Consider the following 141,756-nt stretch of genomic DNA (forward strand, 5'->3'; position numbering starts at 1 on the left):
AGAGAGAGAGAGAGAGAGAGAGAGTACTGTCACAGGGCTGCCTGTAGCACTTCAGATACACAAGGCACAAACTACTCGGTGTCCAGAATAGGTACTAGATGGTGGATAGACCGTCGGTAGATCTTGTCGCCGATCTTAATATCCACTACTCGGACGAGCTTGTCTGCACCAGGATGCACTGCTGTGACTCTACCCATGGGCCATGTTCCACGGGGAGTGTTTGATGTAAGACACAGCATGATGTCACCTACGGCTACATTGCGACCTTGACGTTGCCACTTACGACGGACATTCAACAAGGGAACATACTCATCTCGCCACCTGTTCCACACGTCTGCTACAAGCCGCTGAACATACAACCAACGTTTGCGTGGGTCTCTGCTGGGGTGCTCGTCTGCTTTCACTTCCAGAGCCATTGGTGGGTCGAGTCGTCCGACGAGGAAATGTGCTGGTGTTAGAGGCTGCAAATCAGCTGCATCGGCACTTACGACTGTCAGCGGGCGCGAGTTCATCATGTCCTCAACCTGGCACATGGCAGTCACTAACTCTTCATCTGTGACGTCCGCTTTCCCAAGTACTGCTTTGAGTCCGCGCTTAGCCGTCTTGATGAGGGATTCGAATACGCCGCCGAAATGTGGTGCTCTAGGTGGGTTGAAGCGCCATCGCACGCCATCACTGACCAGTCGCTTCTCGATCTTCTCCTTGTCCATGGCCCGGACGGCCTCACGGAGTTCTCGCTCCGCGGCAGTGAAGTTGGTCCCGTTGTCGCTGACCATTTCAAGCGGGACACCACGGCGCTTTGTGAATCTCTCAAATGCTAACAGGAATGACTCAGTGGAGAGGCCATATGATACCTCTAGGTGACAGGCACGAGTCTCAAGGCAAGTGAACAGGCACAGGTACCGCTTAGCCTGCGTCTTACCTCGGCCCTGCTTGGTCAGGAAGGGACCCGCGTAATCAACTCCTGTACGGCTGAACGGTTTCAACGAGCCTGCAACTCGGAAGTCTGGAATCTGGCCCATCATCTGGGACGCTGGCTCCGCACGGTTCTTACGGCAAGTGACGCAGTTGCTTCGAACGGCCTTGACTGTTGATGTTCCGTGAACAATCCAGTAGCGTTGTCGCAGATTGGCCAGAAGATGCTGTGGCCCAACTGCATGGAAGCACCGATGATCTTCCTGTTCGATTATCAGCTGGGTTACTCGGTGCTTTGCTGGTAGGATGACTGGGTGGCGTACGCCACTTGGCATGTTCTTTGTAGCTTGCAATCGACCTCCTACCGTCATCAGGGGTGACTCTGTTGCACTATCGAACTGGGGACAGAGAGGTGCCAGAGGGTCCGATTTCAACATCGGTTGCCTAGACTGTAGACGATGGTATGCTGTACCATGGCAATCCTTCTGGGCAGTTGCAATCCAGTGCCGCTCTGCTACTGATACTTCGTCAGTGCTGAGAACTGGAACACTGATGGAGCGGGTGCCGCCAAACTGTACTGGCACTCTCACTGGCGTGCTGGACTGGCTGTCCGATGCGGCATCCCCCTTCGTGGACTTGCTGTCACTGACTGCCTGCCGACAGTTTGCCACAAATCGCTTGCACCATGCTGTCACGCGTACCAGTCGCGACCATGTGCTAAAGCGACCCAGGATCTCGGAGGGTGGAGGGACGACTGCAACTAGCGCCGTCTTGAGCTGACCAGGCAGCGAGGATGTGCTGACTTCCTTCATCTGAGGCCACTCATCTGGCTGCTGGCGAAGAAACTGTGGACCGGACCACCACACTGCGTCACGGCACAGTAATGCAGCAGACAAACCACGAGTACCTTTGTCTGCAGGGTTGTTCTTTCCGGGAACATGTCGCCACTGGTGTGCTCTCGTTGAGGTCTGGAGCTCAGAGATTCGGTTGCCAATGTCCACTTTGTAGCGCCGGCTGTGGCTTTGGACCCAGCCCAAGACGTTCATCGAGTCCGTCCAAAATGTGTGAGCTGACACTGGGATACCGATGGATTCAGCGACGAGATGACTAACGCGAACGCCAAGCACAGCTGCTCTCAGTTCAAGCTGCGGGATCGTCTGTCGCCTCACTGGTGCCGGCTTCGCTTTCGACATCGCTAGCGTTATTCGGGTGGTACCGTCTGGGTAGCTGGCTCTGACATACACAGCGGCTGCTATCGCCCGATCTGAGGCGTCGGAGAAGCAGTGCACGGAAAGACTGGCGTCTTCGGATGGCTGTTGTGGATCCTTGAAACAGCGGCTGATCTCCAGGTTACTCAGGTCTGGGAGGCCTTGGAACCAACCCCGCCACTTGACGACTTGTTCCTTTGGCAGCAGGTCGTCCCATCCCTGTCCCAGCAACCAGGCATCCTGCAGGAGTACCTTAGCCGTGATGACGTATGGCGAGATCAGGCCACGCGGATCGAATATGGAGGCCAGGCCGCGCAACACAGAGCGTCGGGTGAATGTCGTGATGTCCTTCATTTGATGCTGGAAGGTGAAGGCATCCTTCTCGGCGTTCCAACTGACGCCGAGAGTCTTGACAGTTGGGAGGCTGGTGTCACTGTCCACATCTCGGACGACATCAGGTGACCTATCTTCCTCTGGTATGGTGTTCATCACTTCAGCTTTGTTCGACAGCCATTTTCGCATGTGAAAACCGCCCTTGGCAAGTAGTTGCTGCGTTTGCTCTCTGGCCTGGATGGCACGCTGTGTGGATGGTAGTGATGACAGCATGTCGTCAACGTAGAGGTCTTTGCTTAGGCACTGCACGACGTCAGAGTCGTACTCATCACCGTGGTGCTTGATGACCTCTTTCACCGCTCGTCCTGCCAGATACGGTGACGCCTTAGCGCCGAAGAGCACACGGGTGAACTGATACACCTGCACTTGGCCATTGTCATCATACCACAGAAAGCGATGATAGCGCTGGTCACGTTCCGCCAGTTTGACTTGGAGGAACATCTCCGACACATCACCAACAAGCGCAACTGGTTCCAGTGAGAATCGGATCAACACACTGGTCATGTCGTTTTGAAGTGCAGGACCTGTAAACATCTCATCGTTGATGGAGTGTCCATCCCAGCGGGCTGCACCGTCAAATACTATTCTCACTTTTGACGTGGATTTATCTGAGCGTACTACCGGGAAATGGGGTAGGTACCACTGGTCGTTGCCGTCTTTGGCTATCTCATCCGGGTCCACGCGTCTCACGTAACCCTTGGCAATATGTTTCTGCATAACGTCAGAGTACTGCTGCTTCACGGCTGGCCGTGACTGTAGCGAGCGTTGTAGACTGCGGAGCCGCTGCTCAGCCTGAGCTCTGTTGGACCTGACACGTGGCTTACCGCTGTCATTGACCCATGGGATTCGGACAGTTACCCGGTTGCCGTTGCAGCTGATTGATTGGCTCGTGAGCTCCTCGGCTCTTCTGTCATCGGGTGAAGGCGTCTCCTCTAGTGGGTTATCTGTGCCCGCCGACTCATCTCGCCAGAACTTCTCTACTAGCTCGGTCAGCCCATCAGTTAGCACTGTGTCAGTAGCTGGTGTAGTAGCTGTGATTGCACGAGTGGTGTCGACTCCTGTACCAATGCACACCCACCCGAGAGGAGTTCGTCGAGCAATGGGCGCTCTTGCTGTTTCTGCTCGCCGTTCTTCTAGAGTAGCATGAAGCTCGATGGCATTCAGGCCGATAAGCGCGTCGATCTGACTGCCCTTGATGGATGGGAAGTCAATATCACTAAGATGCGGCCAGCTGCTCTTGTGCTGATTCCAGTTCACTGCCGGTAATGACACGGTGACGGTGGGCAGAACCCAAGCTTCAAGCTTGTTCATGGTCTTGTCGCCCAGAGCCGCCACTTGGATCTGTACATGCTCACGTCTTGCTGCGGTCTGCTTGCCGCCTACTCCGGAAGTGACGAGCTGCCGCTTGGGTCCACGCACATTGAGGGCTGTTGCCACGGACTGCTGGACATAACTCGTGGACGATGCTGGGTCCAGGAGTGCATTACCTTGGAGGCTCACACCATTGTGTCGGAATACAACAGGCACAACCATGAATGACTCGCCACTGTCAATCTCTGGCTGATGACTTGCGCAATGTGTTGTAGCAATCTTGGCAGGACCGCCACTGCTGGCCGAAGCTGCGTTGGCCTTGATTGCGGCATTTGATGGGTCTGCAGCGGAATCCGAGCGTCGGATGTTGTAGTGTAGCATGTCATGATGCGTGCGGCTGCACTTTGAACAGGGTTGCCTGGTACAAGTCTTTGCGCGATGATTGAGACCGAAGCATAGGGCGCAGACATCTGGCTTGGACTTGATGACTTTCCATCGGTCCCTGACCTCCATCTTAATGAAATCGGGGCAGCGGTGGAGCTGATGCGCCTTGCCACACGAGGGGCAGCTTCTGTCGGCACCTGCATCCTTGCTAGTTGCCACAAATGTTCGTTCAGACTTTGTAGCACTCTGCTTCGACCATGATCTTGCTGGTGCTGGTGCTGAGGCAGTGACTTCTGTCGACCGGAGTCGTTCATCGGCACGGCGTAGTGTGTTGACGCGTCTGAGGAGCCACTGTGTTAGCTGGTAAATATCACAGTCAGCATCGTCATACTTCTCCATGTACCTAAGCAACAGCGATTTCGGCAACTTCTGCGTAACCGATAGGTACAACTCACGGCCCGGTGTTACTGCACACATCTCCATATTCATGAGCATCGTCCGGAGTCTGAGGACAAACTTGGCAAAGTTGTCGTCTGACTCTTTTAGCTTCGGCCACTGCAAAATCTCCTTCTCTTGGCGCTCAACAGTGCGATTGTCGCCGCCATACCATGCATCTAGCTCCCTAAGGATGGTGTGGTAGGCTCCTGGACCGTCAAGCACGCCATCAACAAGGTCGCTGGCCGTGCCATGCATGAGACACTCACGCAGTTGCGCAAGTTTGTACGCTTCAGTCGTTAGTGGATCTTCGTCAACAACGCGGCGAAAGTTCTGCTTCCACCGGTCGTAGTCACTAGTCTTGCCAGAGAACTTTGGTAGCTCCAGTGGCTTCACGTGAAAGCTGAAACTAGCAGGGTGTAGTGTCTGCAGTTGAGGTGGATAGGGCATGAAGGACTCTGCTTGCGGGTTTAGCACCTGCTTGGAGTGTTCTTGCACTGCCACTGGTGTTGGTTGCTGCTGTTTGGCCACTGCTGTATGCTTCTGTGGTGTATGCCATGGTGGTGTTGCATTCAGCATTGATACTGCCTTCTTGTTACTGCCAGGCAGTCTTGATTGTACTGCTGCACTGCGTATTGCTGGCTGTACAGGCACTGCATTACTAGCTGCCTGTATGGACACTGTAGTACGTCCTACAGCCACAGGCGCACCACTGGCCATTGACTTCTTGGCTGGCACTACTGACAGCACTGTACTGGTCACAGACTTTTGAGCGGGCGCGCGCATGAATGCTTGCGCCACTGGCCCCAGGGCAGGCACGCCAAACGCATTGACACTACATGTACTTGACTGAGCTGGGCTGTCTTCCGCCACACCTAATACAGCCTCAGGTTGTGTGGGCGCATTCACAGTACGAAACGTACCTTGCAAACTCCTTGGCTTGCCGGGGTCGCGTTGTCCGTTCACTCCACCGACATCACTCATCGTTCTGAAGTGCTCACGCGGTGGTAATACGAATTTTCGACCAGGTCCGGCCAACTTGTCGTGCTCAGCAAGACTCTTGGCAGTCAATATTGCCCTGCCACTGGATGCAGCGTTTCCAGTCTCTGATTTGCGAGACGACACTTTGCTCCCTGACCCGGATCGTAGTGCAGCTGCAGATTCAGCCTCGGCTCTTCGAACCTCCAGTTCCCTCTGCACCAAACTTGTCTCACGAGCCAACTTGCGTGTCTCGGCTTCCTCCTCCAGCTCAGCGATTTGCCTTGCAGCCTCAAGTTCTACACGAAGCATCTCTGCACGAAGTGACGCCTGCGACGCAGCAGTTCCTGAAACTTTCGAGGGCGCATGTCCTGCAGAGCTCACGCTGTCCGGGACGTCACTCCAGTTATCAAACCCGTATCTGCTCGGCGGTCTCCCTTTGGTAGACCGCGAGCTCCGTCTACACTCAGCGCCTGGGACTTGCTCGTCGTCGCGCAGGACTTCTTGGATCTGGCTCTGAGATCCGGCTCGAATAGGACCACTATGGCTACTCATGCTGCCCTCTGTTGCCCCGGCATGCGTTCAACCAGATACAACAGCAACTCGTAACAGTATGAGACCAAGAACTTTCTCCTCTGAGATAAAACTGCAAGAACACAAACTGTAAACTGCTTCCTACAGTTCAAAACTGACAACTAAAAAACTTCAAAGGCATGGAAGTATACATTCTAGAATGACGAAAGCGAGAGCGCAATCGCAGCCCGCGAGTATCCACAGGACTGTGCACAAATGCAAAGACGAGTGAATATATTACGACTAGATAGCATGGAGACAGCACATGCATCAAACGATACGCTACTTGAATCTCGACAATGCAAAGGTTGAGACTGGCCTGCGGTCAATACATCAGGCGCCAGCAGCATGCACTAGAATAAAAGAAATGAAACCTGAGTACAATGAAAGGTCATGCAAGATTCACCACAAGCTGGGAATATTCCAGAACAGTATACTACAGGGGCGTAGCAGCCGCTCCGGCCGGTCCGGCTTTTGCCGGACCACTTTCTCGCCCGGCCACGACCACCATAGTAAAACAATGCCAAAAGCGCCCAGAATACAGGATTTTGCACCCTAATTTCAAAAAAATTACGGGGGCACATCCCCCTGGACCCCTCCCCCCCCCCCCCCGGCCGGACCACCGCCAACGGCGGTGCTACGCGCCTGTACTAGTACTAATTCTCCAAGCCCAGCAGCACAATGTGTATGTGCACTGTACCTCTTGGCCATTTTATTCAGGCGTGCCTCAAACCCAAAGCGCAGACATAATATTATCAATTATCAGGGTTGCAAACCCCCCAGGTCCGGTATTACACGACGAGAAAACTTGAGCCTTGAAGCGCAAGAATGAAAACTATAGGAACAAGACTGGAAAAGCCAAACCCGGCTGAAACGGACAAGTCCATTTGAGCGTTTGTGGAAAAGCTTATTCTGAGCTACTCTCTTCCAAAAACTCATGGAAATCCGGCCAAGTTAGTGACAGTGAACCAGGCAGCAGCAAGCAGGGTCAGCAAGCAGGGGAGGGAAGAAGAGATTGTGCACATGTTCGGATCGTCACTGGAGAAGTTCCGGATCTTATGACGTGATCCAAGATCGGAGTAGGCAGGAGCAATCCATTGGTTATAGTTGCTGCTTGTGGTTTGGCTCATTGCCCGCCGTTGAAGTTGTATTGCTCCTGAGTGCTGCTTGGCAAAGTCCAACCCGACCCCAGAGTGGTTTTTGTCATGAAATCAACAGAGTCTGTAACCTTGGTGTTTATGGACTCCTGGCCGCAAAACGCATAGCAGGCTATGTGACACGCGGAGGTGCTTGCTCGGAATTGCACCAAAGAAATAATAATACCGGCAACTGCCCTGTACTGACCAAACTGAGTGAAGAAACCAAGAATCATAAAAACAAACAATTATTACTTAGGAAATTAGGCCATGCGCCTGCTTATACTGCTCTTTTCTCTTCGAAACTCAACATTTGCAAGTCGCAAGCCAGATGCGAAATGCAGCATGCAAGTGTTGAGTTTCACTACCTTTCAGAGAAAGACTAAGTATTATTAGTTAGTAGTCAGGCTGTCTAATTTCTTAGGTTAATACTTTGAAATTGTCTGTAAAAGGCCAAATTTGAAATTGAAGCAAACAAATAACAAAAAGGAAAAAACAACGAGGAAACAGTAAGAAATGCTTGTCTCGGTAACAGCCAAGAGGAGGGGGGTTCAAGATACCCATGATCTATGTACTTTGCCCGGCACCTTTTAATTTCGTGTTGGTAATGACACAGTGAGTGTGTAAGTTCTGCAGTCGCATACATACAGGTGTCAGGACAAAACCTGCCCGGTGTATTTCGGATGGTGAGTAATATTTGACACAAAACCATGCCATAACCATTTTCGAACCACGACACAGTACATACAGTAGCACCATGCACCCGAGACACAGGAAAAAAGAGTAAAATAATATCATCGTGTCCGTTCCCGAGGGAACTCACTACGGCCGCTGTCACCCGGTAAAACCAGCCGCAGGTGCAGCGCCTTACAGCGGGAGACACAGTGTGAAATTATAAATTCTAATTTTTTCCAACTAAAGTAGCAACAGGGAAACCATTCACAATCAAAATCAAAAATTATGCCTCTGCAGCAGCAGCTAGACCAGAGCTGTACAGGAAGATAGAAAAGTATGAGAAATCAGACAAAAACAAATTACGCATCGTAATACTATGTACATTGACAAATAAAACAACGTCAGCAGATTTACAAGCACTCGCAAGTATATGTACAATGGAGAGAGAGAGAGAGAGAGAGAGAGAGAGAGAGAGAGAGAGAGAGAGAGAGAAAGCAAGCTGGGTTTCAGGATTTCGGTCTAGCAGCTGTACATGATCGTGTACACTGTCCAGCAGTAGGGAGCTGAGGCTAGGGTTCATGTCAACAGCCAGCATAGCATGCGAGGATAAACACAGCATTATAATGGCATATGCAATATTCCGGACAGAGCGGAAGAACGCAACGGGTCAGGTTCGTTGGAGTATATACGACGGCTAAAAAAAGAGAAGAGAATGTACAGTCAAGTGCGATTCTGACAACAGCCAGCAGTAGCAGAGGTTGCATCGAGTTGCCCAAGCAATATGCTCTCACATAGGTTCGACCGCTGGGCTGTTCAGATCTGGAATCCAGAAAGCCATCACCGAGCAAGCACTAGCCAACATCATGTACTTGGGATTAAAAGCCACGCACCGGCATGCAGTAGGATGCGGGCCCTCCAGCTGGTTCAGCAAGGCACCTGTCTTTGTATTGAAGAGATGGATGTGGCCATCACCAGCACCTACAACCAGTGTTAGCAACAACAACAACAACAACAACAACAACAACAACAACAACAACAACAACAACAACGTGAGAATAAAATATTTCAAACAACAACAACGTTTCATGCCTTGGAATGTCTCAGTACTCCTTCAAGTCCTTGTCAGTTTTGTGCTAGATTGTGCATGTCTGACTGTTCAAAATCGGATTTGGTTGGTGGACTCGATCACATAACTTGTGCCCACATTTTTCCATGCTACAAAAAATTGAAAAGTTCAAAATTATAAATTCTGCGAAAATTGACTACACCACCACCACCGGATGCACGGTTGGGTTGTTGTTGTTGGTGGTGGTGTTGTTTCTTTATTTTACTTCACCATATGAACAGGGTCTTTTCGTAACTGTTCTATTCCAACACATGATCTAACAAGCAACACCCTGTTGTGAAAAAATTCATTTTACGTAAGAGTAGCAAGCTTGCAAGTGCAATGAATGTGTTATACAAAAGAAAGTTAATAAACCCCTCCGGAAATACATGTACAGTATTGTTTTGTATCATAAAAGCCTGTCTCATACACAACCCTGTTTCGAATACAAGCTTGAATTTGAATACTTGATAGTAATGATACAACACGCGGCACCACCCACCCCATACACACTCCGACGCACTGACTTACCAACAATGAGGAACTTTGAGTCAGGAGTGAATGTGGCATCAATGAGGATGCTAGGTCGAATGCCACTTGCACTGCTTGTATTGGCTGGCGGCGCAATGCGGAACGTGTACAGCTCCTGTCCGGAGAACGCATCCAAGAGTAGAACAATACCCTGCGCAGATGTGATTGCAATCTGCTTGCCATCAGGTGAGAACTTCAGCAGCTAAACACACACAGAGGGTCAAGACGGCCAAAGAAAGACGGCATATTATCAACAAATCCTGCGATAGCATGGAGGCATACGGGCCTCGCGAAGTATAGCGCTTTAAATAGCGTCATATTGCAGCGAATTAAACGTACTAGTCCATTCATGCAATACATGCCCGAACACATGTTCTACAGTTGCCACGAGAGGACGGCGAAGAGAAATAACAGCTCGGACAAGTACAAGTACAGCTTCTCTTCTTATCTAGTAGTATATACCTGCCAGTCCCCGGTGTTACCCAGCTGACGATTCACGTTGGGAAAGGTGCTGAACGGTCCCTTGTCGTAACTGCGCAGATCGTAAAGCTTCACATGCTGCGAGTCAATACCGGCGGCAAACACGAGACCTTCCGGATCGAATGCCGCGACCGGCCGTCCAGAGAGAGACATCAAGCCTGCAGAACACCATAAGTTCACAACAGTCGCCGTGATGCTCAATGTCACAAACCTGAAGAGCTCATGTTAACGGCCAAATTTGCTCAATGCTAAACGCAGGAGAATGTCATAAGCTAATATAGTACACATCAAGTCAAACCCTGCCCAGTAGCGGACATAAAAGTAGCTTGTTGAAAGCGCACTGCAAACCAAACACACACGACATACCTTGACACGACTGTGACCGAAGATCCCATAATCGAACTGTCCGGTCCAGGGAGCCTGAAATGAACGTATCATCTATGGGCGACATATCCAAGGCTACAACTCGCCGTGTATGCCCGCCGAAATACCGCAAGTACTTCATGTCATGCAGTGAAAGATAGCGGATTTGATCATCAACCTGCAAAAGGAAAGTAAGAAGTAAATGTAAAGTTGTTGTAAACCATACACATGAACACAGTAGGGACATTCCCCCAAGACTAGAGGGAGTCCAGTTCGGCGATCACAAACATATGCTTAGACAACCGAGGGAGCACAGAACTATTGAACAGATGCACACCGACTACACTCATAATAGCTTGAAAAGTCTCGAAATGTTGATGTCATGCACGTTGGAACACTAATCCATGACACACCAAGGGCAAAGCGAGCCTCATAAATACGTGAAGCATACATGTATACAGTAGGTGTGCTGAAGACAAGCCAGGTAATAGCACACGACCAACAACATCATAACTGTCCGGTTTCCGACCCAGAACAGGTCAGAGATGCAGTGCATCCGCATGAAACGCCGTTACCATACGTGTATGATGCCAGCATGTATCTAAGTATGGCCAGATTTCAAAGCCGTTTTCCAATAAATTGTACTGATAGTGAGAGTACAATACCACTGGAGCCTACTGTAGAGTGCAGTAGCAAGAGTACATACCCCCCCCCCAGAGTGTGCAATGCCTGATCCAGCTCTGCATAGGGTCTTCGTCGAGCGTAATCAGATCTTCTGATGTCATAATACCGTACACATCTGAGGGGAACCCGGGGAGTCGTGGGGATTCTCTGATCCAAAAATAACGGTGCCCTGCCTCGAGACTGGCCTTGCGCTGGTGTGGAGTGTACGCATGCCATCAGAAGATCCAACGACGCTCGACCAAGACCCTTTGCAGAGCTGGATCAGGCGTTGCACACTCTGGGGGGGGGGGGGGGGGGGGGGTTATGTACTCTTGGTAGTACAGTAGCCTGATGTAAAACTGTGCACATGCATGTGCACGTGTGTGTGTCGGTGTATGGCCTAGCTGCTATACATGAACACACACACACACACACACACACACACAGATGGCATGCAACAGTATATACGTGTGTGCTTGCATGTGTGGCGTACAATCAGGCACACACACCATGTACCATGTAATGTATACATGTACGCCCATCGCAAGAGAAGCACGCAAATCTGCAAGTGCACTGGATGTGCACCCACCGATTTTCTCTTACACACACCACACACACACACACACACATACACACACACACACACACACACACACACACACACACACACACACGGACCAACCTTGGTGGATGCATGCAGAACAGCATTGGCGGCATGTGTGTACTTGACAAGGTCACAACCATACTTCTTGCTGTTCTGTGTGTTCTTCTGCACGCCGCTCTGGCAATCATAAACTACAATAGAGTCGTCATCGCTACTCGAAATGAGCAGCTCCCCATTGGCTGAGTAGCTAAGAGAATTTACACGATCGTTGTTCTCTCTAAAAACCTTCGCAACGGTGAACGACCTCAACACCTCTTGCGTTAGCTTCATGCCTCACCGTCACACACACACGCTTTACTTTGTCATAAATTAAATCTGGATGAGGTTGGTATTATAGGAACGAGACTGAAATGGCCAAAAATACCCAGCACAGGTCAACCGCATGTACTAGTAGTATCGTAGAGGTGGAGGAGTGACCATTGAAATACCAAATCACTTCGGCGCTAGAACATCTACCAGGAAACCTTATACCGATACAGTCATGTATATCGCTTCTTGGCCAGAACAAAATACAAAAGCAGTTTCGTTACTGGCTGCAACAATTACAATAGCTAGCTTCGAGTATCCTCAATCCAAAAAATTGAAAATGATTATGTTCTTGATCTTGCCAAAAAAACATGACTGTGATGTAAAAATTATTTTTACAGGGAGTCGTCAAATATTTGACGACTCCCTGATTGTTTATTGAGAGAAACGCAAAAAAAGCAAAGCGTTGAATACAAAATCAATGAGAATCCACAGCGAATCTCTGGTTCATGGTTACACCACATGCACAGAGATCATCATGCATGACTTTGGTCTGGACTGTTTGAAAACTGTTTGGGAAGTGTACCAATTATTTTTTGGAAGTGCGCCAGCATAGACCTACGAAAGGTCGTGCGATCGTGGTACTGATGTGAGCTGTGTGCCCATGCCCCCCCCCCCCCATGGTGTCAGTGAGAAGACACAACACCCATTTCATGTAGGCCGGTACCTTAGAAGGAAGTGCTCTGTAGATATAAGGAATCAAATCTGGATATCACGTAAGTGATAATAATTATTATGTCTTAGATTTAGATTTTTCTGTGGAAAATATGTCAACTTAAATGAAATCATCGCAGCAGCAGGCTCGACAGTGTTCTTCTTTCATGTGATCTGGGAAGAGACTTTGTAGTAAAAAAAAGAGTGTTCATGCATCTCAATTCTCATCATGCTACACAACCACATCCACTGCCAATCGGCACTGCAAAAAAACGAATTGAATGAATTGAAGTCTGAAGAGAGTATTGAACAGGCCATCAAATAGGCCGTCAAATTATGTTATTTTATAATGAGACTTATCTCGTAACAAGAGTTGTATCTAAAGATGCAAGAAACACTGATTCACACTCGCATGAGACACCCTCAATACAACAATGTCATAAAAATATTTAAAAAAACTTCTCACCATAAAATAATTGACGAATCGCCGACACGGCTGTTCTTTGCATGCAAAAGGTCCAATATTATGTTGTGTCTTTCTTCTTGATAATCTGGCCTGATCTTGTTCCTGCATGGACCATATTATCATACTAGGGGTGTGGGTCACCAGGGACATGGACTGACGGTCATACTAACGAACTAGTTTTTGTACCAACAGATAATGCTGTGACCGGATCGGTAAACAAGTGTATAGACCACGCTTCGTCGAGGGTTTCAGATTGTACTACTAAAAGAGGCTTAATATATACACCGACCGGACTCATTATAATGAGGGAGGACCAGTACATGGAAGTTCACTGAAGATCTTCCCCATCTGCCTCTCGTTTGAGGGCCGCTCATTTTCTAAGGAATTAATTTTGTATAGGACTGACTGTGCATGCGTGCCTTTTAACATCCCTGCGCAAGGTTAGGATTGACATACCAGAGGTCTGCTTTATAATTCTTGGTCCCCATGGCCCCAGTTCAAAAAGAAATTAGGGATGAAAGTTGGCACTGAGATCCCGAGTTCGAGTACTCTGATTTTCTCCGATCGAATATTCGAGTATTCGAGTATTCTTGATAGCCTAAAAATCACACACCAACCGCCTCAAAAATCACATGATACAACCCTGATTGAACAGATTGGCAGTTCTTTTCTCGGGTGTATTGGTTGGTGGGTCATTTGGGCTCTCTCTAATCGTGTACACAAATGCTCACCACACACTCTGTACATCAATATCTGCTGACTGCTGCTCTGAAACTGCAGACTTCTGTAGTAAATGCATGTACCATGTATGAGCGTGTACTCTGATTTATTCCGAGTACGATTATATTTGAAAATTCCAAACGAGTATTCGAATATTCGGTATAATTGTTTCACCCCTAAAAGAAATGAAACTAAAACCGCCCGCCTTGATTTTTTTGCGAAAATGATGACATTGTGTATGTTTGACCGTTTGTGCTGTTGCTCCAATGCAGAATGGCTTTCGCATGCTGTAGGCTGCCCATGCTGCCAGCGGGTAGAGTAATGCGGCCGGCCTCCATTCTCCCTGTGACCAACTGCCGATCATACTCTGCCCTGTCTAATGCCAGACTGCCACAGGCAGTTGGCAACACTTGCCGCCGTACCTCGGCGTGCCCGACATCCTCATCGCCACAAACTGGGCCTGTGTCGCTGGTGCAATCCAGGTTTGCCAGCAGCTCATCTTTATTGGATTGGTTTGTAGACTGGCGCAAGGAAAGAGAGGAGCAGCAAGCCGAGAAAGCAAAGTTCAGGAAATTTGCGTACGTTTCGGTTGGTGTCGCTGTCGTTATTGTCGTTGGAGGTGTGTCGTTTGAGTTATAGTCATTGTTACTGTTGCTGTTAAGGGTTGGTTCACATATCGCCGGTCGGGAGTCACCGGCGCTGAGCCTCTTGCAACCACTCCCGGCGCATTGCGAGTATGTGAACCAGTGCAGTCGTAACAAAATCATACGGTAAAATGTCGCAAGGGACAGCCAGCAAAGTTGGGCAGTGCCCAACTCTTGCGATCTGCCCCGGCCAGTGTTTTCTGTACATAATGAGTGATCTCTTCTCTCGTGCATATTAGGGGAATTACCTTTTTGTGCTTTTATGTTGTTACTCCAGGATGAAGGACTTGATCGCCTCAGGTCCTGGAGATTTGGCCCGTAAGTCAACGCCTGACCCTGGTGCATTTGCCTACATGCTTAGTTGGTGTAGTGGAATGATGGCAAAGCCCCTGTGACCCAACCCAAGCAGCCACACCACCAAGACGTTTTATTTAGCTTACATTTGTCTACAAGGAAAAAAAGAGAACTGAAAAAAAGCCATGATCTCGGAACTACTCGTAGTAGTAGTAGTACTGCTTGACCTAAACCGGAACTAAATCGTACCCGCACGGTACGCAGCGCAGACTGCACGTACAGCAGAACATAACCATGATAACGCGACGCAGCTTGGAAAGCCAGCTAGCTAGCTATGTATGAAACAACAGACCGCAAGCATGACAGCGGGAAATGCAAAGGCCAGTCGGCAACAGTACACAATGACGATTTATGCTATTGGGTATCATTCATGGCTAGACCTAACACTGTATGCACGTGACATGTCGCCAAGTTATTGTTCTAACCAGAGGAGTAATTGTCACCTTCAGCAGCATGGATCTAAGAGTAAGACTAAGACTGTATTCATCATCACACCTCCACCAGGTGACAAGTCTCTTTACGAGCAAGGACCGGAATACACTCGAAACGCTGTGAAAGGAAAAACCTATAGCATTTAGGAAACAACCTAGAATAATAGAACCACAGAACAAATGAACTACTGCACACCATCAGCTCCACACTCACGGAGCATACCTCCTTGGGGCTCTCAATGTATCTCGATTCCGGAGGCTTCGTCCAACTGGCTGATCATCTTCAGCAATCGGCAGGTCAAAGGCAATGGGCAGTTCGCCATTGCTGCTAGAACTGGCCTCCACCTGGTCGACTTCCGTTGACTCTGACTCAGCCTCGCCTGGATCCATCTTCAACAGATCAACATTCACGATCTTCGTGCCACCGCGACCGTGCGCAACGACGACCGTTGAGGATGCCACCACTGCCTCGACCACCCAACCACGCTCGTAGGGAGGCTGGCGCTTCTGCCGTCGGTCCTGGCGTCGCAACAGTACTGGATCTCCGGGCTGATAGGGACAGGCGACACGAGATCTCGATTCATCGATGGAGTCAGCTTGCGATAACTGGCCGTCTAAATAATCCCACACCCGGGCCGTCTGCATCTTCAGCTTGTCCACCCAAGCGCTCTCAGATAGCTCGCTGCCGGACTTCTCCACCACCAGGCGCTTCGGCTTCCAGCCATACATCGCCTCGGCCGGGCTGATTCGAGTGACACTATGCGGGCGTACACGGTACTTGAATAGCAGCAGATCAAGAGCCGCTTTCCAATCATCCTCTTCCTCCAACACCTTCCGAATCAAAGTGAGGAGCGTACGATTGAACCTCTCTACCGTGCCTTGACTCTGCGGGTGACGAACTGCACCATGCTGCACTCGAACTCCAAACGCCGCAAACAAAGCCGACATGATAGCGTTGACAAACTCGGTGCCGTTGTCGCAGCGCACAATCTCTGGTGGGCCCCACCGGGCACAGATGGACAGAAAGGCATCAGCAACACTTCGTGCATCGTGCCGGGGCAACGGAACGACTTCAGTCCATTTGGTAAATGCGTCCACACACACCAGGACGCAGTGGAACCTGCCATCACGACTGCCGCCGAGCTCCATGGTGTCGATGAACACGGTGTTCCACGGACCAGATGGCATGGCAGACCTCGTAGCTGGAACACTCTCGCCACGCTGCGGACTGGCAACAGCACAGGCCTGACACTTGCCAACAAAGTCCTGGCACTTTGCTGCCATTGAGGGAAAGAAGCACCGGCATTGCAGAAACCGCCAGGTTCCCTCCCAACCGGCGTGTCCAGTCTGAAGATGGGCTGCGCGCAACACTCTCTCCTCCAGAGACTCTGGGACTACTGGAACGACTTCTTCTTCACCAGTCGGCACCTTGAAGCTCCTCATCAGGACACCGTCGGCAACACAGAGTTGATTCTGGATCTTCTTGTAGCCAGCAGCGACAACTTCCTGTTCAGCTGTCTTCGCTGCAATCACCGCTGTGATGGCCGCATCACTTTCCTGTTCGCTGGCTATCTCTTGGAGCGACACAGGGCCAAGAGCAGATGGATTGATGCAGGCACCAGACACGCCGACGTCAAACTCGCCGACGCCTGACTGACCTTTCCAGTACTGGACGAGCTTCTCAGGAACTCTAGTCAGCTCGTCTGCCTTGTTGCTGGCAGATGGAACCCACTCCAGATCAACGCTGAGGTCAGCCGCTTTGATCAAGTCATCGATGATTTGGAGTCGCCGGTGAACCACCACCTTGTTCAGCCCACTGACTTTGATTCGCTTCAAGTGGCCGAAAAGCGAGCTCAGCCAGCCATGAACGGTCTTGGAGTCGGTCAAGACCTTCACCTTGCGCACATTCCACTCAACCGCCAAACTCAGGCCCTTGATGACCGCCTCGAGCTCTGATAGGTTGATGTGGCGAGTGTCGTTCTTCAGTCTCAGCCAGCATTGGTCCTCTACCACTCGGCCGTCGACTTCCAGGGCCACGCCATAGGCGATACTCGAGGCATCACACCAGATCTTCCAGGAGTGTTCCTCGCCGCTTGGAACGCTCCAAGCACCATGAACTGGGTCTTCCTTCAGCACCCGAGCCATGACGTCACGACACAACACCTGCAACTCTTCTGGAACCGGCTCATCCCATGCATCAGTCAGACAGGCCAAACGACGGAGCCAGCTTGACATCGGCCGCAGCCAGCGACACACAGGATAATGCGCCGTCAGGGCGCCACACCAGCGAAAGATGCTACGCTTCGTCAGCACAGCAGGAATATCAATGGATGTCGGGTCACGACGATCCCATCGCAGCTGGTCTCCCTCAGCATCAATCTTCAGGCCAAGCACGCACGCCTCCTCAAGCTTCACAGGCGGCTTCGTTGGTAGACCATACCGTTGCAGAGAGGCAGCCAGCTCCTTGGTCTGATGGCGTGGTGTCAGGATGTCATCCACATAGTTGTCAGTTGCCGGAAAGTCCTTCGTAACCCACCGGACAATAGCATCCATGACTTTTGGTGCGATTGAAAGGCCGAACCCCATGCGCTGCATGACAAACTTCTGACCTTTCCAAGCCACCACCTGAAACCGCTGCAAGGCAGGCTGTACACGCACGTTCAGGAAGGCCTTCCGAATATCCAGGATATCCATAGCATCGCCGCACTGGCGCCATTTCCGAAGCTTCTCTTCACATGCTGGTGCATCCAGGCCCGGATGAGACACAATGAGACTGTTCAGCGCGCGATAATCCAGACAGGGGCGGACCGGAGTGGACACTTTGTGCTCTTGACACACTGCCAGCAGAGGCAAAACACCGCCAATCTCGCCGTGCGAGCCTTCGTCATAAGGAACTAGCCATCCTTGATCAATCCAGTTTTGGACCTCGGTGACGAACTTCACCTCCTGATCATCCGATAATCCTTGGCGGGAATACTCGCCGATGCCTGTACCGATAGGTGAACTTGGAGCAGCTCCGTCGCACCATTTCCAAGTGACTTCCCAGAAGCCTTTCTCGGGGTCGAACATCACTTCACAGTCACTCATCTCCAACGTGACCTTGTCTCCATCCTGTCGGACCTGAACGTGGCGTGGCAAGTGCTCTTCATTGCTGATCTTACTCTCGACTGCAGCCACGACTGGCCTCGTTCCGAACACAGCACCAGTTAGCTGGCCGTCACTCTCTGAATACTCCAGAGCAACACCACCGGCCGATGAGATCACATCAAGACCAATCAGCATGTCAGAGCGAACCACGTCCAGAGAATCAACTACCAGAAACTTGGCCTTGATTTTCGGCAGGTACACATTGTTGTCATCACGGGAGACAGTCAGCTCCACAGTGCCAGTGATATCGAGTGAGTTGCCGTTAATAGCCGTGATCATGTCCTCACCCGACGGCTTGCAGACAGGCACAGACAGTGTACGCACCGCAGCAGAAGACACTAGGGAGCGACTCGAGCAAGAGTCAATGGCTGCCTTCAGCCTGGTCTGCTCTCCATTGACCGACACGAAGACTTTCGGCAGGCCACCACGACGCCTGGCAACGAGGGCAAGACATGCATCATCTTCGCACTCTGCAGCAGCGACATCTGGTGATACTGCAAATGCATTGGCACCTGCACCAGGAGTCCTGCCACTCACTTGTCCTTCGGATTTGGCCTCAGGACAGTGCCTCTTGATGTGACCAAATCGCTTACATCTGAAACACTGCACCTTCTTCTTCTTGGGGCAGTCCCTCCTCAGGTGGCCAGTTTCTCCGCACAGGTAGCATACTCTGCTGTCTCCTGGCTCAGGTCCTACGGCAGACGCGCTGACACCAGGCTCATCCGCCACTGCAAGGAGAGCACGTGCTTGCTTCGTCAGCTGTGTCATCGTGGGATCCCCACTAGCCGCCGCACTGAGGCGCAGCTGATTTGCAAATCGACGAGGCAGACCTGACAAGAACTGCTCGACGAGCACCGGGTCTTTTCCATCTGCTGCTTCCTTGTGGCCACTACGCGTCAACAAAAGGCGCAAGTCAGATGCATAAACATCAACAGTTTCATCTTCCCGCTTCCGACGTCGCACAAACTGGGAGTACGCCTCCCTTGACGAGCAGGCGAACGACTCCTCAAGCCGTGCCTTCACCTTATCCTCGTCCTCCTGATCCGCAGTAGCCATTTGTCTCCACACCGTAAAGGCATCGCCAGATAGATACAGAGGCACATGCGCCATTCGCTCCTTGCCTGTGCTCCATTTCTGAATTTTTCCCACGACCTGGAACTTCTGCCAGAACTCTTCCAAGTCCTCCTGGCCACTAAATGCGCGCAACGCGCCTTCTGCTTTCGCCATCCTTAGTTCCTCCCCGCAGTCCCGGGTTTCGGCACCAGAAACTGTAGTGGAATGATGGCAAAGCCCCTGTGACCCAACCCAAGCAGCCACACCACCAAGACGTTTTATTTAGCTTACATTTGTCTACAAGGAAAAAAAGAGAACTGAAAAAAAGCCATGATCTCGGAACTACTCGTAGTAGTAGTAGTAGACCCAGGTGCTCGAAGTCCGTACACGTTTACAGTGTGTGTTTGCCGAGCTGAAACTCACACTAGCAATGATCACTTGCCAGAATCCTGCTCGTGGATGGAAGGTATCTTGTCCAAGTTTGTTTTGAGGCCAGGCTCGATTGAACCAGGCCATCTTTCGATCCGATCTGTTTCTCTGGAGTTCGCTCATTTTTCATATCAAAATTTGGTGTCGCAGAGGGTACTCTAAGTCCGTACTGATCAGAGGTGACTCGAAATACACACATATTTCTGCTAATTGCTAACTTGCAATCCCTCGGTTACGACGAAAGCACCGAAGGAATATGTTTGGCATGTGCCTCCACCGGTATTTCTTGCAAAAGCGTAGTTTGTTGCCGAAATGCAAGCTGTTTTAGTCGGCTCAGAGAAGAAGCAGCTGCGCTGTGAAAACCGCGGGAAAACAGTGGTGGAGATGCCAGGAGTGTCAACCTTTCTGCAAGGATTGGTGGTTCTCTGTAAATTCTTCTCCTCTGGCCATTGTCAGCTCTAACCTGGCTCTTGATGATTGAGTGAAGGTCTGTTTGACGCTGTGTCCGTTCGAAATCGGTCTTGGCAAAGTTGATTTTTGCATGAAATGTAACCCAATTTGTATTTCGTATGGACACTCGAAAACCCACTCCCGTGGTATGGGACTTCTGCTGATCGTAGATCCCTGAAAAATGGTCCGCGAGGAGAACATACCACACTGTCCCCTCCATAAAATATTTGAGTCGAATACAATAACAGAACATGAAATTATGGGCGTACGAACTTAGGATACCATGTACGGACTTCGAGCACCTGGGTCTACTGCTTGACCTAAACCGGAACTAAATCGTACCCGCACGGTACGCAGCGCAGACTGCACGTACAGCAGAACATAACCATGATAACGCGACGCAGCTTGGAAAGCCAGCTAGCTAGCTATGTATGAAACAACAGACCGCAAGCATGACAGCGGGAAATGCAAAGGCCAGTCGGCAACAGTACACAATGACGATTTATGCTATTGGGTATCATTCATGGCTAGACCTAACACTGTATGCACGTGACATGTCGCCAAGTTATTGTTCTAACCAGAGGAGTAATTGTCACCTTCAGCAGCATGGATCTAAGAGTAAGACTAAGACTGTATTCATCATCATTGGACTTCCCTACATGCTTACCGGTAGTTGTACTTGCCTACATGCTTAGTTGTACCTACCTACAAGTACATGCTTAGTTGAACTTGCCTACGTACGTGCGCGTAAGATGGTGTCTGTTGTGATCTTTCTCCTGGGTTTGTTCGCTTGTGAACACGCATGTGAACCCTGCTAAGTGACGTGTGATCGTGGTACTTGCAAGTATGTTAACGTGTTCTGAAATCTGTGTTTCTACTGTAGAGCTGAGAGCAACCAAGGGCAAACCCCTGGAAGCACCTAACGAAGCCACGCCGTTGGAAGTATGTCATTAGTATACTCACTTGAAGACCCTTGAAATCCTCTGCAAGTCTTCAGAGATAACATTGAGTGGTTGAAGCACATGAACTCAGTGAATGCTGCCATGTACAGGTATTCGATATGATACTCGCCCAAACCATCATTTTCTCTGGTGCACTCATAGCATGCCCTCTACCTACTACTACAACAAGTGGAGTACTCTCGTCATGTCGTAACTGCACTGAATTACTACGACCGTGCACTCATAGCTCTCTTATCCAGGCAGTCCGGGACCGGGCACTGTCCGTACACTTGGAATGTCTGTAACTCTGAATCGCGTACGTTTTGATGGGGAAGCGCCAAAGATGCAGCGTGATATTATATACAGTAAAACATGTAATGGCGACCACTCGGATATGGCGACCACTCGACCATGGCGACCCCTTTTCCTTGTCGCGGACGCATTCACATTCAAAACAGCTCGGATAAGGCGACCACTCGCTGAACGCGACCAACGACCACCCTCCCACGACCACGTTGCGCCCCTACTACCAAGAGTAGATTTTCTGAGTGTATCTACTCTTGCTACTACTACTACTACTACTACTACTACTACTACTACTACTACTACTACTACTACTACTACTACTACTACTACTACTACTACTACTACTACTACTACTACGGGCAAAAAGAAATAGACCGTGAAATTAATAGTGATGAAAAACAACAACGAAAGGAACTAGACTAGTGTCATGTACATGCACTGTGCACCACCCATGGTAGATCTATACATCAGCGCAGGAAATGTAGATATAGATGTACATGGTGCATGCACGACACTTGACAGGTCTGAGGCCCCCGCTGGGCCCCAGGCACATGAATCGTGATAGTAGCATAGGTGTGTGCAGTGTGATGCACTGATCAAAATGATATTGTCGCATTTACATGTATAGTGAATTATGTTCACATGACCCACTGAACCTGAATAAGAAGACCACTTTTTCTCGTCCCTTGAGCGGTCGCCTTAGACAGGTTTCACTGTATACATTATGATGTCACTATTTCTACAAAATGGCAAAAATTCACGGTTCGCTTGAGACTCGGTTAGACTGAGTTTTCAGCATCCTTAGGAACGCCACCGCCCTGAAAAATCTAAGGCGCAGATGCAGCTCCTAAAGCGGTGGGAGGTGAGTAGATCAGCCCACCAGCAAAGTGGTCAAAGACCGAAAATCCCATTCGCTGCATCCATGTTTCCCTCGTGCCAGGCCACGAGTTCCCAATTAACTGTGGGTCGCAGCACGGCTAGGAAAATCCTTCCGCTTCCAAGCAGGACTTGAACCTGGTACCCTCTGTTTCTCAACCATGGTCTTAGACCATCCCACTATGCCTGGCAAAAGAACTGCACTATTTCCACATAAACTCACCCACAGGGTGCCCGATAGACCGAGTTGCTCGTGGCTTCGAGGTCCGGATAAGAGAGATATGTGTATACTTCGAAGTAGTGTGGTCTGAGGTGCGATCATTCGTTTTGCTAGGGATTCATGTTGCTGCTCTACCCCCTCTGTCTGTTGGCTTGTTGCAGAACTCTCCAATGTTTCCGTTGTCCCGCGGTCATGACTGCTTTAACAACCGTGTTCGCATGCACGAGCTTCTGAAGGGCCAAGTGTGCGTGATCATAGTGACGTTCAGGAATTTTGCGTGGGTGAGTGAGCACTGGGCGTAAGCTGCATGTCGTCTGACTCTATAGCTATTTGCTGTTGTGTATAAGTTGCGATGGGTAGTGACAGTTTCTTGTCACCAATCGTACTTTGATCTGTTTATTGTCAAGTTTTACATGAGCGGTGTGTGTCTTGTGAAGAAGAAATCAACACACTTGGGTAAGGATAACGGTCTCATACTCTCATACTTTGTGGAAATCAAGTCAATGAGTATATAACTATATACACGAGAATTATTCCGGCTCAACTTGCAACCTGCCGGTAGACTACTACATGTACTTGGAAGTTTCGTGCATGTGAGGAGTTCTCAAAATCCAGTAAACCTGTACGTTTTAGGCAACTCATTGCTGTATTTTATTATTGCTTTTCCTGCCGTTAGAGATTTGTTCCGTATTACATGGATCACCTGGAGCAGAAATGTGGTGACAATATGAAGAAGATCAAGATCATCAATGTAAGCATGACTTAGAGCACCATCATATACATTGCTGTGTGCGCCTTTGTAGGATGTGCTTTGTTGTGTTGCAAAGCGTGTAGTATGGCAGTTCATACTCTATTGCAAAATACATGTTTTCAGTGTAGATGTTCATGGTGAGTGGCGTCCTCTCCCTGCACTCCGCAGTTCGTGTCTTTAGCTCTGAGACTCTCTGGTCCTGATACTAGTCTCGCGTTCTTGTGTGCACGCATGCAGCTGTATGGCTTTGAGAAGCCCGTCTACCATATCGTCAAGCCAATGATGAAGTTCTTTATGCGCAGGAGAACGCCACCGGAGAAGAAAGTAAGTCGACGGCAGGAGTCCTTCCATGATGCCATCATTGCACTGAACGAGCGACATGATGTTCTGTAGTACATGTAACATGTACATGTCGCCCTTCTTGTATTAATATGTAGTGCCAATACACTCACATCTCTCTTATTCGGGCAGTTAGTTTGGAGCATGCGGCCCACATAACTCGTAACACGCACACCTTGATATTCACAGGGAGCACATTTAAAATATGCTCAAGACAGCCCCACTCATTCTCTGTGAACCGTGGTGAACTGAGACAGAGAAGAAAGAAATGTTACCAGTACAGGCATGACAAAATTCCCCGGACACATCCATGCTGGCCTAGTAATATTAGTTGCCATAGCTGATCAACCCAGAACTTCCAGTTAGAATTGGCTGCCGTTGTCTGATTGGTTTCATCTCATCAACGTATCTGTGTATTCTAATATAAAATTCCTGTCCTCCTTTTTGATTTCATGTATTGCAATTGCAGGAAACGACCGTGTTTCTGACTAGGCGCTCCACCCTTCACTTCCGATTTATAACTGGCGTGAGTAGCACTTGACAGTATATCAGGAGTTGCACATGCTGTGATCATTGATTGTGCACCTGCTGGTCCTGCTCGTGATTTTGAGAACGGGAGCGTGCTTGTTCTTGGTCCTGGTTCAACAGGGCCTGTGTTGGGGTATTGGTTGGCTTTTCTGTTGCTGTGTTGATACTGGAACTCACCTGGTAGTCTGGTTTCTTTCTTGTTCCCTCAGTCTCGCTTGCCGTTGTCTGTGGTTTGTATGCCTTGGTGTAGGTTTCCAACTGTATTCCCGCCTGGGTTTTAGTGATCGACCACATGGGACGGCTACGCTGGAAGGCAGTGGGCAAGCCATTGGAACGCGAGCTGCATGCCCTGACGAATATTATTGACACTCTGGTGAAGGAAGCAGAAGAAGCTAAGCCCAGTATGAAAAAGACAAACGCTACAAAGCGCTCTTGGGCTTCACTTGACAAAGAGTTATAGCCTAACTGCTGTGTAGTCGTCTGCACGTTCAACGCATTTTTTCTGGTGCTGAAAGAGTTCCATGGTGGGCTTGCTTCCGACATGTGTCGCAACTCATCTCTCATTCCCATACCATGGAGCATGACTGATTGTGGTAGCTATGTCGCAGCTTGCTCATGTAGCAGAAAGGCCATCATTGCCCGAACACTTCCAACGCTCTCGGGTAGATTGCAATGATCCGCTGCCAAGACGTCAGAGGCAGTGGCAACGGGGCAAACCTACACGTACTGGGACGCTCTGATCTGCATACCAGTGCTCTCCCATATGCTTTAGCTTCTAACGCTGAACCATCATCAACCTCATATCAAAAGTACCCGTCAGTATGACACGCTCTACTCCGAAGTACATGATTGTACATGTAGTCTCAATACGTTCTCTACTGCAATCAGCCAATGTAGTCTAGCCAACTACACATGCAGCAGCGTGCCTTCAAGCGTCTGGAAAGGAGACCACACACACACGCACATCAATACAGTACAATCATATTCTGGATAGTCAATATTCACTCAATTTCACCATTTCTCCTTTCCTAGCATTCGTATTATATGTTCTATTAGAATCTTTCATATTTCATCATAATCATACTTCATTAGTTCGAGGGACTTATGACAATGATTAAAAGTGATTAAAAATTGAAAATACTATATAATTTTTTGAAATGATTGACCGATTGGGAGAACTTCAAATTCAAAGGATTCAAAATAGTAGCAGTTATGTTGTGAAGTGGTGAATGTCATGCATGTTTTAAAGTGATTTTCTAAATTCCTTCTTTTAAATATATCATCGAGAGACAGCTACATAATTCTAACAACTCAACAGACAGTTCTCTGACTATTAAAAACAAAAGATTATAAGTAGTCAGCAGGATATGAGAAGTAACGCCAGCGGTCACCTTGCTACCAGAGTAGGGCAAGGCAGTTTTTATGCGTCTCCTAACTACCTACAGACTATGACCTGCCAGTCTGTTACCATGATACATATACTTCATGTACTATGACGTTAGGCCATGAGCGGTGATAGCTGCATTCCGTAGCACTCAAGATGAAGTACACGTGTTTAGTATACACATGATAAAAGTAGTAAACAAAATGGCTCAGTGCATCCATCATACTGAATGGTATGTGTGTGTTGTTTGGCTTCAGAGCAGTAAATACTGTAGTACCACTCCAGGTGTTCATGATGACGTTCTTGTTGTAGCTGATATTGGTAGATTGCAGCACCATACCATACATTAATGGCAACAAACACGAGACACAATATTTCCGTGAATGGCAGGGACTGACAACAACCATGACTTCAAGAAGTGCCGGGACTGGTACCTGTCAGCATTCAGGCATGCAAGGGAACAGTGATTTTCAGTGTCAATGAGATTCAGTCCCGTTCCCAAACTGCCATGTGAAAGACGCAAGGCCATGGCCATGGGTGTTGCTGGGGGCGAGTTCTGTTAGCGGTCAAGCAAAGCCACCCTGAAAGCATCAAGCCAACGATTTCATCATTTCAATCAACCTGTCCACGGTGTTGACTGATTGAGTGTCTGACAAGATCTTATAGCAAAGTCTAAGAACGGCCAGGAGAGAAGCATCATTCGACAAGTCGGGAATAGGAGCAGCTCCAATCACACGACGGGTGGCCTCACACGCACCAAACCCGACAGCGTCTAACCAGAACTGCGAAATGGCATCCTCGGCAACTCCATCAGCAAAGAAGCGCGACCTGTAGGTGTCCCACACACGTCTTGTGGCTTCCTCCAGAGTTGCAAGGAGGCTACCGTCAACGTCTGGATTACAATGCTTGTGAGCCAACCAGGACACGCAGAATTGGATAGTATACATCCCAATCTCAAATGCCGCTGGACCAATGCATGCAAACTCGACGTCAAAGAGTCGCGCCTCGCTGCCGCACACCATGATGGAGCCACTGTGAAGGTCGCCGTGCAGCAAGCACTCACGGTTCTCCAAGAACTTGCGCGTCAGATCAGCGACATTGCGCTTCACGGCCGCACTGGAGCGCATCTCCTGCGACAGCGCTTTGACTACGTCCGGTGACTTGTTTGTCGGGTCCTCAGCATCGTACGGTCTCACAAACACGTACTGTCGCGTGATGTCCACCATATCGGCGTTGGAGAAGTTGTCGCACAAATCTTCCCAGTCACGGCTGCCAGTGGAGAGCTTGTGGCTCTTGGAATGGATGGCGGCTGCAAACTTGGCCACAGCGCAGGCAGCATCCACATTCACAATGCCTGAGATGATCTGAGAGCGCATCACTACATACGATCCCAAGTCTTCCATGATCATGAGCGAGCGTTCTTGATCGAAGTAGTACGGCCGTGGACAAGATCCTGGCATGATCTCGTGAAAACGCTGTAGAGCATGGTACTCTACCTGCAGTCGAGCCTGCGTTAGGGCGTATTTTGGACCCAAACATTTAATGTATGCAGGTGCCTGCTTCACCACCACACTGCACGGTCTCCCATCCAGTATCCACTTCGCTCTGTAGACAAAATTCAAATTGCCGTCGCCGATCTCCTGGATTTCTGCTCCATCACGAGTGAAGCCATTCAGCTGCTCCACAGTTCCTGCTAAAGTAGCTAACGTGTCCAGCACAGCATTGGATTCCATTACTAACACCTCGAACCTCGAAGCAAAAGAACGGCAAGAACTGTCTGACAAACTCTGGAAGGAGGGGCACAGAACGAATGCAGGTGAAACAAATGAACTGAAGTCATGACCATCTCTTTTGACTTCACTTTTCTTGTCTTGATCAAGCTGTCTCGCCTTGCACCTGTCTTGCATCTTGCAAGCTTGGCGGATGCACCACGTGGCGCATGGATCATGTGATGCGCATATATGCATCCACTTCGCGTGGCTGTGGCCGCGATGGCGCCGTGGTCTCCACGGAGATCGTGTTTTCCAGCTGCCGACTCGACTTGGCGCGAAATTTGACTGGGTTGACATGATGCACGAAATCAGCTGAGTCAGATCAGGGACTGGGAGCTCGAGCAGAGGGAGCTCCGGAGCTGAGTGAGGAGGCAGATCGTGTGCATGGAGTAGAGTTCGAGTTTGCCATATGGCTGAGTGACTTATTCTTCTCCTCTCCTTGCTTGAAGTCAACAAAGGAAAAGTCTAAAGAATTGGGTAGCTGTGTAATCTCACGTTTTGTCGCATCAAGTATGGACGCGGAGTCGTTACTTTCGCCTCGTAATCCCCATCGTTCTGTCCACATTCGTAAAAAGCGAAAATCAACATCGTGTCAACCTCTCCAGCCGTCATCGAAGGAGAACATTCCCCCGTATCTTCACAATGCTGTGCAAAAGAAACGAAAGGTGCCTGATTCCGTAAGTCTAACTTTTCAGCTTGCACTGATAGTCTGATTTGACGTCGTCTCAGATCATACTTCGGTTGTAAAGAATTACAGTATTTGAATGTTTCTGTTGCCTGTGACCACGTGTCTACTTTTGACTGAAGGCATTGTACACGTACGTAATGGTTGAGTTGTTCATAGCTCCTGGCTTGCTTTGGCAGTCGAATCCTGACACGAAGTAAAGCCCGTAAAAGTGATCCCCAACTGAGATTGGAGGTTGAGTATTCTTCCCATTTTTGATATTCCTCCTCAACTACTCTGTACTGCACATACCGGTAACAACAAAGATTCATAACCCCTGGGGGTTGTGTGGGGTTATGTACTCTTGATAACAAATATCTGTTGTTCAGCATGCACAAGTACTTCGAAGTTGCAAGAGTACACGAATACGATTACTAAGCAAAGGTGCATTGACTATACTGTTGGAAGTACCCAATGCTGTAGACAGCAAGCTGTTTCGGCCACATAGGCCTCATCATCAGTACAGCTACAAAGGAGGCACCACAGACATTAACATAACTCGTTGCTCTAGCACCAGAGTGCTCTGACTACTGAAAGTAACGAGTGATGCGTAACGCAGCAGCTCTAGGGCAGCCTACCGAGAGTGCTCAACAAGACAAATGTTGAGGAGCGTAATACAAGATTGAAGAAGGATCTTGACAATTATACTAAATTTTGCTAGTGTCAGTAGTCGTCCGCAATTCATCCTAATGTGTAAAAAAAAACATCTTTATGCGGTATGTGAAAACCCCAAGGCAAAGTTACGGGGTATACACGTGCTGGTGGATGAAATTCGACCACGTTGGTCAAGTGAGCGACGGGCGCTGTGCAGCCCTAGACCTGCGAACACTGGGACGTTCACTGGTGCAGGGTGCAAAGCTGACTCGCTTGATCGGATTGCATCCACCGGTACTGTAGTAACAATTTTTCACTTCATGTAACAACAATGTCTCCTGCCCCCTTGGCCTCCGTTGTGTGTTGCAGGGCCTGTCTGAAAGAAGCATTCTAGCACGTTCACCACTGGACTCCATCACCAATGTAAGCGGACGTCTGTGTTAGGAAATCTGCTTGCCTGTATTTGCATTGGAAATGCTGACTATATTTGCTGGTCATGGGACATGCATGCACACCTGCTGGCCTGAACGACGAAATGGATGTTGTGCAGGTAGCTCTACGCCTGCTGTTGTGCTGCTTTTAGATCTTAGAAACACCTGTTTCGTCTGGGAAAATGTGTACGGTTGTCATCGCAATGACATTGTGCGCACGGTCCATAGAAGTATACTTTTATGGAAGACATGCCAGAAGAATCATCCACATTTGTAGCATTTGATGGTGACCATATTTCTGATACGGATGAAATGTGCTGTGCCTGGGCGCATGGTTTAGTGCATGTGGTCTTTTCACGTATTTGATGCAGCTGGCACATGGCCGGTTCCCATTGGTCACTGTACCGCGAAGTGTTGGATTTGAAATGGATACCGTGTACATGTACCAGGAAGACACCCCAGTGTGGTCCGAAGCAAATGGCCACAAGCCATTGCCAACTCTGAATGCACATACTTGAGGCGAGAGTTTGCAGCTAGCAATTATGGGTAGCTGTCACGATTCATGTTCAGAGTGACGTCCTTTTTCCATGATTTTATCCGCTCGCTCTATGTATGCATTCATGACTCAAGGTCAACCGTGCGTAATGCTCTTTTATGCAAGTCAAGTGCTGTACATTATGAGAATGACGTAGCGCTGGCGGCGAAAGTTTATGTGTGGAGTTGCACGTCCTGGAAAGGTGTGTACTCGTGCTTCAAGTGACCATTCCTGGTGCATCGCACATCTGCATGGACATTCTAAGTGATTTGTAGTGTGTAGTGGTATCTCTGTTTGTTTTTCTGTTCTATTTTAGGAGGCTCGCGTGCAGCCGGTTGCTGGTGTGTCACATGCAACCTTGCCGCAAGATTGGAGCCTTAAGAATAGTGTTCGCTTTACATCTACCAGCTCTTTTGCGTGGGCGGACATGGTGAAGAGCGGACGGAGCAATGAAACTGCGGCCGGTCTCACAGATTTTGTTCGGCACTCTCACGCAGAGGAGACAGTGCCCGAAATCGTTTCCGTTGACGAGGTAAGCTGGTTTCTAATGGTTGCCCAGGTTGCTTCCTTTTTGTCTACTCCTTTTTTTATCTGTTTCACCGAGTCAGTCATTTCTTGACTTAGCACCCGACCAGCTTGTCTGGTCAAGGCCAATGGAAACAATAGACCAATAGTTTTGGGCGAAACTGAAGAGGAAACGAGGCAGCAGAACATTGCCGTTTGTGGTAGTCTGCATGCACATCGTGGAGCCACTTCGCATGCAATGTACACACCATTTTGTGGACTCCCCCACCCCGCCCTCGCCAAACAAGACGATCTTTATGGGCTCGGTGTATTGCTTATGCGATTGTGATTTTAACTGCAGTTGTCTATGCCCCGATTGGATTAGTTTAACTGCATTTGTGTATGCCCCGATTGGATTAGTTTAACTGCATTTGTGTATGCCCCGATTGGATTAGTTTAACTGCATTTGTGTATGCCCCGATTGGATTAGTTTTGTCCCTTTATGGCTTGTGTGTGCTTCAGGCGAGCTCCGACCTCCGTCGGACCATTCAACGGCACACGATGCTCTGGATGCACCCTTCGTTGCCTTGGCTACAGCTCTTTCCGCGCACCCTGCTTGACGGCAAGATTTCCGGCCAGGCTGCATCGCCGTTGTCTGTGTCGATGCTGCTACAACCGGTGATGCAGACAGCGCTGCAAGATGCCTGGTGAGACTAGCGCACACACACACACACACACACACACACACACACACACACACACACACACACACAGAAGAGAGAGAGAGGGTGGGGGGGGGGGGGGGGGGGGTGCATGTTGCAGGTCTTTTTATTGAAAAAATGGGTGGCTGGTAAGGGGAGATTGTACCGGGTAGATTTGTGTTGTCGCTTAGTTCTCGTTGACACGTACCGGTATGTGAAGCAGGGCTGTTTTTTGTTCTCTGTGCATCTACTCTAGGCTGGAAAGCTTTACATCAACGTATCAACTGCTTCGCAATGGTCACTCGCCCTACTTTTACGTCTGTGCTTCCCAAATGACTCTGCTGTTCCGCTCCAAGTCCGAGAAAGCAGCGGGCCCGCCGAAAGTCGAAATCCTGATCTCACCGACGACAAAAGGTTTCCGTGATGCTCTGACTTCTGAGGGTACGTGATGTTCCTTTGATGACACCCCTGCTTGCACCGAAAGCAACCTAACTGACCAACGTACACAACCCATTCTTATTCAATGTACAATCAACCTTGCGAGTATCGAGTCTTATCGACCCTTGAATGTGCATGAGAAAAGTGTTGTTATTCGCGAGTTGTTGTTATATAGTACCCGAAGTCATTTTCACGAGATTGACTGCATCTTCTCTGTGACATACATGTGGTGGTGATTACTCTTTTGTGCCGGCATATTTGTCGCGTGGCCAGAGTGCCGGCGTGGGCAACATTCCTAAGTTCTTCACGTGGAGTACTTTGCTTGCGCAGCGTAGGCACATTGCTGATCATGTGTAAGAACTGTGTTTCATAGTCCGGATGTTCTGGCCTCTCGGTTGTGCCGGTTGTAGTATGCCGGTGCAAAGCGGCCCGGGGTTGTGTGTTACATTTGCATACCGGTACATGTATCAGCACAGTTTTCTTCAATGACCTGGACAGGAATATGGACCATGTTTAGTAGTACCTACATGTGTGTTGCGAGTAGCAACATTCTCCTACTGCTCAGACGTATGAAACAAACTGGTTACAGTGGGTCTTGGCATTGTGTGTAGAGCTGATTCAATTGAACATTGTGTCGTTGTAAATCTCATCATTTGTTCTCTGTGTTTATTCTTGTCATGTGTGGTGTTGCATCCTGTGCAGATGTTTGCTTTTCCATGCCCCTCCACTCTCAGCGAAGTGACCAGGACGCACCCGAGTCGCCAACCGGCTCGCCGAAGGAAAGCAAGTCTGAATGGCTTGAGAGCATTGGCCTGTCGGTGGACAACTTCCCGTCCTTGCAGGACCACCATGTGTTCATGTGAGTTGATCTAGCTGCTTCGCACCCTTGCTCTTAGTGTATGATGCGTACAGCACATGCAACTTGTCATTAGAATGACCACGTCATACTCGGGTATGTAGTTTCATGCCCAAGAAATCGTGCAGTGGGGTTTGTCAACGGCTTATCTTGATCTATTAAACCACTGTCAGTATCTACTGCTCAACGCTATAGCTTTGTTGCTACGTGACTAGTCAAACATATGCGTAGATCTGTGTAACGCTTGCCCCCTCAAGAAACCATTTCTGAATTTATTTTTGCAGTGAAACCTACAGTACACCAGTACGATGTTCAATGGGAACGGTCGGACATGTGAAAAGAGAGCCCCTCTGGACCTGCCACTGATCTTCTGTTTTGTTGTGTACCTGTGTGATACCTATCCTTTCTGCAGACAAGAAGCAAGATCTCACCGACACGACTTCCGTCCGGAGTCACTCATCCTCATCGAAGGCTCGTCAAGCCAAGCTTTCTTCAACTACGTCCTGTGTAACAGCGGTCAGCTTGTTGCTAGCACCGGCTCTCAAACTGGCTTGCCACCGACAATTCTTTGTCCGGTGGCGTTCTCCGGAGCAACACTACATCCGCTCAAGGTCAGTTCTTGTCCTTTCTCTGGTTTGGCAAGCTTGTGTCATGGGCTGGATCTACAATAGCATGGGTTTCCTTTGCCTGCAGAGCCTTTCAGTCCATTAGGAATGGATATGCGTGGCATTGAGTGTGGTGTTCAGGTTAGCGTGTTTCGATTTGTTTACATGACGCTTTTTGTGTTTTCAATGCGATGGGTGTGTGTGTGTGTGTGTGTGCAGGTGGAAGTGTCGACACTGCGAGTAGCGGGTCGTGACGGCTCGTCCACGCACCACAGCCTGGAAGTGAGTGGCGCCGTGCTGCCTCATCACGTGCAGACACTGTGCGCATTGCTGCAAGCGTGCCAGGGCGATCTGCATCTGACGACCAACGTGCACGAGCCGACTGCCGCGTTCAACTCACTGCCAGATGGGCAGTCGGTCACCTTCCGGAAGGTCTCTGCTCGCGAGGGTGGTGACATGCCCTGGACCGTGATGCAGTGACTCTCTGAACATAGAGCACTGTCTTCATACCTGGCATGCATTCCTTTTCAATGGAGACATTCCCTAATGGACTTGAGCATCGTGCAACCGGTGTAGTAGGGGTATTTAGTATTTGCTATTTGACAATGGTGTTTCTCGGCTTGTTCTTCGACGTGCTTGCATTGTTACAATATGTCATGTTCTTGTTGCTGGTCTGACTTACTAAGTTGCTAGTGTTAGGTATCTCTCATTTTGCGAGTGGATTATCTATTATTTATTGACCACCTGTAGCCTGTTGAACTGACTTAGGTTTTCACACTTTCTCTGCTCGTTCATTGTTAATTTTACAATGAATGATAGAAATACTAACAGATATCTGTCACCCTACACTTGCAAGCATCTCGCTATTTGCCTATGCATTCACGGCCTACAACCTCTCTTTTTACGCACATCAGACATGCACCTCCAAATGTGGTGTGGTTGATTCAATTCTCTGATTCCTGGTTGCACAAAGTCGCGCGGAGCACCCGCTGCAAAACACAAGCCAAAGAAAAGTGTTAAAAAAAACCTTTTTTGCTGGTCCACATGCACTGCATGAAGCCCGAAGGTAGCTGCCCGCTGGTCCACTAAACACAGAAACAGCATGCTTTAGAGTTATGCCCTCTTGCTATGTATATGTAACTTGTAATAATTATTATAAGGTACAGTCCATCACCCTCGCAGAACAATGCGTCAAGAGGCAAATGTGGACAGGAAAAGTGTGGAGTGATTTGAAATACGAATTACAGAAGACGGTGTAATATTGAGAGTTGCCCAGGAATTGTCGGAATAAAGTTTGGAGTCAAAATGCAAGCAGATAAGACATCAGATCTAATCGGCCAAGAACTTGAAAATAAAGAACAGTTACTACACACACACGAAACACACTCATTGCCCGTGAGTGCCAACCGACGTACAGCGACAGTACTACACAACACGGCCTATCCTTTCCGTGCGCACAAACTACGAGTCATTGTATAGGAATAATATGCTTGGAACTGCTGAAAAGTATTAAAAATATATATATGGCAAGTGATAGAAACCAGTGCAATCAGTAACTTTACACAACCAGTTCCTACAATTCGAAATAAGACCTATGTACAGGCACTACCGATGGGGTTGATTTTGAAATAGCATCTTTAAAAAAAAGGAGCAGTTGAAGAGGAGGACAATCATTGCTCGTTTGGGTAAGTCTAAAACGGAGTGACAAACTTCAAAGAAAGGACAGAGACGAGAAAGAGAGAGAGACACCCACACACACACCCACAGACACAGAGAGAGAGAGACAGAAAGACAGAGACAGAGTGAGAGAGAAAGAGACTACGCAGACTTGTGCAGAGTCCAGACTATTGTCTGGCCAGTACCAGCGCATGTGACAAGAGTGTAGCCACAGCTTTCTAGCTTATCTAGCACCATTGCTGGACAGGTCGGTGCCACCCACTGAGGACTGAAGAGTTCAACCACAAAAACCAACACAGAAACAAGAAGAATAAAATGTACAACGTCAAAAGACAGCCTCGCAAAGAAGAAACCAAAGATTTGCGTCCAGGCATGAATTGTGTAAGGCTACGATTACCCGGTTACGCACCTGCCCAGCACACAGTTCCACTGCACACTGTGTAGTGAGGTCTAGCAAACACAGCACAGCATATTATCTGGAGCATGCTGGAAGATTGCCCGGCCATCAAACTCGGGATAGCATCCGTGTCCTTCACCCTCCGTTAAGTAGGAGTGCGGACGTGTATATAAATTAGCGTACCGGTAGAGGTATTCATTGACCAATTCACACAGCACTTACAAGTTGTTGCCAGCTCTGGTCACAAGCGACGCTCCTAAGTACTCCATCAGATCCGCATCACTGTCAGCACCGCCGCAAATAGTCGGGCCAGCCTCCTGCACATACACGTATTGATAAGATTAGTGGTTCCTATTTTCATGTATTACAGTCATTGCACGGTTGAGTCACTGTGTATACATTGGTATGCTGTGCTTGATGAAATTCTAGGCTGGTCGTTCTTCGGCGCCTGACAGTATTGCAGAACAGCAGCGTCATTTGAAGACCTGGGGAAGACCTGGAGAAAATTTTGTGGTACGTGTGAAGCAGATATTTTTACTATGTACTGTGTTCATTAGATTCCTTGTCTAAACATGAGATGTCACATTGTCAGTTTGCATTTTGTTTACACTTCAGTCTCGTACCTAACACTAACAGTCATGCTGGAATGTGTGGGGGACTTTTAGAATAATTACTGTGCACGCACTTCACATTTCCAACGCCGAAAATGGTACGAGTGTATGATTGTATGCAGTTACTATGGTGTAGCAAGCTTGGTTGTTGGGAGCATGAGCTGAGGCGACTCAAACAATTGTCAAAACCTTTCCTGAAATTTGAAAAACCACTTACTACAATTGTAGTACTAGTATCAGATTCTACCAATACACGGTACTTACGGTGCGGATTAGACAGCAGATCACCACGTAAGGCATCTTTGCAGCTAGCCGGTTGAAACTGATAACTTCGAAGTAAAAATAGTCGACAATATAGTGTAGTGCAGGATGCAGACTACAAGACTGCACACGATACGAATACCTTTTTCATTTCAAGTCAATTCGAAATCCAAAATCTGGAAACAAACCTCAAGTCAAGAGGCTTGTGTGCAGGCGCTAGCCGGACACGGCTGTCCCATGCATGCGACGGGCGTTCATTAAATATGGCGGCCAAATTTTAATATTTTTCATTTTTTACGCGACCTGGCCTAGTTGTATGTTTGCAATTTCGCTCGACTTCCATCTCAAACGGGCAAGGTCAACCGAAACCACGGGTGTTTGCCAGGTCATTCGATAGAGTTTAGAGCTTGGACTGGCCTTGCCTTCGACTGTGCCGCCGCTCGAGCGATCTTTTTGGGTTACCCACGCGCTACGCATGGTTTCTTTCTCGACGTGGGTGCAATTATTTTTGGATCGTCGCTCGATTTCAAGGGCTCACCAACCTCGTCAGCGAATTTTCTCCGCCTCGCAGACAATTTTCTAGTATACCTCGATGTCCTAGCCTTTCGATTTCGTGTATTCCTAAGCTTGACGTGCATAACTGTAGCTTTTCGTGGCCATGTTAGAGACGTTATTTTGTTCAGAAATGGAGGCTCATGTTAGCTTCCTGTCGTCGTGTTGTCGTATTGGAGGGGAGAAATTCGCGTCAAGGAGTGGACGGACGAAGTATCGTGTGGCAGATCATACTCAATCCATTTTGGCAGTGTTTCATCTCAACTTGATGTGGATGAAACCAAATACACCCTGAACTTTTTTGCCACACTTGCAAATTGGCCATGGAATGCACTGCTACTGCCAGGGGCCCAACATTCTCTGGAGCTCCAGAGGTGGATGTACACCGTTCAAAGACTGGGAGCCACACAGTGGGACAAACTGTTTGAAATGCAAGTCTTCCAAGCCTGGCAGGAAGTCCAAATGCAAAACACAAACGCAAGACAAACTTGCAGCATGGGAGAAAACGCGGGCCATCGCCCGCAAGCACGAGCACATGCACGCCGCCACCACTGACAGCAGCATCACCAAGAAAACCTTGCCCCACCACACCAGTACCTGATCACTGGATAGTTTAGTCTGTTTGGTTTACGAATTCAAAAAAGGAAGACAAAATAACAAAACTAAAAACACGAGCGTCGCATGGACCGAATCTGATGAGCAGCAGCACGTCACACCCGCATACCAAGTTTAGTTATAGTAGTAAAGTATTTATTCATATTTCTCTAGGGTTTAGTGGGTAAATCTCTGCATCCAGAACAGTTCATATAGGAATGCAATAACACACGCACAATGTCCACTATGTCACAGGTAGAGAGAGAAGTGTTTGCAGCTTGCTGGTAGACGTTCAGCCGTGCATGCATTGGCAAATGGCTAGAGCAGACGGCCCGCTGCCCTTAATGTAAGGCACACACGCAAGCGTCAGAGCTACAGCAGCCGAACAGCATAGTTTATGGATTCATGAAAGACTGCACCATACACTGCGCCAGCTCTGGTAGGGTGCCCTATTTGAGCATCGTCACTGGTCGGTGACGTTTTGCAGGCCTCACCATCAAAGATGCGAGGTGATGCTGCTGATCGACTTGCTGGCATGATAGTCACAAGCATAACTAACGGAGGATGGCTGGAAGTCGAAACCAGCTGTAGATGTAGATTCCAGGTATACAAGAGAATTACTGACGCCAGCACTTTATCCGATGCCCCATCAGTGTCAACTGTACGCCGATGGTCACAGGACCGTGACAGCCTTTCGATCGGTCTACGGTCGGGAGACGGGGCTGCAAGCCCAAAGCAGCGGGTATATAGTGTTCGTCACCAGCTGAGCAAGAGAGCTTGCTGAGAGATTTAGGTGTGCACTGTTCAGCAACCACTGAGTCCCAACATAGGTTTGTCCATGAAGGCTGGTGATCCTCAGCTATCATACAACAAATTCCTACTCACTGCGCATATGGCTTGTGAAACAGCAGCAGAAACTGCACTGCCTTGACAAACGCACCAGTTACCATGATGGAGCAGATATGCCAACACCAAATCTCCAATCGCTAGTACAAGTAGCTCTTCACTAAATCATGCCTAGTGCCTGCTGGCAGTGATATTTTCAGCAAGAGCGCTGCAGTTACTGCTGAGGAGATATACAATTGCGTCCTTGAAGTCGAAGGCGCTCATCAAAGATTTCTTGCCATCAATTCTTGGCCTTATGCAGGCACGAGGTGGTCTCCCGTGGCATTGGCCATATTACCCCGAGCTGCACTTGCTCGAGGAGCACGTTGTTTCGCTCATGGAAGTCCTTCGTGTTGGACTGAGTAGGCTTGCTGAGAGAACAGAGCGCTGAATCCATCCACGTCCACAACTACGAATAATTTACAAAAACATTCCTACTGCAGATCAGCGCTTGAAAACGGCGATGCAGATCAGCGACGTTGGGCTTCTCCATTCAAAAGGAGAGCCTTCCTAACGAAGCAATTCTCATGTGACACTACATAGTCTCTCAAGCACTCTAGTTCAGGTCTTCTTCTCTCCACTCCATTATCATTTCGATCTTCACTCGGTCGACGTGATGGTAGTAGCTATGTAAAATAATTATGATGGATTTCTCCCGATCCTCGTCGCGGCTAAAATTTGTTCGGTGTTTGTCTAAATTCTCAAACTGACAGGGTTTACAAGAGAAATGTACCTAATTTTGTGCGATTGATGCAAATAAATCGGAATATGTCCGACTTCATAAATCCGTGCGGTAAACCGCATGAAAGGACGCCATGTCGTTAGTTGGTGCACATGAAGTCACCGTGCGGACAGCAGCCACACTTCGCGCTGACGACGCGACGCGCGCGTCGCGCGACGTCGACATCGCGGCTGATGTCACGATGTGCACGTGCACGAGCTAGCGCAAATCTCATGACATCATCCAATTTTTTGAAGAAAGAGTCATTATAATTATTATCAAGAGTAGATAAACAAGAGTGTGCAACTCCGCATGGGTTGGCCCACGGCGGAATTTTTTGTTGACGTAATCTTTTCGACGACGCACGCGCTGCGAGCCTTTTGGAGAGTTTTCCCTCGTGCACTTGGCTGGGCTTTACACTGCATGCAAGGTCGGTGCCCAGCACGTGCTCTCACACTGCTCTGCGGCAAAGCCGCGTTTCTCTGAAAAAAGGTGACGTAAACAAAAAATTCCGCCGTGGGCAGATTGTGCAGGAGAGATCCGGAGTTGCACACTCTTGTTTATCTACTCTTGTTATTATGCGTCTTCCCTGATCTTGTCTTCCGAAATGTAAAAAAAGTGTTGAATCTTCTATCATCCCTCGACTCTTGTCTTGATACTCCTTTTCAAACAATCTCACTGCTCAGTTTTGCATAGCGAAAAATCAATGCAGGCTTGAAGGTGTGGCGGTGGGAGCGACTTTCCTTCTCTTTAACCAAAGGTAGTCAGTAATGATTCCTAGCAAGCCAAGAAAGAGTAGGGTCGGTGCGAGGCGTTCTTTCAAAGAAAAACACCCGGAGCAAATTCCCCAGTGTGGCACTGCTGCTAATGACTGCCAACGCTTAATTGAAGAATACATTGAGAAGCAAACAGTGCGCTTTGAAGAATTTGTCAAACTATGGAAGACTGGAGGTTACAGCTTGTTGCAGTGGTAAGATAATTTTTGAATAGCGTCGTACATGGTCCATCCACGACTGGGTGGACTTCCTGTACATGTAAAATACGATAATGATAGGAATATCCTACACTGCTATGCGTGTTACATGATTGGTTCGTTGTTGCAACTGAGATGAAGCTCAAGAGCATATTTTGGATGAAGAAAAACTGTTTTTTTGTATGCTAGCATATTGTGACTGAATAATGATTGCTGCGTGCATGGCTGTTTTTTGTGCGATTTTACGCCACTTAACAATATGGCCGCCGAAAGTCTCGATTGGGCTTCAATGGCAAGAAAATTTGAATTTTCAAATCGTCAGAACACGAGTAGGCCATGGTTTCCCCTGGATATTGGAGACTAGTCAGCCCGGACAGCCCGGGGAACACGCTGATCATCTGCGTCTTGTTTCAAGCTTTCCGCTCGTACCTCACATGACTGCCTTTCCTTCAAGAAACATTTGTTCTGTGTCGTGCGACTTTGGCTTCGTTCTGGAATACTCCTTGTGTCGTCGCTGACAAACTCGACTCCGAGAAGCCCTTCCCGATTTTTTCCCAGCTTAGATCGATTTTTTCCCAGGTAGAGGACTATCCTCTGGTTGTCTTCCACAAGTGTCATTAGAATACGCGCGTGAACTTTTAAATACGCGCGACGAGTCAGGAGCCTGTTTTCTCTTGATTTGGAAGACAAAATGGTGTGGCCCTTTAGTTGCTGTTGAGTGTAGAAGGCTGCTTCCTGCTGTAAATTGCTTAGTCAGCATGTGGGATATTATAGAAGAAGACAGCAGCCGGCCAAGTGAGCTTGAAATTGTGATATCTACCCTATTGTGCGTTGAACGATTACGAAATGTCTAACTTGAATGTTGTACACGCGAGAAAGGTGGTATATCTCGCTCGAGCGCTTTCAAAACTTTCTCTTGGTTTCGCGTCCCAAATCGTGGAACCACGCGAGGATCGACATGAGTTTCTTGCAAAAACGCAAACTCATCGCATATTTGTACTATTCGCACAATGTTACATAAATCGCACCGAACGACGCCATATTGATAAGTGCCTGCACGTGAACAGCCGTGCGTGGTGGGTGTACGTGTATATTGTGGTGCGGTGGGTGTACCCGAACCGGTACATGCATGTATGTCCTTGCGTTTGACTGTTTGGTGTCTGTGTTTACACTTGCAATTGTAGAGACATGTGCATATCAATCTTGCTGTGACTCTTGAGTTTTACAGTTCACGCCCAAGCGATCATCAGTCTATGTGTCTGTGTGCCCAATTCCCTGTGTGGTTGATGTTTGTGTCCCTGTCTGCGTGCTTTTCTTGGTGGTGTACGTGTTTTTGTGCTGCCTTCTTCCAGTGCCGTAGATCAACGCTTCCGTAGCGAGGTAAGACCTTGATCAGGCTACCATACTTTAGTAGGGCATTATTGAGAGTACATAAACCAGAGTGTGCAGCTCCGCACCTATGCTGCATAAAACCAATCCCACGGCAGAGTTTTTGGTTTTGTTTCGGTCATCACGAATCCTAGATTGCCGGTCATGCCGTAGGTTCAATGCGAAATCACCGTATCACTGAGGTGATGATGGGAAATTCACGTGCGCTTTTCACCACTTGTACGAAAAGTAGCAATGCCCAACAGAAATTACCTTAGTGAGCCGGTGAAATGACCTTGTGAACGGGTATGAGATGTAGCCAAGGCAGGTCACTACAATCTAAATCAAAATTAATTTTCTGCTGTGGTCTCATTCTCCCGGAGTGCAGTTGCACATTCTGGTTTATGTACTCTTCGTACCATTGCACCTGGCAGTATACTACTTTGGGGCAAGTCGATTGTCATTTGCATGCACAAGCACATCTGCAGTCGCAATAAACCGGACAGTGCAACTAGTCACGATGGGTTTGCCGTGTTACAACCGGGCGTCCGGTTATCTGTCCTGTGTACACTGTTGTTTCCTGTTGCATTGTGCAGCTTGTGGAGTTCATGATGGGCCAGTTCATCATACAGCTCCGTTCTGACAACGTGTTGAACTGCGTGGCCAGTATCTATGCGCTGTATTGCACCTACACATCACAAACCTGCCAGCCTATTGTTCGTGTAAGTAGCACGGTTCGTCTTGCCATGCTTTGCAGTGGGACTCCTTGCATGATGATAGCCCAGTATGCAAACACATGTCATCTTGGCAGTTATTCATAAGTGGTGGCGCATACCGTGCATGCGCTCGCATGTGTGTGTGCACGGCCGCGCACATGTACACACACGCACACCTCAGACCTCAGACATGCCCATCGCGGAAGCGATGATAGCGAACAGCTATGTTAGACATAGCAACTTGTGCTGGGATTACACCATTCAACAGCTTGCAAGGCTGATGAATTGACCGCCACTATTTTTAGCCTGGTATCCACCACACAGCTGTTTGAAGTGACTTTTTCTGGCCAGTGAATCCCTATACACACGCACACACACACACACACACACACACACACACACACACACACACACACACACACACACACACACACACACACACACACACACTACTACAGTGGTCCCTCTATAATCCGGCACCATTTGTGCCACGAAAATCTGCTGGATTAGGGAGGGTGCTGGATTAACAAATCTGATTTACTGCTGCAATGTGCATGAAGAGGACATTTTGGCTACTGAAAATTGTGCTGGTTTATCGAGGGTGCTGGATTATAAAGTGCCGGATTAGAGAGGGACGACTGTACTACTACTACTACTACTACTACTATTGACAGCTGCCAGGATTGGCCACGCCGCTCCCAGATGGGAGGTACTGTCAGAGAGGTTAGGGGGGGAGGAAGGCAATGCTCTAAGTGGCGTTCCAGATCTTGCCGCCTCCGGAACCGTCGGTTGTGGCAAACTTGGCAGTGAAACTTGAATTGTTGGCGTTCAGCCACAGTAGGGCGCTTTGGACAGGTTCCACAACGGTGACGCTTGAGACCCGCAGCCGATTTAAATGAACGCTGACAGTTGGTGCAAGTTACACCCGGAACAACAAGAGGAGCAGGGGCAGGGGCCGGCGGCTGGTCGACATCGCCTAGTCGACACTTATGCACCGCAAAGCCTCCTCTGCTACGTAGCCATCAGTTGCATGTTGGACACTGTACTGATCCAGGCTGCTCCGATACCGGGAGCTGACGGATTGCTGAACACTTGTGCCGGGCCATGTCGGAACTACGGCGGAACAGACGGTGGCGGGTTGGGCACTCGATGCTCTTCGGGGCAGGTTCCTTGTCCTCACCTGCTGCTGTCACCACTCCACGCCACTCTCCACGATCGCTTGCCAACTCAAACCAGTTACGCACTCCAGCCACGGATAGGTCCGTGTGAATGGTGTCCTTCCAGCGACGACGAGGTCCACCAGGGGCGTCACACACGGTACGACCACTACGACCATGGTCGTACCACTTTTCGTCCAGGATGGTCCACCCAATTCATCCAAAAAAGCGATAAAAAAATTCAAGGATCTTCGGACTTGTACAAAAGTCAAAACATCGTAACTACAACTAAAAGTCGCTCTAAAAGTCACGGCACGAAGCACGGCATTCCTGTACATGTGTACTACACTCTAGCAGTGTACTCGTACAGTGAGAAGATGGTCGCAGCACTCGCCCATATGTACAGATCGTACATGTCGGTGTGCTAAACAAGGCAGATCGCGCCTTGCTGGTAGGCCGGATGTGACCAGTGACATGTCACACCTCGTAGCACAACGCGAAGTGTTGCAAGACTAGTCTAGAGTACATCCACTAGTACTAATCACATTATAGTACTTAGCACCTCACAGTCACACCACAACTGCGCACAAGGAGCACGCCGTAGATCTATGTACACAGTTTGCGAAGCCAAATCGTTATAATGTTGTGATTGAGGCGGACTTACCGTCACACTTGGCTCCGTAGCTGCAGGGTAGTTTCAATGGCGGCGGAATCCGCTGGACCAGAGATTGCGGATAAGCCCAATCAGCCCAGGGATTTCCAGTTTCCGAAGCGCAGCTATGGCGTAGCGACTGTTCTGTGGCGGTCCTTCCAGCCACAATGGTTTGATGTTTTTCCCTGGTTGCACTGGGACTCCGCAAGCGAGCGAGCGTTTTGCCACACTTGCGTCAGAGCGTCGAGGCGAGGCCTTATTTCCTCCAGAACCGTGGAGCAAGCCTTCGTGACAACAGGCTATCAGAATTGGAAGGAGGCAAGGCGCGTGATGTCGAAACATGCCGAGTCGCGCTGCCACAAGGAAGCGGTCGATCGCCTGCTGACAATCCCGGAAAATGTCGGCGATGTTGGTGAGCGCTTGGACTCCCAGTTTACTGCCCAGCGGAAGGAGAATCGTGCTTGTCTGCTGCAAGTGCTCCGATCCGTGCGCTTTCTCGCACGACAGGGACTCGCTTTGCGTGGAAGCTCCAGGTCGGGAGGTGGAGAGTGTGACGGTAATTTTCTGCAGGTTCTGGCTCTACTGTCCGACAATGATGAGAGTCTTGTGCGCTGGCTGAACCGTCGGACTGACAAGTACACTAGTGCTGCCATTCAGAATGAAATACTTCAGGTAAGAATCAGACAAATGACTGCATGTTAATGATGTTATGCTATTGGATACATTCTTCAGAGCAATAATTGTGTTGCCAACTTCGATGTATCAGACAAATGACTGCATGTTAATGATATGCTATTGGATATTATTATTCTTCAGACTCAGAGCAATAATTGTGTTTCCAACTTCGATGTACTTCGAAAATAGCGAACAATAAATACTGTGGCATTTTCGTGATAGCAATGGCTTATCACTTATCAGCTATTGTTCCATTTCAGTGAATATATTGCAGCTGACTAATATTCACACAAACTTATTATTGTTGTATTGGCCTTTTGCTTGCCTCTCCTAGGTGATGGCCCATCGTTTGCTTCGTCAGTTGTCACTCCGGATTCGGAACGAGATCTTTGCGATCATGGTTGATGAGACAACTGACTGCTCCACCGTGGAGCAATGTGTTGTAGTTGTCCGTTGGGTAGACGACAATCTCGAAGCCCAAGAGGATTTCCTTGGATTTTATGCAATCCACACAGCCAACGCTTCAACTGTTGTCCAGGTAAATGCTGTCACTTGATGTTTAAAATCTTTTTGATAGAGCACTGTATTGACAATGTACTGTGCAATAGTTACATTTCAGGGATTTGACTATTTTAATATGGTAGCAGTCAGTGTGAATGATTTTGCAATGTATTTGCACAGCGTGCCATTTACTTGCAGTCCCACAACATTGTTTTGATCTGGGTGTTTTGGTCTTGGTTTGTTCCTCATTGCACAGGTAATAAAAGACAGCATTATTCGCATGGGCATGTCACTCGCCAACTGCAGAGGCCAATGCTATGATGGTGCTGCAGTTATGAAGGGCACAAGGAATGGTGTGGCAAAACAGATCCAGGACGAGCAACCCAAAGCGATCTTCACGCATTGCTATGGACATTCGTTGAATCTGGCCTGCCAGGACATGGTGAGAGACGTGAAGGTGGTGAAGGATGCGCTAGACACTACCTTCGAGCTGAGCAAGCTACTCAAGTACTCGGCTAAGCGGACTGCTGAGTTTTCGAAGTTAAAAGAAGAGATAGCACCTGATGAGCCTGGTTTTCGAACCCTGTGCCCGACTCGTTGGACTGTCCGTGCAGCATCATTGCAGAGTGTCCTGGCAAACTATGAAGTAATCCAGGCCAGTCTTGAGAGATTTACGGAGTTGGCGAAGTACGACCACGAGATGTCAGCCAAGTGTAACGGAGTCGGCCATCAGCTAGCCACTTTCGAGTTTCTGTTTGGAACCTGCCTCGGTCACCTAGTTCTGCGTCTTGCTGACAACCTGAGTGTGGCGCTCCAACAGAAGTCACTCTCAGCAGCAGATGGGCAAAGGATGGCTTCGCAGACTGTAAAGGCGTTACAGAAGCTTCGATCCGAAGAGGAATTTCAGAAGTTCTGGGCCGATGTTCTCCTCAAACAGTCTGCTGTGGATGTCAGTGAGCCGCAGCTGCCACGTCGCCGCAAAACCCCTGCTCGCCTTCAGACGGGCACCTCCAGTCCTCACTTCCCAGCTACAGTAGAGGACCTCTATCGTCCGATGTTCTTTTCGGCACTGGACACCATCATAGCAGCTATCGGTGACCGGTTTGACCAGCCTGGCCTGCAGCATTACCAGAACCTAGAGCAACTTCTGCTGAAGGCTGCAGCTGGTTCTGCCTACAAGGACGAGAAGGAGCATGTTGCTAAGCTTTGGGGCGATGACATCAATATGTCATTGCTGGAGTCGCAGCTCGCTATCCTGGCGTCTTACTTCACCTCCAAGGAAGTGTCTCTTGCTCGTATCGCAGAGTACGTACAGGCCCTGCCCAACAAGCACTTCCTAAGTGAAGTTGTAGCCCTGCTTAGGCTAATTCTGGTTGCTCCTGCAACCAATGCCACTAGCGAGAGATCTTTCTCTACCTTGCGCCGCTTGAAGACCTACCTACGGTCCACAATGAGCCAGGAGAGGTTGAATCACTGTGCCATCCTCACCACGATGAAAGAGGAGTGTGATGCCCTTGACCTGAAGGATATTGGCAATGACTTTGCCTCCTCCAACCAGCACCGCATTGATTTGTTTGGCAAATTTTAAATCTTGCGTCTGGCCAATGTTGATGCCGCTTAGAACTATTGTTCCGTATTTTTAATTATTTGTCGGATCAAGTGTCTTTGCTGATATTCTGAATTAAAGTTTCCCGTGTGATACATGTGCATATTGAGTGTAAGTGGGGTTGTCTAATAAGTGCTCGGGAAACCCTCGTTTGCGGCTGCAGAGCGCCAAAACGTGCCCTATTGCCCAAAAAATCCCAAATTTTTTTCCGGGGGACACCCCCGGACCCCCGGTCGTACCACTCCGAACTGCCCTGTGACGCCCCTGTCCACAGAATGGCCGAGACTGAGGGAGACAGGCAAACAGCAACTGCTTCGGTACTCTGGTGTCATCAAGACGAGCCAGGTGCCCAAGCCACTCCAACCGTCTCTGCTGCACCATGCGTGACAATGGTGTGGGATCACCCCACTGTGCTCGCAGTTCCTGTGAAGAGATGCGCTGTTCCCACTGTCGGCCTCGCGATACGCCAAGGATGGAGCGAATGTTGGCATGGTGAAACCGGTCCATTCTATCTAAATCTGCCTTCAACGGCGTCCAGCATTCTGAACCATACAGAACCGTTGACAGTACGCAAACGACATACAAGTGACGCCTGGTAGGGAGGTTCAGGCTCCGGTCATGTAGGATGCGCCGAAGACCACCAAAGGCCCCTGCACCCTTTGCTAGACGGCTCCGAATGTCCGCTTGCGACCGCGAGTCTGGAGTGATGGTGGAACCAAGATAGGGGAATGAGGTGACTGCTTCAACCCTATCACTGCCAATGACCAAATCAGAGCAATCAGAAGGGCAAACTCCGAAACCTGCAACGAGAAGCTTGGTCTTGGTCATGCTCACTGTGAGACCCAAGCTGGATGCGACCTCACAAAAGGCACACAGGGATTGATCGGCTGCGTTGCGAGTTGTAGCGAGCAGTACAGCATCATCCGCAAACTCGAAGTCATCAGCATGGCCGGACTCGGAGTGGGGACGACGCCTAGTGACACGAGGGAACAGCTGGCCATCAATTGTGAAGCTGAAGTCCACACCAGACTCTATTCCACGCTCCACGAGAAGGGATCGCCAACGCTCAATAAGTAAGCCGAAGTACAAGTTAAACAGTACAGGTGCCATCACGCACCCTTGGCGCAGCCCATTCTTGACAGATATCGGATCCGTGCAACCACCGGCAACGCGAACGCAAGCTGACATGTCTGTATGGAATGATTTGATGATGGCCACAGTCGGGGGCGGCACACCCAGCCGCAGCAATGCCTGCCAAAGAGCTTCGCGAGGGACAGAGTCGTACGCTTTGCGGAGATCCACAAATACGCAGAAGAGCTTCGATCGATGTTCGTACGACTTCTCGACAAGTTGACGGACAGAGAAGATGGCGTCTGCACAACCACGGTGCCGCCGAAACCCGCATTGGAATTCAGGCAGTTCCGCCTCAGCAATACCTTGCAATCGGTTTTGCATGATCCGAGCAGCCAACTTGCCGACAACCTCCAGCAATGCGATCCCTCGCCAATTATCGCAGCGAGAGAGGTCGCCCTTCTTTGGAATCGGTACCAGCAGTGCATCGCGCCAGTCCTGGGGCACGCAACCCCCCGACCAGACAGATTGGAGTAGGTCCAGGAGGAGTGGATGGAGGACAGGCACACCAACCTTCAGCAGCTCCGGCACAATCTGTGACATACCACCAGCTTTGCCATTCTGTAGGTGTCTAATTGCCTGAGTCAGCTCATCCTCCGATGGTGGCAGTGAGAGGGAGTCCTCGACCTCACGCTGAGGGATAAGTTGGAAGACATGCGGATCGTACACACTGCAGACATTCAAGACACCCGAGAAATGCCCATGCCATGTGCCCTGCTGCTCCTGAACAGATTCGCAAAGAACTCCATCGGCATTGCGGATGGATTGGACAGACAGGGGTTGCAAGCCCCCAAAGCAGCGTTGCATGTCGCGAATGGCAGACCAGACAGCTTTGCCACTGAAACGTCCACGGTGCACCACCGCCGCTTTGTCCATCAACCAAGTTGTTTTTGCCTTCCGGATACCAGTACGAGCCCGGCCACGCGCTTCTTTGAACGCCCGGTGATCAGAGTCCCTGCCGCTTCTCAGCCATTGGCTATACAGGGTATTACGAGACTCCAGTAGAGGCTCCAATACAAGGGTATTGTCACGGAACCAATCTGGCATCCGCCGCTTGTCCCGACCAACCACCTGCTCCGCCGCGTCAACGACAGCCGACTTCACGGTACTCCACTTACAGTCCACAGACGAGGCGCGGTCATACGTGGCTAAACGAGATTCAAGACTAGCACAGTACTCAGCACGTACAGTAGCCACACGCTCAGCCTCCTCTTCACTCATGAATGGCTTGAATTGGTGAACAGCAAACTTCCACGGCCTGGAACGTGCATCATGATGGTACCGTTGCTGCACAACGTCAGGTAGCCGGTATTTCATGCGGACAAGACGGTGGTCTGTGCTACACTCTGCAGTGCGCATCACTTGACAGTCCATGCAACGTTTACGGTGTTGTTGGCGTACGAACACATAATCTATACAATGCCACTTCTGTGATCCAGGGTGTTGCCAGGTGTACATGTGAATGCGTTTCTTGGGAAACAGTGTGTTACATACTGTGAGCTGTTGACACGCCAAGAATGTGAGTAGTCGATGACCAGCATCGTTCACATCACCAACACCATGTGATCCATGCACTCCCTGCCACATCTCTAGTTGCTGTGGGCCAAAACCAACACGAGCGTTGAAATCCCCCAGGACGATGACGTCATCAGCAGAGTTGACATCGCTGAGAGCAGACTGGAACTGAGCAAAGAACTCTTCCTTGTCAGCATGGGGGGATCGAAACGTAGGAGCGTAACATGAAATCACTGACATCCACCCGTGCTCAAATCTCAACCTGGCCGTCACGATGCGTGACGAGACGGGTCTCCACTGGCAGCCTGCACGTTCAAATGCCTGCTTGGCCCTCCGACGCAGAACCAGCGCAACACCCTCGCCACGACGAAAATTTTCGTCAGGTACGGGGCGACCAGAGGCGAGTACAGTCGCATCGCCGATGTTGAAAGAGTCTCTCCCAAACCATTTGGTTTCCTGCAGGCCAGCCACTTCCACGTCAAACCTGGACAGCTCACGGATAACCAAGTCGATCTTTCTGTCCTCCACGACGGGCACAAAATTCAAATTTTCAAAATTCACTCGTCTCTTTGCCGTCTCGACCGGTCCGTCATTGTTGACCAGAGTGCGGACGTTCCAAGATCCAAAGGCCAATGTTCGCAGCCTTCCTCTCCTCCGCCTTCCTGACAGTACTCTCTGAGCTTCGCAGTTTGAAACCATTCGGGGGTCAGCTACACCACCGCGAATGGAGAGACGAGGACAACAACGATCGTGACAGAAAAGAAACTGCCCTGGCGACCGCGCCGCGGAACCCTCGCCCCAGGAAATTTAGGAACACGCCAGGGGCGACTCTGGTGAACCCAGAGCCACCCCGTGGCCTAAGACTAGTAAGAAGAACGACTGAAGCTCACACACACACACACACACACACACACACACACACACACACACACACACACACACACACGTACGCACACACATGCACACATACGCGCGCGCACACACACACACACACACACACACACACACACACACACACACACACACTGAAATAGGTGATGGCCTTGGCTTTCTGTGGGTAGTTGGGAGCAATGCTATTGTGCCTTGCACGTATCCTTCATCTTTCTGTGAGAATCGGACCTCTGGGACTGTGAGAAGGCAACAATGCCTGTGCAATTGGTGAAGTAAAATAGAAGCGAACAACAACATATTCCCAACCCTGATGTGCTCTCATCTGCTGTCGTGTTTGTAACTTGTGTTTGTAGATTCGGCTAACTACTCACCTGTATCAGCGTATCAAACAGGTACACGACTGGGCCACTGCAGACGAGGTTAGTTTAACCAGGCACACCATATCCTGTTGATTTGATAGAGAGCTCTCAACACAGGCATGTGGTGTTTGTGTGGCCAACGGCCATAGCCAGACATTTCAATAAAAAGACTGCATCAGTACGGTTTGTATCTGCTGCACCTGCAGTACAGACTTGTGTCTTGCGGAGTCGCGCTCGATTAGCTCAATATTGCTACCTGGGGTGCCAATGTTGAACTGCTCAACTATGACCACGTCCACGTCCGAACAACTACATCTAGGGTGGTTTAGAGAGGCAGGACAGGTGCTTGTCAACATGCAGTTTTTAATCGCAGTCATGGCCGGATCTGGCTTGCACGTGTGTGTGTGGGTATGTGTGGGGGTGGGTGTGTGTGTTTTTTGTTGTTGTTTTTTTTATTACAAAGCACTGGCCAGCAACATAAAAGGGGAGGTAGACAAAATTGGACAAGCGAACATTGACAACACAGAGGAGCCTAGCATGCGTGCCGATGAGGTAGGTCAACCTCCCCCGACCTAGTGGTCTCGGGTTCATCAGTTGGCCTACGCATCAGGAAGGGGAAATGGACAGAGAAAGGGAGAATGAGGATGAGGAGCTTTCCAGGAGAGGAAGAGCGAGAGAGTGAGTGAGTGAGAGAGAGAGAGTCTGAGAGAGAGAGAGAGAGAGAAACAGAAAATCATAATAATAGAGACAACCGGTTATTCTCAGTGCTGGTTGACGTCAGTGGCCCATAGCCAATTGGTCTGGCGGAGGTGATGGTAGGCCTTGGTCTTGAATGTCGGCAATTTCTTGAGAGTTGGGCGATCGGCGAGGATTGGGGCAGGCAGTGTGTTCCAGCTCTCCCGGACAAAGTATGGGAAGGAGCGGCGGATGAACTCTGGACTGGAGGCTGGCAGAGGAGTTGTGAGTTGAAAAGAGTGGCCACCGAGGGACTGGTGTTGCCGGCGCGTCCAACGACACGGGCAATTTTCCATTATTGGGGCTGGACTCCATTTGCAAAACACAGGCGAAACAGTCTAGCCAGCGGATATGCTAGTTCAGCTGCACACTCCTTGAGTACTCGTCCTGGGATCTCATCTGGACCAGTGGATTTTGATGTCAGGCACCGTTGGACTTCGGAGACGCGGAAGCGGATGCGCTGCAGGCTCGGAGTGGTAGTGTGGGGTGTTGCTGGTAACTCAGCATTGTCGATGTCATTGTCCCCAAGGCTACATTTTTCAGCAAAGAATCTAGCAAGGCACTCGCTCTTGGCTTTCAATGTACAGTACTGTGCCCGTGCCCGTCAGCATCAGTGAGTGTTGGCACGTCTGTAGTCCTACCCAGGACGGCGCGGCGCGCTTGACATTCCTCCACTAGTCCTTGTCTCTCATGGAACCACGTGTGAGACGCTCTCGGACTGTCTGCTCTTCAGCTTGTTGTCCACGATGTTGGGTTATAATAGATTGAGTGACAGCTGTCATGAACGACTGCTTCAGGCATTCACTGGGCCCCTGGTGACGCCAGGCCTTCCACGCTTTCTCTTTGGCACGTTGAGCCTCAGTGCATTCTGGTGTCCACCGGCTCGGATCGGACGGCCTTGTTTCCAGCTTCTTGTGGGGAATAAACTGCAGCATCCCGGACACGATGTGCCTAGTAACAAGGCTGCATGCTTCCTCTAGGTCCTCCGGAAACTCAGCTGTCCAGGCAATGCGATGGTAGTGGGCACGCAGTCTGTTCCAGTCGGCATGGCCATATCGCCACGCACGCCTCCGTGTGCTGGGCTCATTTTCTAGCGAGGCTTGAGCGAGCTCAGCGTGGACAACACAATGGTCTGACCTTCCTATCGGCGGCGAGATACCGGTGGTCACAGTACCAGTGAAGTCAGAGAGCACTAAGTCCAGGGTGTTGAGACCTCGGGTTGGTTCTTGGACATGCTGCGTGAGGCTGTGGGCAGCGCTTAGTTCCTCCATGTACTCCCCTGCACGGGTGGTCTTAGAGCTGCCGAGCCAAGTCGTGTTGTGGACATTGAAGTCTCCAACCAGCACGGTGTGGGTACCGTGTTTTCTGACGTTATCCAGGATGCCATCGAGGTGCTCAAGTGTTGAGATATCAGTGCCTGAGGCGGATCCAGGCCTGTACACAGCACCCAGCACTATCTTACCATGATGGGCAGACTGCACTGTGAGCCAGGTTACTTCGTGAAGAGATGAGTCGTACTGATCTAGATGATGGTACGCCAATGGGCTGCGTATCCAGATTGCTATGCCACCACCATGTTCAGTCCTGTCACGCCGGAGTGGGCCGGAGTACCCTGGGATGGCTGACTCGTGAAGGGAGAACTTCTCTGACGTGATCTTGGTTTCAGTATTAACAGCGATATCAGCTTTGGAGGATACAAGCGCATGTTGAAACTCTCCAAATTTGGACATGATTCCACCAGCACTTGTATCTGGGCTGCTGCTTTTGTTGCTACCTGCGCTTTGCAGTGGATTGGGTAGGGATGGGGCTGTGTCTGGCTTGTCAGTTGGTGGGCAGCCAGGCTGAGCTGACCCTGGTGCCGTCTTGTGAGTGCCGGATGTGTGGAAGGTCCACCTCCTGCAGTAAAGTGGCCTTGGCCAGAAGTTGGCAGCCAGCAGGATATGCAGGGAGCTGGCATCCACAAACGCTCTTGCAGACATGCAGCCGCTAGCATTAACATGCATGCTACAGGTGTTGAGCACTACTGGTGTGTCAGAGTTGACGGCCCTGCTGCGCAAATCAACAAATTCACGTAACCGGTCTTCAGTTGTCTCCCTGCTGAGGTTACCAACATACACGACAGCTCTCTTCGCTCTGTGGGGCTCATCTGCAATGAGTTTCCATGCATCGTCGGAGATGGGCTGCAACACCTTTGTGCTCTTGTTGCGCTTTCGTCTCCGTGGCTGCTGAAAACCGTCATCCGCGTCACTCTCGCTCATGCTGTCCACATTGTGGCCAGGACTGGCTGCTGGGCGAGCATCATTTTCAAATTCAGTACAGGGCGCATCGGATGCTGGACCTTGGTTCAGCGCGCTAGTAGATCTACTCATACTCGAACTCGTGCTATACGGCCTGCAGGCTGTGCGGGGGTCAGTACGGGTACGGTCACGGTTCGTAGTACGTACTGGCTGGCATGGCTGAGGAGCTTTCGCCGTGGTCATGGCGGATTCTTTGAGAGAAGCTACCTCCTCCTTCAGCTCAGATACTTGCCTGGATAGCTCATCGAACCTATTGTTCAGGCAATCCTCGCAATCGGCGGCCTCGGAGACAAGTGCGGCCAGACTTTTTAGCACTGCCGATACATCCGACTCGAAACTAGGCAGGGAGCCCAGCATTTTCGTCTCAGATTCAGTCAAGGCTGATGCACGAGAGCTAGTTCTCGTGGTAGCTCCGGGCATGGCAAGTTAGTTTCCGACACTACTCTACTTCTAATACTATTCCTAATCACTGATCTAGTCTACTTCCAGTCTGGCCTGATGCCGGCTGGGCTGCAAAAAGGGGAAAAAAGGAGAGCCCAAAAAACGCGTGCCTCACTTTATATGTATTGGAAACTTGTCTTCAGCTCTTGACTTTGTCTGTTCTGCATCTCGTCATGCTGTAGCACAGCGACTTGGATTTCATAATTCGTCAACTTGGCTGGAAGAATGCTCTGGATATAGTCTACTATAGCTCAGAGGTATGCAATACTATGCATACTTTGCTATCCCAGCCGACTGCTTTACTTCTCCGCAGTGCCTTTGTACATGCATGCATTCACAGATGTGTGTATGTGTGTGTGTGTGCGCGCACGCGCGTGTGTTTTGTGTCTTGGCTTGCCACAGTCCAGTTAAATTAGTTTAATGCGAAGTTTGATTAGAAGAAGCCGTGTTCTATCAACGTTTGGTCAAGCCGGTAACATTGACTCAGAAATGATGCTTTTGCAGTTCATTTTGAATCCTTTTTGCAAACTTTCATTATTTCAATATTTGTATTGTGGTCAGACAATTCTTGTTTCTATTCTTTCCTGTGCTGGTCACTCGGTGTACAGCTTCTGATTGGAACGGGCAAGACATGTCTGGAAGGTGGTGATCCACTGGATGAATTCCTCCAGTCTAAACCCACGTCTCACATGCCTGGTGTGCTTACGCAGGCAGGGGTCACGGTAAGCACTCTGCTTGCGACCAGCTTGCGTGCTTGCCCGCCTACTTCCCGGCTTCCACCTGTATTTGCGCTTTTTGTACTGCATGGTTGCTAGTAGTGAGAGTAGCACTGTTTGTCCGTCACCGTCAGCTTTGTCAGCAGTGAGAAAAATGCGTAGTCCTATTTCCTGGTTGTAGCATTCCGGGATCTTTGTGTTGTCAGACTTTACGTTACGTAGCCCTGTACGTTTTGCTTCATGAACAATTTCACGCTGCTGCACTGCAATTAATGGCCCCTGCGACTGTGGATAAACCAACAATCAGTACCAGTATCGCTGTGCAATTAGCAGTATTCAGGTGGCGTTTGCTTGCGTGTGTCCTGTGTTGTTAATCCTAAAACAATGTCTTCGATTGGATATTTCCGTTTGCACAATCAGGGGTGTTCTGGCTGATGACTATACTACTGTTCTGTGAAGTGAAGACACTCTCTTTTCACTTCTTTCAACTGTTGCTGGGATTGTTATCCTGTGCTTGGTGTTCTCTTGTGCTTAGGAACTGGATGAGCTAATGGAAGAATATAAGCAAGCCAAGCAGTCTCTGTCTGGTGGCGATTCCATTCTGGAACCGCTCAATTATCTTCAACCCTGTGTTGCCGGTGAACTACAAAGGTATGCGAATAGATGGTGCCTGGTGTATGTGTGTGTGTGTCTGTGTGTGTATGTGTATATGTGTGTGTGTGTGTGTGTGTGTTTGGTGTGTGTGTGTGTACGTGTATGTGCATGACTGCCGAAACTCCTTTTACTACAAAAATACAGACTTACATGTACCGTGTGACCTATGTAGTTATGTCAAATTTGACTTTGTAGAGTTTGTGCATACAATGTATACCAGTAAGTGTATGGTGAGTGAGCTACTGTGCATACAATGTATAGCAGTAAGTGTATGGTGAGTGAGCTACTGTGCATACAATGTATAGCAGTAAGTGTATGGTGAGTGAGCTACTGTGCATACAATGTATAGCAGTGAGTGTATGGTGAGTGAGCTACTGTGCATACAATGTATAGCAGTGAGTGTATGGTGAGTGAGCTACTGTGCATACAATGTATAGCAGTAAGTGTATGGTGAGTGAGCTACTTTGCATACAATGTATAGCAGTAAGTGTATGGTGAGTGAGCTACTGTGCATACAATGTATAGCAGTGAGTGTATGGTGAGTGAGCTACTGTGCATACAATGTATAGCAGTGAGTGTATGGTGAGTGAGCTACTGTGCATACAATGTATAGCAGTAAGTGTATGGTGAGTGAGCTACTGTGCATACAATGTATAGCAGTGAGTGTATGGTGAGTGAGCTACTGTGCATACAATGTATAGCAGTAAGTGTATGGTGAGTGAGCTACTGTGCATACAATGTATAGCAGTGAGTGTATGGTGAGTGAGCTACTGTGCATACAATGTATACCAGTAAGTGTATGGTGAGTGAGCTACTGTGCATGCAATGTATAGCAGTGAGTGTATGGTGAGTGAGCTACTGTGCATACAATGTATAGCAGTGAGTGTATGGTGAGTGAGCTACTGTGCATACAATGTATACCAGTAAGTGTATGGTGAGTGAGCTACTGTGCATCTGAGACATATTGCCAACAGTGAGTGTTTGCCTACTTTGTATGCTGTGGACGCACTGAGCTTGCTACAGTGGTGGGGTGATGTGGCTGGGCGGAATGACCATCTGATCATGTTATGTCTTGGGGTTTTTTTTCAAGCAAATGTTGCGCGGGTTGCATCAAATTCTCGAAGTGTAATCGCCTGTGAACGAACGTGCCTAGTGTGGTGCTGCGAAGCGCAATGTTACAATCGAATGTAGAGCAATTGGCTGAATGTGCTTGGCATTGAAACGTAGATGGCTGTTCATACGGGCCGTGTTGCAGCTGCTGCTTCAACGCTATTATCTGTGCTTGCCGATACTTTCTCTCCTCTTGTCCAGCTTGTCAACGAAGGTTAGAGCTACGGCTGATAAGGATTCGTCAAGCTCCAGCAAACAAGAAAAAGACTGACACGAGGAAAGTCTCCGCTTTACTCCACTCACATGCCCGTCGATGTTCATAAGCTCACCGTGACGGGAATGGTGAGTTTTCGGCGAAACAATGAATTGTTTGCCCACCAGCACTTTGGTTACTCGACATACCATGGGTCACAAGCCAGACGAAACCGGTCAGTGCTGATAGTGAACACCTGCTTGGATACCAACCATTGCTCCGCACAGATCAGTGTTGATAGTATAAACCTGCTTGGATACCAACCATTGCTCCGCACATGTCAGTGTTGATAGTAAAAACTTGCTTGGATATCAACCACTGCTCCGCACTGGTCGGTGCTGATAGTAAAAACCTGCTTACATATCAACCATTGCTCCGCTCTGGTCAGTGTTGATAGTAAAAACCTGCTTGGATATCAACCATTGCTCTGCACAGGTCAGTGCTGACAGTAAAAACCTGCTTGGATACCAACCATTGCTCCGCACATGTCAGTATTGATAGTAAAAACTTGCTTGGATATCAACCACTGGTCAGTGCTGATAGTAAAACCTGCTTGGATACCAACCATTGCTCCGCACTGGTCAGTGCTGATAGTCCTGCTTACCGTGCTAATAAGCAGTGCAGTGACTGTGACACCACTGCCAGTGCGTATACAGTACATGTACAGTGTAGACTGTGAACACATGTACTTGTACTGGTAGCTAGTGCCGGAACGTGGACAACAGCCAGCCAGATGATCATCCCGCAAGTCGCCTGTGTTCACACCATAGCTCATCGAAGTGTTGCTTCTGACCAATATGATCACAACCAAGCAAGGAGCAGCATTACTGAATCGGTCAAGACTTGTTCTCTAGGGATGAAAATGTACGCTGACTGCTCTGCTTTCCTTCTGCGAAGCTCGGCCCAGCCCAATGTTCTGGTTTTCTCAAACCCTCCAATGGCTGCCCGTTTGTCTGGAACGTGTCCTGCTCTGCGGTGGAAAGGTGTCTCTTGCGCACCTTTGGTTGATTTGAGGAGCTTGGTGTTTCAAGACTTTGCGCAAAGTGTCACTGCCTTCTCGCTCGTCATACGATTTGGCACCAAGTTTTCACTACTAAGTCTCTTTGCCCACTGTTTCTGTGTGCTCGTACTTGATGATGCTGGCGATGTCCTTGCCTAGCACCTAGCAGTGTGTTTCTACATGTAGTTGGTAGTAGTACATTTCCAGACTGCAGTGTACTTTGAAGTAGCACATTCAACCTCAACAATCACGCCATCTGGTCTCAGATTAGACGTTTTGTGATCCCCAGTATGATTCTGTAGGAAGTTGTATTTCAGCTCGCCAGTGATTTCTTTCCGTGGGAGTGCGTGCCCGTGCATGACCATGCAGTCAGTGGACTACTCACACTGCTACTATAATAACCAACAGCTGGCTAGCATTAGAACTCATACGTAAACCATGCTAAACACTGTGAAACCCCTGACAGGGTTGCTAGACTTTATTGTAACAACCCTCATGTATGCACATGTACTCCTCTCATGTATACTTCAAAGTTCATGTATGTATCATGTTCAACTAGATAACGTTAACACCAAGCGTGCACATATCCTGTTGTTGACATGTCTGAGGTCATCAACTTGTCCTTTCCTTTTGTTTCGTTATGAGCTGTCAAAGCCAGCTTGCAATCTGAAGAGTTCCATACTACTACTGTCTGTTCCAACGTCTTGTGCAGTGTACAGTGCTCCTGCCGTTGCTTCAAGGAGACTCTGCAGTAGAGTCGCGCGCTGAAGAACGTTGAGCCCGAGAATGTCCAGCCTGAAATGCTAAGAATGCCACAGCCTAAAGTTAAGAACGGTGGTGTTGGTTTTCCGCCAGCTTGTGGGATACATATGATCCAGCTCGACTTGTTTCTAAGAGCGTGCTATAAGAACGCCGCCATATTGCCCAACGAAATAAGAATGTCCCAGGCGAACCCCTTGGAAACAATGTTCTTGGACGCGTGACTCTACTGTATCATTTGCACATGTCCTGGTGACCTCTCAGCTTGACCCGCACCCTCTCAGCTTGACCCGCACCCTCTCAGCTTGACCCGCACCCTCTCAGCTTGACCCGCACCCTCTCAGCTTGACCCGCACCCTCTCAGCTTGACCCGCACCCTCTCAGCTTGACCCGCACCCTCTCAGCTTGACCCGCACCCTCTCAGCTTGACCCGCACCCTCTCAGCTTGACCCGCACCCTCTCAGCTTGACCCGCACCCTCTCAGCTTGACCCGCACCCTCTCAGCTTGACCCGCACCCTCTCAGCTTGACCCGCACCCTCTCAGCTTGACCCGCACCCTCTCAGCTTGACCCGCACCCTCTCAGCTTGACCCGCACCCTCTCAGCTTGACCCGCACCCTCTCAGCTTGACCCGCACCCTCTCAGCTTGACCCGCACCCTCTCAGCTTGACCCGCACCCTCTCAGCTTGACCCGCACCCTCTCAGCTTGACCCGCACCCTCTCAGCTTGACCCGCACCCTCTCAGCTTGACCCGCACCCTCTCAGCTTGACCCGCACCCTCTCAGCTTGACCCGCACCCTCTCAGCTTGACCCGCACCCTCTCAGCTTGACCCGCACCCTCTCAGCTTGACCCGCACCCTCTCAGCTTGACCCGCACCCTCTCAGCTTGACCCGCACCCTCTCAGCTTGACCCGCACCCTCTCAGCTTGACCCGCACCCTCTCAGCTTGACCCGCACCCTCTCAGCTTGACCCGCACCCTCTCAGCTTGACCCGCACCCTCTCAGCTTGACCCGCACCCTCTCAGCTTGACCCGCACCCTCTCAGCTTGACCCGCACCCTCTCAGCTTGACCCGCACCCTCTCAGCTTGACCCGCACCCTCTCAGCTTGACCCGCACCCTCTCAGCTTGACCCGCACCCTCTCAGCTTGACCCGCACCCTCTCAGCTTGACCCGCACCCTCTCAGCTTGACCCGCACCCTCTCAGCTTGACCCGCACCCTCTCAGCTTGACCCGCACCCTCTCAGCTTGACCCGCACCCTCTCAGCTTGACCCGCACCCTCTCAGCTTGACCCGCACCCTCTCAGCTTGACCCGCACCCTCTCAGCTTGACCCGCACCCTCTCAGCTTGACCCGCACCCTCTCAGCTTGACCCGCACCCTCTCAGCTTGACCCGCACTGTACAGTTGTGACCTACAGTTTGTGTTTGGCAGACTGAATCACATTTGACTGTACATTGATTTTACCAAGAGTATTTTTTATTTATTTTATTCATTTTTTATTATCAAACTGGTTTATTATGTACTGTTATGAGATGAAATAAAACAGGAAAGGGCACAGGCCCGGATACGTGCAAGGGATAGCAATCAACTTTGCACATGAATTGAGCATGTGTTCTAAATACATGTAAATGTAAATGCAAAACAATAAAAAACCAAAAACACAAACAATGAGCAATAACTTCAGGACTGGGCACAAGTCCTAAAGCAGTAAAAGGTGCAAGAGATAATAATCAACCTTGCGAGTTCGAGTCAAAGCATGCGGACTCACAACAAAATGGCATCAACGTGAGCAAAGAGGAAGAAGAGAAAGGAAACAGCAAAACAAAAGCAAAGATGGAGGATAAACGGCAACAGAACCAAAACTGGCAAACAAACCTGTGACATCATCATGCACAGACACAAAAGACAAATTGAACCGAGTCAAACTGGCATGAGCGACTCATGCTGCAGGACATCGCTGGGGTGATGGCTGAAATTCACCTTCCTCCGACTACCACGCACCATCATGACGGAGTCACGGACTAAAGTGAAGCCAAGCTCACAGCGGATCCGTCCCATGAGGACGGGGGGAAGAGTATAATTATAACCCGGTGTGTTGTTTATCAAGAATACATAAAGCATGAAACTGATGAGTCCACAAAGAACGAAACAGATGTCCGCAGATTGAGCATGGATGCTTCATAATGAAAACGTACTTTGCAGTATTCATTAGTTGAGAGAGTTGAAGTCATGCATAAACCAGTGTGATACATGTGATACATGTGGTGAGAAGCTGCACAGCTGAGTTAAGGGAAATGCAGTTTTCACTCTTCGCAACTAATACTAAGACTTCATAGAGAATGGTGCAAACGACCACTGTTCTGTAACCATACCAACGGCAACGTGTTGCACTTCATGTACAATGCACTAGCAAGAGTATAACACCCTGGCCTGGGGGGGGGGGGGGGTATGATTATTTTTACTCTTGGTAGATCTACTACAAGTACTAGCAAGAGTGCAGGGCTACTACCAAGAGTATAATAGTTTTAAATACTAACTTTATACTCTCTTATTATACTCTTGTTTAGAATACTACTAGTACTACTGGTGCTCTGGGTTTATCATTCTACTCCTGGCTGTATTGCATGGTCCGGCTTCGAGAGCTAGTGAAATCCCACCATTGTTTTGCCAAATCCAGTTGAGAATCTTCAAGATCTCCCAAAAAAATATTAAGGCCATATCTGAGGCGATCGCGATTACAATTTTGTAGTTGTGACAGAAGCAGCATTATGGCTATCACACAGCGATTAGCTCAGATTCGAAAGTGTTGATATGCTGTAATGGAAGCGCCTGTCTTCCAGTGAGCATGGTAATTTGTTATAATTCTTTTTTAAATTAAAGAATATAATACTGTAAAACGGGTAACGTTTGCGACAATAAATGTTTGCGTTTTACAAATTGAGACTGGTTTGCGCTGTTTAATGTTAGTGAGTCGTTCTACACAGTCAAGTCAGTCCTTGCACTGAACTTTTCATGGCGTGAGTTTGCGTTGTTCAAAGTGTGCGATTCGGGGCCTCTCGCGAAATTCGCAAACATTTTTACGTCGCAATAGTTACCCGTTTTACAGTAGCACCCCTTTTGTTAATCCAGGACCAGGGGATGGCTCACGCCTGCTGGCATGAAGAAAAGAGAGATTGAGAATAGAATGAAAAATGGAAACAGTGTAAATGAAAAGCCTACAAATCTAACGTGTTGGAAACCATAAGCCAAACTGCAGCGTTAGTTTAGACAGGAAGGTGGCCTTCAGCTACTGCCAGAGACGCACTCTGCTCCCCCACCGATCGGCAGCAAATGGGGTGACGGAGCGAGCATGGGAATACACCATCAGTATGGTGTTGCTGGCAATACATGTACTGCCACGGTCACATGCACACTGAAAAAAATCATCAACAGCGAGTCACATGTACATCTACATACTACTAGTATACAGTAACAGTAGTATTGTATGCATGTATGTAACAGTAGTATTGTATGCATGTATGTAACAGTAGTATTGTATGCATGTATGTAACAGTAGTATGCATGTATGTACTAGTATACAGTAACAGTAGTATGCAGTATGCATGTATGGACACAATAGTATTGTATGCATGTATGGACACAATAGTATTGTATGCATGTATGGACACATCAAAATGCACGCTCTCACACACACGCACACACAAACCAGAAATACTGTACTTCGAAGCAGGCCACACAGGCTTTGTAATAGTATTGTGAAAATACAGAACACAGCTGCTTATTCTTTCTTAAGTTAAAAAGCAGGCCACACAGGCTTTGTAATGGTATTGTGAAAAATACAGAATACAGCTGCTTATTCTTTCTTAAGCAGCCATGAATGTACAGCTCTACAGAGAATCAACCAAACGAACGAGAGAGAGAGAGAGAGAGAGAGAGAGAGAGAGAGAGAGAGAGAGAGAGAGAGAGAGAGAGAGAGCGAGAGAGCAGACAGAGAGAGAGACGATGAACATCTAAGAAAACAGATGGGCTAGGTACATTGAAGAACTTAAAAAAAGTTTCTTCAAGTAGAACACGAAGGGCATGTCTATTTCTATGAGTAGTATGGAGAAACTTTCGCACAGGAGTTTCTTCTGTACTTGCAAAGAAAAAAGAGAGAAAAGTACAAAAAGAAAATTCTGAATAGAAGGTAAAACACTGGCAATCTGGAACTGAAAATGGATATTAAATGACGATTCAGCAAATGGCCATGCTCAGTAATAGGAAAAAATACTGAGTCGTAACGTCGTCGTCGGGCCGCGTCTTTTAGGCCTGAGACGGGACGGCGTCACGTGTGAAGAAGAGAATATACGGCGTCTTGTTGGTGGGGTAGTTCATGACTTGTCCATCGCTGATGGGCTTGACGACGCTATCGTCACAGCGCACCCAGCTAGCACTCCGCTTATGCCGGACATCCGTGCTGTAGTGTCCATTCTGAGCCGTCTTGCCGTGGTGATTGATAACTGTGGACAGGAGGAACAGGAACAGGAACAAGAGATGGTCACGGGCAAAACTTGATTTGTACATGCACGTGCACCAGCGGTAACTACCACACGTGCAGCGCTCCCACCAGTGCCCACTACACTAGTACCGTAAAGTACTGTCGATCCGCCCCCTGTCAAATTTCTGCCTGTGAAGCGACGTCGGATCAACGCTACTTTACGGTATGCGGCTCAAAGAACTTAGTAATGAAGAGCACAAGGCAGCAACAGAAGCAATACTGGTTTGTTCTTCTGTGATCACCATTCGATGCAGGTTCACTGATGACCATCGAAGAAGAGCGTTTATGTCTTTATGAATCATTTTTAAACATTTTCATTTCATGATTGTTTCATGGTATTATGTCGGCATCAATTGTTCTATTTATCGCATTGTTAGAAGCAATAAGACTTGGAATATTTGCGCACACTTACCAGCAATTAGGGAGTACTGCATTGTGGCAACGGAGCATGACTGTACAGTCGGTGCCAACAGCTCCTTGCCGAGCGTCAGCTTGAAGCCAAACTTGACAAACTTATGGAGCTTTTGCGAACCTCCCTCCGCATTGTACATGAACCGCTTCAGGTGCAGGATCAGGACGGGCGGTACGCGGGACAGAGTCGAGCGGCGCACGGCATCCACTTCCTTGCGGGTGTCTTTGGACAAGTATCCCTCGAGCTTCTCCTTCCGGCCGAACAAATGAAGGGCATCTTGAACCGTGCGGACTTCATCGCCCTATGCACACAGAGCAGTAGGCAGATCACAACACAACGAGTTCGAAAGAGACGGAAAGACAGGTTGATATGAGCACCGCCTATGCAAAGCAGACCTGGGTATCAGCAAGGTTACACAAGCAAGAGTGTGCAATTATTTACTCCCATCTTGAGCTGCGACGGACACACCAACGGCGGAATTCGGTATCGCATCATCTTTTTTGGCGGACAAACATGTATGATCAAGTGTGCATGTCTGTCACCTTCGGTGGAAGTGTGATGATAGCAGTCGCTGGCCTCTGGATTGGATATACATATAGTTGAAGTACACAATACAAACAACAGCAGTAGTCCATGCCACTGTCATTCAGAGGACGGCTTCATTGAATACACCGGGATTATGATCCTTATCAGGAAAAATGACTCACATGGATATCGAGAGGAAGACACATGAATGGCTGCAGAGTAGCCGAGTGCTTGGCACCGGGACACGATACGGCAGATCTCATTTCACCGCAGAACATGGCTGAAACAGGTGAACTACTGAGGGTCTGTAGAACATGGACACAAGAGAGGGAGTGACATGCCCATATTAATTACTAGTCACACTCAACACCTGATAGTGAATTGCGGTAGTGTGCATGTGTGTGTGTGTGCGCACGCACGCGCGCGTGCACGAGAGAGAAAGAGAGAGAGAGAGAGAGAGAGAGAGAGAGAGAGAGAGAGAGAGAGTGAGAAAGCAAGGGAATAATGGAAATTAGACACGACAGTGGGACAAGAAACCTTAATGGCAGGGCAGTAAATAGGTACAGAACATTGCAGTACTATCTATTCACTGGCATACAGGAGACTATTCACTTGCAGTACTATCTATGTGCCTGGCATACAGGAGACTATTCACTTTCCCAAATACGTGGACACACGATACAGGTAGTTCTGTCCGGGTGAACATTCTTAGAGATAGGCAACAGAAATTGCTACAGAAGCCGTAGCATTGGCAAACAAGAAACATTTAAGTTCGGCACTGTGCGTAGGTCAACACAACTTGTGACATTAAAATCATGTCACACGTTTTGACCTGCGCACAGTGCCGAAAAAGGAAGAAGATACTTGAGCAAAGGGGAACTATCGTCCTAACTCACCATAGCTCTGGTCACAGCAGATTTGTTCTTCCTGCCTCCGCTCACTTGCTCCCACTCGCTGGCGTCTTCACTGGCAGTCTGCTGTTGTTGTGGTTGTCGCGATGCCATCATCATTGTGGCTGCTACCTGTGCCTTGGTTTCGCGAGCTTGGCTGGCAGCAGCGGTGGCGGCGGCGGCGGCAGCAGCACCATGGGCTGGCGTGTTGCTGCCGCTGCTGTTGAACTGCAAAACAGAGCCAATCTCTTCGTGGAGGCGGTTCAATAGGGCCGACAGGAACTCTTCGGCATCCTCCTGCATGCCCTGTACACACACACACAAGCAGAGGACCAGAATAATGATGCTTGACTTGTAAAAAGCAAAGTTCTCACTAACAGTGCATGCTTCCAGCTCCACACCAACAATATACCAACGCCCCATGCTTGAATATCCAGGCCGCCGAAACTAACAAGGTCGAAAACGGCTAGCCATCCACAGGTTTTGAGAATCTACCTCTTCTTGGTGCTTCATCTGGCATCCACTCAAGAAATTACCAGCACTTGCAGTATTCACACTTGAATTTGTTCTCGAAATTATTCTCAAAGTCTGTCAGCGCTTGCCGGAGATGATTCAACCATACTTACCTCAACAAGCTGAGAATTGATCTGCGCAACAATGGAGTAGATGCCGGTGGGCTCAAACGGTTTTCCAATCGCAATCTCGGGAGCGGCGCTCTTCTTGCGACCTCCTTTTCTCTCCACGACAGAGAAGCCATCAACCGACGACTTTTCGGCAGACGGTCGGCGTGCCCCTGGCGTGCCTGGTGGAGTAGCGACGCTCTCAAACTGCTTAACAAACGCAGCCCTGCAGCAAAGAGAAGGCATTGCACAACCGGCGAAACCATCAACCAGGCACAACACATCAGAGGAGTTATAGGCGAGCGCCAATGTTGCTGGCTGAAAGGCACCAGCTGCTCGGCACTCAAAACAAAGAAAGTGTCTTGTTCATGCAGGAATACCAATGCTCGGCACGGCGCAGACAAGTAAAGTACTTCGAAGTAGAGAGGTTCAGCAAAACGAAAATTCGCACGAAGTTTCGCGACGGACCTTGCAAAATGTGGGCAAATTCTCGCACGAACTTTGTGTTCTGCACATTTTTGTAGCTTGCACACGCCCAAGTGCATGTACGCGGTGAACCCATTGACCCGATCTCACGAAACCTCTCACGAAAGTTCATTTCGGGTTCCCTGCAAGTTTGGTGTTGCAAATTTATGAAAGTGTGTGCGAAGTTTCTCACTTCATGACGTAGAGCAAAGGTTTGTACGCATTTTTTGTTTTGCAGAGCCTCTCTAGTGTCTTTGTTTATGTATGCCAAAGCTCGGCGCGGTGCAGACGCAGACACGGCCACAGGTTATCTTACATTGCATCCAGCACTGGTGTGGAGCTTCGGGGTCGTGTGTGGACAGCCAACACGTCGGCAAGGTCGTGTAGCAAGTTGGACAGCGGAGTGCAATTGAGCAGGGCCTGCAGGACAGAGGCCATGTAGCATTTGTTTCCGCGGTTGATCAGGCCACGTAGCTCCAACACCTTTGAATGTTTACGTAGTTCACGTCCCGAGAAGAATTCTACAGTAACAAAGAAAGAAAGGCACCCAAGAGAAGCGAGTGAGCGAGTGTGTGTGTGTGAGAGACAGAGACAGAAAGAAGGCCCCCACAACTCTTAACCTGGCCTGAACTCAACCCAAACTAAAAACCGACATGTACACACAGCTTCGATCAATGTAGCGCTATTCGTAAGAAAGAATGCAGAACGCAGCTGAAATGGCATTACGAGCAGCGAAACCAACCAACCTATCAGAGATGGAACTACTGAATCATCGGAAACAGAAACCCGTTCTGGCAGCTTTGCTGGACGCTTGTGATGCTCCGCGGGTGTCGGTTGGTGATGTGTAGTAGCTCCATTGAAGGACGGTGGCTTGCTTGGTAACTTGATAACAATGCCATTAGACTCATGTTCCTTGAAGAGGCTTGCAAAGCTCTTCTTCTGTCCCCATGCAGCCTTTGGTGGTGTTCCTGCCTTTTTGTCTTCGGGAGTTGTTGCAGAGGCTGGTTCCGGGTTTCCTGCGGTTGATGCGTTGTTGCTGCTCACAGTTGCAACATCAATTTTCTGACGCTCAGCGACCTTCACTGTACCAGTTGAAGTTGGCCCTGCCTTGTGAGATTCTACAGCATTGCCATTTCCATGCGCCTTCTCTTCAATTTGCACCGCTGTGTCACTCCGAGAAAGCGACGCATCACTAAGCTGAGATGCTGGTATGAGACATGCACACAACACAAACACAAACACAAACATAATAGAGAGGGACATAGATAGATAGAGAAAGTGAGGGAGGGAGATAGACAGAGAAAGTGAGGGAGGGAGATAGATAGAGACAGAGAGAGAGAGAGAGAGAGAGAGAGAGAGAGAGAGAGAGAGAGAGAGAGAGAGAGAGAGAGAGAGAGAGAGAGAGAGAGAGGAGAGAGAGCGAGAGAATGAAAGCAAAACAGTGGAGAAGAGATAAGGCAAGCAGTTGGTTGTTGAAATCATTAAAAACAAACAAAGAAAAGTAATGCATTTCGTATTACACTAGCTGAGATCACCTGTAAGTACTTGCAAATTAAGCAGTTCTTGACCTTAAAAAAAGAAGCTTTTGCTGAGTACACCATGCATACAGCACGATGCACAGGAATGATTGAGCATCGAACAGTAAGTAATCTTCGATTTCTTTATCTTAGCAGCGATATCAGAGCCGCTAAAAGTAGCCAATCTCATACGAAATTTGCCTCACAGAGTCACAGAGTGGCTATACACTCATCTCTCTCTTATCTGGACCTCCAAGTTACGGACACCTCGATCTACGGGGCGTCCTGTGGGTGAGTTTTAGTGGAAATATGACTACTCTGTTGCCATTTTTGTGAAAATAGTGACATCATATGCCCGATCTCTGGCCCTTCCCCACTGAAACGTAGGCGATTCAGATTTACAGACATTTCGGAGTTATGGGCAGTACACGGTGACCTACCCTGTGAACTGCCCGGATAAGAGAGATATGACTGATTATGAGTGAATCAAAATGAACTACAAAACCTACCTAATTCCGCACTTGAGCTGTCCTTCGCAAAACTCCGTGGAAACTGAAAAGGGCAGGGTCAAACAGAAGAAACATGTTCCAAGTGATGCACTGATCAGACAGAAAGATTATGGACGAGTCACTTTGCAAAACACTGGAGAGGAGGAAGGCGATCACACTGGCAATAATAGACACCGGTGCATGCAGTTGGGCACCTCTTTTGGTGGTGGAGAATGCGGGGCTAGCACACAACTTGTGCGGTATGTTGCTATGCGTTCTCGAATCGTAGTTTGACCGTATTGTCCAATGGTCTTGCCAGCATACATGTACATCTGCCTGCGCTCTCCACAGCTGAGACTTTCAGCTTGTGCTTGCCTTGGTTGCGCGCACCCTCCCCATCTGTGTTAGTACCATAACTAACTATTACTTACAGTCCATTCAGAAAAAAGATGAGCGCTGCCTCTGGAGAGCTCCCGTATTTGGCGATTTTGTGGTACACTGTGCAGTGCCGCGAGGTTCGAAACTTGAAAAAGGGTCCAAAAAAGGTACCTCGACTGGGGCTCGAACCGCAAATGTACTGTTATGCAAGTGGAGTGAACGGCCTGGATTTTCATGGTTTCCCCCCAATTCAGTGCTTCGGGGGCAAAACCTAGCCGAAATCCTATTCTTGTTATGGCTTGCTTTTTGCAAAAATAGACTTCAAAAACACAATTGGAAGAGCATTCCATGGGGGATTGCCAAAAAATATGTGACGAAAACTCAAAATTTGACCCGTTTATGGCCAAAAGCTAGGATATCATCTTTTCTAAATGGACTGTAGTATCTTCCAAGTTGGAAGGCTGTTGGAGTGCGCATCCAAGGCATGCTAGAACTGATTGCCAGTTACCGTATTATCTCTACTACAAGCGCAGTCTCTTGTAGAAGCCCAGTCTCTATTATAAGCGCACTCCAAGAGGGCTTCGAAGATATTCAAGCGCAGTCTCCAATATAAGCACAGGGCTTATAATGGAGACCTGTATGGATCATGTCCATGCGTATTTGACATCACAAAGTGTCACATACCCACATGTTGTGTGACAAGTCTGTGATCCCCGAGGTAAAAATAACAGACTCAGGCCTCATTTACACGACAACGATTGAAAAACGTTTTTCAATCGTTTTCGAAACGTTTTTGCTGTTTACACGAAAACGATAATCGTGTACACTGCAACACTTTTTTCGGCGCGCAATGGTCACGTGCAAGAAGTTGGCCTGGCGCAGGCTGGCGGCGGCATGTTTTGAGTACAGGGCTCGTACTAGTAAAACGTTTTTGCCGTTTACACGAGAACGAAACGGAAACGATTGAAAAACACTTTGAAGGCCGTTTTTCGTTTGCAACGTTTTTGAAACGTTTTTCAGTGTTGTCGTGTAAACGCTCATATCAAAATCTGTGGAAGCGTATTCTTTTGAAAACGATTTTGACAAAAACGTTATTCAATCGTTGTCGTGTAAACGAGGCCTCAGTGTACCAGGAAGTTCAAAACTGCATTCACGATGCCTGGTAGGAAACTTAGTGCTACTGGTGTATTAAAAAAATGATGACCAATGTACAGGTATCAGATGGTTAAAAAAAAGTATAAGCCCTGTCTCTAGTATAAGCCCAGGGTCTAGACTCGCGAGAATGAAGTTGAAGACACCACTGCAGCTGTACCTATGGTTGATAATATGGTGGTAAAGACACACCTGGCAATATGGCGGTAAACACACGCCTGCCCACACACGCTCTCTAGGCTGCAAAGTTCTGGCACAGAGCTCTCCTTCTCACCACCACCACCATCAGTTCGCGCCTGGCGCCTGGTCGATGCATGGCTGGCGGTATCCGGCATAGCAGGCTGGTACATCAAGTAGCGCATGGCACATAGATGATGACACAGCGCGTCAAGCTCCGTATGAAGACATCCAAGAAGAAGATTGCCTGATGAGTCCAGCGGGGACGAAACGTACGTCGCAATCGAGCTATGTCGTTGCTGTGTCATCATCTATGTGCCATGCGCTACTTGATGTACCAGCCTGCTATGCCGGATACCGCCAGCCATGCATCAACCAGGCGCCAGGCGCGAACTGATGGTGGTGGTGGTGAGAAGGAGAGCTCTGTGCCAGAACTTTGCAGCCTAGAGAGCGTGTGTGGGCAGGCGTGTGTTTACCGCCATATTGCCAGGTGTGTCTTTACCACTATATTATCAACCATAGGGTCTAGACTGGTTGAAGAAATAAGTTATAAGCCCGGGCCTTATAATGGAGATAATACGGTAGTTGTAAAACGTCAGTACCGTTGGTCAGTGTCGTGCAATGTTATCGCATAAGCTGTCATGAATATCACCACATCATGAAGACTACTTCACATCAATTTGAGGTTGCAAGTATAGACTCCCGCATTGCATGATCATATCGTAATTAATTAACAGTCAGTCCAACTTGCCATAACATTTTATTATCATATTCCAAATACATTTGAGTTGGGACTTACGATGTCCAACGACGACTCTGATTACCCAGCTGATGGCACGCGTACATTGTGAATCCGAGTATTCCCAATGTCGCCTCCATCTCATCATATAATTATACTCTCCTGCATGTTTGTCTCTGCTGCTCATCACAAAATACTTAAATCTGAACTTATTTCTTCTTCTCTGAATGCACTCGTTGCTGCCAAGATTTGTTTTCTTGTAGTTGTATCATTGCATTCCGCAAGATCCGCGCTTGCATGATACAGCCCGGCTGCACACCCGCGCGCAAGCCCCAATGTTCTGCATGTCACGTGCTGGTGACTGCATTTTCGGCAGTGCGCTGCGCTACGTTTATAATATGCATATGATTTCCGTCAGGCTGGCTGCGCCCTTGGCGGGCCAGTGTTTTTTTGGGAGTTTTTTTGTTGTTGTTGGCTAGGTTTTTGATTATGGGAAGGTGAAGTCTTTAGAAAGGAAACTGTGGTATGAGAATGAGTCTGATGAGTCTGTCTTCCCCTACCGTTCTCGACATAAGCTGACTGTTCAGTACCTGGTGGTGTTAGTAGACATTATAGCGTAACTTGTAGTTCCTTTTGGTCCTTTTTCTTTCCTATAAAATCATCCTTGGCTCTCCATCCGAGTCAAATATCTCATTGCTTCCAGATTTGGCACCATTTTCTCTGTGCTGCGCTGATGAGCCCACAAAGGAAGAAACAGTTCTGTCCGCAGATTGAGTAGTCATTACATTACATAACTTTGGCCAGCTCCAACATTTTCAAAAGATAGAGGGTCTCTCTCTAATGTTAGCTACAAGATAGTCACCACAAAACAACATCGTGAATATGGCCATAAACTTACCGTTACCGTTTCGGGACGACTCCCAAACAACCTTTGGGATTCCTCTACAGAGAAGTCTCCAAACATAGGTCTCGAACATCTAGGATTCGAGGCCATCTTTCTTTCAAATTGCCCAAAACAAACTAGAAAGATCAGGATTCTGCAAAGCTGAGCAGTTACTTCTTAGCCAATACAGACTGAAGCAAGTTTCGTGCTAATCCACTGGCTAACACATTCAAATGAGTCAAAAGCCAACACAAGTGAACTGCAGCATAGCACTGAACTTCTAGATCCTCAAACAGTCAAAGCAAAACTGCAGTAAAAGTGGTTGGCTGAAAATGTGATAAAAATAAGCAGACTATGGACCATGCATGATGGACAGGCGCATGTGATTCAGTCTCTACACTGACTGTGTGCATGCATGTGACATACGCTTTTATACGTAGATCTACTACTGTACAACTACTACTAGTACTAGTACTACGAAATCCGGTCGCACGTCTAGCGGCCGCAGGGCGCTGGCCATGCAGCCGTGAGCACACGCGTACACGGCGGTCGTATCGGATCAACATGACTTTGTGCAGTGCATGCACGCAGCGTTCTGTACGCGCTGAGGGCGGCGGCCCCGGTCAATCGACTGGATTTCCATGTCCGCCCACGACTAGTCTAGACTACAACTATACTTACAAGTACAAATAAAAGACTACAACTATTACTTAGTACAAGTACAACCAAGAGTACATAACTACACAGTTACCCACCGAAGGATGTACCCAGAGTGCTGACAGTGCTATATCAACACCACAAAGGCAGAGCGTAATACACAACAGAACAACAAGGACAATCAAGGCTTGTTTGCTGCTACTTTAAGTAATTAGTTTCATGCTCACGCAATCATCAGGCAACAACTGTTGCCTGATGATGGCGTTGTCCTTGTTGTTCTGTTGTGTAACTACACAGCTATGTACTCTTGCTACAACAATAGACTACAAAGTACAATTAAAAACGAGTTACTAGTACAGTGCGTATCGGTTATAGCGTGGTCGTGTAAAAGAATATACTGCCTACAAGAATGAACGCTCATGTTTTCAAAATCATAACATGGATTTCAAGTGCACATTTATTCTTACAAGCAATTTTATCCCATAGTAGAATATATCGGAAAAAGGTCGGAACAAAACTTGCCATGTTCCGGAAGATCAGGGACAATCTGACACCGGCTGCGAGAAAGACCTTCTACTGCTCATTTATTCAAGCACACCTCGAATATGGTTCTAATGCGTTTGTACACTGCCTTCACACCACACAACATGATAGACTAACTCGTATTGCTAACCGCGCTGTTAGGATTGTTTTTGGTTTCCCTTGGCACTATGATGTTTCAGTCTTACACACCAGATATGGCCTTGCTCCTATTGCACTGCGCTATCAGCTTAAACTGTATATTCTTGTCTTTCGGGCCATACGTGGCATGTGTAGCACTCTGCTCTCTGATTGCTTCTGCCTTCGTTCTGCCACAACACGCACAGCTGCCCATACACGTTCCCAGTCCATAGATTCACTTGCTCTGCCTAAAGCACGCACTCGTTATGGCTTATTCGCTTTGAGCTTTCTGGCTTCTGACCGCTGGAATTCTCTTCCAGCTGACATTCGCTCTTGCTCCTCGCTTTCACTATTCCGCAAATCTATACGTGACCACATAGGGTACCCTGTAAAAAGGCCTTAGGCCTGTGGGGATTGCCCTATTCAAAATTTAAATAATAATAATAATAATAATAATCGGTCCTAAGAATGGACTTTGTGTCGCGAAACATGCCAGATTAGTACAAAGTGTATCGCCTGTAGTAATTACATCTGTCCATTTCCGTTCTGATCTGACTCTCGTTGCGTCGTAGTGCTGCAGATTCAACTGTTGTGGTCATGTAACTCTTGTTGCATAGCCACATAAGCCTATGGCCCAGTATGGGACTCTGGTCAGCCACATGCACAGAAGTACTGCGTTGCATGTACGATGATCTTCCTGCCCATGCGCACATGCATATGACATGCCACACTTGATTTATCGTGTGTAAGAAATATCGGAAATAAGAATAGAAAGTCGTTTTTCAAACACCCACGCTATAACCGATACCAAGAGTACATGACCTCTTGCCGATACCTACTGTACGTAGGGTCTACGACAGGTCACAGCGAGACAGCTCACAGCGCGACAACTCACAGCGAGACAAGTCACAGCGAGACAACTCACAGTGTCGTCAACTCACAGTCAAGACAACTCACAACCAAGACAACTTACTGCGCGACAACTCACAGTGTCGACAACTCACAGCGTCCTTATTTTATGTAATGGTGCAATGAAGACCTGGAGTCTGTGGGGGTTGGTCCTAGTAAAAACCTACAATGTATATGATAATAATAACGCGACGTTCTCGGCACTTCCCTATTTACATGTAATGCAAAGAAGAAAATAACATGTAACTCGGATGGTGAGCCAATTAAACAATTCTGAAAAGAAGAAGGCCAAAATGTTACGAGTTATGACTAACTGTCCACCAACGTAACGAGATCTTATACAGTCAGCGAGTGCGACAAAATACACTTAGTCATAACTCGTAACATTTTGTCCTTCTTCTTTTCACAAGAAAATAACAGAGAACTTTAATCGAGAAAGAAGACAAAGCCTGAACAAGAAGAAGACAGTAATGAAAATAAAGTTAAAATATAAGATAAAATAAAAATAACCTTGAAATTTCCTGTAAGAATCACATAATTATGAAATGCCAAGTTCGCAGCAACTCCTCATAGAAACTCATCCTTCGTCATGGTCTCAAACGACCGGAGTATGGCACGAAGTCGCTTGTCCTGATCTTCATACTTCCTCCTCTTCTTCGGAGCCTCATAGCCTGCATTTTCCCTCTCCACACACTGCTCCACCATTGCCTGCTCGACAAAAATACCATCCAGGAATTTCCAAATTGTGGGATGATGACACAGTCGATGGTAGACAAAAACTTGCGGTACAGAACACAATAATTCTGTTGTCCACAGTTTCCGGTCCACTGTCGTAGAGAAGGAAGACGTCCCCACCCTTCGTTTCTTGATAGCGCTCCGGCAACTGGAGGTCTTGCAGTGTGCCTGGGTTCGGCGGAATGTTCTGAACCCGCAGCCGATCGCGGTGTGGCTGTGAATTGTCGCGCTGTGAGCTGGGGTGGCTGTGAGTTGTCTTGGCTGTGACTTGTCTCGCTGTGAGTTGACGACACTGTGAGTTGTCTTGGCTGTGAGTTGACGACACTGTGAGCTGTCGGCTGTGAGTTGTCGCGCTGTGAGCTGTCTCGCGGTGACCTGTCGTGTTTCCGTAGATCTACGTCACAGTACGTGTACTACGTGTAGTCGACTCCACGTAACGACCAGTTACGTAGCTGATCTACGAGTACTCAGGTACTTACTAACTAATTACCATGATTACTCCCACAACTCGCACAACTAATGCAGTAATGGCTATGATATTGTGTGTTCACATAAACCATGTAAACAAGATCAAACAAAAGTCGAAAAGAGCCGGCGTAGATCGCACTGGTGCACTGGTGCACTCGTACCGTTAAGTACCCTTGATCCGCCCCCCACACCATCATGCATGTCGCTTCCCAGCTGGATTTTCAGCAGGGGGCGGGCACCAAGGCTGTCAAGTAGACATTCAGGTTTTTACAGTGCCGTTTCCATGGTTGTAGCCAATGAGCGACGTTCCCGCGGTGGCCTTGATGAGCCGATAAAGGCCCGCACGCTGTCAGCCTAGCTCTACAGTGCAGGGGCCTGCGTCAGTTTTCCGTTGCCATATCTCAGTTCATCTCAGGACCTTGCCGTCCTTGGCTTTGGAGGAGAGTAGAGTAAGTACATGGTTGGAAACCAGGTCTACAATCTTTACTTAACTTCTTAAGTTATAAAGAAGAGGCACCTGTGACGTGTGTTTGTGTGTGTGTCACGCAGAAGCTGAGCACGCGCGAAGCGTGCGAACATGTGTAGCCACCACCACGTGCTGAGCACGTGTGCTGTTCATGTACTTGCTTCACCCGCCGCGCGCCGCATGCCACGTTCGGCCACGCCGGCGCCAGGCAACGCTGGCCGGGGATGCTGCTAGTCATGTAGATAACTGATTGGGCATGCCTGTAGACATGACCTCATGTCCAGTTCTGTTCATTGATGTAATAAACATACAAGTACTATGATTTTCGATTTTGACAGCATGTTACAAGGCGAGGACGCGTAGTGCTCCTGACTACAACCATAAACCGGTTGGCAGAGTCCCGGTCTTGCGACCATTTGAACCGTATTGCCTATACTATTGGGAAAAACAAAACGCCCCGGAGCACCACGCGCGCCAGCATCACCGCACGCAGATCTACGCGCGATCCCCGCGCACGACCTACGACACCACGCAAGATCGACGTCTCCAGAACACAACTCGCGAAGACAACAAGAAGCCATCACGTCGTGTCCGACTACACTCCACATATCTTCCTCAGCCTACGTTCACCTTCGACGTCGACGACCATCTTACCAGCTCCTCGGACAACCTGGAGAGATCTCCCGGTAAGTCCAAAGTCAACACGCGTGTCTCTCTCAGAGACCCGCCAGTGAGACTTCTCTTCTCCTTCGATACACCAATAACCGCCGTCCTGTCTGTGTGTTTTATAGCTCCGTCCACCTGACAGAAGACTCAGCCCACGCCACGAAGAACGTGATACAACACTAACCCCTTCATCAATAATTAATTAGTAAACAATTTCTCGTTCAACAAAGGATTAATACCGGAGAGCCCAAACCCCCTGGGGGGACGCACAATTAATTAACTACGAGTGAACCCAAGACGATCTACGCGCGATCCCCGCGCACGACCTACGACACCACGCAAGATCGACGTCTCCAGAACACAACTCGCGAAGACAACAAGAAGCCATCACGTCGTGTCCGACTACACTCCACATATCTTCCTCAGCCTACGTTCACCTTCGACGTCGACGACCATCTTACCAGCTCCTCGGACAACCTGGAGAGATCTCCCGGTAAGTCCAAAGTCAACACGCGTGTCTCTCTCAGAGACCCGCCAGTGAGACTTCTCTTCTCCTTCGATACACCAATAACCGCCGTCCTGTCTGTGTGTTTTATAGCTCCGTCCACCTGACAGAAGACTCAGCCCACGCCACGAAGAACGTGATACAACACTAACCCCTTCATCAATAATTAATTAGTAAACAATTTCTCGTTCAACAAAGGATTAATACCGGAGAGCCCAAACCCCCTGGGGGGACGCACAATTAATTAACTACGAGTGAACCCAAGACGATCTACGCGCGATCCCCGCGCACGACCTACGACACCACGCAAGATCGACGTCTCCAGAACACAACTCGCGAAGACAACAAGAAGCCATCACGTCGTGTCCGACTACACTCCACATATCTTCCTCAGCCTACGTTCACCTTCGACGTCGACGACGATCTTACCAGCTCCTCGGACAACCTGGAGAGATCTCCCGGTAAGTCCAAAGTCAACACGTGTGTCTCTCTCAGAGACCCGCCAGTGAGACTTCTCTTCTCCTTCGATACACCAATAACCGCCGTCCTGTCTGTGTGTTTTATAGCTCCGTCCACCTGACAGAAGACTCAGCCCACGCCACGAAGAACGTGATACAACACTAACCCCTTCATCAATAATTAATTAGTAAACAATTTCTCGTTCAACAAAGGATTAATACCGGAGAGCCCAAACCCCCTGGGGGGACGCACAATTAATTAACTACGAGTGAACCCAAGACGGTCCAGCGCAACAGCCGAGGTAAGCAATGCTGACTTCCGACATTTGATCCCAAAAACCGGTGTACCTCACCTGAACAACATACTGGAAGCTGCACTGAACTTATGTTTCCATGTTACCAATTGCAACATTCCACAAATCATTCATAATTGAAGGAAAAGTAACCCTGAAGCTGATTCAAGAAATATAACTCTGTTTTATTTGTGGAATTCATGAGGTCCGTGAACAAGACTATTAGTATTACCAAGACCAACAGCAACAACGAGAACAACACTAAGGAGAACAACAACAACAACAACAACAACAACAACAACAACAACAACAACAACAACAACAACAACAACAACAACAATCAACGACAATTACAACGACAACAACTATTACAACAACATCAACGTCCATCAACACCCAGACCACAACACCAACGTGCAGACGGGGTGTTCCGACGTGGTGAAGGCGGCCATGGCCTCGTCGGGACATCACCAACCTCGTCGGCAGCGAGCACCTTCTCACAACAGTCGTCATGGTGATGACTATGACTGTTACAGCTGACGAGCTGAGAGAAGGACGCCATGGGCAGAAGTTGAAAAAAGACAAGAAAAAAGAAAAAGAACAAAAGAACAAAAGAAAAAAGAAATAAATCACAAATAATTTAATTACAGAGGAAGACAAGAAAATAACATCACAAATCCTTCCAGACGTGATCCCTGCAGCGGCAGCAACGTGAACAATACTACGGCGGCAACACGACGACTTCTACAACACAAAAAAACGAAAATTATAAAAATCCTACCAACCCGTAGAGTAACGAGGGTCCGAACCTGGGTTTTCCCAATACGGTTCAAATGGTCGCAAGACCGGGACTCTGCCAACCGGTTTATGGTTGTAGTCTGGAGCACTACGCGTCCTCGCCTTGTAACATGCTGTCAAAATCGAAAAACATGTTAACTACCAAGCAAGGCTTCTGTATATAAAGTACTATGATGTAAGGTAGCAAAGGTGGCTACATGTAGTAAGCAATCCCACATTTCCTCTGTGCTGCGCTGATGAGTTCAAAAAGAACGAAACAGCATGCTGTCCGCAGATTGTGTAGTAAGCAATCCAGTATTCTACAAGCTAATGGCGATGTTGACAACAGGTTTGAACGCGTGTCAGTAAAGGAGTGACAAAACTAAACAGCTACAACCTGAAAACAATTCAAAACATTCTTCTTCTTTAAGGCCAAGGGAAAAATGGCAAGAGTTCTTGCCACCACTTCCCCGACCTCCACCCCTAGGTGGTATCGCGCTTATAATTATAGTCTACTAGCAGCATGCACCCGGCCAGCGTTGCCTGGCCGAACGTGGCATGCATGCTGTAATAGTTTTACCTTGACACTTCTTGCTTGTCTTATGGTAACACCTTGTGTTCCTACTATTCTCACTCCTGCGGTTCTCACCTTTCTTTTGCTTTATAACCTCTGGTTTGAACATCATTCGACGAATTCTCCAATCAATCAAGTCTATACTGTTACACTGGTAGCTTGAGGATGGTTGAGATCATCGTTTGCCCTTTGACGTGCCTTGTGCTCCTGGCCGCTACTGCTCTGCTATACGCCGCTTTCCGTGAGATCCGCCGCGCTCGGGACAACGTGGCTGCTACAGTTGGACGACATCAATTACCTGCTACATCAAGCTCAAGTCCTCCGGATCTAGCCCCGTGTCGATCGCGTTCTCTCTCCCAGACAAGCCCGAGCGTCAAACGCGTTACCAGAGAACCGAATGTTTTCCATGGCAACCCTTCCGAGTTCAAAGAATGGGTATTTACGGTCGAGTTAGCCTTGAAGTGCTCACCTCAAGGTGACCCGGAGAGCCAAGTTAACTTTGCGGCTAGCTACCTCGCTGGGAATGCGCGTCTTTGGCTAATTTCTTCCCTGGAAGCAGGTGAGCAATTTTCGGATTGGCATTCTTTGAAAAGCGCCCTAGCGCGAGTGTATGGCCCGCACTATGATGGGGAAAGAGTGCGGTTGGATATGTTCTCTATCCAACAGCGTGGGTCAATTGAATCGTACGTAACGGAGTTTTCTCGGCTAAGTTTACAGGTGCCGGAACTTGACGAACTCTCCAGAGCCTTGCTATTTGTCAACGGCCTGCACGGTAACATGCGGACCTTGGTAGTGAAGGAACACCCCACTACACTGTCAGCCGCCGTTCAGTCAGCGCTAGCAGTCGCCTCAGACAGCCGATTTCAGCGCAGACCACCACTGGCGACCGCGCCGGGATTCGCACCACCATCAGGTAGCAAAAAGCTAACAAAACTAAGCCCCGAGGAACGTGAGACATTACGAGCCCAGGGGGGCTGCTTCGCATGTCGTCGACCAGGCCATATGGCCCAGAATTGCCCGCATCATCGAGATCACCCAAACGGTGGACGTCAGTAAGGCCGATGCGATTACTGACGCAGCAAGAAAAGGCATCACCTGCGTGTAGTGTGTGCTCCGTCTCTACCCGTAACCGATTCAGTAGCCTCGCTGTGGAGGATGTTGACGATGATGCTGAATGCTCCGAAGCCAATTTCAAGCGAGATGTTACACCAACTATTGAGGCCCAGGTTACCAGCGTCAATGTGGAAACGGAACATGAGCTCCTGCGTGTAGAAGGCAAAATCAACGGTCGTCGCGCGCTTATGTTAATAGATTCGGGCTCGACCCATGATTTCATTGCCGAACAGTTTGCCAGGAGAGTTAACCTGCCAACCGAAATTGGCTCGGAAAACCTGAATGTCACGCTGGCTGATGGAGCATCAAGCTCGTTTCCCATGGAGACGACCCATGAATTGAAGGTTATCGTAGGCGACTTCAGCGATAACCAAACCTTCACGGTGTTCCCCCTTCATCGCTATGACGCTATATTGGGGAAACCTTGGTTAACGCGTAACAATCCAGACATAAACTTCCGGACGAATGAAGTCAGGTTGAACTCGAATGGTTTGCCTTGTGCGTCGCCCAGTCAAAGCGAACCGACCGCTCCTGTGGAGGCGATGTTCATATCTGGTCGTCAGGCTAGGCATGCCCTTAGGAGTGGAGACGAAGGTGTTCTGGCGTGGGTCAGCGTAGAAGACGGCATTGGCAAGGAACCTCCCGACAAATCCACTCAGAACGAGCACCCAGATCTCAAGGCCATGTTCCGTGACTATGACGATCTTTTCCCGGATGATCTGCCAGCTAGACTCCCACCAGAGAGGTCTGTAGACCACGAAATCCGCCTGGAGGAAGGCTCATCACCCCCATCGCGACCTGCCTATCGCCTGCCCAGGCCAGAAATGGAGGAATTGAAGAAACAGCTCACAGAACTCTTGAAAAAGGGTTTCGTAGAACCAAGTAAGTCCCCCTTTGGTGCACCGGTGTTTTTTGTCAAGAAAGCTGATGGTTCGTTACGCATGGTCTGCGATTGGAGGGAGCTAAACAAGATAACTGTTAAGAACAAGGCGTGCTTGCCCAATGTGGATGATTTATTCGATACCGTACAGGGCGCTAGGTACTTCACGAAACTAGACCTCCGATCAGGGTATAATCAGATTCGCATTCAAGCTGAGGACGTGCCCAAAACCGCGATTAACACTCCCTTTGGGCATTACCAATTTAGGGTCATAACATTTCAATCCATGATGAATACGATTCTTCAACCATATCTGAGGGAGTTCGTAGTCGTGTTCCTAGATGACATACTCATCTTCAGCAAAACGTGGTCGGAGCATATGCAGCATGTCCGGTCGGTATTGAGCGTGCTCCGGGACAACCAGTTATTTTGCAAACGGTCAAAATGTGAATTTGGCGTGGAGAGTGTGCGGTTCCTGGGACATTGCATCGATGGACTGCACATCGCCCCTGACCCAGACAAGATTGCCGCAGTAAAGGTCTGGCCCGCTCCGACTTCCGTCACAGAGGTGAGGCAATTTCTTGGATTTACGAATTATTTTAGGCGATTCATAGATCAATACTCATCGCTCTCTAAGAACTTAGAGGAGATAACGGGAAAACATGCACGATTCGAGTGGAACAGCTCTCGGCAACATGCCTTTGAATCGCTAAAGCATGCCTTGTTGAATGCGCCCCTATTGCGGCTGGCTGATGTGAACCGACCATTCGGAGTGGTAACAGATGCAAGCGATTTCGCCTTGGGATGTGTTCTTCTCCAAGAACTAGAGGAAGATGCCTGGCATCCAGTGGCTTATGCTAGCCGAAAATTGTCTGCTGCGGAACAGAATTATACAGCTACAGAAAGAGAAACATTGGCCGTAGTGTTTGCGCTAAAGACCTGGCGCATCTACCTCTTTCAACACTTTGAGGTCATTACAGACAACATGGCGGTAGTTTATCTGAAAACAAAACCAAGCATTACAAAGAGAGAGGCGCGATGGGTTGAATTCCTAGCTGACTATAACTACACAGTCCGTCACAGACCCGGCAGAGAGAACCCTGCAGATCCCCTTTCGCGTCGCCCAGATCTCCATGAGAGTAACCTCGTGGAGAATGCAGTACCACGTTTGAATGCTATTGAGTATGCTTTAGCAATGAATGATGACGTGTCCAATACAATATCAGATGCCTACCAGAGAGACAAAGAGCTAACTCCCATCATAGAAAGATTGAAGCATTCTCTCCGAGATAATTTGCATGATCGCTATTATTGGGACGAATCCACTGATCGCTTGTACCTCAAGGCATCCCCCAATAACCGGTTGTGCATACCACAGTGCGGTGTCCGGTTAAAGCTCATTCAAGAACACCATGAGTGTGCAACGGCTGGCCACCCGGGTCGTGATCGAACGTACTTCCGCCTAGCACGTTTTTTCTACTGGCCCCGAATGGGTCTCGATATCAAGAGATTTGTCAAAACCTGTGATCTCTGCCAGCGAACGAAGGGAGGTCAGCCACGAACAGGGCTTCTCCAGTCACTTCCAATACCTAATAGTCCTTGGCAGGATATCTCAATGGATTTTATTGTTGGATTGCCCCTTACTTCTCGTGGCTTCGACGCAATTTACACCTTTGTGGACCGACTTACGAAATGCGTACATCTTGTTCCAACAAACTCGAAGATTGATGCTAAGGGCAGCGCTCAACTGTACATTCAAAACGTGTTTCGTCTGCACGGGCTGAGCTCAACCATTGTTTCCGATCGCGATCCACGATTCACTGCAGCTTTTTTCAAAGAAGTATTCTCTCAGCTAGGAACTAAATTGGCATTCAGCACTGCTAACCACCCTCAAACGGATGATTTGACAGAGAGAGTTAACCGGCAAGTGGGAGATGTTCTAAGAGCATTTGTGAACTTGAGACAGGACAATTGGGATTCGCTTCTACCACTCTGCGAGTTTGCAATAAATAGTTCACAACAGTCATCTGTAGCTAATACACCGTTCTATCTGAACTATGGGTTTGACCCTAAGTCCCCGCCCGAATTCATTCTTACGGGAGGGGAAAGGAGTGATTCGGTCGATTGGCTTCATGAGCAGGAAGCCGCACTAAGGATAGCTCGAGATGCTATGCTCGACGCCCAGGCAAGGCAAGCTCTATACGCAGACCAGACGAGAACGCCCAGTGATTTGAAGGTTGGTGATAGCGTTCTTGTCTACAGAGACTTTCTACTGACCCCGGAAGCTCGTGGCCAGCCCTCTCGGAAGTTGCAACCCAAGTGGTTTGGTCCGTATCGTATCCAGGCTAAGATTGGAGCGAATGCTTTTCGCTTGGAACTACCCCGTGAACTTCGCTGCCATCCCGTGTTTAATGTCACTGCTCTTAAACGCTACGAAGAGAACACGATTCCTGGAAGACACCAACCCCCGCCTCCGCCCTTCACAGATCTAGATGGACACACACGCTATGTTGTCGAAGCCGTTTTGAATCACCGACACCGCAGTGGTGAGCAACACTTCCTGGTGCATTGGAAGGGTTACCCCAGCAGCGAAGCTACGTGGGAGCCCGCTGGCAACCTATGTGATGAGTCTGGTCGGAATATTAAACCGCTGCAGAACTATCTAGCCTCACAACGACAGCAGCCTTGATCTAACTGGGCTGAGCCATATGCATCTCTTACTGAGATAGTTTAAAATAATTATGTTATAGACTGATATAGTTTTGCGTCATCTCCTTGTGAGAGTGATGAAGTTGAGTTGGATTACACTTCAATGTGGTTATGCATGTGCATGAGTGATTATTTAATATTCCCCTTTCCACAATTGCATCTCCTAACTGGATTGTGTTATCTAATAGAACCTTGGGCTTCCTATGGGGCCGGGAGAGTGTAATAGTTTTACCTTGACACTTCTTGCTTGTCTTATGGTAACACCTTGTGTTCCTACTATTCTCACTCCTGCGGTTCTCACCTTTCTTTTGCTTTATAACCTCTGGTTTGAACATCATTCGACGAATTCTCCAATCAATCAAGTCTATACTGTTACACATGCGGTTGCACCGGTGAAGCAAGTACATGAACAGCACACGTGCTCAGCACGTGGTGGTGGCTACACGATTCGCACGCTTCGCGTGCTCAGTGCTTCTGTGGCTGCTTCCGCTAGCTATACACGATTCGCACGCTTCGCGTGCTCAGTCAGTGCTTCTGCGGCCGCTAGCTACACTGTTCGCACGCTTCGCGTGCTCAGGGCAGCGCTGCTCCGCAGCATGGCCTGAGCGTGACACACAGACAAACACACGTCACAGGTGCCTCTTCTTTATAAGTAAAGATGAGTACGAGCATCAAAGGACGACTTAACCTGAGGAGTAAATAATTGGAAAAAATGGCAAGAGATCCGTCTACCACGTCCCCGAACCCCACCCCTAGGTGGTGTCGCGCTTATACAGTTCGCAAGTGAAACCTGACCATGAATCAAGGCCAAGGGCGCAGGCCAAGGCGCGTAGCGCCGAGGCCTGCGCCCGCGGCCGTACGCATGAGCTTTGGCAATTCTGCAACTACTTTTTCTAAAAAGCGATAGATCCCAGCCACCACGTTCCCGACCTCCACCCCTAATTATACAGTTTCAAAGAATGCCAGTGAAAACATGACCATGACTCCGATGAGCGTACGGCCAGGCAGGCCCAAGGCCCGGGCGTTGGCCAAGGCGCGTAGCACAGTAGATCTACGCACGAGGCCTTCATGTACTGATGTAAGCGAAAATTGATAAGATCATCGCGTGTCAGCAAAGGAGTGATAGTGTAGCCACCACGTCCCCGACCAACCTACTTGTTGAAGTAAGTTGTTCTTGAGCATTGAGCAAAGAAAAAAGGCAACAGGTCTAGCCACCACGTCCCCAACCTCCACCCGGCTATGTGGTATCGCGCTTGTAGTTATACCGTCTACGCGGCTCAAAGGATGTAAGTGGAAACCTGAAACACGATCATAGAGTTCTGGCAGGACTTTCCGCCTTCATCAAGGCCTCGTGCGCACGGCCGCGGGCGCAGGCCTCGGCGCTACGCGCCTTGGCCTGCGCGCATGCGCCCTTGGCCGTATGCACTCGGCCTTGATTCAGCCATAAAGTCCTGCCAGATGCAGAACTCTATATAATTATAGAGTCTATGATTGTCTACTTCAGACAGCTGTTTCGCTAATACATAGCTCATCAGTACAGTGAAGGTAGATGTTGAATGATTAAAAATATAGACCAAACTGCTATTATATACTATAGGGGGTTTCCACATACAAAACTAGCATACGAACTTAGCAGGGAGTGGTGCTTTCTTGCAGGTTTGCCGAGTGGAAGGTGCGACGTGCTCCTCGTGTGCTCCGGATGGCAGTCGTGAGTCATTCAAGTGTCAAGTTCGGCAAGAAGCGTGTGTTCCTAGTTGGAACAATCAACTTCATGAAAACTAGCATAGCTTATTATTTATTATTATTATTATTATTAAATTTTTGATAGGGCAATCCCCACAGGCCTAAGGCCTTCTTACAGGGTACCCTAAATGTGCCAATACAAGGTAACGGAAGCGAGAAACAGATGTGCAAAGGCGAATGTCAGCAGGTAGAGAGTTCCAACGATCTGAGCCTAGAAAACTAAGAGAAAAAAGACCATACCGATTTAAAGCAGCGGGAAGAGTAAGGGCTTTAGAAACTTGAGAGCGTGTGCGGGAGTTTGTGTGTGACGATGCACTGCGCAACGAAAAACAACTAGAGAGTAGGGGGCTTGCTAGATCATTTAGTGAACGAAAAATAAGAACAAAAGTCTGAGCTGATACCGAGCGGCCAGTGGGAGTAAATGGTTGCGTTTTTGTAGTGCACTGATGCTGTTGAAGCGAGTGAGGTTGAACACCGTGCGCAAGGCACGTCTACTCAAGCGAACCAGGCGCTCATATTGACCCTCACGAAGGCAGTGAGCAAACGCATTCGACCCATACTCGAGAACTGATTGGATGGACGATATGTAGAATGTTTTCTTGGCGTGCTCCGTGAGTTGGTGTCGTATCTTCCTGAACACAGCGATCTTGTTTCCAATCTTGCGCTCAAGGTGGGCGATGTGCCATGTGGGCACCAAAAGTAAGGTGTTCATCCAAAACGATTCCAAGATACTTCACTTCAGGCAAAGGGGCAATTGAGGTCGAGGTGTTGTTCAGTTGAAGGCTGACGTCAGGGGTCAAAGGTGTGGACTTCGACCTGAAGATTCGAGTCTTGTCCGGATTGAGGCAGAGACCTCGTGCAGCCAGGAAATCACGAACAATGGTAATATCCTCAGCGAGATCGAGTGTGAGTTGGTTTAGGTCCTTGGCAGCTTTGTAGAGGGAAACATCGTCTGCGTATTGCCGTGCCTTGCAGTGCTTCGTTGCAGAGGGAAGATTACGAACTGATATATTGAATAAAGAGGGCCCAAGGACAGAGCCTTGCGGCACACCTCTGTTTCCTGCGTATGTGTCTCCCTGAGCTGTCTTCGTGACGACATGCTGTTCCCGGTTCTGTAGGTACGTAAGGAACCATTGCAAAGCTGTACCTCCCACGCCAATGTCTGTCAATTCTTGTAGGAGCATGCTATGGTTTACCGAGTCAAATGCCTTGGACATGTCCAGGAATGCAGCAACAACAAAATGTCCTTGATCAAGGGATGTGTGCCAGTCGTTCACTACACACGCCAGTAGGTCTTCACAGGAGTGGTGCTTGCGGTACGCAAATTGCTCCGGAGGGAGTAGTGGTGTCTCAGTCGGAGCAGTGTAGATGTGATCCATGAGTTGTTCATGTGCCAGTGTCTCCATAAGCTTAGCCATCTGGGGCAACAGTGATATCGGCCTGTAGTTGGTAGCAATGGACTTGTCACCTCTCTTGTAAATGGGACGTACATGCGCAAATTTGTAACATTCGGGGAACTCACCAGTGGAGAGAGAGGACGAGAAGAGCCGTGCAAGTGGTTCTGATATTTGTTCTCCAAGTGTCTTGTAGATGGTGGGAGGGATCAAGTCAGGACCTGTGGCCTTGCGGTTGTCAAGACGTCGTAGGAGAGCCAGGATGTCATCGGCTGTCACAGCGGTGAACTCCGAGAAAGAGTGTAGAGGCAGTGGCCCATGTGGAACTGTCAGAGGGATTTGTGAATTGAGTGAAGGGTCTGTAATGACCTTGGCAAACGTAGTTGTGATATCGTGCAGACTTGCAGCAGGATTTTGCGAGATCTTCTTCCTTCCAAGTAAAGTGTTGAGAATGAACCACTGGGCACGTGGATTGCGTCGATGGTCATGCAGTTGTTGCTGGAAAAACGCAGAGCGCTTTTTCTTAGTAAGCAATTTACATTGCCGTCTAAGGCCTCTGAAGTTCTGGACAAGACGTGCACAGTCTGGGTGTTTGATCATGGCACGGTGGGCACGTTTTCTTCGGAAAAGCAGTTGACGGAGTTCATCATCGACCCAGGGTTGAGGCATCTGTTTCCTGGTAGCACGTACTTGTACCAACGGGCAGTATTGGTCTAGTGAAGAAGTGATCTTGTCCTGCAAGCTCTGGAGATCATCGTTGTGAGTTTGTAGATTGTCCAGTTGTTGAGCTACACTTGTCTGGAATTCACAAATAGGTAGCGTACGAATGGGTGGTTTGCGAGTGTAGAAGTGATGTTGGGAGCGTACGATTGGTAGTGGGGAGGTGCATAGTTGTACAGTTACAAGTTGGTGGTCGGACACGTCGCACGGTTCTACTGAGCAGGTATGGAGATAGAGGTCGGTGTGTGCTTGACTATTAGGTGAGATGTATTGCAATGTATTCGGTACTAGGACTAAGTCTAGAGTGGATTGGCTGGGAAATCTCGTTGGTGCATTGACTATGTTACGGAGGCCTAGATCATGACAATATGTTTCCAGATGGTGGTAATGTGGATGTTGCCTGTCTTGCACATTGACATTGAAATCACCAACCACAATAAGAGTAGACTTTGGTGGTGAAGACTGAAGTGTGTCATCTGTCATTTCGGTGAGCTTCTGCCAGAAATTGACTGTCTGTGTAGGAGGGCGATATGCACAGATGACTGTCAGTGGATGTTGTGGTAGGGAAATGTGGACAGAGAGTGCTTCAGTGTCATGGGTAAGACTAATCATTCTGCTCTTGAATTCGTCACGAACATAAATGCATACTCCTCCGCCTTTCTTGCATGATCGGTCTAAGCGATGGAGATCATATCCCGGCAGGCGTATACAGTTGTCAGTTACAGCATCAGACAGCCACGTCTCCGTAACACCAAGGACATCAATGTTATACTTATGCAATAGGGAGGAAACGTAATTCAATTTACTAAAAAGACTACAAATGTTGATGTGCGCAATTACAAAGCATGAGATGGGAGCAGTTACAATGCATGAGGTGGGAGGCTGGGGTACCCTGGCAATATCCTATTGGTCTTTTAGGAGACCTTCAACTTCACTGGGGGTGAGGCTCTTACCGTTCTGGGTTATTGTGTCCTTTGGTAGATGGCATATAATGCCTTTAGAGCGCAGGGCCTTGTACTGGGGTACCAAAGCACGTCGGCGTTCCTGTTCTCCCCTGGTCAGGTCGTGTGACACGTACACATTTACATCATGGTGCTTGGCCCTTGTCTTGTAATTGTTGCGCATCAGTTTAGCTTTGCCATGGCTGGTGAGGGTGGCGCGCACCAGGCGCGACTGCTCCGTTTGGCGTCTTGGAGTGATGCGCTCCGCCGAGAGGATATCACTGGTGTCCAAATCCGGCACCAGGTGAGCAACAGTACGTTTTAGGTCTTCACCTGTGTTCTCCGTGATCCCGCGCAGGATCACATTATCAGCACGTCTTCGCTGTTCACTGGCCTCCTCCACCAGTTCCCGTATGAGGGAGACATTCGCTGTGCCGATTTTGCTGTTGGGTATCAGTGGTGGCGTCTGGCTGTCTAGACGTCACGTCATCCAGCTTCTTCTCAAGTTCCGTAATGGCGGAACGTGCTCCATCATCTATTTTTGATACATTCTGTACCTGTCTCTCAACAAGGCCTTTCAGTTTGCGTGTCTCGGCATTGAGACGGTTGAGCTCGATAGCGTGCTCCGCGATGAGCTTCTCGGCGGCTGTGAGGCGTTTGTCTAGAGCCTGGACCAGTTCTTTTCCGATCGTCGTGAGGTCTGCACGAATTTCTTGTTTGAAGTCTGCGAAGGGCACTTGTAAGTTCGCCACCAGATCCTGGTGCGCACAGTCGTTTGCGCTAGCTGTTACAGGAGCGCTGCCCAATTTGCGGACCACTTTCGGCGCGCCTGACTGACTGCAGGTGATATCAGTGCTCGCGTCCGAAATGCAGTGCAGACTTTCCGTCGGACTTTCAGGCTTACGCTTGCCGCAGAGGGGCTGAGGGCTAGACCCACAGGACACTTCTGATTCTAACTCACTAGACCTTCTCTTTCTTAAAGGGGAAGTTAAGGCAAAAATTAAAATTTCACCAGTTGTAGTCTTCGGGGTGCTGAGTCGAATGGTCGTGGTCCGAGGAAGCTGAGACGCTCCCTTCCTACTTGAATCCCAATCGAACTCGTGCACTTCCACCGAAACTGGGTGACTGCGCCCTACTAGATGGGGATTTGTATGCAAAATGTCACTAAAAGCGCCATTTCGTTCTTATAAAAGCACGGATGACCGCGATTGGCCCATATGTTGTAGTCTTTTGGACGCTGAGTCGACTGGTTTTGGTCCGAAAAGGCTGCGATGCAGCGTTCCTCCTTTATTCCCAATCGAACATGGTTGAACAAGCGGTCACGTGCTCCTGCGTACACCAGTCACCTGGTCACCGGGCCTGCAGGGTACAACTTACTAGCCTGTTTGACCTTTTTTGGGTGCAGTCCTGTCACTCGAGTTCGAGTTGAACCTTGGTGTGAAAGTAACAAGTTGTCGCCTGCTGGCGTGGTGACCAGGTGATTTGGGCACCCAGGACCACGTGACCGCTTGTTCAACCATGTTCGATTGGAAATAAAGGAGGAACGCTGCATCGCAGCCTTTTCGGACCAAAACCAGTCGACTCAGCGTCCAAAAGACTACAACATATGGGCCAATCGCGGTCATCCGTGCTTTTATAAGAACAAAATGGCGCTTTTAGTGACATTTTGCATACAAATCCCCATCTAGTAGGGCGCAGTCACCCAGTTTCGGTGGAAGTGCGCGAGTTCGATTGGGATTCAAGTAGGAAGGGAGCGTCTCAGCTTTCTCGGACCAAGACCATTCGACTCAGCACCCCGAAGACTACAACTGGTGAAATTTTAATTTTTGCCTTAACTATTACTTACTTCCCTTAAGCTTGCATTCAGTTTCGGCGGGGACAATGCCCCCGACACACGACCAACCAAATCCTTAACTGTCTTTGAAGCCATCATTGAATAGCTGAGGTGATAACGCGGGAAAAGGAAAGTGTGAAGCAGGGAGTAGTACGGTATTGTACTACTCCCTGGTGTGAAGTACTGTTGACGCGCATTGGACATGCATGCAGCGTCGGAAATTCGGCGCGGAAAAGAAGAACTATTATAAATTACTTGTTGCAGAATTGCCAAAGCTCATGCGTAAGGCCGCGCGCGCAGGCCTCGGCGCTACGCGCCTTGGCCTGCGCCCTTCGCCTTGATTCATGGGGGGGGGGGGGGCAAGTCATTCATGGATCTCTTGCCATTTCTATCGCTTTTTTTCTTTGCCCAAGAAGTAGTTGCAGAATTGCCAAAGCTCATGCGTACGGCCGGGCGCGCAGGCCTCGGCGCTACGCGCCTTGGCCTGCGCCCTTCGCCTTGATTCATGGTCATTCATGGTCTCTTGCCATTTCTATCGCTTTTTTTCTTTGCCCAAGAAGAAGTAGTAAACTGTTGCAGAATTGCCAAAGCTCATGCGTACGGCCGCGGGCGCAGGCCTCGGCGCTACGCGCCTTGGCATGCGCCCTTCGCCTTGATTCATGGTCAGGTTTACACTTGCGTAAACTGTACGTATATAAGCCATTTTTCCAATTATTTACTCCTCAGGTTAAAGGGGAAGTTAAAACAATATCAGTCGTTAATGACTGATGCACCGCTAAGGGTTAAGGCAAAAATTAAAATTTCACCAGTTGTAGTCTTCGGGGTGCTGAGGCGAATGGTCTTGGTCCGAGGAAGCTGAGACGCTCCCTTCCTACTTGAATCCCAATCGAACTCGCGCACTTCCACCGATACTGGGTGACTGCGCCCTACTATAACTTAAGTTTTGTAGATGGGGATTTGTATGCAAAATGTCACTAAAAGCGCCATTTCGTTCTTATAAAAGCACGGATGACCGCGATTGGCCCATATGTTGTAGTCTTTTGGACGCTGAGTCGACTGGTTTTGGTCCGAAAAGGCTGCGATGCAGCGTTCCTTCTTTATTCCCAATCGAACATGGTTGAACAAGCGGTCACGTGCTCCTGGGTGCCCAAATCACCTGGTCACCACGCCAGCAGGCGAGAACTTTCACACCAAGGTTCAACTCGAGTTCAACTCGAGTGACAGGATTGCACCCAAAAAAGGTCAAACAGGCTAGTAAGTTGTACCCTGCAGGCACGGTGACCAGGTGACTGGCGTACGCAGGAGCACGTGACCGCTTGTTCAACCATGTTCGATTGGGAATAAAGGAGGAACGCTGCATCGCAGCCTTTTCGGACCAAAACCAATCGACTCAGCGTCCAAAAGACTACAACATATGGGCCAATCGCGAAATGGCGCTTTTAGTGACATTTTGCATACAAATCCCCATCTAGTAGGGCGCAGTCACCCAGTTTCGGTGGAAGTGCGCGAGTTCGATTGGGATTCAAGTAGGAAGGGAGCGTCTCAGCTTCCTCGGACCACGACCATTCGACTCAGCACCCCGAAGACTACAACTGGTGAAATTTTAATTTTTGCCTTAACTTCCCCTAAGTCTCTTGCCATTTTTCCAATTATTTACTCCTCAGGTTAGGTCGTCCTTTCATGCTCGTACTCGTAGACTGTATATAAGCGCGATACCACCTAGGGGTGGAGGTCGGGGACGTGGTGGCCAGATCTCTTGCCATTTCCCCTTGGCCTTGAAGAATAAGAATGTTTTGAATTGTTTTCAGGTTGTAGCTGTTTAGTTTTGTCACTCCTTTACTGACACGCGCGTACAAACCTGTTGTCAACATTTACCGCCATTAGCTTGTGAAGAACTTTTCCCATGCTAGAATACTGGATTGCTTACTACATGTAGCCACCTTTGCTACCTTACATCATAGTACTTGTATGTTTATTACATCAATGAACAGAACTGAGCATGAGGTCATGTCTACAGGCATGCCCAATCTACATGATTGTAGACCCGGTTTCAACCATTGTTGTGAACCCTCTAAGATTCTCTAAATTGTCAGGATCGTACGACCACACGGCACGAGGACAACTCTTTTCCTTTACACAGTATATTTCACTTCATCGAATAATTAACAATGAACACTAATAACACCAGCTATTTATAGCATGCAAAAACAGTGTACATGCAAAAAACATACCGTATTTCCGCAAATAAAAGGCCGTCCTCGTATACAACGCCTTCCTCGTATACAAGGCCGGGGCAGGGGGCGATTGAAAAAATAAAAGACCGTCTCCGATTAGAAGACCGGGCCTACTAAATGAGTCTTTGTTCTTGTGTTAAAAATAGAAGACCGTGCTCAAACTGTGGGAAAAAATAGAAGACCGTGCTCAAACTGTGTAGAAGAAAATGGAAGAACGGGGATAAAACTGTGTGGCGAGAAATAGAAGACCGGGGGGTCAAACTGGGTTGAAAGAATAGAAGACCGTCCTCGAATACAAGACCGTCCTCGATTATAAGGCCGGGTAAGGACGAGGTTGAAAAAATAGTAGACCGGCCTACTATTTGTGGAAATACGGTACGCATATAAAACGGGACATAACAGTGTATACTGTGAAAACCGCACACAGCGCATATAGCGTATGCCATGCAGCAACATTAGCGGTACGGCGGAGTCGAAATACAACATTGCAACGAATACAATGCCATAAACGCGAAGGCCTTTCCCACTTGAGAACTGGTGGTTTGCAACATTCTCCCCACCAAAGGGCTTCTCACCGCCGTACAACAATGCACACAAGTCAAAGACCACCAGCAGCAAGAGTCTGCCGAGCAACAACAACTGAATGCAGACAGCCAGCAATCATGAAGCTCCTCCTGACCAATGCAGGCGGGCTGCTGTCCAAATTCGGAGAGTTTCAGCACACCCTGTTGCTCTCAGGTGCGGATGTTGCCATAGTGACTGAGACGAAACTAACAGTGGATAAATGCTCTCACAGTGCATCTATGATCCCGGGATACTGTGGCCCGATTCGCCGAGACCAAACAGAACACGGAGGTGGCATTGGAGTCTGGATCAAAGCCGGCATCGCGTACCAGCATCTGGATCAGTACCAGTCTGCTGAATTCGAAACAGCCTGGCTCACAGTTGGCCAGTGCAACAGCAAAACTGTCATAGGTGCAGTCTATCGCCCTGGTTCCTGCGCTGACAATGATCTGGCTCTACTCGAGCACTTAGACCAAAACATAGATACCATGCGGCAGCATGGGAAGCACATGATTCTGGCTGGAGATTTTAATGTTCACAGCACGTCCTGGCTTGGCAGCTCTCGAACAACAATCGCAGGGGAGTTCTTGGAAGAAATCAGCGCAACACACTGTCTTGTCCAGCACGTGACCCAGCCAACCCGTGGGCCAAACACATTGGATCTCGTCTTGTCCGACTTTCCTGGCACTGTCCACACAGCAGTATCATCTCCCATCGGGCGCTCTGACCACTGTGTAGTACTGTCCAACTTTCAGGAAATCACTCCTGTACTGGAGCGGCCAACAAGCAGGAAAGTATGGCGTTATGGCCAAGCAGACTGGGGCAGACTGAGGGCACATTTCCGCAGCTTTGACTGGGCTGCTGTCGTCTGCGATGTCCCCGAACTTGCATGTGAACAACTCACAACTGTAATTCTGGATGGAATGGACACGTTTATACCATCTAAGACCCTGACAGTACGGACGACAGACCCTTGTTGGTGGACACCTGAGTGCAGCACTGTAGTTCAAGCAAAGACTCGTGCATGGAAACGGTGGCGTCAGCACCCCGATGATGGACATTTGCGAGCTTCATTCATCGACCTAGTGGCCCGAACAGCTGCTATTTTGCTGCGCGCCCAATCATCACATGATGCTCGTGTCAAAGCTAAGCTCAGCTCAGGCTCACTTAACGACAAGCAATGGTGGTCCAACATGAAGAGAGCTGCTGGGATGGAACGTGCCTCTGAGATACCTCTGCTGAAGGACACCGACGGCACAGAGTATCCAACTCGCCAAGCCAAGGCCAATTGCCTCGCCAGGTACTACTCCCAGAAGTGTAGCCTTGCAGATGATGACATATCTCCAGACGATCTGCCAGAAATGCAGCATTTGGACCGCCATGGTCTTGACCGCATCCATTTCCGGCTTGCTGATGTACGCCGCCGTCTAGCCAAGCTGAATACATCGAAGGCAACAGGACCTGACAATATTCCAGCAAGAGTCCTAGCTCAGTGTTCCAGTGAGCTTGCAGAGCCAGTCACCAAACTGTTCTTACTCTGCTTTCGCCACGGTGTTCAACCTACCAAATGGAAGCTGGCCCATGTGGTTCCAGTCTTCAAGAAAAGCCCCCGCTCGGATCCCAAGAATTACCGGCCAGTCTCACTACTATCCATCCTGTCAAAAGTAATGGAGAGCATAGTAAACAAGCAGCTCGTGAATTATCTGGAGCGTTTCAATATTCTGCCCGACAGTCAATATGGCTTTCGGCAAGGAAGAGGCACGTGCGACATCCTCACTGCTTTGCACACTGAGTGGGTCAAGACTGTCAGCGATGGAGGGTACGCTCACATGGTGGCGGTGGACATAGCAGGAGCATTTGATCGGGTATCACACTCTGGACTGATTTTCAAAGCCAAGAACGTTGGCATTGGTGGCTGCCTGCTGCACTGGCTGCAGGATTACCTCCTGAACCGCAAACTATCAGTCCTGGTCCACGGCGACTCATCCTCTCCGGCGCCCATAACAGCAGGTGTGCCCCAAGGCAGTATCCTTGGCCCGACACTTTCCCTCTTGTATGTGTCTGACCTGGATCAGTGCCTGTCTCCCGAGACGCGACTAAGTTCCTTTGCAGACGACACAACCCTCTACAGCCTCATCCGCACGCAGGACAATATGCATGACATGACTGCCGCCTTGCAATCCAGCCTCAAGCGTCTTGAAGAGTGGGGAGAACGCTGGCGCATCAGATTCGAGCCCTCTAAATCGCAACAGCTGCTGATGACTACGAAAGCCACACACCCTGCTGTCCCTGACATCAAGTTTGGAGGTATCGCGGTTCCGGAAGCCAACACCATCAAGCTTCTTGGAGTGACATTTGACGCCAAGCTGTCATTCCGGGATCACTTGCACTCAATTGCGACACGTGGCTGCCAGAGACTGGGTGTTCTCCGTCGGGCTTGCCGGGTGTTAGATTACCATGGCCGGCTTTGTGCATACAAGGGATTTGTGCGACCCATCCTCGAGTATGCTCCCCTTGTGTGGATGGGAGCTGCATCCAGCCACCTCGCCCGCCCCGACCGTGTACAGGAACGTGCAATGGCCATTATAGGGCTTGAAAGTGATGACGTCAAAACGGCCAGGGAGTAGTAAGTTGACATCAGATTTCTATTTTTGGATCCACTAAGGTGTGACTTTGCTATTGCCTAAGTATGTGGGTGCATAGCAACCCACTCATGTCGCATGCAGGTGTGACTTTTATTTCGCCACCAGTTGTAACCCCGCCCCCAGTAGCCAAATCAGTCAGTTTCACTGGTTACATCACCTTGCTGAGAGTAAGACGGCTTGAAATGTGCTTGGATCCATACAAAAACTGGATCCAAGTGGATCCAATTTTTGAATTTTTGAAATTGTTGCTATGCTGTGACGTAGCACTTTCAAGCCCTATTGGCCCTGGTGCCCTTCTCCAAAGCCTGTGCCACCGCCGGATTGTATCTGGGCTTGTATACCTGTACAAGCTCCAGTGCATCCCAGGACCACCCCAGCTCACCGCCATGATCCCCCCTCCAGCCAACCATGTAGAAGCTCGGCGCACCCGGAGCCAGTCAACCTCCTCCTGGCCAGCAGCACCATGTGCAGCTGCAGCAAGTCCTGGAAAGGAGAGCACCTGCCTATGCTTCTCGCTCCTTCCCGTTTTCTGTAGTCTCAGTATGGAACAGCTTGCAAAGCGAAATTGTAAGGGCTCCACTCAGCTTGAAGCGGCTCCACACGTTCAAAGAAGATGTCCATAAGTACCTCACGCACCAACACTGGCTGATGGCTACCGACTTCTACGGATGAACTCCTGACTGTGGCACGGGTCATGTTCCTTGGTTCGGCTCTGCTGATGATATTGGGCTTCATTTACCTTTTATTATTTAATTTTTTATTATTAATTTTTTATTTAGTTTGTTTTGTTTGTTATGATTTCTTGGTTTTTCACCCGGTTTAGTTATAATTTAAATTATTATTTGGTGCAGCTTTAGCGCTATGTGGTTTATTATTTTCCTTTTAATTTCGTATTTAGCGCTTTTGGGCGTCATTATTTTCTTCTCATTATTTCGCACCAAGTTATTATTTGTGGTATTCTCTAGCTTCTGTTTGTTTTGCAGTTGTTCTTGTGCAAAAAGTCAAAAACGATCCGGGGCTCTGACTACGCGCCCAGAACGCGTCATCTCCTGCCGCGATGGTGGTGGTACCGGTGCTAGCATGCTGACGGTTCAGACGCTGGCTGCTGAGGGACGATAGCAGGTTGTGCGGCATCGGCAGGCCCAGGAGCCACGTCCTGTGACGATACTTCTAATGGCACTAGCCTCTGGATCGGCCTCAACAGGGTACTGGTACTCAACTTCAGCCCTCACCAACGCTGTACAAAGCGTCACTACGGCGTCCTGCCCTGCCTGCACTGAGCCCAGCCCTGTACCTGACCTGTAAAGGTATTGTCATTTCCCCTGTCTCTACTGTGAAATACCTCGGTATACTAATCGATGAGCATCTAACGTTCCGCCCACAAGTAGAAAAGGTGTGTTCAGTGGTCTTCGCTAAACTAGCCTGTTTTGCTCATGGCCGTCGCAATTTATCAGCTACAGCTCGGAGAACTTTCTTCTTGTCAATTATACAGTCTACTCTAGAATATGCAAGTAATGCGTATGTGCACTGTTTGAAAACTACCCTATATAACAGGCTTGTAACGGTCAGCCATATTGCGATGAAGAAGGCATTTGGTTTAGATAGAATGACCCCAACTGCATTAGTTTTACAACGGTGTCATTTGTATTCGTTTGAGCAACGAGTTAATTTGAAACTATACGTTTTGGTCTATCGCTGCTTGTCATCAATTACTAGCCCCCTCCTTCAGTCACTGTTTCTCCTGCGTTCAGTTGGCCCGCACACAAATGCTCGTACTCGTGGCCAGGATACAGCTGCCTTAGTATTACCTACTGTACATATTGGGTATGGACTGCGCTCAGTTTCTTTTCTGGCGGCAGGTCGGTGGAACACTCTTCCTCCAAACTGTCGTCAGGCACAATCTGCTGGTACTTTTGCTCACCTCACAAAGATTCACCTAGGGTTCCCTGTAACAAGGCCATGCCTGTTGGGACTCCCCTAGTCAAATAATAAATACTACTACTACTACAGTGCGTATCGGTTATAGTGTGGTCGTATACAAGAATATACTGCTTACAAGAATGAACACTCATTTTTTCATAATCATAACACATATTTTATGTGTATATTTATTCTTACAAGCAGTATTATCGCATAGTAGAATATATCGGCCCTAAGAATGGATTTTGTGTAGCAAAATATGCCAGATTAGTGCAAAGTATATCGCCTGTAGTAATAACATCTGTGCTCTGTGCATGCTCAATACAATAATATTCAACACAAAAAGAGAGTTATGTCCAAGGGAACATTGGAGAATCACTTTTTTCTGTCCAGTCGGACTCTTTCTTCCGACTTCTCTCGTATCCGCTGCTCCACAGTCGCCTAGCACCACCGCTAGTCTGATTGATCCGTGTGTATCATGTGTACGTGCCCACATGCCAAACGTGCGCGCGCGCATATGATATGTCACACGTGATTTATCGTGTGTAAGAAATATCGGCAATAAGAATCAAATGTCGTTTTTCAAACACCCACGCTATAACCGATACCTACTGTACTACTGGCCCTTTTGTCAACGGTCGCGCTACTCGACCAATCAGCGTACAGCTAATGTACCAAAATTCTCAAACTTACCGTAATTCCTTGGTTCATACGGTGTAGTTTCCAAAGATTTTTTATGGACCAACGTCTTCTTTCGATAGATACCAACAGATCGTCCGCTTCGAATTTTTCGATTTGATTGCCGTTTGGCCGAAAATTACCTCCAAAATCGACCTCCACTCGTTTCACTTCAAGGCTTTCCAGGTGGACGGCATCGAAATTCGGAAGCGGAGAAAGGATAGCCAGTGAAAAAAGAAAAACAACGACGTATTGGTTGTCAAAATCGACCAAGAAATGAATTCAATAGACCCGTTTCCGTGCTGCGCCCTCGCGGTCCGCGCGAGTGCGAAAGGGATTCTTTCTCGACAAAACAAACAACAACTGCGCGCATTTTTTTTTTTTTTTTTTTTTTTTTTTTGCATGCAGTAGCTTTTTGCAGTGCAGTACACTGACACCACTGCACTGGCTGTACATACAGTGTACCTTAGGAATATCCTTATCCTTTCCAAGGCATGATTGTCGCTAGTGGGAGAACTCAGCCACCTGAAGCTTTCATAAAGGAAGAAGTAGTAGGTGAATGATTTCGCCAGAAAATGGAACGCCAAGAAAATAGATACTGTTGCTTTCGGGCGCTCATGAGACGACGGCAAGATAGGACTGAAATGATCGACACTCTATCTCGACGCAAAAGAAACTCTTCTAGGAGAAGCTCGACGCGCTGTAGAGTTTGCAGTATTCTGCTGGAAGAAGACAAGAGAACTAAACTCAGACTGCAGCGTGGAGCTGAAGCACAAGCGAAGCAAAAGCTGAGCGAGTTCGAAGAAATGGGGAAACACAGGGAAATGAGTGGGCGACATGATCTTTACTACTTTAGCTCGAAGCTCGCGCTAAGACACGCGGGGCGCACGTGCGCCTACGGCAAGCGGCGCGGCCAGCCCCCATGTTTTCAAAATGGAGGTCGACGCTTTTGAAATCCGTGTAGACGATGGTGAGGGCTGAACTTAACCTTGGCAACACGACGCTTACCATCTCGACCAGGGAATAACTCGATGATCCGTCCCAAACGCCAGAATTGCTTGCGCTTGGTATCATCGAGAACAAAGACAACATCACCCACAGCTAAAGGGCGCGACATGGTCTGTTGATGCTTGTTCAGCTGACTTAGGTACTCCACCTCCCAACGATTCTTGATATGCTTCAGTGTCCTACTGAGGTAGCGCAATCTCGCTGACATCTACGTAGCGTCCAGGGTACCTGCTGGCTTCTCTGACGACATCCAGATGTTACCCATCATCATTGCAGGGGGTTACTGGTGGCTCATCCAGGCTATCAGACACATAAGTTAGCGGACGACTATTCACCACTGCTTCAACCTCATACAAGAGGGTCTCAAGCTCCTGGACCTTCAGAAACGCTGTTCCCATTACCTTCTTCAAGGCACTCTTCACTGTACCAACCATTCGCTCAAAAAAAAGCCTCCATGCCATGGTGCAGCTGGAGGATTGAACATCCATGGCACACTCAGTTTGTCAGATGCAGCCTTGAACCGTTGTAGCGTTGTCAGACCTGATCCGAGACGGCAAACCACGTCTCGCGACAAACTTCCGAAATGCTATCAAGAATGACTCAGTACTTAAACTATCGACCACCTCCAAGTGAACTGCTCTGGTGGTGGCACACACAAACAATGCTATCCATATCTTCGGAGATGACTCACCACGGCGCACGTACAACGGACCAGCATAGTCGATGCCGGTAGTTGCGAACGGCCTCTCGTGAACAACTCGGTCTTCTGGGGGCGGCGGGCAGACTTCTGAGGCAGCCTTAGCCTTGTAGCGGCGGCATATAACACATTGCTGAGTAATGTTGCACAGCGCTCGTCGACCACCGATAATCCAGAATTTCTGACGGATGAACGACACGACCCCTTCTACACCTTGGTGCATCCTTTCGACATGCATTTTCTCCAACAGCAACTCGGTCAGATGATGTTTGCCTAACAGGACTGGGTGGCTTGGCTCCATACGCCAACTCGCTGTGCTGAAGTCGTCCCCCGGCTCTGAGCACTCCATGCTCATCCAGGAACGGCGCAAGCTGATACACCTTCGACCCAGGCTTCACTGGTTGACCTTGCTTGATCAGCTCAAGATCCTCAGCGAAACATTCGGCTTGAATGATGCAGTACAATACGTTGTCTGCTGCAAAATAGAGTTCAGCACGAGGCTCAGTGTGCTTCCACTGCAACATCCGAGTCACCATGCCCTCGACCACTTACTGAATCGGAGCCACCATTCATTATCAGATTCTCGACTACAGGTGGCGGCGGACACTCGCACTTCTACACTGGACTCATCTGTAGCTGCGGTTGAGGATGCGGTGGGCCAGTCATTGGGCTCCGTGATCCAGGTTGGTCCGCCCATCCAGAACGGACTGCGGATCTGCTGTGCACTACTCCCACGCGACGGTAAATCTGCTGGGTTGTGAAGGCCCGGGCAATGGTTCCACACAATGCCGACCTTCTTCGATATCTCTTGGACTTGACTGACGCGGTTAGCCACAAATGTTTTCCATTTGTACGATGGCTTACTGATCCAATGAACGGTAGTGAGACTGTCAGTCCAGCCATAGACTTGCGTGACGGTCACACGCAGCTCCTTCACCACAAACTCAGCGTAGCGAGCCGCTAGACAGTAGTAGTAGTAGTAGTAGTAGAAGTTTATTTAACGTCGCACCACAAACAGGCGATTTCGCCTCCTTTGATACATGTGGACGACAGAAGGAATGAGAGAGAGGGGGGGGGGGGCAGAAGTATGGAGAGAGGAAGGGTAGAAATAAATAAGCAATCAACCTCAGGGCTACACCAAAGCAAAAATGGAATGGGAACATACTATATACAAAATAGCTTCATACATATATTGCAAAACACGTTTACTATTCTTCAGTCCGCTATACCACAGAAACACACTAGCCGAAAAGCATTTAAACGGAGCCATGATGCGCTTTTAGCAGGGCACAGAACTGAAGGTGGCTGGGCTCGGAACGGAGATCAGGCGGGAGCTGGTTCCACAAGACTGCGCCGATGAACTGCATGGTCGCTCGACCCGCAGGACCGGGCCAAAATGGTACTCGAACGAGGTGATGTGCTGCTCCCCTAGTGCGGTCACCAGTAACTCTCACGAAGAAGCTGGCGAAGAGGGAGCTAGCTCGGGAGAACAGACAACGACGGACAAAGATGAGGAGCTTAATGTTAAACATGTCCTCCAGGGTGGTGAGGCGGAGCTGTTCAAAGATCGGGCTCGTGCGCGACCACGGTGGCAGACCGAAGAAGCCGCGGATAGCGCACTTCGTTAGACGTGTGAGGGGCTCCATGTTGCCAATTTGAAGTGACGGATAAAAGGCGTTGGAAGCGTACGACAACCTACCCTGGATCATCGACCTGTAAAACAGGATCTTTGACGCCAGGGTGAGGCTTCGGCGGCTCCGCCACAGCGCACCTACTGACTTCCGCACCTGCTGGATTGTGTGATTGACGTGAGGCTCCCAGGAGAGCTGCCCATCTACCATTACGCCCAGGTACCGCGCTTGTTCCACAACTGCAAGGGCTGCATTCCCACAGCGAATTCGAATGTTATCTGTGTCAGGGGCTGGGCCTCTTGGGGTAATCAACAGAGCTTGCGTTTTCTTTTGGTTCAGCATTAGCCCGCGGTCCTCCAACCACTGCGACAGGCCAGTGATGGCTGTGCTTAGAGAAGAGCACACTTGTTCGCAACTGCCCGAGGCTTCAATTGCAATGTCGTCTGCAAATTCCTGGTTTGTGACCTGCTGGGGCAAGCAGCATCGAAGGTTACGGATGTATAGTGTGAACAGGAGGGGGCCGAGGACGGATCCTTGCGGCACCCCTCGACTGCATGCGACGTATTCCGAGCAATTTCCGCCCACGACTACGCGTTGAAGCCGCTCACTCAGGTAACTAGTGAACCATATCTGGACAGTACCGCCGACCCCAATGTCGGATAGCTCCTGTGCCAAGATGGTGTGTTTGACACAGTCGAAAGCCTTCGACATATCCACGAATATCACACCTGTGAGTTTGCGCTCATACTTCGCTTTCAGCCAGCGATTGACAGCTAGCACAAGAGCGTCCTCCGTACTGTGGTTCTTCCTGTACGCGAACTGCGAGTCAGGGAGAATACTGTGATCGGTCAGAAAGGATGTAAGCTGAGCTTTGACGATCTTCTCGAGGAGGCGAGAAACGACTGGTAGTAGAGAAATAGGTCGATACGCAGTAGGCTGACAAGGGTCAAGGCCGCCACCTTTGAATAGCGGCGACACATTAGCAATTTTAAACTGACGGGGAACACACCCCTGACATAACGAAGTATTGAAAATGATGCTGAGCGAGGGAGCCAGTATTGATGCCGAGTTTCTAAGGACAATACCCGGCAAGTCATCATGTCCAGTTGCTTTTGACGCGTCAACGGACTGGAGAAGGGCCGTAATGTCCTCCGTCGAAACAGGCGCAAATTCCGTGAATGCTGGTGCTTCACGTTCGGCTGGTGCGTTGGCGCACAGCGCGTCTGGTCGTCCAGGGTCATGTACAACTTCGCCAAAAGTTCGGGAGAGGATTCCAACAGGTACTTGTGGTGGGCTTGAACTTTTCGCTCGTCCAGTCACCACGTTTATCGTATTCCAGAGCTTCCGTCCATCCTTTCCGGCCGACTGTAGGCGAGCTTGAAAATACTGATCCCTTAGCCTCCGATCTAGCTTGCGCGCGGCTGCGCGGAGAGTGCGGTGTTGCTCTCGCAGGCGGACATCGTTTGGAGAGCGTGAAAGAAGTCGGTGGGCCTTGTTTCGTTGACGCACAGCAGATACAAGTTCAGGACACAACCATGGGCAAGGTCGGCGCCTCGGCTTACGAGGAGGTTGTAAGGGGGCGTGACGATCTAGAGCAGTAAAAACCTTTGCGTACCATTCGCTTATCATTGCATCAACATCATTCGACTTGCTGAAAATCTCAAGATTGCAGTCCTGCAAGTCAGCGTTAAAATGCTCCCAATTTATCCTCCACACTCGCCTCTTTCGAGATGCGACTCGTTCGGACTGCCGGGTGGCGACGATAATGTTGGCCACAAATGCGTAGTGGTCGCTGATGTCACACTTGATGACCGTGCATGTTCCAACTAGAGAGTTAGGGGCGAGGAGCAGATCTATTAGGGTGGAAGTTGATGCCGTTACTCTTGTCGGTGTCCGGATGTGGTTTTCCAGATCAAACCGCTGGAGCATGGTGTGCATCCGGCTGTGTCTCGAGCACATGTCCACATTGAAGTCACCAATGGCGACCACGCGGTTGTTTCGTCGCAAGGTTAGATTGTTCAGACTGATTTCTAGGTCTTGCCATACTGCAGCAGTAGTGGAAGGCGGAAGGTAGAACGTAGCGAGGGTGATGGGTTCACCGGATTCTGTCTTCAAGGTGAGTATCAGATTTTCGATTGTGTCACTCTCGAGTTCAGCGTGTCTGGAAACAGCCAGGGTATCTCGACTGTATACAGCTATACCGCCACCAGGTCTGTGCCCGCGATCGCGCCTAAAGAGTCTATAATGAGGTATATGAATGGATGAGTCAGAAATCGAACAATCAAGCCAAGTTTCAGCAAAGCCGAAGATATCTACATTGTGGTAGTTTATGAAGTTTTGGATTTCGCCTAACTTCTTTCTAAGGCTGCATACATTCAGAAAAGCAAGTTTACAAGACTTCTGTCGACCGACAGTAGCTCTATGTAATTGTGGATTCATTTAATAGATCTATAAGGAAGAACTACATCTAGAAACTAATCCAAAACCTAAAACAAAAAATACACAGGCAGTTCAAGCATACTATTTCAAGGTGCAGTTCACTGCACCACTTCATGACGGCTCCTACCGCGGCCGTCGTCACCCTCACACTCTTCCTCCCAGTCCGACCCAGTACCATAGAAGTCGTCTGTCTTGGTGGTCGGGCAGACAGCCTTCGCGGACAAGTCGGCACTGGATGATGCGTCACTCCTGGCTCCTCGCTTACGCTTCCTCTCCATGGAGACATACTGCTTGTAACTCAAGGCGGGCTAACGTGGGCGGAGACACCGGTGCCACTTTGGCCTTGGCAGATACCAAGTGCGACTGTCCATTGACGACTGCATACAAAGAACATCCAAACGCTTTCTCACTGGCATCCGCGAAGGCATGTAGCGCAATTGGCGTGTCAAGATTGCAGCAAATCCAACGTGGTATGTCAATGCTCACCACTTCGGCCAACTCTCCCCACCATTGCGCACATGCGGCTGCGATGCCATCAGGCAACTTATCATTCCAGTCGCCTCCGACTTTCCAGGCTTGCTGTAGCAGTATCTTTCCCGGCACAACTGCCGGTGCTGCTAGACCTAGCGGATCAAACACTGACGCAACACACTTGAGGAGGGATCGCCGGGTCCAAACAGACGGCCTATCGGACTCGCCTAGCGCTGCTATGCTGAGCAAGTCATCACTGGTTTTCCATTTCAGACCGAGGACTTTATCTCCGGCCTCTGGATAGCATGGGATTTCGTTGCCTCTCCACTTGCGTAACTCCATGCCAGCATCTGTAAGCACCCGCACGCTGAAGTCTTACTGCCAACCAATTGGATCGGCTACAAGTCATGCAGAATCGGGCGGCAAGGGCGGTTTTCGGACTCTCGCATCACACCTCCGCGCGTACCCTCCTGCTGCAATTGGACACCTACAGAGTATCCGAGATATTCAGGCAGAAGGTCATCGTTCTGGTCTGGAGGTCTCGGAATGAGCGCGCAAGTTCTGAACTGCAAGCCCTCCTAGTTCCTTCGTCAGCTGGCCCAACTAGGTTGCACTCCACCATGGGTCTGCGCCAACCGCCAGTTTCCACCAGGTTCGGCAAGGGTTGCCTCGCGTTCCGGGGCGCCCAGCTGTGGAACACATTACCCAGCGATATACGTGCCATCTCCACGCTCCGCCAGTTCCGCGCCAGCATGATCCCGCACACACTTACTGGCCTTAGTACCTAGAGTACCAAACGTCCTGTTTGATGATCAGCTGGCTTAGTTTTTCTCCACCTCTATCCTAATTACACCAGTTCCCAATTTCATTTATTACTGCTTTCTATCTGCATTCGCCACCTTTTCATTGGGCAGATCTGCCCGTTTGGTTTGCGAATTAAAATAAACACAACAACAACAACAACTCTTGCATCTTCTTGGCTTCCGAGGCATTTGAGACACTAGAGACCAAATCGTCAACGTAGAAACTTGTGAGCAAGAGATCAATACGGTCTCGCTCTTTGGGTGCAGACAGCGCCCGTAGCTCCTTCAAGTGATGCTGAATCTCGGCTAGTGTGTTTCTGTGGTATAGCGGACTGAAGAATAGTAAACGTGTTTTGCAATATATGTATGAAGCTATCTTGTATATAGTATGTTCCCATTCCGTTTTTGCTTTGGTGTAGCCCTGAGGTTGATTGCTTATTTATTTCTACCCTTCCTCTCTCCATACTTCTGTCCCCCCCTCTCTCTCATTCCTTCTGTCGTCCACATGTATCAAAGGAGGCGAAATCGCCTGTTTGTGGTGCGACGTTAAATAAACTTCTACAACAACAACAACAACAGTCACCGCAGTAAGCATGTATGGCGAGCAATTTACGCCAAATGGCAGTTTCGTTAGCCTCCAGGTTAACAGTTCATCGCTGTCGCTTCGACCGGGCCACAAGAAACGCAGGTACGGACGGTCTTCGGGATTAACCGCGACCATGAAGAAAGCCTTGCGGATGTCCGCTTGCAGCGCGCTCTTATATTCACGGAACCTTAATAGCATACCTGCGAGACTCGGCAATAGCGACGGTCCCGGGTCAACCATGTCGTTCAACGACTTGCCATCTGGAGCCGTCGCCGAGGCATTGAACACCACTCTTAACTTCGTTGTTGCAGCGTTCTCGCGGATACACCATGATGCGGTACATAGTACCCGGCATCGCTCTCACAAGGCTCCAGCTCAATTGCTCCAAGCTCGCGGTACTCCCTGATCAGCACATCATCATAGAGCGTACGCTTCCCATTCCTCTTCAGCTTCTCGAAGCCGCGTTGCGATGACTCTAGTTTGAGCATAGTTATCCGTTGGGCGACGCTCATTTCGCCACAAGAGACCCACTTGGTACCCGCTGCCCTGGCGACATAGCGGGAAAGATGGCAGGTGCTGATGTTGTTCTGGAGGTTCATCCAACTGCCATAGTTTGTCGATGTGGGCTGTGACACATGACACGGTCACCGGCTGACTGTTTCGACTTGGTGCAGACGCTGGACCAGATAATACACTACCGATCTCTGTGTTCACACCGTCTCTGTAACCGTTTGAAGGTATTCTTGGAAAAGACAATGCTTGCTCAAGGCAACACAACTGATATAGGGCACTTCGTGCCCTAAGGTGATAACGCGAGTGCTGACAGGATTGAGAAAGGTGCAAGATACAGAGCTAGAGGGCAGATAAGGTTAGCGCTAACAGGGAACTGTTACACCATCCCTCCCTCCTAAGCGAGGCACAGGTGCCTCCAGGGAGTCGAGGAATATGTGGAAAGGGAATAATCAAATGAAATCGTGTCAACCCAACAACGCTCATCTAATTGAAGCACCGTGCAAGGTAACCAAGGACAGTCAGGCGAGTGAAGATAGCGGAAATGGGGAAAATCTAAAACAGGAGGGGAATGGATGGCTTAACACAACAAGGATCAAGTGGGAATTCTCAAGGTACACGTGCAATTGAATTTGAGCGAGTAACATTTCGCGGTAACCATAGTGTCACTAACATGCCCTGGACGCCCTGTAACGCCTCAGAGCAACTATCGGCCTACCGGCCTCGTCCAGCAAGTTCCCTTCTGGCTCCCAGGTGGCTTCGTCGTCTGGGTACCCTTGCCACTTGACAAGGTACTGAGTCTGATGCCTTCGCTGGCGATCGTCAAGAATCTTCTCCACCATGTATCTGGTCTGACCGTGCAAGTCAGTGAACGGTGGCGGGGGTGGCTGCCGCCTGCCGGGAATAGTATTCTGCTCATACCGGCGCAGAGCAGGGACATTGAAGACAGGGTGGCACCGAATAGCGCTGGGTAGATCCAGCTGATACTAGTGATAGGCGTTGGGTCCGATCTTCTTGATGATTGGGTAGGGCCCGAACCACTTAGGGCGTAGCTTCTGTGAAGGCTGATCCCGGGCTTCTGCGGTTGTTAGGAAATCCTTGTACACCAGCACCATGTCGCCAACCTTCAGGTTGCTGGGCACCCTTCCCCTGTCTGCATACTGAGCTTGTCTAGCCTGAGCGGCAATCATGGCGTCCTTTGCCAACTTGACGGCATCCGCCCGATCCTGGATCCAGTCTGGGGCACTCCCTCCTCCCCTCCGTGCCAGGAAATCTGGTGGGGACTTGGGATTAAGTCCATAATTTAGATAAAACGGCGTGCTAGAAGTGGAAGACTGATATGAACTATTAATTGCAAATTCGCAAAGAGGCAGAAGCTTGTCCCAATTATCTTGTTTGTGGTTAACAAACGCTCTAAGCACATCCTCAATTACTCTATTCATTCTCTCAGTCTGCCCATCGGTCTGTGGGTGATTGGCAGTACTAAACGACAAGGTGGTACCTAATTGATGAAACAATTCCCGGAAAAATTCAGAAGTAAATCTTGGGTCCCGATCACAGACAATAGTGGAACTCAAACCGTGTAATCTAAACACATTCTGGAGATACAAATCAGCAGAACCCTTAGCGTCAATTTTGGAAGTCGTGGGGACTAAATGGACACATTTTGTACACCGGTCAACAAATGTATAAATTGCATCAAAGCCCTGAGGGGTCTGGGGTAAGCCAACGATAAAGTCCATGGAAATATCTTTCCAGGGGGTGTCTGGTACTGGGAGCGATTGCAGCAAACCGGATCTAGGCAACCCACCCTTAGTGCGCTGACATATGCCGCAAGATTTAACAAACTTCTTCACGTCAAGGCCCATCTTGGGCCAATAGAAGAATTGACGAAGCCGGAAATATGTACGATCCCGTCCCTGATGGCCTGCCGTAACACAGTCGTGGTACTCCTGCAGGAGCTGAAGCCTTACTGCACACTTGGGTACACACAAGCGATTGTTTGGGGCTGCACGGAGGTATAGGTACCTGGACTCTTCATCCCAATAGTACCGCTCGTGTAGATTATCAGAGGAATCGCCGCGCAGCCGCTGAATTATCGGGGAAAGCTGCTCGTCATTCTGATATGCTTCCGAAAACGTCTCAGCAACACTATCACTCAGTTCCAAAGCAAACTCAATCGTATTCAAATGGGGTGCTGGTAGGATGGGTGGGCAATCCTTTTCCTCAACTACATTGCCAATTGCTGACCCGCGCAGATCAGGGCGGCGGGATAACGCATCAGCCATATTTTCCTTGCCGGGTTTGTGATTAACTGCGAAGTCATAGTCTGCAAGAAATTCAACCCATCTAGCTTCGCGCTTAGCGAGATTGGCTTTTGTGCTCAAGTAGACTACGGCCATGCTGTCACTGAACACTTCAAAATGCTGGAATAGATAAATTCTCCAGGATCGCAGTGCAAACACCACCGCCAGGGTTTCGCGTTCTGCAGCAGTGTAATTTCGCTCCGCTTGTGACAGCTTACGACTGGCATATGCCACAGGATGCCAAGCACTATCGCTTTCCCCCTGTTGGAGAAGGACGCCTGCTATTGCAAAATCACTTGCGTCTGTTGCAACTCTGAAAGGCTTCTGCACGTTGCTAGTTTCAACAGCGGTGCACTCAACAAGGCCTGTCTCAGGGATTCGAATGCATGCTGACGGGGGCCACTCCATTCGAACCTGGCATGTTTGCCAGTGATCTCCTCTAATGACCGCGATATAGTAGAGTAGTGCTCAATAAATCTTCTAAAGTAGTTCGCAAAACCAAGGAACTGTCTCACCTCCGTAACTGTCGTCGGTGGCTGCCATTCCCTCACTGCTTTAAGCTTCTTTGGATCTGGAGCAATACATTCACCGTCGATGCGATGCCCTAGAAACAGAACATCCTTGACACCAAACTCACATTTCGACTGCTTACAGAATAGCCTATTTTTCCGGAGCGTCTCAAGAACTGTCTGGATATGTTCAAGATGATCTTGCCAGGATTTGCTGAAGATAAGAATATCATCCAGAAACACTACCACAAACCGCCGTAAGTACGGTTGGAGAATACTGTTCATCAGTGACTGAAACGTGGCAGGGGCGTTTTCCAAAGCCCATGACCCGGAACTGGAAATGACCGAAGGGAGTATTGATAGCCGTCTTAGGTACATCTTCCTGACGGATCCTAAGCTGATTGTATCCCGAGCGTAAATCCAGCTTACTGAAGTATGAGCTACCTTGAATGGTATCAAACAGGTCATCAATGTTTGGGAGGCAAGCTTTGTTTTTGATGGTGATCCTGTTCAAATTCCGCCAATCACAAACCATGCGCAATGAGCCATCAGACTTTTTAACGAAAAAGACTGGGGCACCGTATGGTGACTTGCTGGGTACGATGAAGCCCTTGCGGAGGAGTTCCGCGAGCTGGGCTTGCAATTCGTCCATCTCGGGTCTGGGGAGACGGTAGGCAGCCCGTGATGGAGGAACGGCACCCTCCTCAGTCACAATCTCATGGTCGACATCCCTCTTTGGCGGAAGCTCGGTCGGCAGGTCGTCTGGAAAGATGTCCGAGTACCGCCGCAGAAGGTTAGCCAGCTGCTCTTGATGATCTGGGTGTTGTCTGGCGGCTGATGGCTTGCTGTCCTCCTCCTCGTCGTCAGTAGCGTTGACCCACGCCAGGATTCCCTGCACGCCTTTCCTCAACTCGCGGCGAGCCTGGGAACCAGATATGAGCATGCTCTCAATTGGCGGCGACTCCTGATGCTCCGTATCACTATTTTGGCCGGAAGGGGGTTTAGCAACGAGCGGCTCTCCGTTCAGTTTGACTTCGTTGGTCTGAAAGTTGATATCCGGATTGTGTCTGGTCAGCCATGGCTTGCCCAGGATAGCATCATAGCGGCTCAACGGAAAAACTGTGAAAGATTGGGTGTCGCTGAAGTCTTTCACGATAACCTTTACCGGACCGGTCCTCTGCAGTCCCGATGATGTTGATGAGCCATCAGCCAGGGTTACCTTCAGTGTTTCGTCCTTGCTCTCCGTAACAAGGCCGTTTCTTTGCACGAAAGCTTCCGATATGAAGTCATGCGTCGATCCCGAGTCAATAAGCATAATTGCCCGGCGGCCGTTGATCCTGCCCTCAACACGGAGAAGGTCATGCTCCAAAGGAAGCTCCGTGTCCTGTACTGCGAGATCAACGTTGCTGACCTGGGATTCCTGTTCGGCAACAGCTTGCAGCGTCGGTTCTTCCAGCTCTAGTACGCTGTAACAGTTGCGTATGTCAACCGGGTAACCGTTGGGTGCTTTCCGCTTGGTCGCCAGCGAGCGCACGCCATTCTTCACTGGCGACCAGCGTTTGGGTGTTGATTGCTGGGACAATCCCGAGCTAGGTGACCTGGCTTCCGACAAGCGAAGCTTCCCCCCTGCCGACTCAGGTGACGCCTCTCCTCTGGTGTTATGAGCATGCTCTCAATTGGCGGCGACTCCTGATGCTCCGTATCACTATTTTGGCCGGAAGGGGGTTTAGCAACGAGCGGCTCTCCGTTCAGTTTGACTTCGTTGGTCTGAAAGTTGATATCCGGATTGTGTCTGGTCAGCCATGGCTTGCCCAGGATAGCATCATAGCGGCTCAACGGAAAAACTGTGAAAGATTGGGTGTCGCTGAAGTCTTTCACGATAACCTTTACCGGACCGGTCCTCTGCAGTCCCGATGATGTTGATGAGCCATCAGCCAGGGTTACCTTCAGTGTTTCGTCCTTGCTCTCCGTAACAAGGCCGTTTCTTTGCACGAAAGCTTCCGATATGAAGTCGTGCGTCGATCCCGAGTCAATAAGCATAATTGCCCGGCGGCCGTTGATCCTGCCCCCAACACGGAGAAGGTCATGCTCCAAAGGAAGCTCCGTGTCCTGTACTGCGAGATCAACGTTGCTGACCTGGGATTCCTGTTCGGCAACATCTTCCGAATCAGCTTGCAGCGTCGGTTCTTCCAGCTCTAGTACGCTGTAACAGTTGCGTATGTCAACCGGGTAACCGTTGGGTGCTTTCCGCTTGGTCGCCAGCGAGCGCACGCCATTCCTCACTGGCGACCAGCGTTTGGGTGTTGATTGCTGGGACAATCCCGAGCTAGGTGACCTGGCTTCCGACAAGCGAAGCATCCCCCCTGCCGACTCAGGTGACGCCTCTCCTCCGGTGTTAGCCTTTGGGGTCGTACGGGCCGACTTCGGTGCTGAATCGGGTTCAGCTGTTGGTCCGCCGTTTGCGCTGACCTGATCGCTTGGCTCAGATCAGTGGGTGCTCTCGCAGCACCCAGGTCTTGACAGATGGGTGCAGTCCATTTACGAACAGCAGTCCTCGGGTCAGCTCGTCGATCTCAGGCACTTGTAGGCTTAGGCGTGAGAACTCGGTGACATAGCTCTCCAAGCTTGAGTGCTGCCTGACAGCGAAGAGATCCAGTCGCACCCGCTCTTGATGATGCAACGGACCGTACACCTTGGCGAGGGCTTCACGGAGCGCTGGCCACGTCGAGAACTCCACACCTGTATCCAACGATGCGATGAGCCATAGCTTGGCGTTGCCGCTCAGGAAGCCCGCTGCGTAATCCACCATCTGTCATCGATCACCGATGAGTCGGTGATTCCCAGTGACCGAATCGCCAGCTCAATGGAGAAAGCCCACTCCTTGAACTGCGCGGGCTTGCCATCGAAGATCGGCGGCTCCTTAGCGTGCCGAGGCTTCCCGGACGAATGAGCGGGCGGCACAGGGAGCGGTTGTTGTCGGTTGCTCAGACGGGCGCTGACTTGGCGATTGGCTTCACGGACCTCGCTGGCCAACCTGAATAGCAACACAGAAAGAACAAGGATCGCCACGACAATGGTGAGCTCCAAGAACACCATCGTAACCATCCTCTGCTACCAGTGTAACCGTTTGAAGGTATTCTTGGAAAAGACAATGCTTGCTCAAGGCAACACAACTGATATAGGGCACTTCGTGCCCTAAGGTGATAACGCGAGTGCTGACAAGATTGAGAAAGGTGCAAGATACAGAGCTAGAGGGCAGATAAGGTTAGCGCTAACAGGGAACTGTTACAGTCTCACCATTAACTTCCTTCTTGCTGTGCAGTACCGCGTTGATATAGTCTGCACCAATCAGCATGTATATTTCGTCTGATGTCCCCTGTTGAGGCTTGTCACTCAGCTCTACTCCCCAACTGTGCCACTGCGCAATGGTCTGCGGACTTGCGCACTTCAGGTCCAGCTCTAGCGTTGGTTTCACGAATGCGCGTACCAGAATGCTAGCGGAGCTACCCTGGATCGTGATGGCGTACTTATCCAAGCGCTGTTGGGTTGGTTCCGCGCCGAACGGCTTCACCTCTACATTTTCAACCCCAACGTGTTGTGCATCGATTGCTAACACCAACGCTGCAGTCACAAATGACGCCTCAGCACCCGAGTCCAGGAACACGCGAACCTTCGCGTTTCGAGTTCTTCCCTCAACTCGTGCCACTCCAGTCATCAGCCGCACACTTGGCGAGTGTAGACAGCACGATCCAACATTCTTCTCCGTTACTATCTCAGTCGGTTTCTCCCGGCTGTAACCTCCTCTATCCAACACATCATGTATTAGCAGGTGGTGTTTCCTCTGGCATTTCGTGCATCTCGAGCCTGACCGACATTCTCTGGCCATATGGCCATACTTAAGGCAGTTCCAGCAGAGTCTCTCTCGCTGCAGAAAAACCTTTCTCCCTTCCTGTGGCAGTGACTTAAGCTGCTTCTCTGCATCTGCGACCGATATCGCCATGCACTGTGCCGACGCCGTGGGCCTTGGCACGGATCGTTCTACTGGCTTCCTGGCAGTATCACCCTGTCGTCCGTGCGCGACCTGGTAAGACGCGCCGTGCTCCTGTACCTGGCGCAGAGACATCCCGTAGCACTGCCGTTCGACCAGGTACGTCTTCATCTCAGGTCCGCATTGCTCCAAGATTACCTGCTTTGCCATTGCTTGCAGCACCGGGGCCATTTTACCTATATCGGCGCTATACTTGGTGTCCACCTCGCCATCTTCTGTCATAGCGAGTGTGGCCCACACCTCTACCTCTCGGCAAACACGGACAACGTCATATGATTGGTGAAACGACTCATCTGACCGCTGCTTGCCTGTCAGCAATGTCTTCCACGCTTTATCCGGAGTCTTTCCGAGCGAGGCAAGCAACTCTCGCTTTGCTTCCTCGTAATTATTGCATCCAACACATATCCTCTCCGCTTTGCTACCCGCTAGCGCGATGCGCAGTCGCAGCAGCCATTCGCTTTCTTCGAAATCGTTCTTGGAACAGATGTCCTCGAACAGGTCAAGATAACGCTCCAATGGCTGCGTTCCATCATATGAGGGGATTTTCATCAACGGTTGACGCCCACCGCTGTGACAGGAAGCTTCCTCTGTACCTCCCATCGCGGCTTTACCATCACCCTTTTTTCAAATTTGAGTGCGGATGCAGATTTTCTCGTTCTGCGGTTTTCTTAGCTCATGTCCCAAGTATGTCTAGCAGTACCTCCAGGAGTTGCTGCATCAACCTTAGTAAGGATTTTGCGTCAGAGGACCATGCCTTCTTCGTCAAGCTGCTTCTCGGAGCAGGGGTTCGGAGCACGGACATCCGAGTTATTGATATTCAGGGCAGGAGAGGTACGTGCAAAGTAACTCTTGCCTCGACAGCTGCCCGTGACACGTTGCTCTCCCGCGGACTGTCGGCCCAAGGGGAGACCTTGGAATTGTTGCCAGGGGATGGCACTGCTGAAACGGTGCATGTGTTTGGAGTTCCGGAGGACATGGCGCTGTCGGCCATTGCGTCTTCACTGAGTCGTTTTGGGACACTCTTGGGGCCCGCGAAAAACGAGAAAAAGACGGTTGAGGGCTGCACCTTCAGTACAGGTATCGTATACTACACCATGGTACCCACAATCGCTGTCCCCAGCTCCATCACCGTAGGCCGGTACAAACTGCGAGTTTGGCACAAAGGGCAGACCCCCACGTGCTGGAAATGTAGCACCCCCGGCCACGTGGCGAGGGATTGCAGGGCGATCTCGCAGCAGGGCACCAAGCCCAGTCCGGGAGCTGCAACGTCAACAAGCGAGCTTGGACCACCCCAAGAACCACTTGGGCAGGGGCAGGAAAACCAAGAAGTGGCAGCGCTACCAACACCAGCAAAACAGCAACAAGAAGGCAGTGTGAACAAGGAGGCACAGGATCATGTCCCTGATGCACCACAACCTTGGACGTACGCCAATGCGTTGGGAGTTCACACTCCCTGCACGAGTGCTCGAACCGAGGCGACTGCCCCCACATCTTCATCCACACCCGCGTTCCCGATGAGTAGAGGCAAAGCTGGTCACCCATCACCCGATGACCAAGGCTTCAAGCTGGCTCGTGGGAAACACACGTTCCCAGCACGTGTTATTACTCCGGCTACAAAGCAAGGAGTCCAGGTGACAGAGAGTGAGGAGAGCAAAGCCATTCGTCAACTCGTCACAAGGCTTCGGATGAGTATGCCACAGCGAAAGCTCGGGAGCAGGCGAAGGGACAGCTTGTAAGTTGTTAGAGGTTGCGCGCCTTGCATTGTTTGTCTCATTGGCTTATTCCGCATTTGTCTGTATCTATCTGCATCAACATTTTAGCCCCTACTATGACTCTCCCTCTCAATCCTCATGCACCACCTTTTATACCCCATGCATCTACGCCGACTCAGTCTGGCATCAAAATAGCCACGCTCAATGCCTGTAGTTTAAGATACAAACTGCCAGAGATTGCCAGCCTCATCCGCACGCGTCAGTACGACATCTTGGGTCTATCAGAGACATGGCTAGATCCCGAGATTACAGACGGAGAGCTCAGTATTGACGGGTACAATCTGATTCGAAAAGACCGCACTCAACGCTTGGGTGGCGGAGTCTGCTTCTACTACCGTCAAGATCTCCCAGTTCGATCCCGCCCAGATCTGCATTCTGAATCTACAGAAACAGTCTGGGTAGAAATAAACGGAAAACCAGGTCGACACCTGGTTGGTTGCGTGTACCGGCCACCGGGGGAGCCAGTGTCTTACTGGGCAGATTTGGAAGCAGATATTGTACGAGCAGCTGTGCAGTCTTCTTCCGTGACCCTAGTTGGAGACTTTAATGTAAATATGGACCCAGCCCATCCGGCACCCCAGCACAAACACCTCACCGACCTCTGTGCTGCGTTTGGCCTCCAGAACATCGTCATGCAGCCGACCCGTGAAACTCCACAGTGCCCTGAAGGCACGATGATCGATCTCATATTGACCAACCCGGCGCTAGTGTCCCTAGCAACGGTTGTGCCCACTGATATTAGTGACCACAGCGCTGTGGAAGCCTTTATTCAGCTTGCCGTTGACGTTCCACCCGCGTCATCCACGACGTCGCGGCTGACCAGGAATATACGTGGCGTTGACATTAACTCTTTTCGGCAAGATATCCTTGAGGCTTCTCTACATGATTTTTCGGATCACAATGATGTAAATCACATGTGGAAAGAGTGGCACACTAAGTTCCTGTACGTTTTGGACAAGCATGCCCCGCTGCACAACTCTAAGCCTTCCCGGAGGGCGATACCTCCCTGGTCTGACAGAGAGCTGCACCAGCTCGAACAGCGTAAACGGCGGCTGCACAGCCGTTGGCGGAAGGATAGGACAAACGGCACACTGTATGCAGAGTTTAAACAAGCACGTAGCACTGCTCGGAACGCGTATCGGCGCAAGCGAAACGAGTACTTCTCCCGTCAGTGCGAAGAAAATGTGGCCAACCCTAGGAAGTCTTGGGCCATTCTAAATGCAGTCACTGGGCGTTCACGTCGCCGCCAAGATCCTAGTTGTAGCATCAGCGAGGTGGCCGACACGTTCCACTCCATTGTCACCGATCCCAACCGTCCTGAACAACTCTGTACCCCGCACGGTCCCGCTGGACCCGTCTCCTTGACCGAACTTGATCCTGTGACTCCTGCTGACGTCCGACGTCTCCTTGAGAAGTTGGATGCGCGGAAAGCCACAGGTAGTGACGGCATACCGGGCTCTCTGCTACAGCAGTGTGCTGACTTGCTTTCATATTCTCTTGCTGTGCTGTTCTGCACCTCGCTGAGGACTGGAACCATTCCATCCGCATTTAAATTGGCGTCTGTCGTGCCACTGTACAAGGCCGGTGACCCTTCAGTCCCCACCAACTATAGGCCTGTATCCCTTCTCCCAATAGTGTCCAAGTTGCTGGAGAGGGTAGTGCAACACCAGTTAGTTCGTCATTTGGACTTGACCCAGGCATTACCCGAAACACAATTTGCCTTCCGCAAGAAATGTTCCACGGAAGACGCCCTCTGTGTGCTGACTGATAATCTGCAGAAGGCGAGAGACAGTGGCAAGACCACAGGGCTGTGCCTATTAGACATGTCGAAGGCTTTTGATAAAGTGCACCACGACAAGTTAATTCAAGACCTCCTTGCGGTTGGAATTTCTGGAAAAGCCCTTAGTTGGTTCGTCGACTACTTGTCCGGCCGCAAGCAGCAGATCCTCATCTCGCCTTCAACCAGCCCTGCTCTGGCTTGCACCTGCGGAGTGCCCCAAGGCTCTGTTCTCGGCCCTGTCCTCTTCAGTATATACACACGCGATGTCCCTTTGGTTTCCTCGCCTGTGCCAAGTGTACAATTTGCAGACGACATAGCCCTGTACGACTCCCAGGCCTCAGCGGCGGAAGCGTCCAGAACCCTCACCACAGCGGCAACTGCTCTGGCCGGTTGGCTGAAGTCCCGAGGCCTTATCTTGAACGCCACCAAGAGCCAGGTTCTGACTATCTCTCCCCAGCAGCATGTACAGGAAGTAACAGTCAAAAGCGGCGACTGTCTCCTCCCCTCAGCGTCTTCTGCGCGCTACCTCGGCGTTCACCTTGACAATCGCCTAGATTGGGACACCCATGTAAACTATGTGGTCACCAAGGTTGCCAAGAAAATTGGCGCCTTGTGGCGGGCACGCCGAAGCCTATCAAGACGCTCTCGTCAGGTGTATGTGAAGGCGGTCATAATGCCCGACCTGCTTTATGGCTCCTGCTGGTTTTCAGCCGCAATGCGAGAGGGTCAACTGAAACGACTGCAAACCACGCAAAACAGAGCCATCCGCTGTATCGATGGCAACCCGCCCCGGACAGCCATGCAGCCGCTGCTCACTGCTCACTCCCTGTACCGTGTCAGCGAGCTCTACAGGCAGAAAATATTGATCACCATCTGGCGGTGCATCAACGCCCGCACCAGCCCTGTGCTCGCCCAGCTTCTGACCCCGGCACAAGGCACCCCTACCCGCCATCAGCAGTCAAATGGCCTACTAAGCCAGGCAAACCGTAGCCGCCGCGGTCAGCGGAGATTTTCTGTTGCTGGTGCTCTGCTGTGGAACGCTCTCTCTGGTGAGGTCCGCACAATTACCCGGCTACCTGAGTTTAAGCATGCATGTGTACCATACGCCTGTAGGGAATAGTTCGAGTTGCTGCTGATTGCTCTGCTCTCCCTCCCCGTGCAGTTCAGTAACCCGCACGTAGTATCACAGATACATCGTATTCTCTCTCTCCCCCCGTTTACCCGCAGTTATTAGTATCCTATTCTCTTACTATGTGCTTCCATAGCTTTTACTATGTTCTTCCATAGCCACTTCTAGGCTAAGCCTTCGCCGTCATTTTATTGGGTCGTCATCCCGTTTGAATGTGCGAAGTGAAATAAAAACCAACCAACCAACCAACCCTCATACGCATTGGCGATGCGCTCGTTAATCTCCTTTAGTGTTTTGTCAAACTCGGCGCGGAGCGCCTCCTCTCGCCGTCTGGCACTGCGCTCCTCGTACTGTTGGAGCCTCTGCTCCACATGTTCCATCAACAACTCGCCTTCTAATCCTAACCGAACTCCATTGGCGATAAAGCTGGCTTCCAAATTGTGTAGTTGCTCTGCCATGCTCGCTCCTATCCTGGCGTGGTCGCCAAATGTTGTGAACCCTCTAAGATTCTCTAAATTGTCAGGATCGTACGACCACACGGCACGAGGACAACTCTTTTCCTTTACACAGTATATTTCACTTCATCGAATAATTAAAGGGGAAGTTAAGGCAAAAATTAAAATTTCACCAGTTGTAGTCTTCGGGGTGCTGAGTCGAATGGTCGTGGTCCGAGGAAGCTGAGACGCTCCCTTCCTACTTGAATCCCAATCGAACTCGCGCACTTCCACCGAAACTGGGTGACTGCGCCCTACGAGATGGGGATTTGTATGCAAAATGTCACTAAAAGCGCCATTTCGTTCTTATAAAAGCACGGATGACCGCGATTGGCCCATATGTTGTAGTCTTTTGGACGCTGAGTCGACTGGTTTTGGTCCGAAAAGGCTGCGATGCAGCGTTCCGCCTTTATTCCCAATCGAACATGGTTGAACAAGTGGTCACGTGCTCCTGCGTACGCCAGTCACCTGGTCACCGTGCCTGCAGGGTACAACTTACTTACTAGCCTGTTTGACCTTTTTTGGGTGCAGTCCTGTCACTCGAGTTGAACTCGAGTTGAACCTTGGTGTGAAAGTTGTCACCTGCTGGCGTGGTGACCAGGTGATTTGGGCACCCAGGAGCACGTGACCACTTGTTCAACCATGTTCGATTGGGAATAAAGGAGGAACGCTGCATCGCAGCCTTTTCGGACCAAAACCAGTCGACTCAGCGTCCAAAAGACTACAACATATGGGCCAATCGCGGTCATCAGGAAGTAGTTTTTGGGGACGGTTGGCGGTTTTCGTGCTCTGAGGATCAGCCTCAGCGGCACTCCTACAGCATCCCTTAAGCAGTGACCAAACCTTTGTGTACCTTACGATGTCACTTGATGAGAATCTAGACCTAGCCCTGGTGGGATTCAAGGACCTAATTGACCTGGGCGAGCGGAAATCAGTAGACCAACCCTCAAGCCTTTCTCGCCCGGAACTCGTCAAAGAACTCCGGAAGATGGGCGTGGGAGTGCTGCCGCAGCCAGCAAGTCCAAACGGTACGTTGGAACAATTGTCTAGCCTTGTATCATGTGTTTCAACCTTGTCCAAGGAGATTGTTATGTCGAGGGAAGATAGAGACAGCACAATGTTGGCCCTGAAATTGGAAATCCAAGAGCTGAGGCGTGAAATAGTAGAGCTTCGTCAACAGAAGTGTTCCATCCCTGACCCCTTACCACACACCGTACCCACGTACACATCCCAACAAAACGTGGCCATGGGACCTCCAGCTGCGAAGTCCTACAGTAATACCGTACGCACCCAGCATGCTGCAACACCACAAGGTACAAGTCCAAGTAGTACCCAGACCCAGGCTGCCCAACAAAGCCCAATGTGTGCTGCATGCACCAGTGATACTTGTAGTTGTACAGTCCACGCAGCCGACACACAATGCTGTGAAGCAGGGGTCACTGGCATATGTAGTACAGAGCCAACACAGAACACGTGGAAAGAGGTGAACCATAGACGAAAAGGACGGCAGGACAAATTCACGGACAGCGTATCCAAAGCTCTGCGGGCTACTATAACCTCTCGGTACGTGAAGGAATCACCTAACACGGAACCTGCTGATCCGTGCGTCCTGACAGGGGTGGTGCCCATCAACAAACTTGTGCTCTACGTTGGAAGCATCAACAGCGGTTGCAACGCTCACTCCATCAGAGACTGGTGCGAAGCGAGGGACGTGGAGGTATTAAATTGCTCTGTCATGGAGTCCAAATACCTTGGCACATCGTATGCCAGAGTCACTGTGGCTGCAGAACATGAAGAGCGTGTACTAGACAGAGCCTTCTGGCCAGAAGCCATCAGCCACTCAGTACGCAAGTGGCGTTTTGCGGACAGCCCCAAAGTGACGAAGCCAGCTCCCAATGCGTAACCTTTATCCCTCCTCTTCCACTTCAACCCCTGCGCCTCTCAACGCTCTTGCCCCACCTTTCTTCCCCCATTCTGTACATGCTGCTACTCACCGACTTACAATCTGTGTCCTTAATGCTCGCTCCATAGCAAACAAGTCTGGCGAACTCATTCAAATCTGTGAAGATCACACACCCAGCGTAGTATGCATCACAGAGACCTGGCTAACTCCCACACAAGCTTTCCACGTGCCACACTATGAATGCTTCCGTCGAGACCGACCTGTTTTAGAAAATAGACAGAACCGTGACCCACACAGGGGGTATGGAGGAGTTCTAATCTTAGTTCGTGAAGGTCTGTGCACTTCCATTGACCAGCTACCGGATTTTCAGCAACCGGGCTTGGAAGCGCTAGCACTTCGGCTTACACTCGCTGAACATAAGCTTGTCTCACCTTCTGACCTGCCAACAACCCACCTAACAGTAGCCTGTATCTACCGTGCTCCTTCCCCGTCGACGGATGACTTCTCGACTTTTCTCGACCGCCTCCAAATAGCCCTGCAATCAACACAAAGGAAGCCCGAAGCCCTTGTGATATCAGGCGACTTCAACTGTAGGTATTCCGGCTGGTGCTCAACTGACCAAACGGATGCACAGGGTCTGAGTCTTGACAACCTCTTCTCATGCTATAATTTGACCCAATCGGTAACCTTTCCCACCCACCTCCGCTCGAATGGACTTGGCAGCTGTCTAGACCTTATCGCGAGCAACATCCCTAACCAACTCAACCACATTCAACACCTGGCTCCTCTTGGCGCATCAGACCATGCCGTCCTGCTGGCTGAGTTCTCCTCCTCAAAGTCTTCCCCCACAGCAGCCAGCACCTGCCGTAGCCCACCATCTACACAAAAATACAATGTCCTGAGTGCCACGGATAACATGTGGAATGCCATGGATGTTTTTCTCGCAGCTGTACCCTGGTCTCAGGTCCTTGCCTCCCACTGCATCGACACGGCTGTCTCCGCATTCACTGACATCCTTGAAGGTGCCTTGGACCTATATATAGGAAGATCCTCACCTCCTAGTCGGAAATCACGCCACAAACCCTGCCCCTGGATGACTCCATCACTAAAAGCAGCTATTAAAGTCAAGAGCGATCTCTACAGCATCTACCGGAAATACCCATCCCCTACAAATTTCAACAAATACAAACACCAACGTAACTATGTAAAATGCCTTTCCAGATCCTGCCATCGCTGCTACATCCGCAACCTCCGTGCCACGATATCTCCCACAAACCCTCGCCTCCCATCCCTCCCTGTGCTCATTCGTCAACTGCGAAATCCTACCAGCGCCCGGGTTATACCTTCGAAGATGGTGGGCCCCAATGGTCGAACAAGCACCTCTCCGGCATCCATTGGTAACTTATTGAACCGCCACTTCGTTAGTGCTGGCTTACAGGTTGACCCCGATGCTCCTATTCCCACTATTTCCTCTCTACCTCCACCAGCAACTACATTGCACTCCCTGATCATCACCTCATCGACTGTTCACAAGTATATTGCAAGACTGCCTCTGAACAAATCCCCCGGAGCTGATAGGATCACCAATGAGATCCTCAGGAAACTGAGCTACTCAATTGCCCGCCCACTCTCCATTCTTTTTAACCTTTCCCTCTCCTCCGGCACATTCCCGTCACGATGGAAGTCAGCCACTGTCATTCCAGTGTACAAAAATAAAGGCGACAAGAACAACCCGTCTAATTACCGACCAATCTCCCTCCTGTCCTGCGTCTCCAAACTGCTAGAGAGAATAGTGTACGACCGCTTGTACGACCATATCTCCCCTCTTCTTCACCCCGCACAATCTGGCTTCCGTCGTAAGGACAACACATCCCTGCAATTATCCCGCATAATCCAAGACCTCTGCTCCCTAAAAGACCAGCGGCAGGTCTCCTGCATCTGTTTCTTCGACCTCTCCAAGGCCTTCGACACCGTGTGGCACAAGGGCCTGATCGCCAAACTTCGTGCCCATGGTGTCTCCGGCTCCCTACTCGCCTGGATGACTAGCTACCTCTTGGACCGAAATCAGTGCGTCACAGTAAATGGAACCTTATCTGACCCCGAGTCTGTGACATCCGGAGTGCCCCAGGGCTCCATTTTAGGTCCCCTGCTCTTCCTCACATATGTTAATGACCTCCCCTATTCAATTCCCAATATTTCTTTGTTTGCAGATGATACCACTGTCCTTGCTTCCTCCCCATCTCACGCCACCCTGTACCCCAAAGTTCAGACCTGTATCAACGACATTGTTCACTGGATGAGCACTTGGTACCTTAAGCCAAATGTGACCAAAACCGAGCTCCTCCTGTTTCCCCCTCCCACAGATCCAGTGCCCATCTTCCACTTTCCCGATGATCCCGGTCACCCTATCTCTGTAGCGCCCCACCATAAACACCTTGGCATTGTCATAGATTCCGCCCTCTCCTGGTCTCACCATGCTGATCATGTGTCGTCCAAAGTATGCCGATCTGTGACTGAGTCACTTGTCCCATTTGCCCAAAAATTGCCGGATTAATTTTTATAAATCATACATTCTTCCCCTCTTCACGTACGGCTTCCCTGCCTGGTCCACCATTAACAAAACCCACATAGGTAAATTAGAAGTTCTCCATCGCCGTATACTGCGAATCATATTCCGTACTGATCGTTATACCTCAAATCTAGACTTGTATGCTGCTGCATCCACTACCACTCTGCAACATTACCTTGATGCTTCCAAGTGCACCCTGGCGCATTCAATTTTCCTTGACCAGCACCCTGCTCATTTACAGTCCCTTAATTGGTTCAATTCAGGTGGCACCACCCGAAGCTGCGTTCGTCTCCCCCTAGCTAGGTCTACCCTATTAGTAAATTCCCCTTTCTTTTCCTCCTACTCCACGTGGCTCCAACTGCCTCCCAGTGTTAGACAAGCTCCAGATATGCCCAAATTCCGTACCCTCGTCAGACAGCACTTCAGTATCTCCCAGTAAACAAAGTCACAGTCACCACTTCCGCTGCATAGCTCGCTGAGCATCCCATTGCTTTGTAAGTTGCTAATCCCTTCCCACTTTGTGTACGTGCTCTTAATTTTCTTTTTTTCTCTTCTTCCGTGGTTGGTCTCACCCTCTCCTCAATTCAATTGGCTGTCTTGACATGCCACGAGGTGCAGAAATAAATAAATAAATAAAATAAAAATCCGTGCTTTTATAAGAACGAAATGGCGCTTTTAGTGACATTTTGCATACAAATCCCCATCTCGTAGGGCGCAGTCACCCAGTTTCGGTGGAAGTGCGCGAGTTCGATTGGGATTCAAGTAGGAATGGAGCGTCTCAGCTTCCTCGGACCAAGACCATTCGACTCAGCACCCCGAAGACTACAACTGGTGAAATTTTAATTTTTGCCTTAACTTCCCCTTTAACAATGAACACTAATAACACCAGCTATTTATAGCATGCAAAAACAGTGTACATGCAAAAAACATACGCATATAAAACGGGACATAACAGTGTATACTGTGAAAACCGCACACAGCGCATATAGCGTATGCCATGCAGCAACATTAGCGGTACGGCGGAGTCGAAATACAACATTGCAACGAATACAATGCCATAAACGCGAAGGCCTTTCCCACTTGAGAACTGGTGGTTTGCAACAACCATGACTTGTACTTACTCTACTCTCCTCCAAAGCCAAGGTCCTGAGATGAACTGAGATGGCAACGGAAAACTGACGCAGACCCCTGCACTGACCTGTAGAGCTAGGCTGACACTGACAGCGTGCGCGCCTTTATCGGCTCATCAAGGCCACCGCGGGAACGTCGCTCATTGGCTACAACAACAGTACAAGTAATTAGTTACATCCATAGAATTCTGGGCACACATGCAAGACCTCCTTTCGTCGACACTTTGGCTTTGCTGTTGGGGACAGTGTCGATATTATTATCTGTGCGCGCTGGCAACGCGGTCTCCAAATTTTCTGGTCGGCATTGGCAAAGCCCGGAGCGCTATTATGGACTCTGATGACGGCTCGTCTTCGGACGATTCAACCTGTCGACAATGGCGCTCTTGTGGCCGTAGCGTAGCCGGTGGACCCGGCAGGGAGCAGGTGAATGCCGGCGGTCCTCCAAGCCGGAGGACTGGTTGCGCGTGGAGCACATCTCCGGAGCCGACCTCGTCAAGCGCTCGTTCAAGGCGCGAGGATTGGCCTGGCCCACCAGGTGAGCAGGGTTCGGCGGCGGCGGCGGTACTGGAAAGTAATGCTCTAAAACAGGGGGCCGCTAGCGCTGATGAGGCCAAGTCAGCTGCACCAAAGCTCCGCCGCCGTCCTTGCCGGAGGTACTCGAGTGGTAGCAGTAGCAGTAGCAGTAGCGCTGGTAAGCCTAGTACTAGTACTAGTACTAGTACTACATCGCGCCCCCACTCTGCTCCTTGCTTTAGCTATACTGGTATACGATGTCGGCAGGGCAGTAAAGAGCAAAGAACGAGTGAGAATGGCAGCAGCGCGGAGTGGAAATCCGGTCACAATCTCCCATTAGTCCAAACCATGCCGCCAGCGGCAAGTGGCAACAGTGGTGGCACATGTTCATCACAAGGCCCGCTATCACGTGACCACCGAAATACCAGCAGCAACCAGAGTCTTCATCACGCACCCAGGTCAGAATCCAGGAAGCAGCGCACGGCAACCATGGCAACGGCCTTGTCACGATCTGCACACTCCGGCGACCTTCGCGCTGGCGACGAGCATCTTTCAGGTCCTCCTCCTTTTGGTAACTGGCCAATTCCGCTGCTTCCGCACATGCTGCCTCCGCCACTACCGCTGCCACCATCATTGCCCCTGCCTCCAGGAATGCTGCCGCCACTGCCACGACCGCTGCCACCAGCATCACTGCAGCCATTCCAGTCGATCCAGTCACGACCTCCTTCAACACGACCAGCAACTTTTCAATTTCGTTTTGATGGTGACGGCGTGTACGAAAAGCCAGTGCCTCCGAGTCAAACGCGATACTATGATATCTATACAGGCAAGAAAAAAGCAGAAGCTATGGATCACGCTGCTACTGGCTCAAACAAGCCAGAAATTATGGAGGAGACTGCTTCCAATAGTCATAGAGACCAGACAGATGATTTGCCAACACGCGACGTATCCACCAAGAAAACAAAAGCAGGCATCAATGGCACTGACAAGGATGAGTCAGCCCCCTCTGCACAGCAGGGCACTGAAGGAGACCTTTTCGCAAATCAAGATCCACCGGATGATGAAAGCAGTGGCGTACAGCAAGGCTGCAGTTCCTCAGATGATCGATCACTTCAAGGCCAGATTTTACGCCTGGAGGCTTCCATCAAAGAGGCACAGGAGAGCTTGGCAGCATTGAAGCGCGCTCACTCTCTTGTGAGTGCAGGGCAGTCATCCAAAACAACTCCAGAGAGTAAGTGTGAGAAATATGGCGCTGCAAAGCTGCCGAAAAGATCAATGCAGCGACTGTCATCCAAATCCACCTTTCATGTAGACTTACCTGGATGGGTATCTCACAGCCCTCAACAACAATTTCAGTCTGCTATCCACATGCAAGGGCCACTCGATGCAGCCCCTAACACTGCCAAAAAGCCAGTTTTTACCCAGCGTAGGAAAATTGGTCTTCCTGAAGCAGTTCTACGGCAATCTCACGAAGAGCATTGCTTAGATCATGCTCAACCAAACAAAGGCTGGCAGACAAGAATATCCAGCTTGGATGAGGATCCCTGTAGAATTGATCAAGCGAGACAATACTCTTGTGACGAGGCAAGTCCCAGGGCTGGCCTACGAATCCGCATTCGCAACTTGAATTCTCCGGGCAATATTCAATGCAGTTTAGACGGTGCACAAACTGATCAGAGAGCGCAAATAAGTCAGGATGACATGATGCAGCTTCGCGCCCAGCACGCGGTGCCGCAAGATGGCCGGAAGAGCAGCACAGTCACAGCGGAGCCGAATGCAGCGAAACCCATGGAAGAATATGCTGATAGCGTGCTGAAGAAGCCTGTTGGCCAGAGCACCGTGCCCCTTCCACCACTGGCCGTAAAGACCGCCAAGAAGAAAAATAAAAAGAAGACTGGCAAGCCGAGCAGAGGCAAGCAGTGGCATGGCATGGCGGCAGCATGCCAGTATGCGCAGGCAGCAGGGTCACCGGCCGCAAGCAACTCAGACAATGATTGTTGCATTGTCCGTGTGATGAATGCCATGTAACCTGCAGCCATTGAGCTGAATTCACGGTATGCAGCTGCTAGCAGTACATGACTTCAATGCATGACCGGATGGAGCTCAAGATGACATTGTTCTCTTGTCTGCTATGTCAGTGAATGTGTGGACACACAGTATGCTACCAAATGGGGAAACACGGCATAATTGTTACTCTTTATCTCACAGGTAAACCATAAACGACTGATAACTAACTTCTCTGCCCGGTCCCAAATTCCCACATTGATTTGCTATTGACTTCTACTTTTCTCATATCAATTTTCTCAACACACGCATTGTATTGACAGATATACTGGCTCTGCTATACTAGAAATGCGCCATGATTGAAGCACGGCCGTCACTGTTTACTGCATGATTCCGCTTTTCCACAACTTGGCTGCCTTTGCGGCTGTACTTCCGCTGTTGGTTTCTTTGCGGTTTGCGTGCGGCTTGCGTGCGGCGTCCCTTCGTGGATTATTGCGCAAAACTAAGCTGTTGGTGGCCGCTGGGCGGATGGTAATGGGGATGTTGTGCATGTATGTGTGAATGTGTCTATGCAGGCTGCGCGTCATCATGACTGTGATCTACTCTATGAATCATGTCTAGATTTCAAACTGTTGACTTGCCATTGTATGACATGCTGCAGATCGATTTTATCCATGTGTACACATGGATACCCGTATAATAGGCCTTTCTCTTTCCCACCTGCCTTATAGACTAAATATAGTATCGACCCGCAGTACCCCACCACTTCCAGCTAAGAGATTTCCCAAAGTGAACCCCTCACGTTATGATTATCTCATCACCAAACTCCCATGCCAGAGCCCTCCACTCTTTATCCACTGACTGACTGAGTCTGTGTACATGTACCACCAACAGTACATACCGTATTCAGTTCCGGAGTAACAGTTATAAGCCTCCCTCCCTCCCCCCATTTTGCCACGATATACAGACAGCTACAATGTAGCTATCCTCCATCTATCACCAATATGTTGATCATCGGAGTATACAGTCATGTACAAGCCGCTCCCCCCCCCCTCCCCCTGTTTTTGGGTGAATGATTTTGAGTCACGGGTTCGAAGTAGTGCCAGTGGCCATACTTTTAAAATGCATTTCAAAGTCAAAGACACTGTGAAAGTACAGGACATGACTGTCATGATGATGTGAACGCTTCTTGTTCAGCGGACAAGCTTGTAGTCTTGTACGTCTTGTCTAGTAAGTACTGTAGTAGATCTACATGACTTGTACTACTAGTAGTAGTACTGCGCAAGGTTGACGGGCCCGTCTTCCCCCCAGATGAAACAGATGAAACAAGATGAAACGAGATGAAACGAGATGAAACAAGATGAAACAAGATGAAACGCCAATGTACGGGCGCAGATGGGGCCGAGATGAAACGAAATGAAACAAAATGAAACAAGATGAAACAAGATGAAACAAGATGAAACCAAATGAAACTCGAAGTACGGGCGTAGATGGGCCGCGAATGAAACAAGATGAAACAAGATGAAACAATGTACGGGCGGAGATGGGCCGCGCGCAGTGCACGAGCGAAAAGAACTGAATTAATCCAATCATTGAAATAATTTTGTTTGCAGAGGCAATTCGCGCAAGGGAGGTATAGGAATTTGATGGCTTGCGAGTGACAGCACGAGCCGAATTTATTGCCCGTGGAAGTACCCACGATAGGAATACACTGTTGGGAACATGGTGGCGCCGCTGACGGTACCTATGTAAGTGGAAATACTTTATTGGAAGTACCCACGACGGGGAAAATAGTCTCTCTAGTATTGTCGGTGAATGGTGATGGTGGTGGTGGCGATGGCTACTTTCCTCTGCTCAGAGAGAACCCCTGCATGTCCTTCGTCGTGATGCGAAAGAGCAGTGGATGCAGGTAAAGGCCGTGTCAGAGAATTTCGCCTAGTGCTGTGGCCAGGGTGAAAATAAATTAGGGCTGAAACGATCATTCAATAACTCCAAGCGATCAACCAATCTCTTTAGCGATGAATATCATTGTAACATAGAAAAATGTGGGCACAAGTTATGCAATCGAGTCCACCAACTAAACCAGATTTCGAATAGTCAGACGTGCACAATCTAGCACAAAACTGACAAGGAGTATGAGTACTGAGACATTGAGATCAATTATAATTGTTGGTTCATAATTATAGATTCTTTCCGGCTGTAGTCGTGCACCTCGAACACAAGACTATGAAGAAATTCCATGATGCCTTTGCTACATTAGCTGTGGCCACCAGTCAAACACTCTAAATATACCCAGGCTACCGCTCAGTGTTTGGTATTCTGTAAACATTTCAGGCAATTGTGTCGACACCTGTGGACATCTGACTGGTCTAAAGCCTAGTTCACATTCGACGTAACACTGACGGTACAGGACGTAAGGACGGCTGGGGTGAGCTGTAAAATCTTTTACGATTCGTACGACACGACATGCTGCAGTCGTTGCGATGTTCTCCAGCGAACGGCGCGAGTCATAAGGCACAGTCCGTGTCGGGGTGACTTTCGGACCTAATTTCTTGTTTTTCGGGACTTCTTTTCAATTATTTCTCCTTGAATGAAGCGAAATCAAATTCACAATACCAGTTTTTCATGGAGACAAAAAAGTAGCCCTGAAAGTTGTGCCATTCGAATAGTAGCCCTAGGAAATGATAAAACAGTTCATCTGTCATTCTCCTAAACTATCCCTAAATACCATAAGTGACATGAGATCTTATCTTGCTAAAATTCAACTCAAGTCGTGTTAGCCATTCTGCGAGTTATCATGGGAAGCGCAGTGTTCGAAATCCTAAAAAATTCCCAGTACGAATCGGGAGTGGATGGCGCACGACGCCGCCTCCTGTTCTCACTCAAAATGCAGCCGTTTTGTACGCTTGCGTCTCCGTCTATGCCCGTCTACGGTATGAAAAGTTGAACTGATCCAACACTTCCCGTCAGTTCCCGATCCGTACGGTAGTATGGTTGCGTTCCCGTTCCTGGTGTTCACATTGGACGCCGTCAGACCGTCCTGTCGCTTCCCATCGATCCTTACGCCGCGTCCCGTCGAATTTGAACTAGGCTTTATCAATATGAACTAGAGGAGTTCATGTTGTTGTTTCTAGAACGAAGAATCAGGCTTGTCGTCACCCTTTGGCTTGAAGCTCTTATCACCAACTTCCGCAACGAATCAATCGAAAAGATACCGTCTTGACTCCCGATCTCTTTCATAGCCACGCATCAATATTACTGCGCTTGAAAGTACACGATTGCACTCGTATCCACAATTGGATGGAGTGCAAGGGCTAGAATACTGCCACTGGTATGCATGCATAAAAAATCGTTTGCATTCGCTTTGAACACTAACGATTATCGATTGCGCTCTTAAAACGATCGGTTTGCGAGTTATCTGTATACTTGTTTCAGCCCTAAATGCATTGCCCTCGTAGAGGACAGGGATGAGCAGTGATATGAGAAAGGGATGTGAGTACTGATGTGCCTTTCGTCCTCATATTTTACAGAGAAGACGTCTGCCCCCAATAATAAAATTAATGTAGTAATGATAATGTGTTGCCCTTTAATCTTCTCAGGAGCCCTATGCCTTTGCCTCTTCTCCCCTGGACTGAATGGACTGGACGCTCTGTCCAGTAGTGTCCAGTAAATGATTTGTAGTGTAAGTTAGGGTGCACTCTCTCTTGAGGATTTGCCCACCTTGATGATTGTGCTCTTCGTGTTATTAGAAAATGTCTCTACCTGCCAGGATGGTATAAGAGCACGAACTGAATCACCTGTTGGTGCAGAAGGCTTGGAGGACTGCTTTTGAAACAGTTGTTCAAATTTCCTGCACCTCTTCGTAGCCGTTGTCTGATTGCTGCATTCTGGGGAGACTGAAGTTCAGGTTAGTGAAGCTGCACAGTCCCCGTGGAAATGTTTATGCTGCAACTATTTACTGCTGACATGTATTTATGTATTTCAGGAATCTCCAGAGGGTGAAGGCTTGCTGCAAGCTGCGTCCCTTCAATGTCGTGATACATCCGTAGATCAGTCGTGTGCCTGTCATGTGCTTTTATGAGCATGCTCCTTTGCACATGCCTTTGTCCTGTGCATGCGCGGGCGTGGGCGCGCGTGTGTGTGTGTGTGTGTGTACGCCAACGACACCGTCCGTGCACATGTGCATGGACGTGAGTTTGTGCGTTTGCCTTTGTTATATGCATACAGTATTATCAATTTATCATGCCTATACAAGCCTTGCCAGTGTCTCGATAGGAGAAGCAGATACATGATTACACCACTTGGGTTTTGACCTTCTTTGGCCGGGGCGAATGTCGAAGGAAAGACTCCCTCTGGGCCAAGGTGTTGGCGACAGTTGAGAGTTGTCCTCTATTTTGCAGCGGGGGACAGCATGGCATATTTGGTGCCGGAAAGAGTGCAGTTGCACTTTTCATGTTACTGTAAAATTTGCTAGGTCACTCCCTTGAAGCTGGAGACTGCTGCTCAAACGGCTACTGCTGTTACTCTCTGCTGCTACCATGGTCGTTGCTTTGTATCAATGGCGAAAATTCTCAGATGAGCTTTGGGTCCGGGCACTAGAACCCTGCTGCTGCCTCTGCAGCAGTTGTAGAAAGTTTTATAATACCAGTGTCGATGGTGAACTTCTGCTCTTTTTTTTATCCCAGACACTTTGTGCTCAGGAGACTGTTAGGTCTTTGTGGTGTTGGTTATACTAGTTGGCGTCTGTTTGGAAATATATTGTGCTTTTCTGTGTGTTCATGTGAACGTAGAAGCCCTCACCGAAACCAACACTAGGTTGCTGTGTTGTTTTCTTCCAAGGTCGGGCACAGTAAAGGAGACGACTCTGTGAGTATATTCGCAGATGAACTTTGGGTTAATAGAATGCAGGTGCTGCTGCTCTTGTGCCGGGCTGTTGGTGTCAATGATGGGGTGGATCATGCTTTCTCTTTATATACCTTTTGTATATTTGTGTGTAAGTAGGAGCACATACCAACACGTAATCTTTCTAAAGCCTAGTTCTCTTTCGACGCAACGCTGACGGTACGGGACGTAAGGGCCTGTGACGGCTGGGGTGAGCTGTAAAATCTTGTACAATTCGTACGACACGACATGCTCCAGTCTTTGCGATGTTCAACAGCGAATGGTGCGAGTCATAAGGCACAGTCCGTGACGGGGTGACCGTCCCGGCGTTTCCCGTCGATCCTTATGTCGCGTCCCGTTGCGCCCCGTCGAATGTGAACTGGGCTTAACAATGGCATGGAGACAGTTTCAATTGCAGTTTAATGTTACTGCACTGCACTGCAGGTATCAAGGCACTACCCAGAGGGAGGATGTTGGCCTTCTCCTGATGGGAAAATGTCTTCTTTCTCATGGCGTGGCCAGGACTGCACTGACCCTACCATCCACTCTACCTCTCCGGAAAGGGACTTGACAACCAGTCAAGATGGATGTGCAGAGATATACCAGCGGTAAGTCACATGCTTAGGATATCCACTTGATGAAGGAAGGACAGGTGCTCAACTGCTACACCAAAATGTGAGCATAAGGAGATGGGCTGATGGGTCATGGGTGGGTGACAGGTCTTTGCCCGGTTGCTGGAGTATAACAACCTGGGTCTTTGATTGGTTTAGAAGCGGTCCGCTCTATTTGGGGTGCCATCCTCAATTAGACGGGCAGTGAAGATCTTGCAGGATCAATCGCACATGTAGAATATGGACATGTGGATGCGGGCAGCAGATCTGTAATTTCCAGTATCAAAGTTCAGTTGTATTTGCTTTTCTTTATTTTCTATTTGTGATGTTGTTCACTGCAGCTTCTAGCATTAACTGCCAATTTGCACTGACGCAGCAAGACTCCCACCAGTCAAGTATGTTTCATTGCATGCACTAGGATTACAGTAGAATGCCGATTATCCGAATGTCAACTGTCCAAACGGTCAATTATCCGAAATTCCTGTTTGCACTGAATTCAATTCAATAAGTCGACTTATACCGGTAAAATATGGTAACAGCGGGACTGCAGGGTGTGGCATTTCCATGATACAGTGGAAAATTTCACGATTTTTGGTGCAAACATAGCTCGGACGCTGCTCGATTGGATATACAATGCAGGTTCTTGGAACCACGGACACGACTCTTCGATTCAAGGATCACAACACTTCGGGATCTGAACGTTCCGGGAGCTGTTCGCGGTTTTGTCGCTTGTCACGGTTGTGGACTCATCGTTGTAGCATAAATGAGGCTGGACTATTCCAAGCGGAAAACTAAAATATTTCTTTCTCAAAGCACAATCACTGGCCCGGAGGAGCACACCTTCTCTAACTACATACCGGGTGCAGTACATGACACGTCCGTGTATTGACTAGTCTCTTGTACATTTAGATCTACCACACGACTCGCGTAGCGCTAGCACAGCAGTGCGGGTGTAGTCATGTACTACTACTACTACTACAGTACTGCCGGGCGCCGAAGAACGGACCGCCGATGAACGGCCAGGCTATGATTTCGCTATTTTTTAAGAACGGTCTAAGTAGAAACGTAATGTACAATATGAATATGATGTACACTCAGACGTATAACTCTGCATAAATGTACATGTAAGACTGTACCATCGAATATGAACGAAACTGCTGTGTTCGCCAAAAATAAGAACGGGCTAGGCTAGAACCCTGACCCCGTTCTTCGGTGCGCGGCAGTACTGTAGTGTAGTGTTCCGTATGTTTGTTGACTATGGCATGCACGCAGAAGCCAGCGGATGTAAAAAGTCCAACTCGGAAACGGCTAAAAACGGGGTATCCTCAAATTTTGCCGAGCTGAAAATCACAGGGTACGTAGGGCTTGTAACAGTGAGTCGAATGCTCTTGGTCCGAAGAAGCTGCGACAGATGGTTCTCAAATCGAACGCGTTTCGAATATTGGCCATTTTTGCACACAAATAGATGGTGTGGCTACCTGGCTGCACACTGTGACCTTATCACCTGGATCAGGTAGACTGCGTGCTCGCTTTCGCTCATTTTCGATTGGGCGTATCTGACGAACCATGGACCGCAGCCTCCTCGGAAAAGAACATTCGACTCAGCGCCCCAAACTCTACGGGTCCTGAAATTAAAAAAAATCATCAGACTTCCCCTCTAATACGTAAGGCAGAACTCATTACAGTCCTTGATTAGAAGTTGACATATTCTTGTACGAATCCGGTGGCAGCCACAACAATGTCTTTTGTGAAAAATGTCTGCAAGCCTTTTAAAAAGCATCTCCCACCAGGCATTCGATCGAATTTTTCATGGCGTGGAGATTTGTTACGGCGTGAACCGATGCTTGGCGTGTAGAATTTGCTTTTTGATGTGTTCTTTGGAAGATGCAGTCTTAAAAATGGTGTGGATGTCTTTGTTTCTGTCCTTCTGCTGTCCTCGTAGAAAGAATAATATAGACGTGCAGAAAATGTAGGAGAGCGATGACATCAGAAGGACACTCTCAGGTTCAGGGTACCTGTACTGCCCCAATAAATTGGGTCAGATCCCAAAACGAGGTTGGCCGAAGCAAAAAAAATAGAAGAGCCTGCCTTGAATTGAATATGAGGAAGAAGAAGAAGACAAAGAAAGAAAAAGAGTAGGAATTTGCTTGTGTAAACTTTGTTTCCTCTGTCTAGGCTGCCATCGCATTATAGCAGCCAACAGTGTGTGTGTGTGTGTGTGTGCGTGCGTGCGTGCGTGCGTGCGTGCGTATGTGTGCATATGTGTGTGTGTGTTTGCGTCTGTGTGCACACGCTTGTGTGTGTGTGTGTGTGTGTGTGTGTTTGCATGTGTGTATATTCTGCTAATCTTGACTTAAATTTCCACATCTGGGCATATTGTGTTCTGCATGTGAATTTATCTTCATTAACTTGTGCACTACGTTCCTTTCTTCACGTTACGGCACTTTAGTATCGTTTTACTTGAACATCATACTCTCGCCCAACTTTGTTTCACCAACAAAGGTTTATTCTCCAAAGTATTTCTAATTGATTGTGTATGAGTTTCATACTACTGTCAGGGGCGTCGGAAGGTATTTTAGTGTGGTATGGTCAGCCATCTGAAGTACAATTGACTCGTGGGGGAGTGGTGGCTGAGCCGAAAATTTTTGAATTTTAGATCCCAGATCAGTGTATTTTGTTGACTCACAGGTATCTGGGGCAAAAAGTGGTACGGTCAATACCGTAGTGACCGTACCGTGTGCGACGCCCCTGACTGTTGGAATCCACCAGCTGTGTTTCCTTGAGGGGCGTATCCTTACCTGGGATGTGTTTTCTCATTCCCGGCAGCAGAAAGAGCTCTACAATATGTATATAATTTAAGAATAGAATTTGATGTACAGGAGAGTGCCAATTATCCCCACCCCTCGGGACGCGGGCTGTCTCCAGAGGGTTCAGATGAGAAGAATGTTCGGATAAGAGAGCAGTCACACATCTATCTAAATCATGCATATTCCAGCATGTTTTCATCATTTTCGTTCTCTTCAGCAGTGAAACAGGAACTAGGTGCACTCATGCTCCTCTAAATTAATGACACTATTATTACACATTTTGACTCAAACCTGTTTTAATACATCTTGTGAATCGCTTCAATGGTGCCCCGAGCGACGAAAATCACTAACTTTGAAACTCATCTTCTACCCCTCAATTAAATGCAAGCAATTATTTTGGATAATTAATCATTTGGATAGTTGACATTAGGATAATCGGCACATTGTGTGTGATGGGGGGGGGGGAGGAAGAGGAGGAGGCTGCGAGAGGCCGTGGTGGACGTGTACCGGCTTGTGCACAGCCTGGAAATAGCCTCACTTTAGATGTATGCACATTCAAACGGTGGATGCTTCCCGCCATCCTTTTCCCCCTCTTTTTCCTTTTCCCGCCATTCTTTACCCCCTCTTTTTCAATTTCCCGCTCTTCTTTTCCCCCTCTTTTTCCCCCTTTTTCTCCCCTTTTCCCCCTTTTCTGCGAGAAGATTAGCCCCCTCCTTGTAGTAGTAGATCTACTAGTACTACTAGTTTGAATGCAACGGCGACAAGCTTGCACTAGCTGTTAGTTTATAGTTGTATGACTTTAGTGCCACCATATTCATACTAGCCATAGCCATAGCATAATAATAGGTCTACCTTCTGACTGAACTGTTACTCCTGTTCGGGCAAGTACGCGTGTGATCGCAGCGTGAGCGCTAGCGATGCGTGAATGCAAACATTAATATGAAACCACTCTGAAAACATCAATTACAAAGGCCGCTTCTGCTTTCCGGAATTCCTTCCTTGGATGTAGTAATGTAGGGCTAGGATGGGACACAGGCATTGCGCAGTTTGAAGGGAAATGACCGGTAAGTTCGGCGGTAACCTGGCGTTCGTTTAGCTAAGCTTCTCAGCTGAGCGTCACCCGTCCACGATCCAACATGGACGTCTACAACTGGGGAACGGAGCTGGTCACCCATCCTCGCAAGATCAAAGAAGTGTTCCACGTCCAGGATATTATTGACGTAGTGACGGACCCCGACCAGTTTCCGTCCCCGGTAAGGGCACTGGGCTCTCGTCATTCGCCGACGAAATGCATCGATGCTGATGGCGGTACAGTGCTGGATATGCGCCACCTCAACTTCATCAACGAACCGAACGAAGCCGAACTGACAATAACGGTCGGCAGCGGTGCGATCTACTACGACATTGCCCATTTCCTGCAAGATCGCGGCTTTATGCTTCACGTGAACACTGAGATCGGAAACCTGACGGCTGGCGCAGCCGTTATGGCACAAACAAAGGACGCCTCATTCCCCGGCGAGTACGGACAAGTCAGCTCGTATGTTGTGGGAGTGAAGATGGTGACGGCACAAGGTAAAACAAACCATCATCATCGGTGAAGTGTCTGTATGGGCTTTGTTGCTGCGATACGGATACTGGAGTGCTTTGAGTCCGTAAGGTCGGAGTCCCCGTGGCGGGTGACAAACTGATAGTGGATTTGCGACTTTACACCAGGTGACTTGTGACATTTTGTAAGTAAAGTAATACGATGCCACGTATAAGTGCCACGGGCAGTGATAATTATGTGGCGGAAGGCAATGGGCTAAAGGGGACATGTGGGACATATGGCCCACATGTGCAATGTAAAATAAATCAGTATTGAATCAATTTATGAGTACAGCCATGTACATGTAAAAGTTAGTTAGAGTTACTTAGTTTGCAAGTCCGCATTACAACCGGCTATACAGCGTTGAGAAACACAACCAGCTTAGGAAGTTTCGCTCGTGCCAGGCCACCACCATGCCTGTAATACCAGGGTGGCAGATGCAGCACCTAGTACCTATCGCGGGGGGGGGGGGGGAAAGGTGGTAACTCTCACAACCAATGTCAATGCCCGACGAGGAGGCGAACCTCGTTAGCTGCATCCATGTTACCCTCACTCCAAGAAGTGAGTACCCAGTTGACCGTGGGTGTCGGCACAGTTCCTTGCATGTATAGTGGTTCACGCATGCATCACCGCACTTGTTAGCACAGTTCACGCTCCCTGCTCCCAGCGCGTCTGGAACTCAGGACCTTATGATTCGCAGGCAAGCCTACAACCACTCGGCCAAAGCGCATGTACATGTAATTATAAGTCTTTGCCTTGGGGACCCAACACTTTAAGGTCTAGCCCCCACCGGTGCACCCCTTCTCCCTCCGAATGCTGAGGCTGTGATGATTGATGGTTCATACTTCCAAGTCCATGTATCTATTCGGCACAACTGATGTAATGAGTGCATGGAATGCGCACGTGCACACTGAGTCATACCCACAGGGTAGACGAATAATTAGTGGTGGGCATGGGTAGTCGGGTAGACGGGTACGGAATCTGAATAGTACCCAGAAAGTCGCAGATGACATCATGTACAGTGCAAGTGTACAAATTCATGTAATAATCCGCATGTCTACCCAGTGTGTAAGGGAGGGGGTGCATTGTGGTGTTACCATGGAAACATTACCTGATAGGGTACCCGTGCTACCCGTGGAAAACTACCCGGACCCGATGCCCGAAGAAAATGCTACCCGACTCGGCCCTACAAGTAATTGCCAAGGCAAGAAGAGTATTCTAGAAAGAAACGGCGAGGAGACAATAATTTGATAACCGCAATCAATAAGACAAGCTGAATCAACATTTGTGTATACTTTATTCATGCACTGTAAAACGGTGGAGACGATGTGAAATAAAACGATGAAAGTAGGAAGAAATAATGTGGAGAAAAATTAGGATCCAAACAAGTTTTCGTACAACACTCATCAGGAATCGTCGTTGTACTAAAGGACACTGAAGCGAAATTGAACTATATATAATATATAATATAGAACTACGGAGGAATCGGAGGATGGAACGAATGGCGAAGGAAGCAGTGAGTCGGGGGTCGGGGAGCAATGAGGAGAGTGGTCGTGCGACTGCCGGTTGTAACCATACTAGTCAGAGGGTCGCCAAGGCCAGCCGCAGGGACGATAGGGGGGACAGTCCAGTTGGGATTATCAAGATGACCAGCAGAGACAACCTGCTTGTTTTGCACATCGGCTATACATGTATCCTTGACGCCGTCCACACTCGTGAGTGACTGAACTGGGGTGCGGGGGTTGCTGCGACGTTGGGAGCGCACAAATCGGTAGAGGGAGGGACGATCTGGTGATGAAATTGTTGCAGTAAAGGAGTTGATGTAGTAACGATGCAAAGTGCGAGATAAATTCTTCACTATGTTTCGTTGAGCGTAATAGGCCCCATCCCAAAGAGTGTGCAACTCCTGCATACAGTGTTATCCTATCAAGCTCGTGCCACTCTTACTAGTCTTAGGATGTGACTATGGGCAATTTTTTTCCGACATTTGTACAAAATGCTGTTTCACTGGTCCCACAGTTTGTGCTGGATCAGATCGCGCAATCACAAGTTTGGTATTTCCTAAAATTGGGGCCGGTCCTGTATTGCTGCCTGTCTCAAATATGAGCCACATCATTTCAGGGATTTGGTGTGAATTTTTTTCATTTCATTTTTTGGGTAAAGTATTTGCCTATTTGGGCTTGCAAACCACTAAGCGCCTCGGCCAGTATTGCCGAAAACACGCCATGTCCACTACTGGCCTCCGGAGACGTCTGAAAACATTACTTCGAAGTACTTCTTTTGAAGTACTTGTAGGTATAATTATGTGTACATGACTGTACACAATACACTTTTGCATCATTTTCACAATACTAGTATTGAAGAGCGATAACTAGACTAACTAGATCAATCACTATTCAGAAGGACTTCCGTCCAACATAGGTACATGTATGCTCTGTCGGCACTTGTCCCACAGCTGCATTTTGTTCTGTGTCTTGCAGGTGAAATACTGGAAATAGATGATGAACACGATCCAGAGCTGATGACATTCATCCGCTGCAGCTACGGACTGCTCGGCATCGTGTACGAGGTTACCTTCCAGATCAAGCCATTGCGCCTTATGCGGCTTTATCATAAGGTTTGTTGCTGTTGGTATTCCAGTAGAGATGAGCCCCGGAAGTTTGTGAAATACTACAGTCTGTATCGGCTATAGTGTACCCTTTTGATTTCCGTGATTTTATCACTATAACCGATGCATCACTATATGCGATACGATCGATTTTTTTCGATCGACACATGAAAGGCACGGAAATACTTCCAGCATGGCGTTTTGACAAATGAGCATGCTGCATAGTTGACAGTGCCCGCATTTCCATAAAAAATTTCTGTTATGTACATGTACATGTGTCACTATCAAAATAAGCAACGTGAAGAAAGTAAAAAATAGGGCCTTTGATATTATTGCTACATGTATTTTAAAGTTATCACTATAGCCGATTATAATGTAGTGTGTTATGCATGTTTTGATTCTTTGTTGCCATCATGATATCCGATATATCATTACATCCGATAATATTGGTTATAGTGATATTTGTACTGGATAAAATACGTTTTGCTTTTGATATTTCGTACCAATATCACTGTAGCCGATATATTCTTATATCCGGTCACTCTATAGCCGATACAGACTGTAGTAGGAAAACATACACACATGCACATCCGCTAGTTCATGGCTTTTAATTGACTGTGGCTGTAACACTGTTGGAAAACAGTCCATTCCAGCAGAGAGCTTGAAACTGAGTAGTCAGTGTCGGTGTCGGTAATACATGTGTAATGGAAGACTCAGTGAGGACCAACTGCATAACCTACGCACAAGAACTGCGTGGCCTTTGCAGTAAGTTGAGTTGTTGCAGTAAGAAGAGTGCACTATAATGTTACTGCACACCCCTTTCCTCCTGTCCCTCGCATTTCAAAAGTCAGTGAATAAGCTACATAATATAATAGTACATATGCATATCTACAATGCCAAGGTGTGGACATGTGGAGATCGATGATGCATTGTCCGAAACATAAGTACCGTAAAGTCGCGGATAAAAGCCGGGTTTGCATACAAGCACATCGCGGATAGAAGCCTGAAAATCAAACGGGTCAATGCATATAACTATTATAAGCCTGTCGCGCGTAGAAGCCTGGCTTCTATTCAAGCGCGGATCGGGTAGGTCAAGAGTGCATGCGCTATGTACAGTGCATAGTAAAACTGCCGCCATACCGGTAGTCAGTGGTAGATCTATGCGTGTCGCGCGTAGAAGCCTGGTTTCTATGCAAGCCCGGATCGGCCGATGTGCATACAAGCCTGGCAAAAATATCAGTGGTGCATATAAGCATGGTTTGCATACAAGCCTGGTTTGCATTGAAGCCTGATGCAGAAAGCGGCTTATGTGCTTATAAGCCCGGCTTTTATCCGCGACTTTACGGTAATTAAATAGGTACAGCTGAGGTTCTAAGAAGTGGGGCTAGCCATAGGGGGCAGTGTGTAACTGGTTAAATATGGTATTCGACAACGGTGCGGGTTTTTTTTACCATAGGTCTACACCCTAGATGAATTCCTGGATGACTTGGACGACATCCGCGCATCTGATGCATCCGTCATGTACTACATGTTGCCGTTTCACGGTTACGTCGCTGTTGAGTATCGCTCGTACGCCGTCATTGAATGCAGCGAAGACCGCGTAGAGAAGCAGCCGGACGTTGTGAACAACAAGCACCTCTTACGTCACGGCAGTGACTGGCAGTTTGCCATTCGCAATGTCTATTGGGCAAAGGTAGGTCACTGGGCACATTTTGTCACTAGCTTCATGTCACTGACACTGGGCATACGAGTACCTGGCTCCTTATAAAACAGCGTCTTGCTCTCTGCTATCATAATTATGGTGGTGTTTTGACTCGTGAAACGTGACTCTGCACTGCTGTATGACTCGTGAAACGTGACTCTGCACTGCTGTATGACTCGTGAAACGTGACTCTGCACTGCTGTATGACTCGTGAAACGTGACTCTGCACTGCTGTATGACTCGTGAAACGTGACTCTGCACTGCTGTATGACTCGTGAAACGTGACTCTGCACTGCTGTATGACTCGTGAAACGTGACTCTGCACTGCTGTATGCTCACTGTACATGTAGTAGAATAGTTGTGAGTCTTAGGACTATTCCTAAACTGCAGTAAAGGTTGCATGCACGAGTACTCCCTTCGTATGTGTGTGTGTGTGTGTGTGTGTGTGTGTGTGTGTTTGTGTGTGTGTGTGTGTGTGTGTGTGTGTGTGTATGCTGTTGAATGGTGCAATCCCAGCACACGCTGCTATGGCTTCTGCTGTAGCATCGCTATCATCGCCTCCGGCGATGGGCGTCCAATGCGGGTCTAATGGTATGTATGTGTGTGTGTGTGTGTGTGTTGTTGTGCAGATTGGCCCCGTTCTGGGCAGCATATCAATGTCCATACCGCGACCTCTTCTCGGAATCTACTCCAGTGTGACTAACCTGGTATTGTTGAAGACGTTGGGAGTACTGGCTGGCTACCGCATCCTGCCCGCAGAGCAGATTATTCTCTACGAGGAGAAGCCACTGAGAGCATCCCAGTACACTTTCTCCATCAACACCTTCTCTGTCGGCACCTTCAAAGAGGCCATGCGCGACTACTTTGCATTTGTGCGCGACTACTATGAGAGAACCGGCTGGAGAACGTCGCTGCTGCATGTCGGCTATCGGGTCTGCCAGGACACCAGGTCGTACCTCTCCTACACCGCCGACGGAGAGTCAATGTCGCTCGACCCCGTGACCAATGCAGACGGTGGATGGTACCCGTTTCTGAAAGACTACAATAAGTTTTGCATGGCACATAATGGCAAACCGCTCATGAATCAAGCGCCTCTTCTCACCCACCAGCAAGTTGACATGAGCTTTGGACCGATGATCAAGGAGTTCAATGTCCACCGCAAGAAAATGGATCCTGACAATCGCTTCCTGAACAACTACTTCCGGGAGCTGTTTGCTCTTTAAGCCGTGCTGCGATGGTGCCGGGATGTTGCCTGTCTAGGAGATGGTGTATGGTGCTTGAAGTAGCCTTCAGTGGCTACATGGTCACTGCCCCCCCCCCCCCCCCCCCCCTGTTGCCAAGCTGTCTGCCATCCGTTCAGTACCGGCCAGTATGTCAGCGCAACTCTGGTCTGTTATTTGCATGCCCGCTGCTGCTAGCCAGCTTGCTCAATATGCTCTCGTTATCGCGGCGGCGTGCAGAGTGTAGTCGGTAGTTAGTTTTGTGAATGGTTTACTTGAAGACATTGTAACTGCTGACTGAAGACTTGTGCGTCCTGAAGGACAGTAGTGAAGTTAGCTGTTGAAGTAATTGAATTTATATTTGTTGTCTAGTTTGTGTTGTCTTGTTGGTAGTTCGCACACGGTATCACGTTCTGACAGATGTTTATCAGACCTTTGTATCATCTGCCAACAGTTGTTTCTCCTATCCCATCCTCCCTATGTGTTCACTCATTTAGAGTACTACCTACTGCATTCTGTCCCTGCCTTGTTACCA

The 141,756-nt window shown here is 49.2% G+C and overlaps 9 protein-coding genes and 2 long non-coding RNA genes across 12 annotated transcripts in view; 6 read left to right on the plus strand and 5 right to left on the minus strand.

The window, feature by feature from the left end:
* Positions 1-71: 71 nt before the first annotated feature.
* LOC135807160 (uncharacterized) lies at positions 72-6,179 on the minus strand. The gene has a single exon (XM_065321191.1). It carries the CDS (start codon positions 6,177-6,179, stop codon positions 72-74), a length of 6,108 nt encoding a protein of 2,035 aa, XP_065177263.1.
* Positions 6,180-8,220: 2,041 nt separating this feature from the next.
* On the minus strand, positions 8,221-12,395 carry LOC135805389 (WD repeat-containing protein 82-like). The gene is made up of 5 exons (XM_065319417.1): positions 11,833-12,395; positions 10,491-10,665; positions 10,107-10,282; positions 9,645-9,846; positions 8,221-8,986 (listed from the first exon to the last, which is right to left on the minus strand). The coding sequence occupies exons 1-5, from the start codon at positions 12,082-12,084 to the stop codon at positions 8,796-8,798; spliced, it is 996 nt and encodes a 331-aa protein (XP_065175489.1). The 5' UTR covers positions 12,085-12,395; the 3' UTR covers positions 8,221-8,795.
* Positions 12,396-12,615: 220 nt separating this feature from the next.
* Positions 12,616-25,590, plus strand: LOC135805391 (uncharacterized). The gene is made up of 9 exons (XM_065319419.1): positions 12,616-12,836; positions 14,233-14,538; positions 14,882-14,922; positions 21,352-21,410; positions 22,973-23,092; positions 23,488-23,562; positions 23,800-23,886; positions 24,371-24,427; positions 24,680-25,590. Exons 2-9 carry the CDS (start codon positions 14,234-14,236, stop codon positions 24,887-24,889), a joined length of 954 nt encoding a protein of 317 aa, XP_065175491.1. The 5' UTR covers positions 12,616-12,836; position 14,233; the 3' UTR covers positions 24,890-25,590.
* Positions 25,591-25,621: 31 nt separating this feature from the next.
* LOC135805390 (methylthioribose kinase-like) lies at positions 25,622-27,702 on the minus strand. Its single transcript, XM_065319418.1, has one exon. It carries the CDS (start codon positions 27,544-27,546, stop codon positions 26,404-26,406), a length of 1,143 nt encoding a protein of 380 aa, XP_065175490.1. The 5' UTR covers positions 27,547-27,702; the 3' UTR covers positions 25,622-26,403.
* A 221-nt stretch (positions 27,703-27,923) lies between these two features.
* LOC135805392 (protein downstream neighbor of Son-like) lies at positions 27,924-33,981 on the plus strand. Its single transcript, XM_065319420.1, has 8 exons — positions 27,924-28,262; positions 29,273-29,326; positions 30,186-30,401; positions 30,896-31,080; positions 31,331-31,515; positions 32,215-32,371; positions 32,781-32,979; positions 33,193-33,981. The coding sequence occupies exons 1-8, from the start codon at positions 28,098-28,100 to the stop codon at positions 33,451-33,453; spliced, it is 1,422 nt and encodes a 473-aa protein (XP_065175492.1). The 5' UTR covers positions 27,924-28,097; the 3' UTR covers positions 33,454-33,981.
* Positions 33,982-34,079: 98 nt separating this feature from the next.
* Positions 34,080-36,099, minus strand: LOC135805393 (GTP cyclohydrolase 1 feedback regulatory protein-like). Its single transcript, XM_065319421.1, has 3 exons — positions 35,923-36,099; positions 35,270-35,364; positions 34,080-34,918 (listed from the first exon to the last, which is right to left on the minus strand). Exons 1-3 carry the CDS (start codon positions 35,956-35,958, stop codon positions 34,792-34,794), a joined length of 258 nt encoding a protein of 85 aa, XP_065175493.1. The 5' UTR covers positions 35,959-36,099; the 3' UTR covers positions 34,080-34,791.
* A 3,190-nt stretch (positions 36,100-39,289) lies between these two features.
* On the plus strand, positions 39,290-58,105 carry LOC135805394 (snRNA-activating protein complex subunit 1-like). Its single transcript, XM_065319422.1, has 8 exons — positions 39,290-39,641; positions 40,997-41,024; positions 41,609-41,734; positions 50,210-50,275; positions 53,871-53,945; positions 54,297-54,410; positions 54,940-55,055; positions 56,370-58,105. The coding sequence occupies exons 1-8, from the start codon at positions 39,442-39,444 to the stop codon at positions 56,437-56,439; spliced, it is 795 nt and encodes a 264-aa protein (XP_065175494.1). The 5' UTR covers positions 39,290-39,441; the 3' UTR covers positions 56,440-58,105.
* A 3,794-nt stretch (positions 58,106-61,899) lies between these two features.
* LOC135805397 (ubiquitin carboxyl-terminal hydrolase 10-like) lies at positions 61,900-71,326 on the minus strand. Its single transcript, XM_065319426.1, has 9 exons — positions 70,978-71,326; positions 67,655-67,697; positions 66,375-66,833; positions 65,945-66,149; positions 65,170-65,389; positions 64,550-64,849; positions 63,836-63,958; positions 63,129-63,429; positions 61,900-62,678 (listed from the first exon to the last, which is right to left on the minus strand). The coding sequence occupies exons 1-9, from the start codon at positions 71,071-71,073 to the stop codon at positions 62,482-62,484; spliced, it is 1,944 nt and encodes a 647-aa protein (XP_065175498.1). The 5' UTR covers positions 71,074-71,326; the 3' UTR covers positions 61,900-62,481.
* Positions 71,327-75,315: 3,989 nt separating this feature from the next.
* Positions 75,316-76,433, plus strand: LOC135807101 (uncharacterized). Its single transcript, XR_010551457.1, has 3 exons — positions 75,316-75,543; positions 75,649-76,016; positions 76,122-76,433. It is a non-coding gene; the product is annotated as an uncharacterized LOC135807101 (long non-coding RNA).
* Positions 76,434-127,572: 51,139 nt separating this feature from the next.
* On the plus strand, positions 127,573-133,856 carry LOC135805399 (uncharacterized). 2 transcript variants are annotated; one of them, XR_010551137.1, is made up of 6 exons: positions 127,573-127,716; positions 129,557-129,714; positions 130,598-130,673; positions 131,133-131,296; positions 131,641-131,694; positions 133,242-133,856. It is a non-coding gene; the product is annotated as an uncharacterized LOC135805399 (long non-coding RNA). The 2 variants fall into 2 exon arrangements; XR_010551138.1 differs by having other exon boundaries at positions 133,749-133,856.
* Positions 133,857-134,893: 1,037 nt separating this feature from the next.
* LOC135805398 (uncharacterized) overlaps positions 134,894-141,756 on the plus strand; it is a 7,340-nt gene continuing 477 nt past the window's right edge. Inside the window, exons 1-4 of the mRNA XM_065319427.1 lie at positions 134,894-135,678; positions 138,172-138,308; positions 139,756-139,992; positions 140,631-141,756. The exon at positions 140,631-141,756 is cut by the window's right edge and continues 477 nt beyond it. Of these exons, the coding sequence (XP_065175499.1) occupies positions 135,243-135,678; positions 138,172-138,308; positions 139,756-139,992; positions 140,631-141,224 (1,404 nt within the window). The 5' untranslated portion in view covers positions 134,894-135,242 and the 3' untranslated portion in view covers positions 141,225-141,756. The remainder of the gene's footprint in view (positions 135,679-138,171; positions 138,309-139,755; positions 139,993-140,630) is intronic.

This window comes from Sycon ciliatum, chromosome 1 (assembly GCF_964019385.1).
Source record: "Sycon ciliatum chromosome 1, ocSycCili1.1, whole genome shotgun sequence".
Classification (NCBI taxonomy): Eukaryota; Metazoa; Porifera; class Calcarea; order Leucosolenida; family Sycettidae; genus Sycon; species Sycon ciliatum.

What these genes read in the sequence shown, in the direction of transcription:
- LOC135805393 (XM_065319421.1), bottom strand. Translation starts at nt 35,958, where the DNA reads ATGCCTTACGTGGTGATCTGCTGTCTAATCCGCACC. An exon ending in TCTGCTGTCTAATCCGCACC is followed by an intron (nt 35,365 to 35,922) that starts GTAAGTACCGTG and finishes GTGTATGTGCAG; the next exon opens with GAGGCTGGCCCGACTATTTG. An exon ending in ACCAGAGCTGGCAACAACTT is followed by an intron (nt 34,919 to 35,269) that starts GTAAGTGCTGTG and finishes TGAACTCTTCAG; the next exon opens with TCCTCAGTGGGTGGCACCGA.
- LOC135805392 (XM_065319420.1), top strand. Translation starts at nt 28,098, where the DNA reads ATGGACGCGGAGTCGTTACTTTCGCCTCGTAATCCCCATCGTTCTGTC. An exon ending in TGATGCTCTGACTTCTGAGG is followed by an intron (nt 31,516 to 32,214) that starts GTACGTGATGTT and finishes CATCCTGTGCAG; the next exon opens with ATGTTTGCTTTTCCATGCCC. An exon ending in CAACACTACATCCGCTCAAG is followed by an intron (nt 32,980 to 33,192) that starts GTCAGTTCTTGT and finishes GTGTGTGTGCAG; the next exon opens with GTGGAAGTGTCGACACTGCG.
- LOC135805394 (XM_065319422.1), top strand. Translation starts at nt 39,442, where the DNA reads ATGATTCCTAGCAAGCCAAGAAAGAGTAGGGTCGGTGCGAGGCGTTCT. An exon ending in CCTGCCAGCCTATTGTTCGT is followed by an intron (nt 41,735 to 50,209) that starts GTAAGTAGCACG and finishes TTGTGTTTGTAG; the next exon opens with ATTCGGCTAACTACTCACCT. An exon ending in TAGTCTACTATAGCTCAGAG is followed by an intron (nt 53,946 to 54,296) that starts GTATGCAATACT and finishes CTCGGTGTACAG; the next exon opens with CTTCTGATTGGAACGGGCAA.
- LOC135805391 (XM_065319419.1), top strand. Translation starts at nt 14,234, where the DNA reads ATGGCTTTCGCATGCTGTAGGCTGCCCATGCTGCCAGCGGGTAGAGTA. An exon ending in AGAAGATCAAGATCATCAAT is followed by an intron (nt 23,563 to 23,799) that starts GTAAGCATGACT and finishes GCACGCATGCAG; the next exon opens with CTGTATGGCTTTGAGAAGCC. An exon ending in ACTTCCGATTTATAACTGGC is followed by an intron (nt 24,428 to 24,679) that starts GTGAGTAGCACT and finishes GCCTTGGTGTAG; the next exon opens with GTTTCCAACTGTATTCCCGC.
- LOC135807160 (XM_065321191.1), bottom strand. Translation starts at nt 6,179, where the DNA reads ATGAGTAGCCATAGTGGTCCTATTCGAGCCGGATCTCAGAGCCAGATC.
- LOC135805397 (XM_065319426.1), bottom strand. Translation starts at nt 71,073, where the DNA reads ATGGCCTCGAATCCTAGATGTTCGAGACCTATGTTTGGAGACTTCTCT. An exon ending in AGTAGTTCCATCTCTGATAG is followed by an intron (nt 66,150 to 66,374) that starts GTTGGTTGGTTT and finishes TTGTTACTGTAG; the next exon opens with AATTCTTCTCGGGACGTGAA. An exon ending in GCAGTACTCCCTAATTGCTG is followed by an intron (nt 62,679 to 63,128) that starts GTAAGTGTGCGC and finishes TCCTGTCCACAG; the next exon opens with TTATCAATCACCACGGCAAG.
- LOC135805390 (XM_065319418.1), bottom strand. Translation starts at nt 27,546, where the DNA reads ATGGAATCCAATGCTGTGCTGGACACGTTAGCTACTTTAGCAGGAACT.
- LOC135805389 (XM_065319417.1), bottom strand. Translation starts at nt 12,084, where the DNA reads ATGAAGCTAACGCAAGAGGTGTTGAGGTCGTTCACCGTTGCGAAGGTT. An exon ending in GTAACACCGGGGACTGGCAG is followed by an intron (nt 9,847 to 10,106) that starts GTATATACTACT and finishes GTGTGTGTTTAG; the next exon opens with CTGCTGAAGTTCTCACCTGA. An exon ending in CTCAAAGTTCCTCATTGTTG is followed by an intron (nt 8,987 to 9,644) that starts GTAAGTCAGTGC and finishes CACTGGTTGTAG; the next exon opens with GTGCTGGTGATGGCCACATC.